Below are 144,179 nucleotides of genomic sequence, written 5' to 3'. Positions count from 1 at the left end.
GAAGAGCGCTATCCTATCTCCCCTCAGTCTTCTCTTCTCAAGGCTAAACATGCCCAGTTCTTTCAGCCTCTCTTCATAGTGCTTTGTTTCCAGTCCTCTGATCATCTTTGTTGCCCTCCTCTAAACTCTCTCCAGTTTGTCTGCATCCTTCTTAAAATGTGGTGCCCAGAACTCGACACAGTACTCCAGATGAGGCCCAACCAGTGCAGAGTAGACGGGAACTAGTACTTCCCGGGATTTGGAAGCTATACTTCTATTAATGCAGCCCAAAAGAGCATTTGCCTTTTTTGCAGCCACATCACATTGTTGGCTCATATTCAAGTTGTGAACGACAACAATTCCAAGATCCTTCTCGCTTGTAGTGTGGTTGAGCCACATATCCTCCATCTTGTAACTGTGTATTTGTTTTCTTTTTCCTAGGTGCAGAACTTGGCATTTATCCCTATTAAATGTCATTCTGTTGTTTTCTGCACAGTGCTCCAGTCTATCCAGATCACTTTGAATGCTGTTTCTGTCTTCCAAAGTATTAGCTATCCCGCCCAATTTGGTGTCATCTGCACATTTGATCAGCATTCCCTGCACCTCCTCCTCCAAGTCATTAATAAAAATGTTGAAGAGCACTGGGCCCAGGACTGAGCCCTGCGGTACCCCACTCGTTACCTCTTCCCAGTTTGAGAAGGTCCCATTGATAAGCACTCTTGGAGTCCAATTCTGTAGCCAACTGTGGATCCACCGGATCGTTGTTTCATCTAGCCCACTTTGAGCTAGTTTGCTCAGCAGGATATCATGGGGCACTTTGTCGAAAGCTTTGCTGAAGTTGAGGTATATTATGTCCAGAGCATTCCCACAGTCCACAAGGGAGGTTACTTAATCAAAAAACGAGATCAGATTTGTCTGGCAGGATTTGTTCTTGACAAATCTATGTTGGCTTCGAGTAATCACTGCATTGTTTTCAAGGTGCTTCCAGATGGATTGCTTTATCATCTGCTCCAGAATTTTCCCAGGGATTGATGTCAGATTGACTGGGCTGTAGTTCCCCGGTTCCTCCTTTTTACCCTTTTTGAAGATGAGGACAACATTAGCCCTCCTCCAGTCATCGGGCACTTCACCCGTCCTCCATGATTTCTCAAAGAGAATAGACAGCGGTTCTGAGAGTTCTTCTGCCAGGTCCTTTATTACTCTAGGATGCAGTTCATCTGGCCCTGGAGATCTGAACTCATTCAAAGTAATTAGGTGTTCCTTGACCATATGCTTGTCGATCTCAAGCTACAATCCTGCCCCTTCAGCCTGGACTTCGCCTTTGCCAAGGGGGTCATAGACCCTCTTTTGGGAGAACACTGAGCTACAGTAGGAATTGAGCACTTCTGCCTTTTCCTTGTCATCTGTTATCATTTTGCCATCCTTATTTAATAGCTGAACCATCATTTCTTTCCTCTGCCTTTTACTATGCACATAGCTGAAGAAAGCCTTTTTGTTGCTTTTAGCATCCCTCGCTAACCTCAGCTTATTCTCAGCTTTAGCCTTCCTGACACCATCCCTGCAATTCTGTGCTACCTGCCTGTACTTTTCCTTTGTTGCTTGGCCTTCTTTCCACTTCCTATATGTGTCCTTTTTTGTTTTCAGGTAATCTCTAAGGTTTCTGTGAAGCCACATTGGCTTCTTCTGTTGTCTTCCACCTTTTCTTCTTGTTGGAATTGTTTGTAATTGTGCTTGAGAATTTCCTTTTTTAAAAGCTCCCACGCATCTTGGACTCCTTTTCTTGTTAGAGTCGCTTGCCATGGGACCTTACTTATCATTGTTCTGAGTTTATTAAAATCAGCTTTCCTAAAATCCAGGGTACGCGTTTGACTACACTCAGCTTTTGCTTCCCTTAGAACCAAGAACTCAAGTATAACTTGGTCGCTTTCGCCCAGAGTTCCTGTAACTGCTACTTTACCCACTAGGTCATCTCTTTTGGTTCGGATCAAGTCAAGGGTAGCCGATCCTCTAGTTCCTTCTTCCTTCTTATCTGCCACACAAGTCAGGGATTTCCTGGAGGGGCCATGTTTTGCAGAATTTGGCTCCCAACAAATATCGGGGAAATCCCGCTGGGAAGTCCCCCATTACTACTACATCAGGCTTCCTTGAAACATTGGCTATTTGCTTTTCAAAAGTTTCATCCTTGTCTTCTCCTTGATTGGGTGGCTGGTAGTAGACTCCGACCACCAGGTTCCTTTTATTCTTTGCTCCATCTATTTTGATCCAGATTCTCTCAATGGGGCTACCAAGCTCCTCCTCCTGTATTTCTGTGCAGAGATATGTATTTTTCACATACAGTGCAACCCCACCTCCCTTTGTGTTCCTCCTGTTCTTTTTGAACAAGTTATATCCTTCAATTGCTGTATTCCAGTCATGAGAGTCATCCCACCAAGTCTCAGTTACACCCATCAAGTCATAATTTCCCTCTTGTATTAAGAGTTCAAGTTCGTTCTGTTTGTTTCCCATACTTTGGGCATTAGTATATAGACATTGAATACCATGTGCTTCATAGTCTGGCTTTCTTCCTACATGTGTCTGAAGACTATTATTGGGCGCTATTAGAGCTGTTCTCTCAGTTGCGGTGCATGAGCCTTCGTCCATTGTAACCCCCAACTTTACGTCTCCCTTCCCCGTAGGATTCAGTTTAAAGCTCTGCTGATGAAGTTCTTCATGCTGTGGCCAAACACATTCTTCCCAGCCTTTGTGAGGTGCAACCCGTGCCTTGTCAACAGACCATCTTCCAGGAAGTATAGCCCGTGGTTGTTCAGTCGTTAAGTCGTGTGCGAGAATCCAAATCTCTCATGCCGGCACCACCTTCATTGCCAGTCATTCACCCGGAGTATTTTTCTTTCCCTTTCTAGCCCTCTTCTAACTGCTGGAAGGATGGATGAGAAAACTATCTGGGCTCCAAAGTTCTTGAGTTTCCTTCCTAAAGCTTCAAAGTCTGACGTGATTTCTTCGTAGCTCCGCTTGGCGGTATCATTTGTTTCCACATGGATGAGTAGAAAGGGATACCTGTCTGTGGGCTTTATGAGTGCAGGCAACCTTTCAGTCACATGACCATGACTGTCACATGATTAAAATTGGGCCAACCAATGTCGAAGGGTCAGGTAATGATGTCTGTACACGAGGAAGGGAGCACATATTTGGTGCTGGATGGGAATACTTTCTATACTTTTGAAAGCAGTCATACACCTACACACATACATGCCACCCCTCTAATGCCCGTCCTGCCTACATACATATCTAACCCCAAGGAAGGGGCTCCGTGTTAGTGGCAAATATGCTTTGCATTCAGATGGCCCTCTGAGCTCAGTCCCCGGTGAATCCACTGAAGCAGGGACCACCAACCTTTTGGGGTCAATGGTCCCATCTGGAATTTTGAGAGAGGGTAATTGGTGCTCTCATAAAGTGGCTGCCATGGGGTGGGGTGGGGTGGGGGGTTGCCAATTCATAAAGTGACTGCAATGGTGGATATGACCAGTCACAAAACACTCATTTCCCAGAAGGCAAAGTGGTGAGACTAAAAGAAAAGTAACTTGGCCATGATTCTGACAGCCAGTGTGGCGTAGTGGTTAGCGTGTTGGACGGGGACTCAGGAGACCGGGGTTCTAGTCCCCACTTGGCCATGAAGCTCACTGGGTGACTTTGGGCCAGTCACTGACTCGCAGCCTAACCTGCCTCACAGGGTTGTTGTGAGGATAAAATGGAAAGGAGGAGAAGGACCATGTAAGCTGCCTCAGGTTCCTTGCAAGAGGAAAAAAAGGCAGGATATAAATGTAATAAATAAATACAATAAATAAGTACAAGGCAGCGGTGGGGATCTGAACTCCGAAACACAAAATCACTCTTTGGAACCCAAATAAAGATGTGCTGGAGGGCAGCCCTTTGCTTTGCAGCACGTCAGCCCCCAGTTATTATTATGCTGTTGTGGTTGTTGTTGTGGTGGTGGTTGTTACAAAATAAAATAAAAATCAGGATGGGCAGGGAGCCTGGTGGGCAGCAAGAGTAGTGTCTGCAGGCCATTGGTGCAGATGGGGGCACCACATTGGAGACTCTAGCACTAAAGGGTACCAGGGATGGGACAGGCCTCCAATTGAGACCTTGGAAATCTGCTGCCAGTTGCCATAGACAGGACTGGGCTAGAGAAGGTGCCTTCCGACGTGGCAGCACCCACAGGCGCTTCCCCCGTTGGGTGAGCCCCAGGCTCCTCCATCTTCTGCACCATGTGAAATAAACGGATTAATGTTTGAAAATAATACATACAGTGAAGGAACACTCCAACAGCCACAGTTGGGCAATACTTTTATTTGGACCAACCCAAATGTCACAAAACAGCGAGCGAGCTTTCGGGTTCTGGAGAACAATTTGGTTGGTCCAAATAAAGTTAATGCCCAACCGTGGATTTTGGAGTTTTTCTTATGGATCGACGCATCTGCCTTTGGGTTTCTTTTAAAATTAAGGAACAAACTCACATGTGAAAAGGGTTGAGGAGCTTGTTTCAAGTCATGCAAACTTTCTGAAATCCAGGAAGTTTAATGTGAACGCTCAGAATTGGAAGCCTTGGATTTCTCAGGCTTGATTGGAGAGATAAACCTGACTTGTGGTAGTATTTTCAAGGAACTATTAATTACTGAGGTGGAGCAGGATATACATAGGAAGCTGCCTTGTAGTGACTCAGACCATAGGTCCATCCAGGCCAGTATTGTTGACACAGACTGGCAGCCAGGACTCTCCAGGGTTTCAGGCAGGAGTCTCCAGGATTTGAACCTGGGACCTTCTGCATGCAAAGCAGGCGTTCTAACACTGAGCTACAGCCCCTCCTGTGAGTATTCCATGCATTTCTATCCCTGCCCCACATAATACAAAACCCCATAGGAACTTTTTTCCTTCATGACTTCAGAAGTTCCAGAATTTGTACATCTTTTGTTTGTTTGTTTGTTTCCGATACTTCTATACTGCTTAATATAATAAAATCCCTAAGCAGTTCTGATATTTTGGCTTAAATTGAAGAACGTAGGGAAAACCACTAAACCATTCAGGTATGACCTCAGTCATATCCCTTCTGAATATACAGTGGAGTTGAGGAATAGATTTAAGGGATTAGACCTGATAGACAGAGTGCCTGAGGAACTATGGACGGAGGTCCGTAACATTGTTCAGGAGGCAGCAACTCAATCCATCCCCAAGAAAAAGAAATGCAAGAAAGCAAAGTGGCTGTCTGAGGAGGCTTTACAAGTAGCTGAGGAAAGAAGGGAAGCGAAAAGCAAGGGAGAAAGGGGAAGATATACCCAACTGAATGCAGAGTTCCAGAGAATAGCAAGGAGAGACAAGAGGCCTTCTTAAATGAACAGTGCAAAGAAATCGAAGAAAACAACAGAATGGGAAAGACTAGAGATCACTTCAAGAAAATTGGAGATATCAAGGGAACGTTTTGTGCAAAGACGGGCATGATAAAGGACAAAGAAGGCAGGGACCTCACAGAAGCAGATGAGATTAAGAAGAGGTGGAAAGAATACACAGAAGAACTATACAGGAAAGATCTGAATGTCCCTGATAGCCATGATAGTGCGCTCACTGAACTTGAGCCGGACATCCTCGAGAGTGAAGTCAAGTGGGCCTTAGGAAGCATCACTAAGAAAAAAGCTAGTGGAGATGACAGTATTCCAGCTGAGCTATTTAAGATCCTAAAAGATGATGCTGTTAAAGTGCTGCACTCAATATGCAACAAATTTGGAACACTCAACAGTGGCCGCAAGACTGGAAAAGGTCAGTTTACATTCCAATTCCAAAGAAGGGCAATGCCAAAGAGTGTTCAAACTACCGTACAATTGCGCTCATTTCACATGCCAGCAAGGTTACACTCAAAATCCTACAAGCCAGAAGTACAAGCTGGGTTTCGAAGAGGCAGAGGAACTAGAGATCAAATCACCAACATTCACTGGATCATGGAGAAAGCAAGAGAATTCCAGAAAAACGTCTATTTCTGCTTCATTGACTATGCTAAAATTTATTTTTTATTTATTTATTGCATTTATATCCCACCTTTTTTCCTCTTGCAAGGAACCCAAGGCGGCTTACATTATCCTCCTCTTCTCCATTGTATCCTCACAACAACAACCCTGTGAGGTAGGTTGGGCTGAGAGTCTGTGACTGGCCCAAAGTCACCCAGTGAGCTTCCATGGCCGAGTGGGGACTAGAACCCAGATATCCCAGCTCCCAGTCCAACACTCTTGCCACTACACCACACTGATTGTGTGGATCACAACAAACCTTTGATTGTGTGGATCACAACAAACTCTGGCAAAGTCTTAAAGAGTTGGAATACCAGACTACTTTACCTGTCTCCTGAGAAACCTGTACGAGGGTCAAGAAGCAACAGTAAGAACTGGACATGGAACAACCGATTGGTTCAAAATTGGGAAATGACTACGACAAGGTTGTATATTGTTGCCCTGCTTATTTAACTTATATGCAGAGTACATCATGAGAAACGCCAGGTTGGATGAATCACAGGTCGGAATTAAGATTGCCGGGAGAATTATCAACAACCTCAGATACGCAGATGATACCACCCTAATGGCAGAAAGCGAAGAGGATCTGAAGAGCCTCTTGTTGAGGGTGAAAGCGGAGAGTGCAAAAGCTGCTTTGAAACTCAACATTAAAAAAACTAAAATCATGGCATCTGGCCCCATCACTTCCTGGCATATAGAAGGGGAAGAAATGGAAGCAGTGACAGATTTTATTCTCTTGGGCTCCAAGATCACCGCAGACGGTGACTGTAGCCATGAAATTAAAAGACGCTTGCTCCTTGGGAGGAAAGCTATGGCAAACCTAGACAGCATAGTAAGAGGCAGAGACATCACCTTGCCGACAAAGGTCCGCATAATCAAAGCTAAGGTTTTCCCAGTAACAACATACGGCTGTGAGAGCTGGACTATAAGGAAGGCTGAGCGCCGAAGAATTGATGCTTTCGAACTGTGGTGCTGGAGAAGACTCTTACGAGTGCCCTGGACTGCAAGGAGGTCAAATCAGTCCATCCTAAAGGAAATCAACCCTGAGTGCTCATTGGAAGGACAGATACTGAAGCTGAAGCTCCAATATTTTGGCCACCTAATGCGAAGAGAAAACTCCCTGGAAAAGACCCTGATGCTGGGAAAGATTGAAGGCAAAGTGAATATGAACTTGAGCACACTCCAGGAGAGCGCGGAGGACAGGCGTGCTATGGTCCCGTGGGGTCACGAAGAGTTGGACACAACTTAAAGGCTGAACAACAACAACAAGAAGAAGTTCTGATATAAATACTGTCTGCAGTTGCTAGGAGCTGTTCATATTGCTGTTTCATTTCATGCATCTGTTTACCGTTCTAATTTATTATGTTATCATTTCATTGAGTGCTGGCTCCAGGATTGGGGGGGGGGGCTAGCAAAGCACCCCTAGCCCAGAAGAGAGAAGGGATGCAAAGCTTTAAACTTTCTGGGTGCCTCATGCAAAAGCCATATTGGTGATACAGTGTGTGCTTTCCTACTTGTGGAACCAATGCCTGATCTCTCTCCTACCCAGAGTCTGTGGTGCTTCGCTCAAATAATTGCCTCCTTGTCCAAAAGAGAGAGGAGAATTCACTGACTAATTAGGGCACAATCCTATGCCGATTTAGAGAGAAAATGTCCTACAACTCCCAGCATGGCTGGCTGGGGCATGCTGAGAGTTGTAGGACTTTATTCTTTCTAAACCTGCCTTCAAAGATGTATGCTAGTATAACTAAACTGGTTGAATATAGAGTTGGCATCTTTTTCTGCTGGCCCTGATCCTGCACTTAGCATCTGCTTGACAGAAAGAAACTTCACAAGTGAAACTTTTTCCCATTCCTTCCATTCCAGGCTGGCAAAAGTTTCATATCCTAACTTTCAGCCTTTCAGGCTGCTGCTAAAGGCACACGGCCACTTCTGGGGTGGAGGGAGGTGGTGAGGAGAAATCTGCTTGGTGACCTCAGCCATATATAAACAGTAACTTGACATCATTTGCACTAGGTTTGTAGTGGAGAGTTTCCCCTGAATGTGACAAAACTTGCAAGTGCCGTGTATAATCTGTGCAAAGGATGGATTTATGGTCATCCACCCCCTCCCCCCAGTTCTGGCTGTTTCTGAAGCATCTATATGGAAAGTTGACACTTGTCACACCCCTCTTTTCGGACATCCCACGCCCTCAAGGGATAAGATCAGGACTAGCTGGCAAAGACCAGTTCTTTTACATTATTCACCTCGGGGATTCCTTGCTCCTGCACCAGTGGGTTTTGCTGCATAAAGGTAGGCGAAGATTTGTCCACAAGAATTCATTCGCTCTTTCCACAGCCTTTGCTGATACTTTTTGCCATTGTTCGATTCTTCTCTCCCTCGCTTTATCTTTTCTTCCAGTCCTTCTGCTGCCTCCCCCACTCTTCATTTTAGGTTGTAAGCTCCTTGGGGGCAGATACCTGCTTTCTGAACCTCTGCGAGGCACTATGTACACTGATGGCGCAGTATAAATAATAATCACATGATAATGATAGTTTCGGAAGATGGGAATAAGAAATGCCCCTGGGTAGTCGCCTTGGTCTGTTGCAGCAAAAGCAACAAAAAGTGTCTTGTGGTCCCTTAAGAACTAATGAATTTATCCTGGTGTAAACTTTTGTGGACATCTGATGAAGTGAGCCATAGTCCATGAAAGCTTAGACCAGAATAGATTCATTAGTTTTTAAGGGGCCACAAGACTCTTCGTTGTTTTAGGGAATAAGAAAGAAACATAAAGAAGCAAAGAATTCATGTAGGAGTGAAAAATCTCTCTCGGCTGTCCTTCCGCTGGCAGGCAAAGCCATTATTCAAGCAGGCCTTTTGTGTTTAAGCAGGTCTGTCGGGGTGGGTGCTGTTTTGATTCTTTTATCATTGTATTTTTAATTGTGTTTTAATACATTTGTTTGATTATTGTTTTAATCAAGTTTTATTTCTCTATGATTGCAAGCCACTTTGAGTGCCAGTTTCTTCAAGGAAAGGTAGGGCACAAATTAAATAAATAAATAAATAAATAACTGGAATCTGGTGGAATTTAAATGTGTAGCCATTAAAGGTCTAGGATGTCCCTCCTGGCCCAATTTGCTTTTGGCAGCCCAAAGCAGAAATCCTTTATTTTTCGTCATTTGTCCAGAGGAATTTTCCCTCTGTCGCGTCCCAAAGTTCCATCTCAGCAGAGATTTCATGACCCAGTTCAAGTCGATTTCCATCGCACAGTGTGCCTTTGAGATTTACTGCCCGGAGAGACTGGTCAGGCGTCTCCTTGTTAGAACTTAGACACAGGATGAAAAGGATATGCATTCATTCAGGTGTGTTTTTTTTTAAACTGTGAAAAATAGGCCTCTGTTCGTGCTCTGCCTGTTCTAGTATTTCATTGTTTTAGGTTTTTGTACATCACCTTGATTGATGGTTTATGCTTATAAATGTTATGAATAAATGAATAGATAAACTTATATGGAATTCATATCCACAAGATGTAGTTAAATGGCTATTTAAAAGAGAAATAAACATTAATGGAGAATAAGCTTATGAAGGCCTACTAGCTGTGACTAGGGATGGGTGAGAAATTTGTTCCATCTACTTTTTTATACGAATTTACCAAATTTGTCAATAAGTGAGCCAAGGCAGAGTAATGTGCTGAAACCCACACTTTTCCAATGAAGTTCATGGGGTGGTGGTGGTGGTGGAATAAAGTGTGATAAAGTGTTGGTTTTGATCTTTAAGGCCTTAAATGGTTTGGACCCCAGCTACTTGCAGGACTACCTTCTCCCATATCAGCTTGCCCATACTCTGAGGTCATCAACAGAGGCCCTTCTCACCTGCCTATCTTCAAGGGCGGTTAGGCCAATGAGTACAAAGGAGAGGGCCTTCTCAGTGGTTGCCCTGCACCTCTGGAATCAGCTTCCATCAGGGGTTTTGTCAGGCCCTGTCTTTGCAGGTCTTTAGGAAAGCTCTGAAGACCCACCTGTTTTTGCTGGCCTTCCCTTAAGTCTGGGCCATTGGTTTTTATAAGTAAGTTTTGTTTTTATTGATTTTAATGGGAAATCTCTGTTTTTATGGATTTGATTGAATATGTTTTTATGGTTTTTAAAATTGTACCCATTTTTTGTGGGTTTTATTTTGTTTATCACCTTGAGGGAGTTCCAGCCTTAAAGGTAAACTAGAAATAATTTTAGATAGGTGGATTCCCCTTAGTTCTGATGTGTAAACACTGTTCAGAATATGCTTCTTTTTCCAGTGCCCAGGTGAGGGCTGTCATGGCGTTGGCCTGTCCTGCTTCATTCCTGCTGACGGCATTTGGCCTTTACCTGGGTGAGTCACTAGTTTTTTTCCATGCGTCTCTGCTCTGCATAACCTCCTTTCAGAAGGTCTCCCATTAATGTTGACCACACTCCTTGCAGGGTAGGAAACTCTTCCTGAAAAAAAAATAAATCCTGGCCTTAAACAGCTGCCCTTTGGTGCCAATGAGGGCTGAAATCCAACTGTTGCACATTTTGAAGACTGCATTTGCATTGACAGCTCAGGGGTGCACCTTTTTATATTTTAGTGGATGGGTGGCAATTCTTAGCAAGGTGTACAAACCTGCTTTTTGATACGGTCAACATTAAAATTGCAAATAAACACTGTTTATTTTAAGGGCATTTGTGGCAGATACTTTGTTGCACCTCAAAACAACTACAGCTGTGTTTTCAACAGAGAGAAAGTTTAAGTAAAAACAACTGTCCCTTTCATGTGCATGCCTGGTACTAGGTTCCACTGAGTATAGCAATACAATGTAGAACCAGTTGTTCAGAAACCTAGGAACTCCAGAGGAATACTCACAAGTGATCTGAAGGACGTGCATACGCATGCAAGCCCCCGCCCCCGGACATACACGCATGCATGCATGCACGCGCACGCGCGTGCACACACACACACACACACACACTGCTTTCCCTGACTGAAATGGTGTGAAAATCGCCCTTCTCTGACTGGTAATGGCTTTCCAGGTTCCCCAGTAGAGTTATTTCCTATCACCTGCTCTCTGACCCCTGGAGATGCCGGGGATTGGGACCCTCAGTGTGCAAGGCATGTGCTCTACCACTGAGCTATGGCCCTTCCCTGAAGCACTTGGGCCTGCAAACGCCTGCTGCTGTTTCTTCGCTGGAAGTGTCAGCACACCGTGTGCGCACAGGTAATTTACAGGGGAGAGGTAGCAGATGCTGGCGTGTGCTCAGTCGAATCAATACCTGTTGCTTTCCCCTGTGCACCCCCCCCCCCAGTTGCTTTTCCACCCAGCTGTGTGTCTGTTTCACCTTTCCTGACCCCCTTGGAAACAAGTGTGGTATTTGAACTTGAAATATAGAATCGTGTCTAGAATGTACGCACCAGCTTTCAGTCTGGCAACCTCACGCTTCAAGGCAGATATCACATTACCCGATATGTTTTGCATTTTACTCCTTCCCTTTTGAAAAACAGAGCTGTGGTTAAAACTAAGGCCCTTGATGACCTGATGATTTTTGTGCCAGTGAAGCAGTTAATTGGCTTGAATGTCGATAATTTACCTGTCTAAAAGATGGTAATCCTAAAACAGACTCTGTGTGCTTGCACCAGGAAGAGGATTTGGCTCTACAGCAGGACTGGGGAAAGTGTGGCCCTCAAGATGTTGCTGGATTGCACCTCCCATCATCCTTAACCATTGGATATGGCTGATGGGAGTTGTAGTCCAACAACATCTGGAGGGCCACAAGTTCCCACCCCTGCTCTGTAGTCCCTGATTTGGGCTGGGCCTTTTGTGCCGATGTCACTAGTCCATTTGAAACAGAAGCAACCCTGTGAGTGCAAGGCATCCTAATTTAGGATTCTTGGGTCCACCATGCCCCCGGACCTCCACCTGGAAGCATCCTTAGGCAGAGTTACAAGGTTGTAAGTCTACCACTCCTAACATCCTACCTCTAGTAGCATCAGTCCTTGAGAATATAAGGGGAAGGGCCACAGCAAAGCGGTGGCATGCTTCGCATGCAGAAGACCCCAAGTTCAGTTCCTAGCACCTCCAGCCACAAGGATTCCAGTGCCATGGTTGGATAAGGCCCCAGGAAGCTGCTGCCAGTTGGAGTAAACAATACTGAGCAAGATGGCCCAATGGTGTGCCCGCACAGGTTCATATATTCATAGGAGTTCTGTGTTAGGGCTCTCTTGCTGATGAAGTCACTCTTGCTTTCACAGGCCTCTTCCTTTCTACGGTGGAGGCTGCATCTGTAAGTCGCTTATTATCCCTTCTGACATCATAAGGGAGGTAGCCTGCTGTTTTGGGAATGCTGTTAGCAGGGGCTGCATTAAGAAAGACAGTCACTAAGTTCTCAGCAATGTTGTATTTCCATCCATTTGCCATCCATCAAAATGTCTATTTGGTATTCATGTTTCTTTGTTGTGGAGCCTCTCCCTGAACTGCATATTTTAGATTTTGATAATTTTTTTTTTTACTTTGAAATTCTTCTAAAGGAAGAACAGCAGGGATTGGTTTGGTTGGCTGATGCTTCACCACTAAGGAATTCTGGTGGGGGCTTGCATTGTGGTGACACTCTGGAGAGAAAGAGGTGTTAACCATATTTTGGCAGGTGGTAATACTGTAGAATGGATTCTAAACTTCTTTTTTAAGCAATGTTCTTATGTCATAAAAGAATCATCTTCACCAAAGTTAAGAGGTAATTGCATAGCATAGCTTTGTGTATAAAAATGAATGCTTAATTTTGCAGTAATAAGGTTCAAACTCTTTTTTTAAATTAAAGCTAAAGATTCTTCATCCTACACCACATTGCATTCTATACCACCCGCTGTGTTCCTCGCCTGGGGTGCTTCCAGACCAGGCTGTTAGTCTGCAATCACTCTGTCTCATTCATGGAATTTTAAAGAAGTCCAGACAACATCATCTTCAATCCATAGCTCTTCCACACTTTCCCACTGCTTGTTCTGTCTTTTTTCTTTCCACAAAAAAATCTGTTAAGGAGGAAAAGACATAATAGCAGGACAAAGCCTTTGATTGGTACTACTTGGAGCACTCAGTCTGGAAACACCCTTGGTGTCCTCTACTGAAAATATCGACTTTAATTGTACTTCTTTTATCTTCCTCTTCATTCTAGTGTCCGGCTGCCAGGATTAATGGTAGGTGATCATTACAACATCTGACATTCAGTATTGTCCAATAATCATTCCTTAAACCTGCACTGTTTGTGTGAAAGAAATGTGGCTAAACCTTTCTTTCCTCTTTTCAACAGTTTCAGAAGTTTGCGGACATGTGGAGAGGTATTTCTAGAAACCAATTAGCTTTAAACGTGTTGTTGGTATTTCCCTGCTGCCGTGACGGAGTGCAAATTTCTTAGCTAAAGTTAGATGAGATTTTCTTGCCCCAGAAATCTCTTCTATTAAACAAGGAGCACAAATGTGTGGATTCAGGGGGCTTCCAGAGGAGGCTTTTATGGCACCATCAGCCTGCCCCATTCACAGAATTTTACAGGGGGCCCAGATGATGCTATCTTCCACTCATACCCCCCCCCCTGTGTTTCCCCACTGCTCCTTCTGTCTTTTTCCTTACAGCAGTAAACCCGTTAAGGAGGGAAAGATGACCTAGCTGCATGGTGCCTTCTGGTGGTAGCTCTAAGAGCCCTCCATGTGGAAACGGAGTCTATGAGGGTTGCTAGCTTTTTTACGAGCCCCTTCACCTGAGTCTTGAACTGTAGCTTAACCTGCAGACATTAGCAGGTGAGATGAGAAGGCTTATCTCTATGCCTTTGAAAAGTTCTACCTGTTCATTTCTGCAGGTCAAGCTACTGCTAAAGGCACAGGAGCATGCCAGCCTGTTTTCATTCAGGTCAGTTGGCAACTCTAGATCTAGCCTACTAAAGGCAATATTTCTGGTAACTATTCCACTCCCCATCCAGGACCAGCCCTATCATTAGGCAAAGTGAGGTGGCTCTCTCAGGCAGCAGATTTAAGGTGCTGGTTATTTACTTTATTATTATTGTATTTTAACTGCCAGGAAGGGGAAGAGGTGTTTGTAGGATTTTCTGTCTCGTGTGTCAAAATAACTTCACTGGCTTTGGGTACTATGCCTCTTGACTTGGGTGGGTGGGTGGTGCCATTTGCTGCTCCACATCAGGTGGCAACTCTCTGAGCGCCTTTTGTGGCCAAGCAACACAGAAGGCAATACTGCCTGGTTGGGTTTTCTCCAGTGAGAGAGCCGGATGGAAGTATCTAACTGATGGGTGAGGTAGATGCATAGCTGGGAAGCCAAGCTGAGGCTGTTTCCAAAATGGTAGGCAGGGTGAATAGGTAATAGGGAGGCCAGGTAAAAGCGTGGAAGGGAAGAGGGAAAGCTGTTCTGCATTTTCCAATGTGGTGGGTAATAATCAGAAAGCAGAAAAGTTAAGGTACAGAAGGAAAAAGAAGAACCATCAAAAGTGGGAAACTGGTGTGTGTGTGGGGGGGGCCTCCTTGGAAAATACGAATATACTTTTTGGGGATGTGGGATTTCTAGGGCAGCAGATGGAATCTTGCATAGGTCACACCCATGTGGCTATAGAAGGCTATAGGAGGCTATAGAAATTGGCGCAACCCAGCCAGTCAGTGGGATTAAGGTAGTCCTCATTGCGTTGTCTTGTGTTAATTGCTTACCTTCTCAGCCTCTATGTGGGTGTCTCTCTCTTTGCTTGCAGGAATGATGTCAAAGTATCTGCAAACCTCAGTAACCTCGTTTGTGACAATGTAAGTTATTTGTATACTGCCATCAGCACATCCCCACAATATTAAGATTTGGTCATACATGGGGCTGCTAGTGAGAACACTGTGCGTTGTGGGCTTTCTTTACATGGAGCTTTTATCCTGCGATTGAGATGGCTCCTTCATGGAAGTTTGACACATGATGCTGTGTCCCTCCAGGGCATCTCCTGCACTAAATGCCCTTTGTTCCGTTTTTAAATAGACAGCAGATAATGAGCTGTCAAATTACCCTGTTGTGTTCCGCTTCAGTTCCCTCTGTGAAAAGAGGAAAAGCGGCAAGAAGAGGAGCAAGATGAAAGATAATGGAAGACTCAGATATGGGGAGAAGGAGGGGGAAAGGGGTGGGTGAAAAGGAAGCACGTGAAAAAGGGAGGAGTTGTGATCCTGCATTTGAAACGGAAGCAGGAAGCCCCTTTTAAATGCAAGATTTTAGGCTGGTGTAGAGATGCCCATGGTCAGTTCACACCATCGTTGGCTTATGGTGAGGCCACTTGTTGGAACTGGCTGGTTTTCAGTCCTAGCAACAAGCCCTGACAAACTGGTTCTACTAGTGTTTTATCATCTAAAAGAGGCTACAAACTTAGAATTGGTTTTATACCAGCTTAGCTCCTGTGGTTCCCTTCAAAGGTTTCTGAGAATTTTAGTTTGGGGAGAGTGCTGAGAGTCTGGCAGCTCTATAGCCCCCAAGATTCCTTGGGGAGAGGTTCTGTCCAATTTTGTCCATCCAACAGACTTTCACAGAAGAAAAAGAACACGCATCTGCTCCATCATCCAGATACACACTCAAGAGTAGCGTGTGGTGCCTGGGAGGCTCTGTAATACTCCAACCTCACTTGCAAGTGGCAAGTACTGGCATCGGTAAAAGCATCAGTGGTGAAGTGGAGCCAGGGATGTGGCAGCTCAGTTAGCAGGGACGCTGACGTCATCTGCCAAACCCCTCAGAATTCCCTGTTCCAGCTGAGTTTCACTGCAAACCTCATATTAGTTGTGGGGAAATGGATTTTCCCAGCGATGATATATTGTCGTAAGCTATTCCCATTGTAATGGAAAGTATTTTGGGATGGCCTGGTCTTGAATGGGCAATTAAGACCCAACAGCTTTATAAAAGACCTGCTTCTGGTGGAGATGAAAACTGCTAGCATTGGTTTCTTAGGGTGCAATCCTATGCATGTTTAGACAGAAAAAAGTCCTACAACTTTTTTTAATGCTGGGAATTGTAGGGCTTTTTCCTGTCTAAACATGCATAGGATTGTGCCCTTAATGGCTCAATAAAGCTGCCTGCATTTCTTGCCTTTCCTTGGGTACACAGGCTGTTATGATGAACACTTGCACTCCAAAAGTTACCACTACACCACTGAAAACATACAAGAAAAATGGTTGAAGTGACAACGTTGTTCCACTTTTTAACTCTCTCCCCAGCTGCAGAATCTCAGCCAAATGAACTGGACTTTTATCATTCAAGCCTTGGAATTTGGGCTGAGAAAGAGGAATGAGGTTCTGCTAGATGTAGTCAAGGTACTTTTCAACCAAGTGGATGGGGAAGAGCTGGATACGGCACTGGAGGAATTTAATCAGAAGGTAAACACTTCCTTTGGACAAAGAAGTTAAAGTTGAAGAATACTATGGAGAGTATTATGAAGTATTCTTGGTGTGACATAGGTGAGAGCCAGGGCCCCCGCCAAAAAAACTTTCCACAGATCTTTGGGGTATGAAAGATGAAACAGTGCTGTGACCCAATTAAAGAAGTCTTCGTTGATGGATCAGATGATGAAATCTGCATAAATCTGCATGTGAGAAAAAGTAGTTCAAAGTTTTAAAAATGTAGATGATGCATTCAAGTGTCTTCTTAGCAGACACTGCCTCATAAGAGAAGTCCCTCTTTCCCTCTTACACAAAGGTCCCCCCTCTTTTAAGATGGGACATGCCACCACTCATTTTTATAAGTACTTGTATTAAAAATAATATAGATATTTAAATAAAAATATTATTTGAAAAATTATATACTTTAAAGAATCTGCTGCCCATTTCAGGAAATCTTTTAAAGCAATAATTTTGAAAAATCAATTAATCTGACCAATAACTGACTGAAAGTTGCAGCCCTACTAAGAACATATGAAGCTGCCTTATACTTAGAGCCTTTCTACATGAGGGTTTTATTGTGTGCTCATGACTGCTCACTCACAGTAGTTTGCAGGTCCTTTACATGATGTTGTCATCCTCCAGGGCCTCTCCCATGCTCTGCAACCATTATTACGAGAGGTTTTAGATCGAGGAAAATCTGGTATATTCTGAATGGCAGTATGAAATGCTCCGTGTATTTGCACAATACTGCTATACCACAGTGCCATCTAGTGAATGAATAATGAAACATATAGAATGGCAGAGAAAGAAACCCCCTGGAAAAAGCACGTGTAAAGGAGCCAATCTTAATCCTGCAAAGAATCCAGAAGCAGAAGCCTTGATAAAGGTGCAGGATAAAAGCCTCATGTAGAAATGCCCTAAGTTAGCGTGTTGGTCCATTTAGCCTTCTGTCATCTACTCTGGCTGTCATCAGACCTCCAAGGTCTCAGGCCTAGGCTCTTTCCCTGTCATGCTCCCTGAGCAGTGGAAGCTAGTGGCTCCAATGTCAGTGGGGCAGTGAATCCACACTGGGTTTCAGTCAGAGCTCTATATGATAGCTTCTCGCCTTGGATAGCTCCGTCAGAGTTCTGAGTAGTTCTGACTGAAATGGAGAGCGGATACATTCCCCCACTGACATTGGAGCCACCCACCTCCACTGTCCCTGAGATATCTTAGCTGGAGACTCAAGAGACTGAACATGGGGGGGGGGGGGTTGCCTTTCTCACTTGAGTCATATGGAACTTTTTTTCGCCAAGCACCTTTTGTAGTTCAGCTGCTTCTTGGCTTGTCACACGCTGGAATATGACGGAAGCAGCACACGTTCCTAAAGGCACACTGAGCATCCTCTATGATATTGCACAGACCGCACAGCGCAGATGTTTGGGACAGAAAATGTCTCCAGCCGCCCCTGATGTTCTCTAAGTTCTTATATGTACTAATCCCCCCCCAGCACTGCCACAAGTCCCAATTTTCTTCAATTTCTTATGAGGTATAGTTTACCTGCAAGACCCTTGCTTGTTTGTGTTCCAGATGGTGAACTCTTCCCTAATTCTTCATAACTGGAAAACTATCATACTGCGGGCTTTGTGGGATGAGAAGCTGAGGAACGAGGATCGTTTCAACGAGACGACATTTGTGACGTCCTGGTTCCAGAAGAGACTTCGGCCCTTCATCTCTGTGATTTCCACTGACATGCTCCAGTGCCTTCACAATGAGACACTACAGTGTGATCAGTACCAGGCAATGTAAGAACGTAAGAACATAAGAAGAGTCATGCTGGATAAGACCAAGGGTCCACTTAGTCTGGCGTTCTGTTCACACAGTGACCAATCAGCTGCCCATGGGAAATCTACAAGCAGGACATGAGTGCAACATTACCCTCCCACTCATGTTCCCCAGCAACTGGTGTACATAGAATCATAGAATAGTAGAGTTGGAAGGGGCCTACAAGGCCATCAAGTCCAACCCCCTGCTCAAGCCACCAGTGTGGGAGAGCCCTCCACCTCCCTCGGTCATGGGTTCCATTGTCGTATTGCTCTAGCAGTCAGGAAGTTTCTCCTGATGTTCAGCCAGAATCTGGCTTCCTGTCACTTAAGCCCATTTTTCCGTGTCCTGCACTCTGGGATGATTGAGGAGAGATCCTGGCCTTCCTCTCTGTGACAACCTTTCAAGGACTTGAAGAGCGATATCATATCTCAGTCTTCTCAAGGCTAAACATGCCCAGTTCTTTCAGTCTCTCCTCAAAGGACTTTATTTCCAGTCCCCTGATCATCTTAGTTGCCCTCCTCTGAACCCTCTCCAGCTTGTCTGCATCCTTCTTCAAGTGTGGTGCCCAGAACTGGACACAGTACGCCAGATTAGGCCTAACCAGTGCTGAGTAGAGGGGGACTAGTACTCCCCGGGATTTGGAAGCTATGCTTCTATGCATGCAGCCCAAAATAGCATTTTCCTTTTTTGCAGCCACATGACATTGTTGGCTCATATTCAGCTTCTGATCGACAACAATTCCAAGATCCTTCTCGCTGGTAGTGTTGTTGAGCCACGTATCCCCCATCTTGTAACTGTGCATTTGGTTTCTTTTTCCTAGGCTTACTGCCTCCACTTATAAGCTTACTACCTCTGATATTGGAGGCAGCACACAGCCATCAGGACTAGTAGCCACTGACAGTCTTCTCCAAGAATCTGGCTAGCCCCCTTTTAAAGCCATCCACGCTGGTGGCCATCACCAAGTCTTGTGATAGTGAATTCCATAGTTTAACTATGTGCTGTGTGAAGAAGGACTTCCTTTTCTCTGTCCTGAATCTCCCATGTGCTGGGAATATGGCCAAGAGCCTTTCTAAGCCATTGTTCTATTGTGCAGTGTTGTTCAGCTGCTACAGGGGATTCAAATAACCTGCTCCCCAGCTGTCACGTATGTTGAACAGAAATCACATTCTCCCAACACTCAAGCTGCAATAATTTGAGAATACGATTTCCTCATCCCTGCCCAGTAGGATCTGTGGAAGCTTGAGTGAGTGCCGGTTGCTTAGTGGGGAGGGGCCGTAGCTCAGTGACAGAGCTCCTGCTTTGCATGTGGAAGGTCCCAAGTGCAGTCCTCGGCATCTCCAGGTAGGGCTGGATTCCTGCCTAAAACCCTGAAGAGCTGCTGCCAATCAGTGTCGACAATACTAAGCTATACAGACCAATGGTCTCACTCAGTGTAAGACAGCTTCCTAGGTGACAGGCTCCATTGGTGATATAGTGGCTTTCATAGGAATGCAAGAAGGTGCCTTATACCATCTTAGACTATTTGTTCATCTAGCAAGTCCAGTATTGTCAACACCGGCTGGCAGTGGCTCTCCAGAGTCTCTGGGGATCTCTACACCTCAAGTTTATCGTGCATTCATGGTTGTGCACTCACAATCCTGCATTTAACATGGAAGCAGGAAGCCCCATTTTAAATGCAGGATTTTAGGCTGGTGTAGAGATGCCCAAAGAAGTAATAAAACATGGGGTGCCTCCAGACATAGACTTTTATTGTGCAATCACCCTGCCTAATTCATGGATTTAATGGGGTGGGTGGGTGTCCAGATGTCATTGTCTTCCATTTGTGACTGTCCCATGCTTTCCCACCATTTTGTCCATTATTTCTTACCAGAAAAAAAAGTGTTAAGGAAGAAAAGACGGAAAGCTGCACAATGCCTTTTGATTGGTAGTGGTAGGAGCCCTCTCTCTGGAAGCACCTGTGGTGATCAGGCAGAGCTTCACTATATAGTTTGACCCCTAATCTTTCCCCCTCATTGCTCTGCTGTCCACTGATCCATCCGCCTAGTCTCTTGCCAGTCTCCATAGTATACTTCTGTTTCTCAGCGTTAAAGGTCTAGATGTGGAGTTTGCAAAGATGAGTCTTCATACCCAAGAGGACGTCTTCAACTCATTCCAGCTTCTTTACCTGAAGGGGTTGAATTCTAATGGTAAGAGACAATTCTATCTATCTGTGGCATATTAGGAGCTCCATACTCCAACTGGCTACTCTTACATGTATTGCAATATGGTATTTTGGATGCTTAATTAATGGCCCGTGGGTTGGGGCAAATGTTTTGTAAGGTTGGGAGATACATATATAGTAAGGACTGAATATATATGTAACTAAAACATACACAGTTCCTTTCTCCCCCAATCATCAGATTGGGGGAAGCACAGAAACACTGAGTGGAAAGGTCCAAATGCCATAGAGCCCAGCCTCTCTTTCAACCCATCAGCCCCTGTTAAGGATCATGCCCCATATTGCAGATCAGTATGCCTCAGGCATAGAGCAGATGTAAACCATGTGCATTATACTAAAACATTTAACAAGCAGATGGCTCCAGCAGAAAAGATAATATACTCCTTTCCTGTCCAACGTAACTAGAAAGCTTCCCAGGCTAGGGTGGGGGGATTGTTCCTACCCTGAAATATGGTGATCACTTCTATTCCTATCAAAAAGCAAAACCCATCATCGACATCAAGTATCCCCAAAGGGAATTCTAACTCTGCATGCAAGTCCATTCCAGACAACCCGTGTCTCCTGTTCGTGATTCCAGATAGCCTAAAGCAGCCTTCCTCAGCTTGGTGACCTCCAGATGTGTTGGACGACATCTCCCATGATCCCAAGGACATGCTGGATGGGGATGGTGGGAGTTGTAGTCCAACACATCTGGGGGGTGCCAGGTTGGGGAAGGCTGGCCTAAAGGGAGTATAGAAAAGACTCCTGTTGATACTTTTAAATTGTTGAGCTTCACAGATTACATGTAAAACGCTTATTAGCCCACCCACTCACAAATACTTGTATTATCAGAGAGCATGAGGGTGAGCTTGGCATTTTCATTTGTAAGCATGGGTGGGCAACTTTGGGAGGTCCGGGGGCCATTTTTGCCCCCGAGACCCACCCACTCCTTGGGCACCAGCACCACAAAGATTTTTTTTAAGTGTCTGTAGCAACTGTGGAGCATCAAAAGGGTCAAAATTAGCTTGTTTGCAAGCTAAATTTGACCCTTTGGGTATTCCATAGTTACTACAGATGCCATTAAAAAACAAAATCCTGATATTCAAGGGGGCAGTGGGGGTGGGGCTATAGCATGCTACCCATTGCTGTTCTAAAAGATCAGAGACATCTGCCTGATACTGGGTTCTGTAAAACCTGCAAGCCAACTTAGCCAAGTTATTTCCTCTACTTTGCATCCCCTGTGTGGGCAGTATAACAAAGTATAATCCTGCACCCTGGACATTTTATTACAGGGTCAGCATGCACTGCGAGCCTCAACAGCACCTCATGGCTGTCAGTCAATTTTAGAAGATTCAGCCGTTATGCCAGATACCAAGACTTTGTTTCTCTGAATTCCAGGTTCAGTGCTGTAAGTAGATGCTTCAATACTTGTAGAGAAGGTGATTAAACAAATTCATGAAGAACAGAGGTGTCTCTACATTAAGCAAAAAACCCACATCCTTTCTGGAACTTCCTGCTTTCAGTTTCTTTGCGGGATTAGGAAGAGTGTCCTTACAGGGCAGCCACGTGGTTTGAACTGAGGGAGTGCCTCCCGCCCTCCCCGGCATGTGTGCAAAGGGGCGGGGGGGGGGGAGTCTTGTTTTCATAGCTTAACTTTCGCTATACTGTTTTCTCGCAGTCTCCAGGAAGCCTCTGACTTACTTTTGAGTAGACATAAAATGTAAGATTGTGCTGTATGTCTGTAACCCTTGGAGCACTTATGTGGGAGTAAGCTGCATTGAACTCAGTGGGACTTACTTCTGAATAGACATAAGATCACCCTGTAAGTCTGCAGCCCTCGGCACACTTACTTGGGAGTAAGCCCCAGTGAACTTAATCGGGTGCTCTGAAACAACAGAGGAGGTTGCTTCTGGCTTGGTGGGGTGGGCGATCAGATGTGTCTCCCTTCATTGCAGGGAGGCATTTTACCCTCTTCTCCCTCCAACTGAGAAATGTGGAGGCAGGAGTCGCAGTCAGCAGGCAATTCTTGCCCTCGCGCTTGTCAAATCTGCTCAAGTCTCCTTCTGTGCAACCGCGCTCCCATCCTCAGTGCCTTCGTCATCCTGACTGCGCCCCCAACAACTGCAAACGTCCACAGCAGGCAGACACAGCGGTTTCTTCTGCTATTGGAGAATTTCACGGGGAGGTTGTGGTGCTCCTGTTCTGTGGGCTGGGAAAAATACCACATTTTTTGCATTTGGGGAAAACACGAGATAGGCTGGGGGAAATTGCAGGAAGTACCTTGGACATTAGCAGTGTCATGTAAAGAGCCTGCAAACTTCTGAGAGAGAGCCATCTCAATAGCAGGATAAGAGCTCCGTGTGATGAACCCCCAGGTCTATCAGCAGCTATTGACCATGGTATCTAAGCAGAAGTCCTGTGTTCAAATTCTCAACAGCAGGTGCCAGGGGTCAAAGGACAGTGGGGGAGGCCTGCTTTTGGGAGCTTCGAGACGGGGGGCTCTTGGCACTAACAAACAAAAGGAAGCTATTCCATCTTTTCTTCTTTAATGGCCTTTTTCTGGTAAGAAAAAAGATAGAAGAAGCAGCGGGAAAACATGGCAGGATTATGACTGGAAGACAAAGTTGTCCGGACCCTCTGGAAAATTCTGTGAATGTGGCCGTGCAATTGAAGCCACACCTGGGAGCACCCCTGCAGACTGGCTTCTCAGAAGGATCAGGCTGGCCACTGTTGAAAAAGGGATGCTGGACAAGATCAGGGGCACTGAACCTCTTTCAGCCGGAGGGCCAAATTCAATTTTGGAGAAGCCCTCTTGGAGGTGGGGGGTGCATTCCAGTGGTGGGTGAGGCCAAAGGCAAAAAGGGCGGGACCAAGACCACCAAAAATACCAGCACATTGTAGCTTTGACCTCTTCCTGCCAGTAGCTAAACATAGGAGGGGCATTTCAACCTTTTAGAAGGGGGGAAAATGCATGAAAGCTGGGAAACTAATAAAATATTGGTGGTTGGGAGAAAGGGGTGGAGCCAGGGGAAGGGGAAGAGGTGTGGCCATTTGGGAAATCCCAGGGAGCCAAATTAGATTCGAAGTGGGCCAAATATGGCCCACAGGCCTGAGGTTCAATACCCCTGGATTTGACGGACCCACCTTAGTCAGATCCGGCAGGGCTCTCCTCAGGTTCTCAGAAAAACTACTCCTTACTTAGTGTCTATATTTTTTTCAGAATGTAAGGGAGAGGAAAATACAGTTTGGTGTGGTTGGGCGGCTTCTAGCCATTTGACAGTGAGATGTGTCTGCAGTGATTCCTTGCTGGAGATTTCGAACCATTTCAGACGAGGGATGCAAAAGCTCAGGGACGAGCAAAGGGCTGGATGCGCCCAATCTCGTCTGCTCTCGGAAGCTAAGCAGGGCCAGCCCTGGTTAGTCCTTGGATGGGAGACCGCCTGGGAATCTGGCTTCCTGTATGGAGCAGGGGTTGGACTCGATGGTCTTGCAGGCCCCTTCCAACCCTACCATTCTATGATTCTTTCAGTGGGAAGAAAAGTTGACATTATGTGAAACTTCAAAATCAAGCAGGATTATTATTAGCAGTAAAACGGCAGCGTCACCGCCTGCCTTAAAGCGATTATTTCCCATTCCTCTCCCATCTTTCCACTGATTTGTCTGTCCTCTTTTGCAGTTGGATGTCCTCACGCACTTAACGGTGAAGCAACTTGGGCAATTGTCTGCCACTGAAGGAGCCCTCAAAACTCGTAGAGATGTTGAAAACCTGATGGGATTCATAGAAACCTCTACACTGACTGAATACATAGATGAATTCAACAGACAGGTATCCCAGCAGGCTATAGCATGGAGAGACCCATCCCAGTAACAAAGGCCTCCATTTTCAACCAGAATAGACTTTCTGAACATATTGGTCACCCTTTCTCTCTTTTTCCACCGGAGAAACAGTGGGAAGAATTTTACCGCTTCCTTGGTGTTCTAGATTTATGATCAAGCATGAACATGTGGTAATATTCTCTTCACTGTTTGTGGCGGGGGACGTAGCTTTGTGGCAGAGCCCCTGCTTTGCATACAGAAGGTCCCAGATTCAATCCCTGGCATCTTCAACTAGGGCTGGAAAAAACCCCACCTGAAACCCTGGAGAGCGGCTGCCAGTCAGTGTCAACAATACTGGGCTAGATGGACCCAGGGCCTGACTCAGTACAAGGCAGCTTCCTGTGTTCCTATAACTTGGTTATTGAAACCGGTCATTAGCATGCATGCCCTATGGCAAGTTCCCCTTGGGTTTGCCTATATTAACTCACATTCATAGCCTTCTGTTTCACTTTCCCTTTGTTTTCAAGACCAACATTAGCCTAGCAAAGGAGATCCAAGTCAGCCTTCTGGAGCATGTCCTCGCTGAGGCCCAGCTGATATTCCAGAAAGCAGATGATGCCGAATTTATGCTCTGGATGGAGCAACGCCTCCCAGGCCTGATACCAGGAATGAACAGCTCACTTGTCCCAGTTTTATTTGATCATCTGGAGAACAGAAACTGCTCTGCTCTTGACGCTGTGTATGCACTACTTCGCTCATTTTTTAAACAAAATTATAAGGATTGCTGTTGCTTACCACTAAAATTGATGTGATTGGGCTGCCATCTTTGTTTATTCTTGTGTCTGCCTCATTAATGTTTAAATTGACTCTCATGTCTTGCTCTCCCTTGCTTCTATGCCAGGGGTATAGAACCTCAGGCTCAGGAGCCAAATCCAGCCCCCTTGGGGCCCTAATCCAGCCCTCTGGGGTTGTCCAGAAGGCCCAAATGGCATTTCCCCCAACAACCGATAGTTTGGTGGCTTCCTGGCTTTTCTGCAGTCTTTTCCCCATTCTGAAAGGTTGAAATGCCTCTCCTAAGGCAGGAAGAGCTTTGAGCTAAAAACAGCTGGCATTTTTGTATTCCCCCCGCCCCTTTTGCCTGGGGCAGAGATGTGAAGAACCAATGTGGCCGCCCCATCTAGCTTGGTTCTTATTGTTCTACAATGGAAGGTCATGCATGCATTGGAATGTGGGCCCCGAGAGCTTCTCCAAAATGTAATTTGGCCCTCAGGCTGAAAGAAGGTCTGCAGCCTCCACTCCATTGCTTTCTCCACAGCCCGGTTCATTTCTGGTGTCAGAGCTGAACTGGAAGAAAAGTGGCTGAAGATAAATAGCGCGGGAAAGTAAAGTACGGAAAGGTTCAGGTCCCATCTTCTTTACGCCCCTTTTAATGTGAAAAATTAAACACCCCCCACTTTATACGTGAATGGGGCAGAGATGTGTCAACCAATATGACTGTCCTGGTCACTTCTAGCTTGGTTCTTATTGTCCTACAATGGAAGGTTGTGCATGCATGTGTTAATTCATTGTGGCAGTTGCAATGGGGTAGGGTGATCTTGTAGGGATCCATTCCGTAGAGGCAGAGATGGTTCTCCTTTGGCATGGTTTAGGGCTTCATTTGGGCTGGAACTTAGTCCCCAAACCAGTTTTCAGTGTTTAGGCTCTTTTCTAGAAGATATGAAGTACAAATGACGAAGAGTGAATTTGAGCATGTATTGGCATTGAGTGTCTTTCCCTCAACCTCCAGGTAGTGACAATTAGCCTGAATGTAACTGAGATTAAAGGGCACACTTCCTGGTTCAGGCACTCCACACAATTCATTGTGAAGCATGGGGAAAGTAAAACAGTCTGATGACAGATTTTTACTCAAATATACCTATAATGTGACTGCACCTGATTAGCTTCTGAGTGACCAACTAGAGAAGTAATTTTTTTTTTGCTGTGTTACAGGGTGACTCTGCTCAACAGCTCCTTTGGTAAATTCAGCAACACTACTGAAAGGAGCATTTATGAAGCAATTCTTAGTGTGATCTCAAGTAAGCCGCAGCAGCAGCAAACTACAGTGCTTTAAATTATCACAAATAAAATGCCTACTAGTCCTATATATAGCTTGCATTTAGGAGTTCAAGTTGCATACTGGCTTAAGTGTGTGAGGTGGGAAGTCCATGGTTCAAGTCTCATCCACAGCCATGAACCCAGTGGGTGCTGTAGGCCACCTACTATTATCTCTGCCTCAGCCACCCCTGTCCCCCAAGCAATCTGCTATATGGGGGATAATACTGACTTATCTTGCAGGGTTGTTGTAAGGATTACCGAGATGATGTATGTGAAGCACTTTGAACACTTAAGTGTTCTTTGTAAATGTTAATAATTCTATTACTATGTGGGCTTCAGAGAGAGAGAGAGAGAGAGATTCAGCTTCAGCTCTCCCACACTGGAGGCCTTCAAGACGAGGCTGGACAGCCATTTGTCAGGGATGCTCTGACTTGGATTCCTGCATTGAGCAGGGGGTTGGACTCGATGGCCTTGTAGGCCCCTTCCAACCCTACTATTCTATGATTCTATATCACTAATGCATAGCATTTCAATCTTTGTTGTGAACATTTCATTTTTGAAGTCAAACCTGAAGTTTCAGGTCTCGAAATGTCTGAAAATTTTCTGACACTGTAGTTTTGAAAGTAAAACTTCCAATGTAAAAAAAATTGTTTAAAAAGTATGTAAAAAAATTGACTGATCTAAATTTTATTCAAGCTTTTTTTCCATCTATGCCCCCCCCTCTTTTCTTTGGATTCTTTAGACTCCTCTCTCAGATGCTACACCTCAAATGCCAGCTTTTCTGTGTTCTTAGAAGAGAAATTTCAGGGTTTTGCTGACTTTCTGTCCTTGAGAGATCTGGAAACCCTTATTCCCACATCTGACCTCCAAAAGGTACAGCTTTTATCATTAAATAATGGAATATCTAACAACCCATGTCAGGATAGCATTTGCCAGTTCTACAAAACGTGTAAACCAACAAACTGACATTTTTGCATTCCCAGTTAGGAAGACAAAAACACTGTTTAAATAAGCACCAAACAGAATGTTTATTTTGAGGGTCTGCAGAATATTTTCAAAGCCTACCCATGTCCCATTATAAGTCCCAATAATTCCATGAGGAAATCCTTTCTATATAATAACCTGTCTCTTGTCTCTTCAGTTTTAATGCTGATTTTATATGTTTGTTCCCTGTCCAGATTGTGAACACAATTCATCCAGATGCTCTGGCTGACTTATTTTCCAGGGAGGGCTTCCTCAATGATGATCCTTTCTTGACGGTTGTGTTGCAGAAGTATAAGAGGAACGGCTTATTTGTGGACAGATTTAACCAGAAAGACATTATTGTAAGAAAAAACAATAACATAGAAATAGCCCCTCCCACACACACACACACACACATGTTCCACACTCGGCAAAGGAGAAGAAGACGAAGCAATAGATAGAAAAAACACACAACACACACAAACTCAGCAAATGTCACATATAATGGTTTTATTTTGTGTAGGAAACAGCAGCAAAAAAACTTTAATAAGCTCTTTTATCTGCATCCAGTTATATGTGGCTGGGAATGATGGGAGTTGCAATCCACCATACCTGGAGATGCCAAAGATCGAACCTGGGACCCTATGCATGTAAAGCAGGGGCTCTGCCACTGAGCTATGGCCCTTTCCCCTCAACATGATGAGTCAGTTTGGAACTCTGGGAAAAAACAGATGTTTTTCTGAAATTTCACCAGTCATGCTTGTAATTGATGACTCCTGAGTTGTGTTAAAGGAAACCCATCCAATGTTACTTCATTATAGAGTTACTAACTCCCTTCACACATCAAACACGCTAAGGGGCAATCAAGGGTGCTGTTGCACTCATGTCCTAGTTGTGGGTATCCCGTGGGCAGCTGGTTGGCTGCTGTGTGAACAGAATGCTGGACTAGATGGAACCTTGATCTGTTCCAGCACACCTCTTGTTATCTTCTTAAGGGGCAGCGGGGACATACTGCTGGCCCTGATTCCAAGGTTGCGCAGCTTCCTTGCCCTTCCCATCACGCCCATGCATTAGGCATGTCTATCTGCAAAAGGGAAACTTATGTGCATAGCTCTCTCTACATGTGTAGGCTTCCATGTTGCCCAGTCATGGTACCAGGATGAATAGAGGCCTATGTGAAGAGGTGTCCCTGGTATAGACTTCCACATCTAAAGTATGGATGGTGGGGCAGGGTGTTGAAGCTAGGCAAGCTGGAGGGTGAGGCTGCGGTGTGGCCCCTCTGCCCCTTGATTGCATGGAGCTTCCGTGTGATCAACCGAGGAAGAGGGCTACCGATGTTATCTTCTGAAACCAAGTTTTCTTGAATCACGGAGTAAAGACAAAGTGTGTTCTGTATCCATTTGGTTCAACTAGAGATGGGCCTTCTCTCCAAAGTTCTCCTTGAACTGCACTGGGATTTTTTTGGGTTTTCACTCAGGGGAAAAAAATATCATGAAAACCCGAGAAAACTTGCCTCATGCTTTGAGGTGGGTTTTGGGACCCCTGGTATTTGATTCCAAGCCTGGTTCAGGAGAACTTCACTGCCATCACTAGGTAGAACTGATTTGTCTACTGCATGGGACTCAAGTGGTACATATAAAGTTTCCCAACTAGGATTTTTAACATAGCAGATGGGCTCTGAAGCTCCTTGAATAATAAGGCTAATGCCCCAAAGGTAGTCTGACTGGCATCATGCTGCAACTGAAATGCTTATTTGATATAATTCAGTTGGATCTTAAAAGTTAATCTTCTCACTTTGCTTTTGGAGTTTATTCTCATTTTCTGATATACTTACCCCTTGGAGAGTGTGTGTGCACGTACGGTTAGATAATAATACATATTGACACCATGTGTACATATTAATCATTTTGTTGGATGTTAATATTTTGAGTTCCCCTTTTCCTGTGGTTTCTTGATTATTTTGTGGGGTACTGCTCTTCACCATTTGTCAATGCAGGCCTCAATTCACCCAGTTTGTAGCGCCCAAAAATGTTTTTTGTGGCCTTTCTCCTGCAGTATATTCTTCCAAATGACACCAAGATGGCCCTCTTGGCTGGTGTGTGGCTCTCTGTGGTTTCCAGCAGCAACAACACAGAGGTGGACACATGGCTTGATCGGCGCTTGACTCCTTATTTCATGTTCTTAAGTAGTGACATGCTGAATCTTAGCGAGACCCTGAATGCCAGCTGTGTGACGTTCCATAAAATGTAAGCATTATTTCTGCTATATTGCATGTATATGTGCGCACACTGTTATGGGTAAAAGTTATTGTGGGGGAGACTCAGATTGACACTCTTGAGTGTGTTTCCACGCTATCGGCTTCACCTTGTTTGCAACTTGGTTGCGATGTTTCCCCAATTGCATCTTCTCCTTTTCTAGTTTCCACAGTGCTTAAAGCCCCGGCTTATCATCGCTGTAGCATAGGGCTCAGTGTGGTTTCCATTGAGCTCTAATCACATTATTTCCTTGATGGTTGGGTGGAGTCTGAGTGGAGTCTGGGTTGGGTCTGATGACCTCATCCGTGTTTCTGACTCCTCGGCTGTGTTTCCAGGACAACGGAAGGAGAAGCTAATGGAAGAGTACTGGATTTTTAAAAAGGAATCAGCTTTGCTCTGAAGAGAAGCTTTCCCCTTCTCCCCCCTTTCTCCTTTCCCCTGAAAGTCCAGATGCACCTGCATTTCAGGGGCAAGTCTCACTGAGCACCATGGGAGTTACTTCCGAGTAGACACGCATATGCTGGGAAAGAGGCGGGGGGAGAACACAAAGAGGGAAACTAGCCCCCATTTTAACCCAGAGGACCTCATTGACCACAATGGGAGTTACTTCTGACAAGACAGTAATGGGTTTGTTGTGGGAAAGAGAGCGAAACCAGCCCCCATTTTAATGCGCAGGATCTCTATATGGAAGCTGTGAATGAGTTACGTCCTTAGGCAATGGACCAAAGCCTCGAGATTGCGCTTAATCGCATGTAAGGAAGTGGGCTTAAAAGTGCGTCATTTCAATTGAGGGGGAATCTCTGTAAGTTCCGATGTAGGCATTCAAAGGCAAGCCTCATTCAGCACAATGGGAGGCACTTCTGAGGAGACGCTAATGGGTTTGTTGTGGGAAAGAGAGTAGTAAAGACAAAGACAGAATCCAGCCCCCATTATAACCTGCAGGATAGCTATAACGAAGCTGAGAAGTACTTTGTTCCTAAGGTAATTCCTCGGAGCCTTGCTTGATCACTTAAATGCATTTAAGGAATTGGGCTTTAATGAGTGCCATTTCAACTGAGGGGGAATCTCAGCCTCATCCACCTCAATGGGAGTTACTTCTGAGGAGACACTAATGGGTTTGTTGTGGGAAAGAGAGCGAAACCAGCCCTCATTTTAATGCACAATATATCTATATGGAAGCTGTGAAGGAATTACGTCCTAAGGCAGTGGACCGAAGCCTCGAGATTGCGCTTAATCGCATTTAAGGAATTGAGGGCTTTGATATGTGCATGTCAGTTGAGGGGCTTCTCTGTTATTTCTGTGGTCATTGAGAGGGCAAGCCTCATTCAGCACAATAGGAGAAAAAACCCTTGAGGGTCATGGGCTGTGTTCTAGTGCTTGTTTTCAATGTTTTAAAAGTTGGTCCCTCGGCATCCTGCTCCAAAATGGCGATGAAACTTCCAGAAAACAGGGAGGGAAAGGGTTGGGTCACAGAGCAACACACCCACAAAGGCTGGGCTACACGCCCCATGGGCAGGACTACGATACTGGACCCAGTGTGACTGTGGAAACAGGTCAGTAATGGAGCTGCAGTAAGCTGGAAAAGTTGGACTATGAGCAGTCTCAGAAGAAGCGGTTGTTCAACAATAAAATGCAAGGCTGGTGCTGAATGGCCACAACATCATGGAAACACAGAGACCTCACCACGCAGCCAGGTTGGAGTAAATTGCTGGTGGAAACATAGCCTCTGTTTAGCTACAGTCAGGGCCAGAAATATTGGAGCAAGAATAGCTGTTTTGGCAGTTGGCCTCTGCACACCACCACATTGAAATTGAAAGGAAACACACCCAGATGAGAGCGAAGTCAGGACTTTCAGCTGTAATTCAAGGGGTTTGACAAAAGTGGGGCACTAACCATTCAGGAAGGACAGCCGGTGGCACGCACACACACCCATTGTTGGTGGCCCATAAGTAATGGAACGAATGGCTGACAAGCAGCTGCATGGCCAGGTGTGGCCTGTTTCCTGGGCACCCCATGACCAGTCAAGCAGATAAAAGGCCTGGAGGTGGTTCTGAGTGGTACATTTGCATTTGGTAGCTGTTCACTGGAACCCCCAACATGAGGTCCAAAGAGGTGTCCATGCGAGTGAAGGGGGCCATCATTAGGCTGAGGAAACAAAATAAACTCATCAGAGAGATAGCAGAAACAGTGAGAGTGGCCAATACAGCAGTTTGGAACATCCTGAAAAAGAAGGAATTAACTGGCAAGCTCAGCAACAGCAAAAGGCCTGGAAGACCACGGAAGACAACTCAAGTGGATGACCGCAGAATTCTGCTCATGGTGAAGAGGAACCCTTTCACAACTTCTAGCCTGGTCAAGAATGCTCTTGCGGAGGTAGGCATGTCATTGTCAACATCTACTGTCAAGAGACGGCTTTATGAATGTAAATACAGAGGCTTCACAACAAGGTGCAAACCACTGGTAACGCTCAAGAACCGAAAGGCCAGATTAGCTTTCACCAGCAAACACCTAAAAAAGCCTGCCCAGTTCTGGAATAAGATTCTTTGGACTGATGAAACCAAGATTAACTTGTACCAGAATGATGGGAAGAGAAAAGTATGGAGAAGGAAAGGAACAGCTCATGATCCAAAGCATACCACATCATCTGTCAAACATGGTGGAGGCAGTGTTATGTCATGGGCATGTATGGCTGCCAATGGGACCGGGTCACTGGTGTTTATTGATGACCTGCCTGCTGATCAAAGCAGCAGGATGAATTCTGAAGTATATAGGGCTATACTTTCTGCTCAGATTCAGCCAAATGCTGCCCAACTGATAGGATGCCGCTTCATATTGCAGATGGATAATGATCCAAAACATACAGCAAAAGCGACCCAAATGTTTCTCAAGGCAAAGAAGTGGGATGTTCTTCAATGGCCAAGTCCGTCACCTGATCTCAACCCAATAGAGCATGCTTTTCACTTCCTGAAGACAAGACTGAAGGCAGAAAGACCCACAAACAAGCAGCAGCTGAAGGCAGCTGCAGTAAAGGCCTGGCAAAGCATCTCGAGGGAGGAAACTCAGCATTTGGTCATATCCATGGGTTCCAGACTTCAGGCAGTCATTGACTGCAAAGGATTTTCATCCAGGTATTAAAGGCGATCCTTAAGTTTGAAATGATGTTGGTTTGTTCCATTACTTATGAGCCACCAACGATGGGTGTGTGTGTGTGCCACTGACTGTACTTCCTGAATGGTTAGTGCCCCATTCTTGTCAAGCCCCTTCAATTACAGCTGAAAGTCCTGACTTCGCTCCCATCTGGGTGTGTTTCCTTTCAACTTCAATGTGGTGGTGTACAGAAGCCAACTGCCAAAACAGTTATCCTTGCTCCAATATTTCTGGTCCTGACTGTATGCAATGTTCACAGCCATGGGCAAGTTTAATCACATTCCTGAGGAATCTCACTTGAAAACAGGAGTGCTGTTTCAGATTCATTGAAGGCTGAGAGAGAGAGGGAATACAAATTGGTTTCAGTAACAGGTGCAAGTTTTACAACCAGGTTCATAGGTCTGCTCATGCATATATTAAAAATGAAATAAAATTCAGGATAAGTCCAGTCAAAAGCCCATTACATAAAATCTGTACAACATTACAAAGTGTATAACAGATATAAAACAATATGGCAATTAAACAATTAAAGGAGATCTTAATAACTAAAATATACCTAGACCTTTACACCAAAGAATCATATTTATGTAAACGGTGATAGCAATTAAAGCTATAGCATGGATTTTTGAAGCTGCTAGAGCAAAAAGGGCAACCTGCTAAATCACTTGACTATCTTGATCAGATGCAAGTTGAACGTATTTCTCAGGACACAGGTTGCAGCCCAGATATAATACCCCCAAGAAATGTTGAACATGGTAATACATATAAAGAACACACCCATATATAGTGTAACAGACCTTCAATTTCAGGAGATCCACAGATTTTTGGGAAGAATAATTGTTTCTGGTCACAGGGGTAAGTTTTACAATCAGGTTCAAAGGTATGTTTATGGATATATTAAAAGTGAAATAAAATAAACACAAGAGTATTTTAGGGGCATATAAAATGATGACATTATGATAGATGCTTTTGAGCATTCAAAAAGGAGTGCTGATTATTGTGTTGTTAACGCTCTTGCCTCACCCTTGGCAGCAAGAAGGGCCCAGTCTTAGTTTCTCCTGGAGGCCACCCACAAGGCATTTGTTTCCCACCTCACAAGCCTGACTGGCAAATTCGAAACAAAGATTTTATTTAAATGTAGAAAAGAGGATAAGTTCTTCAACTGATTTGTATCGGGAAAACCAATGTATTTAAATTGTATTATGTGTTTTGTATGTTTTTCAAAATCATTGCACTTTCTGTAAATGTATTCAAAAATGTTCTTTTCTAAATAGTGACATGGTAACTGACATTGGGAAAGCCCAAACCATGATATGCCAGAGCTAAAGACTGGCCTATAATCTAGGATACTTCCCAGAGTAAAGGGGGTGAGGGAGGAGCAGGTGGCCAGCCCCCTTCGGTTCACTGGGCCCCACTCAGAAATCCATGAGGGATCTGAAGAAGGCCTTGTTGGGGAGGAGCCACCCCATTTGGGAAACGTCATCCCTATAGAGCAGGGACGGGGAACCTTTTTCTTTCAGGGGCCGCATGCTGGTGTGGGCAAGGCAACAGCCAAAGTGGGGGCACACCTTCCCGTCTATCCCTCTAGCCCTCTTGAAAAGGGCTTTACTGAAACCATGGAGGGTGCTCTGGGCCCGGCCCCTCCAATCCTCACACACACACACACACACACACACACACACACACACACCCGTTGACAGGGAAGGGATGCAAGGGCAGTAAAAAGTTGTTCAACTGAGACTGGGAGCCAATCCTCATGTTCCACTATAGCGTGTAGCTGAGGCTTCTCCTACATTTTACTGTAGTGTGAGCATTTGTTGTTCTTCAGTCGTTCAGTTGTGTCCGACTCTTCGTGACCCCATGGACCATAGCACGCCAGGCCTTCCTGTCCTGCGCTCTCTCCCGGAGCGTGCTCAAGTCCATATCCATTGCATCGGTGATGCTATCTAGCCATCTCGTCCTCTGCCGTCCCCTTCTCCTTTTGCCTTCAATCCTTCCCAGCATCAGGGTCTTTTCCAGTGACTTTTCTCTTCGCATTAGGTGGCCAAAATATTTGAGCTTCAGCTTCAGTATCTGTCCTTCCAATGAGCACTCAGGGTTGATTTCCTTTAGGATGGAGTGATTTGACCTCCTTGCAGTCCAGGGGACTCGTAAGAGTCTTCTCCAGCACCACAGTTCGAAGGCATCAATTCTTCGGCGCTCAGCCTTCCTTATAGTCCAGCTCTCACAGCCATACGTTGCTACTGGGAAAACCATAGCTTTGATTATACGGACCTTTGTCGGCAAGGTGATGTCTCTGCTTCTTACTATGCTGTCTAGGTTTGCCATAGCTTTCCTCCCGAGGAGCAAGCGTCATGACCACAATTCAGTTCAGGACCGTAACAATATGAAAGAACCGCTGGGTTCAGCCTGAATGGGCTGTGCTTCCTGGGAGGAACTCGGAGGCAGTTAAGGGCCACACCTACTGCTTCTGGCCTGAGGAGAGAGAGGCCACAGCCTGAGCGAGCTCTGTGCAGGAGTCTGGTTAGATAAAACTGTTAAGTGTGCTTGGAAGCAGAGCTTTTGTATCGCTGGGGTGCAGTCCACCAACCTTGAAACAGCGACCGTGGCATTCTGGGAGGGTAGGGTTGAACCGCTTGTTTTCTGAAATCCTCCCACCACAGGTGGGGGGGGTGGGGGCTAAAAAAGATAAATGTCTCCATTGGAGCCAATGGAGGGTCCCCCGCCCCTTTTTAACTCCCCTTCTGTGGGTATGTGTGTTCAGGGAAGAACAGGTGTGCATGTTAACTCTCCCCTCCCAGAGCAACGTGGACCCAGTCCAAACTGTGTTCATCACCCTTGTGTTCATGTATGGAATTGTGTTCATCGCCCTTGCAGACCTTTCCCGTCAACGTGGGGAGGTTGGGAATGGGGTGGGGAAACGCTGGTGTGAGCATCCCCAGCTCCCTCCACAGTTACACTGAAGCCCTCTTTGGTGAACCTTTTGTTACAGGTCCTGCTTGTATCACTGAATAACGACGGCAATATCAACACAGGACAAGTGGGCAACTGGATTTGACATTCTGAAGCAAAGTGCTTTGTGCCTTTGGCATGTGAATCCCATTTATAGCCATAGTCTGCATGTAGAACCAGTGAGTTAGCTAGAGATAATGGTTTTCCTGAGGATTAATCACATATGATCTGAAACACCAGAGAGCAGGAAATTGCCTTCCTCACCTGTCCTAATGCTTCTTTTCCCTCTTGCAATGCTCGTTTCTATTTAATGATCAAGATTCTCCAAGGTGTTTCTCCAAGGTCTTTCCTACCCCATTGTTTCTATCTGCAGCGTGAGGCAGCTGAACGAGAACATAGGGATGTTCAAAGGCAAGGAGGAAGAAGTGTACAAGTCCATCAAAGCTTATTTGACAGGTGAGTGCCTTTGGTCTGGATAGCTGCTCAGCCAGTGCCCAGGAGGGACTTGCAGGTGCCGGGTGATCAAAGGCAAAAAGCAGGGGACTAGCAGTGTGTGCCCATTATATATGAACTGTTTGGGACCTTGCTCCATTTTAAGACTCTCCAATGATCTGTGTCACAGCAACTAAAACCAAGCCTCGTTGTTACAATGCCAGCGACTCAGAGACCTCAGACTGGCTCGTCATGTATCTCAGGAGTTACATCCGCTACAGCAGCGCCAGAGACATGAGATTGCTCACCAACAACAGTGCGGCCACAGTACGTATCTTTGCTGGAATCGTTTGTAGCGCAACCTATGGGACAGACTGTGGGGCTGATCAAATCCTCAATGGAAAATAATGGCAAATCCATGGTAATCTTGAAGTAGAACCTGAGCTCTCATTTAACAACTATTCCTCTGTTGGGCATGTAGGCAGGAAATCATGTTTTGGAACAGAAGAATGATCAGTGGAAACATGACAGAGCATTAGGAGTGTGCTCAAAGCGTTCCACATAAGTCTTGTTAATTTATTAATTGAGTTGTTTTATTATGCCCCATATTGCAGATAGGGGGCTGAGCATGAGAGAGGGCAACTTGGCTAAGGTCACCTAGTGAGTTCATGGTGAGAGTTAAACCAGGGAATTCCAGAAGCATTGTTCATACTCTTAATCCCCCTGAGCTGCACCATTACATCCTGGTACTCACCCGGTACTGCATCCTTCCCCAACTTGGCACCCTCCAGGTACTAGCTGGGGGTGATGGGAGCTGTAGTCCAGAACCCCTTGCGGGCACCAGGGTGGGGAGGGCTGATAGAAAAGTGATCAGGTACATTAAGTTTGTCATCAGTTTGCAATATATAGAATCCTGCTGGACTCGCAGTCATACCCTCGAAAGCCATTAAACAGGCGTGTCTTTTTCTTAGTTCCAGGAGCTCGCTTTCAACCGAGACAACCTGGAGCTTATCAACAGAAATAAGATTCATAAGGATTTGGCAGAGATGTACGCCAACGCGCTTTTTGCTGTTGATTCAAATTTCAGTCTTGACAGGTGAGTGTGAAATCAATGTCCTTATTTATGTAGGGAGAAGAAGATTTGAATGGGCTCCTATTACCTGCAAATATTTAGGGAAGAGGCAGTAAACGTATGGTGTGAAGGGGAGGGAGGGGGTTCCCTTTGCTCCCAGGAGTGTAGGCAGGGGCAGTTACCAAATCAGGCTGCCACCACCCCTTACGTCCACCTCAGCCTGAGCCAGGGGAATCTCAGACCTAACAGGACAGTACTAGTAGTTACTTGGAAGGAAGTACACTTGATGTAGGTCTTAAGTTTATTTACATAGGGTAAGGGGAAAAGGGAGTCAAAAGGCATATAAGAACCAGTAACCTTTAGAAACAATGGTTGTTCAGTCATTCAGTTGTGTCCGACTCTTCGTGACCCCACGGACCATAGCATGCCAGGCCTTCCTGTCCTGCGCTCTCTCCCGGAGTGTGCTCAAGCCCATATTCATTGCATCGGTGATGCTATCTACCCATCTCATCCTCTACTGTCCCCTTCTCCTTTTGCCTTCAATCTTTCCCAGCATCAGGGTCTTTTCCAGTGACTTTTCTCTTCGCATTAGGTGGCCAAAATATTTGAGCTTCAGCTTCAGTATCGGTCCTTCCAATGAGCACTCAGGGTTGATTTCCTTTAGGATGGAGTGATTTGACCTCCTTGCAGTCCAGGGGACTCATAAGAGTCTTCTCCAGCACCACAGTTCGAAAGCATCGATTCTTCGGCACTCAGCCTTCCTTATAGTCCAGCTCTCACAGCCATACATTGCTACTGGGAAAACCATAGCTTTGATTATGTGGACCTTTGTCGGCAAGGTGATATCTCTGCTTCTTACTATGCTGTCTAGGTTTGCCATAGCTTTCCTCCCAAGGAGCAAGTATCTTTTAATTTCATGGCTACAGTCACCATCTGCGGTGATCTTGGAGCCCAAGAAAGTAAAATTTGTCACTGCTTCCATTTCTTCCCCTTCTATAAGCCAGGAAGTGATGGGGCCACATGCCATGATTTTAGTTTTTTTAATGTTGAGTTTCAAACCAGCTTTTGCACTCTCCACTTTCACCCTCAACAAGAGGCTCTTTAGATCCTCTTCATTTTCTGCCAATAGGGTGGTATCGTCTGCGAATCTGAGGTTGTTCATAATTCTCCCGGCAATCTTAATTCCGACCTGTGATTCATCCAACCCGGCGTTTCTCATGATGTACTCTGCATATAAGTTAAATAAGCAGGGCGACAATATGCAGCCTTGTCGTACTCCTTTCCCAATTTTGAACCAATCAGTTGTTCCATGTCCGGTTCTTACTGTTGCTTCTCGTACAGGTGTCTCAGGAGACAGGTAAGGTGGTCTGGTACCCCCATCTCTTTAAGAATTTGCCACAGTTTGTTGTGATCCACACAATCAAAGGCTTTAGTGTAGTCAATGAAGCAGAAATAGATGCTTTTCTTGAATTCTCTTGCTTTCTCCATGATCCAGCGAATGTTGGCGATTTGATCTCTAGTTCCTCTGCCTCTTCGAAACCCAGCATGTACTTCCGGTAATTCTCGGTTCACATACTGCTGAAGCCTAGCTTGTAGGATTTTGAGCGTCACCTTGCTGGCATGTGAAATGAGCGCAATTGTACGGTAGTTTGAACACTCTTTGGCATTGCCCTTCTTTGGAATTGGAATGTAAACTGACCTTTTCCAGTCTTGCGGCCACTGTTGAGTGTTCCAAATTTGTTGGCATACTGAGTGCAGCACTTTAACAGCATCATCTTTTAGGATCTTAAATAGCTCAGCTGGAATACTGTCATCTCTGCTTGCTTTGTTGTTAGTAATGCTTCCTAAGGCCCACTTGACTTTGCTCTCTAGGATGTCCGGCTCAAGTTCAGTGAGCGCACTAACATGGCTATCAGGGACATTCAGATCTTTCCTGTATAGTTCTTCTGTGTATTCTTGCCACCTCTTCTTAATCTCATCTGCTTCTGTTAGGTCCCTGCCTTCTTTGTCCTTTATCATGCCCGTCTTTGCACAAAACGTTCCCTTGATATCTCCAATTTTCTTGAAGAGATCTCTAGTCTTTCCCATTCTGTTGTTTTCCTCGATTTCTTTGCACTGTTCATTTAAGAAGGCCTCTTGTCTCTCCTTGCTATTCTCTGGAACTCTGCATTCAGTTGGGTATATCTTCCCCTTTCTCCCTTGCTTTTCACTTCCCTTCTTTCCTCAGCTACTTGTAAAGCCTCATCAGACAGCCACTTTGCTTTCTTGCATTTCCTTTTCTTGGGGATGGATTGAGTTGCTGCCTCCTGAACAATGTTACGGACCTCCGTCCATAGTTCCTCAGGCACTCTGTCTATCAGGTCTAATCCCTGAAATCTATTCCTCACCTCCACTGTATATTCATAAGGGATATGATTTAGGTCATACCTGAATGGTTTAGTGGTTTTCCCTACGTTCTTCAATTTCAGCCGAAATTTTGCAAGAAGCAGCTCATGATCTGAGCCACAGTCAGCTCCAGGTCTTGTTTTGACTGACTGTATAGAGCTTCTCCATCTTTGGCTGCAAAGTACATAATCAATCTGATTTCGATATTGACCATCTGGTGATGTCCATGTGTAGAGTCACCTCTTGGAAAAGAGTGTTTGCTATGATCAGCGTGTTCTCTTGTTGGAAAAGAGAAAAGTTGGAAAAGAGTGTTGGCTATGATCAGCGTGTTCTCTTGGCAAAACTCTATTAGCCTTTGTCCTGCTTCATTTTGTACACCAAGGCCATGCTTGCCTGTTATCCCGCTGATTTCTTGACTTCCTACTTTAGCATTCCAATCCCCTATGATGAAGAGGACATCTTTTTTTGGTGTTAGTTCTAGAAGGTGTTGTAGGTCTTCATAGAACTGATCAACCTCAGCTTCTTCGGCCTCAGTGGTTGGGGCATAGACTTGAATTACTGTGATGTTGAACGGTTTGCCTTGGATTCGTACTGAGATCATTCTATCGTTTTTGAGATTGTACCCCAGTACTGCCTTTCCCACCCTTTTGTTGACTATGAGTGCTACTCCATTTCTTCTAAGGGATTCTTGCCCACAGTAGTTGATATAATGGTCACCTGAATTAAATTTGCCGATGCTTGTCCATTTTAGTTCGCTGATTCCCAAGATGTCAATGTTCAATCTTGCCATCTCATGTTTGACCACCTCCAGCTTACCTTGAATCCTTGATCTTACATTCCAGGTTCCTAAACAATATTGTTCTTTACAGCATCAGACTTTCTTTTCACCACCAGACACATCCACAGCTGAGTGCCCTTTCGGCTTTGGCCCAGCCGCTTCACTCCTTCTGGCGCTACTTGGAAATTCCCTCTGCTCTTCCCCAGTAGTATATTGGACACTTTCCAACCTGAGGGGCTCATCTTCCAGCGTCATATCTTTAAGCCTTGTGATACGTTCCATGGGGTTTTCTTGGCAAGAATACTGGAGTGGGTTGCCATTTCCTTCTTCAGTGGACGGCATTTTGTCAGAACTCTCTGCCATGACCTGTCTGTCTTGGGTGGCCCTGCACGGCACAGCTTATGGCTTCACTGAGTTACGCAAGCCCCTTTGCCACAACAAGGCAGTGATCCATGAAGAGGTTAGAAACAATACCTAAGGCAAAAAATAACAAAAGTTCATACATATCTAAGTATGGGTCTCTACGTAGAACAAATTGTGACACTGAGAGTCACAAGATAGAAAGCAAAACTCAAGACAATGATGAAAATGAAGAAGACAGAGGGCAGCAGAAGCCCCCCTGACTTTATACTCAGATGCCTTTGACAAATATGGGGTGAGCCTCCTTAGCCTATCACTAGCTGGTGGAATAGTTTCTTCTGGCTTTCGGGAGGGAGTAGAACATTCTTACAGAAGCCCAGCCGAAAATTCGGTCGAATTTAGCATGAGTTCTGCTCTGACTTTGAAGGCTTTGAAGCCAGAACAACATGAGATGAGATAACACACGCAGGTGGTTTAACGAATGTATGCATGCCCATCTCCATGAAATGGACTTTTTATAGGCAGCTGAATCTCAAGAAGAAAATGGACATACAGGTAAATATTTTGTAGGTGTAAAGCACAGAATTAATAGGATACTGTTCCCTAACTAATGAAGGCAAGAACAGGAAAATAATTTTACTTACTTATTACATTTATATCCCACCCTTTTTCCTCCTTAAGGAACCCAAGGTGGCATACATAGTTCTCCTCGTCCTCCATTTTATCCTCACAACAACAACAACCCTGTGAGGTGGGTTGGGCTGAGAGTCTGTGACTGGCCCAAAGTCACCCAATGAGCATCCATGGCCGAGTGGGGACTAGAACCCAGATCTCCTGACTCCCAGTCCAACAGTCTAGCCATTACACCACACTGGCTCTCTTAAATAAATACTTACATATTTATTTATTATATTTCTATACCATCCAATAGCTGAAGCTCTCTGGGTGGTTCACAAAACAAATTCAGGCAAAAGAGCTCATATTCTAACGTTTCAAATATATGTGTCAAACTGCTCTGTGTGTATAATCCAGTTGCTGTACAGGCAGCTGGGAACCCTGCTATAAGGAGGATCTTTGATTGTGGATACTGTTTGTACATGCATAGGGTCTGTACGAATGGTCTAGTGAATGTTCATTAGGAATGTACGAGAACTTCATTGCAGTTTGTAAATAACCTGAACATGCCCCGTTCAGTTGTATTTATTTATTTATTTGATTACATTTCTATACTGAAGCACAACCCTGAACACTAATGGGAGTGCATTTTTCCCAAAAATATTTCCACATTCCAGAACTTGTGATTACATTCGAAAAATGCATTAAAAAAACCCACGCACTTAGAAATGCACAGTACTAAAAAAACCCCATGCATTTTCACACTTTAATGAATGGGGGGAAAGCACACACTTTTCCCATTTGAAATGCACACTTGTCTCATTTGAACAAACCAAAAAACAAATCACAAATGAAAACAGGAGCTTCGAAGTGAAGTTCAGAGAATTTTGGCAAGTGTGAACACTGCCCCCCCCATGCACATTCACTCTGTACACTTAGAACATCTGCATAGGACCAATATAACCCAGGTTGGGATTACTTTGTAATGAAAACCCAATAATACATTTCATAAATAAATAAATATCAACCTTCAAGTGCATAAAGATCTGGTATACTCTGAGCAGCTCCTATTCGAAACATGAAGATATGTGAAGAAGCACCTCACTCGCTCACCCACTCACTAACATACAATCCACTTCCCTCCAAGTCTTCCAGACCAGCTCATCTGCTTTGCTCGGCGTTCTACCCTGATCTCGGGCCTCAGCTCCAGTGAAGCCTTGAGCTTCATCGCGCAGGTCAACCTCTACTGTAGCTCTTCTAAACCATCTACATCTGACCGTCAGGTGAGACCCCTCTGATTTTGGGATTGCACATTACAAGGGTTGCTCAGGCAGGCTACAGTCCTAAACTCACTAGGGAGTAATTCCCATTGAACATATTGAGATGAACTGCTGAGTAAACATGCCTAGGATTGTGCTGTCAGACATCTAAGTAAACAAATGCGGATTTCTGACACAAGCAACATCTAACTCTGGTGTCTCCAATGTGCCTGTGGGCACCTCTCCTGGCACCCACCAGGCTCCCTGCCCCTCTTGAATTTTATTGTATTTCTTAAGGGGGTTTTTTTGGTCAAAACTGGGAGACTGTTATGCTGCAAAATGAAGTGCCATGCTTCAACGCCAACTTTATTTGGATTCAGAGCTCATATCCCACCTCTGCCTTCTGCTTAGGTTCTTCAGCAAGTTATTTTCTTTTAGCCTAACTAGTTTGTCTTCTGGGAAATGAGTGTTTTGTGACTGGGCCTATCCACCATGGCAGCCATTTTATGAATGGGCAAGCCACCCATGGCAGCCATGTTATGAGAGAACCCACAACATGCTCCCAAAATACCCACTGGAGGGCAGTGGGGCACCAGACTGGGGATGACAGCCCTATGATTCCATACTGCATGAATATAAATGCATAGAAGATACGGAATCCTGGTAGCATGTAAAATTCTTAAACTGAAACAGGAGGTCACATGCTTTCCATTTAATGGATGGTAAAACTAAGTCTAAGAAAGAGTGGTTTGGCCAACAGGATTCAAACTCAGATTTCTCAGCACCACATTTACACCACATTTACTATACATGAAAAACTGTGTTGAAAAACCAAAATGGTGGCTTTATTGGGCTTTTCCAACAGATGTATTTGCATTCCAGATGTTCGAACCCTTAATATTCTGCATCTTTTACTCCCTTTTCCTTTTCCAGCTTGCCACAATGCTTGTAGCACAGGTGAAGACATTTGACAAACAGACTCTCATGGCCTTGGGGCAGCAGGCCATGGGGCTCACCACGGGTCAGATTTCAAATCTAGCGACACAAGATCTGGTGGATCCCAAGGTCTTGAAATCGCTTGGGCAGGTCAATGGCTGGAGCAGGGGACAGTCCCAGATGCTGGTGAACAAGATCCTCCTCAGCAATTTCACGGTAAATATTTGATGCTCTTTTCATGTGGTTCACTTTTGGAAAGAGCTGTACCAAAGAATGCAAGAACTGCCATGCTGGATCAGCCCAAGGGTCCATCTCACCCAGTATCGTGTTTCCAACAGTGGCCAGTCAGATAAGTCTTAGAAGCTCATAAGCAGGGCATGGAGGCAACAGCCCTTTCCCTGTTGTTTGCAGAGGCCCACTGACAAGAGCTCCCTAGAGCTGCTCCTCCTCTCCACCTGCCTGTTCACCTGTCTCTCGCTCTGGCCCAGGCAAGGGTGGTGGTGAGGGGGAGGAGAGGCCACGGCCTGCTTGTCCACAGTCTCTCTGCCCGTCGAGCAAGCAAGCAAGTGGGAGCGAGGAAGAGAAGGAGCATGAGCAGCTGGCGAGGGTGGTGGTGAGAAGGTAGCCTCCCCAAGGTCCCTTGCTCAAGACCCACCTCTGTGGGCCCCCTCCGCCCACAGAGGTGGGTCTTGAGCAAGGGCCCTCCAAAACGTGGAGCCGGCACTGAGCGAGCGCCCTGTGAGCAAGCCAAAGGTGGCTCAGGCCAGTAGCATGGTGGAGAAGGAGAAAAGGAAAGATAACCCTGGCCCAGTGCAGATGTACTGTTGGCTTTCCCTGTAGATAATGGTTCGCAAATCCATTATCTGAAGGCAGCCTCAGCAATGTGCATTCCCCCCCGCCCCCGCTGACCTCACTTCTCTGGAGTGATCCCCCCAGGCTTGGCAAAATGCAAAACCATGCTTGATATGACCATAAATCATGGTTCATGCAAACCAGGTTTCTTCATAACCATGGCTTGCAAGCCCACTGGCAGGCAGTGGTTTCAGTGATCTTTACTTTATGACAAGCTATGGTTTGTGTCAGTGCATGTATAACTCGAAACTGTAGCTAATGCAGGGAAGGAAAGGGAGGGGAGGGGAGAGAGGAAAATTGCTCTGGAGAGGTGAAAGGGGATGAGTGTTGCAAGGGAGCAAGGCTGAGGTCAGGGGGTCAGCATCACCGGGCACCCTCCAAGACCTCCACCGCAGCAGGGGGGCCACTACTGGCCCCCTGAGCCCCCTGGCCTTGCTGTTCCTCCTCCCATTTGCTGCCTGTTCACTTGGGCTCCATACATGAGAGCTGTCGAGATGGACAAATCTCTCCATCTCATTTTCTCTTGGTTACTCATTTTTCTGACCTTAAGTTCAGTTTGTTTTGCACTTTGAGAACCTTTTTCAAAAAACTGTTTGCATGAAAATTTGTATGCTTTTTTGGGTACATTTCCCCTAATTCATGCATTTTTGTACACCGTTGTACATCCGCTATACATTTTTGCAAGTAATGTTCCTAATATAATGAATTGTTGAAAGTTATTTTCACAAATATATGCATTTTGTTTGCACTTTTCCGGAATACATGCATTTTAGTACGCATTTCTTGGTTGGAAAACACCCTTGTAAACTTCAGAGAAGTGCGAATCTTGATAGATAACTGAGTTTTGGTTTGGATATGGGTCCAAAAGTGCGCTGTTAGGTGTGCTTGTATGAAAATGTGAACTGAATGGATTTCTTCCACATCTCTCATGGGCAGTGATGAGACTGAGACCCTCTCCCTCTGGGCAGTGGTGCAGGTTGGACTCAGAGCAACAGGGCAAGTGAAGGGCCAGTGTGGATGGTGGCAGGAAGGAGACTGCATCGAAAGCACCTTGCCCAACGTCTGCAGCTGACCCTGGAGGCTACAAAGGTTCTCTCTGTGGTCTGACCTTCTGCCCCCTTGCTCTTCCTGCAGCTGGATGCCGCTGAGAAGTTCGAGAGGCTCGGCACCCTGGCCCAAGGCTTGCCCAGCAGCAGCTTTGATGCCATCTCCGCAGATTCGGCAATTGCGTTGGCAAAGAACGCCAGCTTCCTCCTTGCTCTTGGGCAAGGTCCGGAGCATTTAAAGAAAGCCTTCGTCAGCAAGGTAAAGGCTCTGGGTTAGGGGCAAGGCAGCCACTCTGGCCAACATCTTGAAGGGGTCTTGGCTTTTTGCCATTTTCACCTCCCAAATCCCCCCCTGCGGACCGCACTGGGAGGCAGGAATTTTTTTAAATTGCTGGTTTGCCACTGAAATTCAGCAGCAAACTGCTCTATAACACTCAGTAGTTAGTACATAGCAAGCAAGCTAAATTTGTCACCCCCTAAGAGGGACAAATTTAGCTTGCTTGCTGTGTACTAACATGGACCCATTTAGCTTACAACCAAGCTCCATTTATCCCTTTTAGTGCTTCATAGCCACTACGGAGCATGATTTTGTTTTTTGTTTTAATTCATTTTGGGGTGCACTGGGGGCAGTGGAGTGGCAGAGCCCCACCAGGGGCAGCAGGCACCGCATGATGGGGCAGCAGGGTGTTGGTGGGGCTGCATGTGACCCGTGTGCCATCTGTTGCCCACTGCAGCGCAGAGGTTCGCTATCATCCAGACTGCTCATACTCTGTTCTAAAAAATAAAAAAATAAAAAAAATCTGCCACCTGAATATACTATACAAATTAGGCAAATCTAAATACTTAGAATCATAGAATCATAGAATAGTGGGGTTGGAGCGGACCTATAAGACCATCGAGTCCAACCCCCTGCTCAGTGCAGGAATTCAACAGGAACTTTAGTTCTGCTTTTCTGCTTCTCCTAGCTATGGGGTGGAGAAAGGTGCTGTGCAAAGCCTTGCAACCCCATAGCCCTAATAATGGGAATCCCAGCTCTGCCACCCATGCTGTCTGCCAAGATTTCACCAAGCATCATCCAAATGTTTTTTTAAACAGTCATGAGGACTAGAAGCGTGTATTGGCTTTAAATGAAAGCCTTGCTTCTGAAGCTTCAGAACCTCACCCCTTTTACCAAATTCCTTGTGTGTACAAGCTTGGGTAAAGCTGCAAGTTAGAATAGGGAACTCTTAATTTATTTGGGAGTGGATGATGAAGCTCATATCATTAGAGAAGCAATATTGGGAAGCTCTGATTTGGTTCTGTTGCTGTTTTCCTTCTCCTTGCAGATCCTCTCAAACTCTTCCTCCCCCAGTGACATCCTGAATAATGTCCCAGATGATTTGGCAGACCAAGTGCCAAACTCACTACTGGTATTTCAGAGCAAGATTCTGGATCTGCGCAAAATCAATGAGAAACAATGGTCACCACAGCAGGTAACAGCTCTGGTTTTGCTGGTAAACTCTGTTTGCTGTTCTAGGAGGTGATGGATTGAAATCTGAGCTGGGATAGCCCTGCTCATGCATCTCTGTTCCTGCACCTTCTCTGCATCTGAATGGCCTCTTCTCTTTTTCCTAGGCAGCTGTCCTTTTTGGAGATGTGCTGTCCAGTACTGATAATTACACTGAGTGAGTTGGGGCTCCGTGGATAGGGGGGGCATGCTCCTAGCCAGAAATTTGGTGGCGAGGGAACTCAGGGTATACAGGGAGAGAATCAATGCAGAGCAGCCAGAAGCTTAACAGAAATAGCTTAGATGTTTATGTCATTAAATTACATATTAATACAATTTTATTTTATTTTTACAAATTACCAACAAGTGTCTAGTGCAGGGGTAGGCAGTGAGGCACCCAGGGGGACCAGTGTGCCCCCAGACACCTTCCTTGGCACCCGTGGAGGTGCCCTGCCTCTCCTACTTTTTAAAAAATTAACACATTTCCTTGCCAGCTGCTGGGATAGCTTCAAAACAAAGTGAGTGCTTCCAGATGCTGCCATCCTTACTTCCCATGAATACCTCTGGATCACAGGTGGGGCTCAGAGATATTCTTAGGAAATGAAGGTGGTGGGAGACTGCAGGCTGATGCTTTCCGCTGCAGCAGGCCCAACCACCAAGAAATAGAAGGGAAACAAGGAAAAGGGACTTTGAACTGTGGGGCCAAAGGAGTTATTTAGTGTGTTGGGGCTCAGAGCCCACCTCTGAATACTCAGATCCCTGAGTACGCACCCCTTGTACCCCACCTTTGTGGCAGGTTACTTGTCCTTTGTGACTAGCCATGCCTCCCATGGCACCCATTTTGTACTGTTGCCCAGGTCAGTTTCTCAAATTGCCAAATGTACCCATAGGCCCCAAAAGGTTGCCTACCCTTGATCTAGTGTTTCTCAGTCCTTCAAGTGCCTTTGCAATGATAGTGAAAGGATGGTGAAAGGCAGGAAGAGGGATAGGGAAATCAGTCCATTTTGCCTTTGCACGGGTTCACTTGCAAGTCCATTTCATTTTGTTTCAACATTAACTTGTGATTTTTTTAAAAAAACCCTGCATGTAAATACTTGTTTAAATATGCATTTCTAAACATATTTTCTCTCAAAATGTTTGTTAAATTTGTATCCTGCCTCTCCACCAAATTGTGTTCAAGGCAGCTAATAGCAGCAAAATACAAGATAATCAATAAAACAAAAACATGAACAGGCAGATAAAACATTAGTAAAATTAATACATCTGATAAAACACCCATTTGAATAAATAGCAACACATTTACAGTAGCTATAACAAGTGAGTTAGCCAAAAGCCCTGTCAGGACAAAAAAGTGAAGGGTTGTAAGGGTGGAGTAGAGTTCTAAGGGTGTAAGGGTTGTAAGGGTGGAGTTCTAAGAGTAGAACTGGGCTTCTCTCGGCAAGAGTTCCAGAGCTTGAGCACAGCCACCAAGAAGGCTTTCTTTCAAGCTCCCACCAGAAATGCCTCGGATGTGCACATTTCTAAATGTGTTTTCTCTCAGAATATGCACTTTAAAAAAAAAAATCCCAACAACAATACTGCCCCCCAGCTACTTTTATCGGGGAGGGGGAAAGAGCTGGTCTCCCCTCCCTGGTCCTGATCCGCAGCCAATCTACATGGAAATGGTTTTTGAGGCGGTTCCGTTTAAATGTGGATTTTCATGAAATCAGGTTAGCTCCTCCCCAGGCAAACGGTAGCCAGTATTGCGATATATACATTAAAAAAATCAGTTTACGTGGGGCAAATGAGTAGAACTGAACGTCATCAGAGGGTAGGTGTGGGGAAGCAAGGAGGCTTGCTTTCCGCCCCTCTCCCCCCGCTCCCCCATGAAGCCTTTAAATCCGCAAGGTTCTGCATACCTTTGCATTTCCACACGCAGGAGCCTCGCTATGTTCCCCTCCCCACACAGTGAATAGTCCAAGGGGCAGGCAGCGACTGAGCGCAGGGCCAAAACAGCGTCCTTTCAAAGCAGCAGGGCTGACTCCCACCCCAAGGCAATGCGTGACTTCCGGGCAGACACAAGCCCCCGCCCCATGCAACGCTTCCCTTCTGCCGATCACGCCACTTCCACCAGCCCGCGCTGAAGCCAGCTGAGGTCACACACCGCAAACTGCACTGAAGCCGCTGTGACTGGAAAACCCGCCACAAAGAGAGTTTCCAAAAAACCCAGATTTCGGGCTAGGAACACTGCATTAGCTACAGGAAGTGGCATACATCATCTGACATGATTGACTTGGGGACAGAGCAGAACCAGAGTAAAAGCCTGGTGTAGATGAGCCTCTGGTCCCTGCACCTGCTATTTAGAGAAGAGGAACAATTACACAACTTGGGTAATTATGCTGCCTTGGGTTCCTTGCAGGAGGAGAAAGGGCGGGATATAAATACAATAAATAAATAAATAAATAAAATAAACTTTGAGTGTCGTATTTCACATCACAGGTAAGTTGACCCTAGACAAAGGATTAGAATAGGCTTTCCCCCACCCTCATCCTTAATTTGATTACAGAATTAAAATATATACAAATAAAATCTTTCAATAAATTTATTCTCAAGCATCTGATTTTCTGCTCACATGGATATAGTAAGTTAATTTCATCATAATGGCAATAATCCAAAATTCTGAAAAAACAGTTTGATAAAAGAGGAGTTATATTTTTCTTCTAGTATTAAGCTATTAATTTTTTTTTTACTGCAGTGAATAAATTAACAACCATTTCTACATCTGTATAACCTTTTGTACACAATCTTGGAGATAATCCAACAGCACTCTTAAAGAATCAGCAGATATTTTGTACTGTTGCTTGCTCAATAAATAATAAAATCCTATATCAATACAGTGAGTTTTGGTAGAGAATTCCATACATGAATAATAGGATTCCACAATCTAATAAAGGGTTGAGTAGGTGGGTCCACTGAAGACCTCTTCCCTGGAAGGTTCAACTGGAATTGACATTAGACGCATATACAGCTCATTTTCCGAAGGGCAAAAAGCTTCCCTGGCTGAAAATCTGATGCAATTGTCCTACTAGACATGAAGGACTAATGAACCTCTATGGTTTCTAGGCTTTCTGCATTCATCCTGCAAGGCTTCCAGTGCAATGGAGCCAGCAAACTGATGCCCGGGCAGTTGTCCTCCCTGGTCCAAGGAGTGAAAAGTAAAAATGCCAATCTGAGTGATGGACAGGTGAGAGGCCTCCCTTGGATAAGTGACAGCTGAAGCTGGGCCGAGGGTGGGGGCTAGTTGATAAATCTCCCCCACACACACACACACACACACACATACTCCTTGGTAGAAGTATAGGCCCAGGCAGGATGATATTGGCATGAGCCAGAGGCCAAAGGTGGGCTGGCCTGGATTTGTTTACTGGGTGCTTTGCCGCTTCTGAATTTGGGATGCTGTGCAATGGAAGGCCTGTGACGGTTCTGAGCAGAAGAGGGAATTTCAACAGGTGCAGCTTGTCCTGCCAAGGAGAGAAAAGCAGCTGAAATTTTCTCTTCAACATCAGGGGTGGGTAGAAGGTAGACATCCAGATATTTGGGACTTCAACTCCCAGAAGCCCCTGCCAGCATGGGCAATGGTCAGGAATGCTGGGAGTTGAAGTCCAAAACCTTTGGAGACCTACTTTCTGCCCACCTCTGTTCTACACAACCATTAAAAGCTCTGGAGCACTACTGCCCTGGTGCAACAGCTAGTTTTGATAGAGAGCCACTTGGAAAGTATGGTGCCGAAACCTCAGGCACTGTGTTATCCCTGCACCCTCTCCAGTCGTGCTTTCAGTACTGCTTCTCCCTCCATAGACCCTTTTAACCTCTGTGATGGCAATTGGGGGACTAGGCCATTCCCCACGGGGTCTGATGTGAGCCAGGGACGATCAGTCGCTGAACTCTGCTCAGTTTCATAGAATCACAGAATCACAGAACAGTAGGGCTGGAAGGGGCCTACAAGGCCATCATGTCCAACCCCCTGCTCAATGCAGGAATCCAAGTCAGAGCATCCCTGACAGATGGCTGTCCAGCCTCGTCTTGAATGCCTCCAGTGTGGGAGAGCCCACCACCTCCCTAGGCCATTGGTTCCATGGTCGTACTGCTCTAACAGCCAGGAAGTTTTTCTTGTCTTGTCACCAGCCTCAATAGCCAGCAGTCTTGTTAGCAGGAGATAAACTATGATGCCCAACTAAGAAAAGTGTTTGTAGCATCTCTAGGGAACTGAGGCCATGATGCACATTGTTAATACTAATGTAATACTTAGCTTTAAATAATGTAATGCTTAGCATTACATTTAATATTTAGCTATGATGTTGCACTCTTGAATGTCCAAAGTGCTTCGTACACATTATCTGACCGTAGTCCTTACAGCAACTTTGCAAAATAGGTGCGCAGCAGTACCCCCAAATTGCTGAGGCTGAGAGAGAGAAGCTTGTCTGAGGCCACCCAGTCAGTTAATGGCAGTGGTGAGATTTGAACACGGGACATCCTTGCCCATAGCTCTGTCTCTGAGCTCTTAGAGATCTGGCTCTATAGAACAGCAGTGCATTTCAGGCAGTAATATGAAAACTCCATCGATGTTTGCATGTGAGGGCCGATTCGCACACACGAGTCATTGCTTGATGTTGCAGTCATTAGATGACGAAGAGGCATGTGCAATCCAGGCTTAATTTTATGGGGAAGGAGTGAGAGTGGCATCTGGTTTTCTCTTTCCATCAGCTCTCCTGCATGGCTAGACTTCTCACCAGAAGCAACCTGACAACAAACTTCACCAGTTACCCGCCAGATGTGCTGCTTTTCTTTTTGTGAGTAGCTCTGAAGAAACATCTTCTGTGAGGAATAAAGATTCAGGAATCACTGGGCACTCCTTTAAAGGAAGGATTAAAGGGATACAGGAATGCTTTAAAAGCACTCCTTGAGCATCTCTGCACCAGCCTAAAATCCCACATTTAAGACGGGGCTTTCTGCTTCCGTTTTAAATGCTGGATCACGACGGACACCCTTTACACATGCTTCTGTTTCTCCCTCTCCTTTCCCCCTCCTTCTCCCCCTTATCGGAGTCTTCCATATGTTTCATTGGTCTAGCCCCTCTTCTTGTAGCTTTTCCTTTTTCATGGAGGGAACTCAAGCAGAACAGAAGCGGGGTAACTTAACAGCTCATTATTTCCAATCTTTTAAACAATGGAATAAGGGTCATTTAGTGCAGGAGACGCCCTGGAGGTTGATGATGTCATCTAAAGGGCTCGCAAACTCCGTGAGTGAGCAATCGCAACAGCAGGATAAAGCTCCGTGTGAAGAAGCCCTTTGTTTCCCCAGACGTGTTGCCCTTCGTGTTTATCAATTCTAACACTACAGGAACTCACCCCCCACTCACCCCCCCCCCAATGACCACCACTGAGCTGTGCCAAAAGAGGAAAAATGATATTTTGGACATCATGTTAAAACAGCCTTTGCCAAAGTGATGCCCTTCGGATGTGTTGGACTTTAACTCCCATAATTCCTAGCTGACACCAAGTTGGAGAAGGCGGTGTTAGAATTTTACGTAATTACTCAAACCCTAGATTGGAGGGAGGGGTCTGAAGAAACAAAAAATTCCCACACCTCTGACCCACAAACAATGAAGATTCTGGTCTCTTCCAGCCTCGAGAAGGTAGACCATCAAAGCTGTGAAGCATTTTACTCTCTGGCTTCCCAAGGAAACCTCAGCCTGTTGGCCAATGGATCAACCCAGAGGACTAGACTCTTGGACAATGCATCAAGCTGTTTCGTAAGTCTAAATCCAAATTTGTTTATTATGGTCCTTGTCCAGATTGAGAATACAAGATACACACACACATGTGGAGCAGAATACCATCTATGTTAGACTCTCATGTAGCATGCAGAATGCAAATCAGTATTTCCATTTTAGAGCCACTCATTCTGTTCATGTTGAGTAATTCATGTTACAATTCATAGCCAATAGGGAGGTGCTATGAATGGAATGAGGAACAGCAGCTGCCACAAGCCAAGCAAAATGGTTTGGTCCTAATATTAAACTCACTGCCTGTTTTGAAAGGGGGTGGCGAATGCCTCGCTCAACAAAGGACAGCTCCGAAATCTTGGGGGCTTTGTGTGTGACATGGATGCAGCCACCATCAGAGACTCTGACCCCGGGATCCTGGAGAATCTGAAACTGTGCCCTGATCTCACAGCACCCCAGAGAACAGCACTCAACAGGCTCCTGAGCAGTGGGAGGACATCGTACGGGTGAGTGGTGCTCTGTTGTGTTCCATCTAGGAGTGGTCGCACCTTAGAAATATTTGGCAACTCCATCAAGAAAGAGGACTTCGTCTAAGCTAGATATATGTATATGTATACATAGAATCATAGAATAGTAGGGTTGGAAGGGGCCTACAAGGCCATCGAGTCCAACCCCCTGCTCAGTGCAGGAATCCAAGTCAGAGCATCCCTGGCAGGTGGCTGTCCAGCCTCGTCTTGAACGCCTCCAGCGTAGGAGAGCCCACCACCTCCCGAGAGAATTGGTGCCATTATCGTATTGCTCTAACAGTCAGGACGTTTTTCCTGATGTTCAGCCGGAATCTGGCTTCCTGTAACTTGAGCCCATTATTCCGTGTCCTGCATTCTGGGATGATCGAGAAGAGATCCTGGCCTTCCTCTCTGGGACAACCTTTCAAGTACTTGAAGAGCGCTATCCTATCTCCTCTCTGTCTTCTCGAGGCAAAACATGCCCAGTTCTTTCCGTCTCTCCTCACAGGGCTTTGTTTCCAGTCCCCTGATCATCTTTGTTGCCCTCCTCTGAACCCTCTCCAGTTTGTCTGAATCCTTCTTAAAATGTGGTGCCCAGAACTGGACACAGTACTCCAGGTGAGGCCTAACCAGTGCTGAGTAGAGGGGAACTAGTACTTCCCGAGATTTGGAAGCTATGCTTCTAGCAGCCCAAAATAGCATTTTCCTTTTTTGCAGCCACATCACATTGTTGGCTCATATTCAGCTTGTGATCTACGACAATTCCAAGATCCTTCTCGCTTGTAGTGCTGTTAAGCCACGTATCCCCCATCTTGTCACTGTGCATTTGGTTTCTTTTTCCTAGGTGCAGAACTTGGCATTTATCCCTATTAAATTTCATTCTGTTGTTTTCTGCCCAGCGCTCCAGTTTATCAAGATCACTTTGATGATCACATGAGTGTGTGTGTGTGTGTGTGTGTATAAAATGATTGTGATTATTGGTGTTATTTAGATAATACTTGGGGAGAGGGGGCTGTCAAGCAATTTCCCCCAAATTTTGATTCATTCTCTCTCTCTCTCTCTCTCTCTCTCTCTCTCTCATTTAGATTTCTTAAACACCTCTCTCAAAATAGACTCAAGGTGACTTACAACAAACTGATATACTGATAGCAAACTCAATTCTCCAAATGTCCATGCTTCTGTAGCCAAACCAGCACCATCCACCCATAAGATGGTGGAAGGTTTCATCAGGCTTAGGCAACCCACGTTTTACAGAAATACCAAACAAACTTTAGGAAAAAACTCATCAGGGGGAACCCGCCCACACAACAAAACAGCTCAATTAGGGTTGATCATGCTCAGTAGGCATGGAATAGTGGCTGCTAGGGGAGGGAATGGGAAACTGGATGGGAGGGAGAATGGAACAGAGGATCTTGGGATAGGGGATTAGTACTTCACACTGCAACCTTTTATTGCAGCTTTCACTTTGTTTCCTTCTCATTCAGTGTTTTTAAACATTTCCCATTATAGATAGTGTTCATTTAATGGGGTTGCAGAGGGGCAGTGTAAAGCATGGGATCCAGCAACATAACACTCAAAATTATTGCTTGAGCTGTATTAAGGAGGTTTATTTTTAAAGAGTCTTTGGATGCTTCCAGGCAAGGCTTTTATCATGCCATTGCCCTGCCTCATTCATGGAATTTTACAGAGGGTCCTGATGCCATTGTCTTCCACTTGTAACCCACCCGTGTCTCCCTCCACAGATAATTTGTTAAGAAGGGAAAGTTGAAATAGCTGCACAATGCCTTCTGAGTGGTAGCGCTAGGAGCCCCCCCATCTGGAAGCAGTCCTAGAATGACATGTTAAAACTTAAATTTCATCATAACTTGATATTCTGAATTTGAAATTTTAGCCAATGTTTACTTTCTGCAAAACTACTTTATAGTTCTGTCCTACGTAATATTCCCTAACCCAGCCAAGGCTTGCATGTCTCCATGTGAAACAGGGCTCCTGCATCCTGGGATGACGGAACTCTTGAAGGCCTTGGGCCCCTTGCTTTCTACATAAACCGTAGCACCTGGGATTCCATTAACAAGGTAGGTTGAGCAGAAGAGGCTATGCCGTGTGTGCGCGCATGTATCATCCCCACACCATCCCCACCGTTTGTGGCAAAAGATTTGCTAGGGACGTACAAATTCAGATGAATGTCCTCTCTTCCTCAGGAAGAGAGAACCATCTTCTTCAAGAATGTGGTCGATGCATACGACAGCCAAAGTGCTTCCCAGAAGGAGAAAACCATCCTCTTCTTAAAATCAGTTGGACCTAAACCTGCTTCATCTACCAGGGCTAAACGGGCAACAGAAAGTAAGAGAAAGTTTGGTTTATTGTAAAGAGAGGTCTCATTTTTGTTTGTAACCATTTCCAGAGGGGTAGCCATGTTGGAGCATCTCTTCACCAGCCTAAAATCCTGCATTTAAAATGGGGCTTTCTGCTTTCGTTTTAAATGCAAGAACACAACGGATTCCCTTTACATGTGCTTCCTTTTCCCCTTCCCCTTTCCGCCGCCTTCCCCTTTCCTTCTCTGAGTCTTCCACATGTTCCATTGATCTCACTGCTCTTCTACCACTTTTCCTCTTTTCATGGAGGGAACTCAAGTGGAACACACCCAGGGTAATTTGATAGTTCATTATTTGTGATCTATTTAAAAATGGAATACAGGTCATTTAGTGCAGGAGATGCCCTGAAGGTTCACAACGTCATTTAAAGGGCCTGCAAACTTCCGTGAGTGAGCAATCTCAATAGCAGGATAAAAGCTCTGTGTGAAGGAGCCCTTGGTCTTTTGCAGCAAATACAACAGAGTCTTGTGGCACTTTAAAGAGAGACCAAATTATTATTTGACATAGGCTTTCATAGACTAGAGTCTACTCCATCAGATGCACAAAATGTTACCTTAAGTTGCAGGTAGATTTACACATAGCTGGGGTAGGGAAGGGAATTGTAAACAGTGAAGTCAGAGGGGAATGTAGAAAGTACAGACCATGACATGGTTTGGGATGGATGAGGGTGAACCAGCTGAAATGTAATCCAGATAAGACCAAGGTGCTGCGGACTGGGAATACGGCTGATCTGGGTGGAGGTGTGAAAGCTGTCTTGCGTGGGGTTGCAGTACCCCTGAAGGACCAATTTTGCAACTTGGGGCTCGGCACTATCTGTGGAAGCACAGGCAGTGTCAGTGGCCAGGAGTACCTTTCCCCAGCTTAGGCTGGGATACACCAGCTGTGACCCTATCTGGAGTGACTGGGCCCGGCTTTGGTTACTCATGCACAAGTTACGCAAGAGGAGGAGGAGGAGGAGGAGAGGTCACTGCCCGCTTGCTCCCCGGCACTCTGCCTGCCAAGCAAACAAGCAGCAATGCTGAGGAGCAGCTGGAGAACATGGCAGGGATCAGATAGGCTCGGCGAGGGAGGCGTCTTGCCCAAGGGCCCCCAGAACCTGGAGCCAGCATCGAGCAAAGCCAAAGCGATGGTGGTGGTTTCCCATAACTGCTCAGTTTGCAAAGTCCGCTCTGATTATTCTTTGTCTGCGAATTCTGCCAACAGCTTGCCAGTCCACTCCCATCTCCACCAGCACACTGGAAGACCCGCTGTTCATCATCCGATACAACAGTGCCCGGCAGTTTGATGCATGTCTCGGCAACGAGGTTTTGAAAGCCAGCTTGGCCCCTCTGCTCGAGCAGCCTCTCCCAAACGACTACTTGGCTGTCATTAAAAGAAAGCTGGATGAGGTAAATGGGGGGGCCACTGAGGGAGAAGCATGGCACATCCGTGCTCCAGCCTCCATGTGAAGGCCCCGCCACGTTTTCAGAGCAGCAACATTGCTCTGATGGTGCCCTCGCTACGATCAATCTGAAAGTAGTTTTTCCACTCCAGGGTGGAGCTCTGAATTGCCCAACTGTAAAATTGGAGCAGAAGCCAGCTGTGCATGGCTCTGATTGGCTGGCTCTCTGTGATATCACCAGGGAACACCCTCCACAGTCCCCAGAGCAGTTGTGCACTTTAACAAAAAGTTCCCCGTAACAAAAAATAACGAGGGACAAATGAATGGATAAATGTGTAAATGTTACATGCTTTTAATTAAAAAAGAGAAAATTTGAAGCAGGGAATGGCACGAATGGCAGCTGAGCCAAAATTTGATTTGCTGGGTTACATATCTGCCTTTCAGTTGCAAAGCTGGACTCCCCTGTGGCTTTGTGAGCTCTTATCTTATATTATGTCAATCTTCGCCATTTAACTGTAAATCAGGTTGCCCTGTTTGTACTGTTGCTCTCCCTGCACGTGTTTAGACTCATCACAAATGGGGCAATGATGACAACCAGTACTCATGCCTATAGTCCAAACGTTGAGCCCCATTGTAGACAATCTACTGTCGTTCTGCTGGTTTAATAGTATTCGATATTTTCTGTGCCAAGTCTCATCTCAACCACAAGGTGAAATCACTTTTAAATCTGAATGTATAAGTCCACCTTTCCCCTGTTCTCTCCCTTTTGCTGTTTCTCATTATTTCTGTTCCTCCATTTCTGTTGTTCCCATCTTTCTTCTCTCTCTTCTCTTATAGAAACAAAAAACAAAATGGCGGTGTGGGCATTGGTGCACTCAAACTTACTTTAGGATGTTAATTGTGGATTTCAATCCACTGTTTGAAGACCAAAGCACCAGTTAACACTATGTCATGTGATGTCGCCCACACCCAAGGCCCCTTGCCTCTGTGAAACCTCTTACAGAAGTCTACCATGCGTAGAAAACAACAGCAGATCAATGGCTGTGACTTCCAGATATGGAGACATGCCAGGGATTGCACTGCAAAGGCAGTTTATGGAAGAATCCACTGCAGACTGGCAAGGAAGATCTGAAGATCCACTTTGTTTCTGCATGTGGCTGACTTGTCCTCATAATTACAGATGTCGGAAAGAACTAGACAGCTGGCTTGGACTATTGCATTGTTCTGGCCGTGAAAGTTGTATTAACACTTGCATTGTTCAGTTGTAGTAAACGAAAAAAATCTCTCAGTGTAATCCTATGCAGGTTCTACTTAGAAGTAAGTCTCACTGAGTTGACATGCTTAGGCTTGCTCCCAAGTAAGTGGGGATAGGATAGAAGCCTTCATGTATTAAGTCCGACAAGATCTGCAAATGTGATGAGTTTTGTTGTAAGTGTTAAGGAAAAGTTACCATTTTTATATAAAAAGGTAAACAAATCAACAAGATTTAAGATTCCATTCGATAAAGACCCAAAATATTAAGTCTTAAAATCAAATTTGAAAGTGCAGAATGTTGAAATGTAACCCAGTTTAAAACTGGTGCAAATTTTATTTTCAGCTCTAAGGTATGATGGGCTTTCTAGTGAACAAGGCTGCTCATTCCATCCCGTTAAACATTTACTAATTAACACCTTGTGTGCCTGGACTTTCTCAGATCTACCCTGCTGGGATTCCAGAAGATCAGTTGATGCTGCTGGGCTTCCTTTCACGTCAGTACAGTGCAGGCGAGATTGCCAGGTGGAATGTGACCTCCAGCGACATGCTTGCTGCTCTGCTGAGTCGGGATAACGGGGCCTGGGAGAAGGCTCAGGTGAGTGACCCATCAGTCTGGGATCAAAATGCATGTCATCCAGTGCCCCAGTGTCATTCCTCTGGACCCACTGCAAACTTGTAACACAGGCCCCTTCCCTTTCCCTTCCCTCCCATAAGGACTTCTCTGTTTTGATAAATTGTAGGATTGGTGGTGTGCTTTAGCTTCTTCAGATCTCTTTCTTGAAACGCCTTACATTTCTGGCTGGCTGATTTGTATTTCTAGACAGACATGGCCCTATGGCATGCATGTATGTTAACCGTACACAAATAAATACCCTTTTGACCAGGGGTGGGCAGAAAGCAGATCTCCCGATGTTTCGGACTTCAACTCCCAGCATTCCTGACCATTAGCTATGCTGGCAAGAGCTTGAGGGAGTTGAAGTCCAAAACATCTGGAGATCTTCTGCCCACCTTCCTGCCCTCGAGATCTAGTGTCAGTTCTTCTACGCACTCCAGGGAGCCAAGGTCCTAACTCATTTGCTCCCATGAGTTTTGGGACCTGTAAATACTATGAGGAAACATGACTCCCACTGTTCCTGGGATTTCAGTATCCTTGATTATTAGGGTGCTTGTCCCGCCCTTCTGCTTCCAAACTGTCTTTACTCCTGCAAAGGAAACAGGGAAGCACACTTCTTTCTGTCATTTGAAAAACAAGTCTGAGAGTTTCCCGTACATACATTCTCTCCCTCCCTCCCTCAGTCTTTGCCTGGGCCAGCAGCTCCCTGTTCCAAACACTGCTTGTTCTTCCCTTCTAATCAGCTCAGTAATTCTTACAAGATCTGAACACCACATGAAATAAGTTTACATAAACCTTCTCAAGCACGATGTACAGTTTTCCCCTCCTGATATGGGTTTGCACCCCACGCCAGCACTGCTGCCCCTCTCGCCTCTTGTTGTTTATTCGTTCAGTCGCTTCCGATTCTTCGTGACTTCATGGACCAGCCCACGCCAGAGCTTCCTGTCGGCCATCGCCACCCCCAGCACCCCCAAGGTCGAGTCCGTCACCTCCAGAATATCATCCATCCACCTGGCCCTTGGTCGGCCCCTCTTCCTTTTGCCTTCCACTTTCCCTAGCATCAGCATCTTCTCCAGGGTATCCTGTCTTCTCATTATGTGGCCAAAGTACTTCAGTTTTGCCTTTAATATCCTTCCCTCAAGTGAGCAGTCTGGTTTTATTTCCTGGAGTATGGACTGGTTTGATCTTCTTGCAGTCCAAGGCACTCTCAGAATTTTCCTCCAGCACCACAGTTCAAAAGCATCTATCTTCCGTCGCTCAGCTTTCCTTATGGTCCAGCTCTCGCAGCCATAGGTTACTATGGGGAATACCATTGCTTTAACTATGCGGACCTTTGTTGTCAGTGTGATGTCTCTGCTCTTCACTATTTTATCAAGATTTGGTTTAACTGCAACCCAGGTTTTGCACTTTCTTCTTTCACCTTCGTCATGAGGCTCCTCAGCTCCTCCTCACTTTCAGCCATCAAAGTGGTATCATCTGCATATCTGAGACAGTTAATGTTTCTTCCAGTGATTTTAACTCCAGCCTTGGCTTCATCAAGCCCAGCACGTCGCATGATGTGTTCTGCGTACAGGTTGAATAGGTAGGGTGAGAGTATACAACCCTGCCGTACTCCTTTCCCAATTTTAAACCAGTCCGTTGATCCGTGGTCTGTTCTTACCGTTGCTACTTGGTCGTTATACAGATTCCTCAGGAGGCAGACAAGATGACTCAGTATCACCATATCACCAAGAACTTGCCACAATTTGTTATGATCCACACAGTCAAAGGCTTTAGAATAGTCAATAAAACAGAAATAGATGTTTTTCTGAACCTCCCTGGCTTTCTCCATTATCCAGCGGATAGTGGCAATTTGGTCTCTAGTTCCTCTGCCTTTTCTAAACCCAGCTTGTACATCTGGCAATTCTTGTTCCATGAATTGCTGGAGTCTACCTTGCAAGATCTTGAGCATTACCTTACTGGCATGTGAAATAAGTGCCACTGTTCGATAGTTTGAACATTCTTTGGTGCTTCCCTTTTTTGGTATGGGGATATAAGTTGATTTTTTCCAATCTTGTTGGCCATTCTTGTGTTTTCCAAATTTGCTGGCATATGGCATGCATCACTTTGACAGCATCATCTTGCAAGATTTTAAACAGTTCAGCTTGGATACCGTCATCTCCTGCTGCCTTGTTATTAGCAATGCTTCTTAAGGCCCATTCAACCTCACTCTTCAGGATGTCTGGCTCTAGCTCACTGACCACACCGTCAAATCTATCCCCGATATTATTATCCTTCCTGTACAGATCTTCCGTATATTCTTGCCACCTTTTCTTGATCTCTTCTGCTTCTGTTAGGTCCTTGCCATCTTTGTTTTTGATCATACCCATTTTTGCCTGGAATTTACCTCCAATGCTTCTAATTTTCTGGAAGAGGTCTCTTGTCCTTCCTATTCTATTCTCTTCTTCTGCTTCTGTGCATTGCTTGTTTAAAAATTATTCCTTATCTCTTCTGGCTAACCTCTGGAATTTTGCATTTAATTGGGCATATCTCCCCCTATCACTGTTGCCTTTTGCTTTCCTTCTTTCTTGGGCTGCTGCCAGTGTCTCAGCAGACAGCCATCTTGCCTTCTTGGTTTTCTTTTTCTTTGGGACGTTGTTTGTTGCCGAACTCCTGAACAATGTTGCGAACTTCTGTCCATAGTTCTTCCGGGACTCTATCTACTAAATCTAGTCCCTTAAATCTATTCTTCACCTCCACTGCATATTCATGCGGAATATTTGTGAGCTCATATCTAACTGATCTGTGGGTCTTCCCTATTCTCTTTAGTCTGATTCTAAATTGTGCAATAAGAAGTTTGTGATCTGAACTACAATCAGCTCCAGGTCTTGTTTTTACCAACTGCATAGATGTCCGCCACCTTTGGCTACAAAGGATGTAGTCAATCTGATTTCGGTGTCGACCGTCTGGTGAAGTCCATGTATAAAGTCGTCTCTTAGGTTGTTGGAAGAGAGTGTTTGTTATGCACAGTGAGTTGTCTTGGCAAAATTCTATCAGCCTATGTCCTGCTTCATTTTGTTCTCCCAGACCATGCTTGCCTGTAATTCCAGGTGTCTTTTGACTACCCATCTTAGCTTTCCAGTCTCCCATAATGAAAATAACATCTTTTTTTGGCCTACTATCCAGTAGGTGCTGCAGATCCTCATAGAACTGATCTATTCTGCTTCTTCAGCATCTGTGGTTGGGGCGTATATTTGGATCACTGTGATGCTTACCCTGAATTCGAACTGAGATCATTCTGTCATTTTTTGGATTGTATCCAAGCACTGCTTTAGCCACTTTATTATTATGAAGGCTACTCCATTTCTTCTGTGGTCCTCTTGTCCACAGTAGTAGATCTGGTGGCCATTTGATGTGAAGTGGCCCATTCCAGTCCATTTCAGTTAACTGACACCCAAAATGTCTATATTTAATCTTGACATCTCCCCAATAACCACATCCAATTTGCCCTGGCTCATAGATCTTACATTCCAGGTTCCTATGGTGTGTTGATCTTTAGAACATCGGATTCGTCGTTCGCCACCAGCACCGTCGGCTGCTAGCCGTCCTTTCAGCTTTGAGCTAGCTGCGTCATCACATCTGGGGCTAGTTGAACTTATCCTCTGTTCCTCCCCAGTAGCATTTGGACCATCTTCCGACCTGGGAGTCCCATCTTCTGATGGTATACCGACATATCTCTGGTTGTACTGATCCATTTAGTTTCCAGGGCAAGAATACTGGGGTGGGTTGCCGTTTCCTTCCCCAGGGATCGTATTTAGTCTGACCTCTCTGCCATGACCTTCCCGTCTTTGGTGTCCTTTCACGGTTTAGCTCATGACGTCATTGAGGTGCTCAAGCTCCAGCACCATGACAAGGTAACGATCTCCTTTGCTGAAGCCCCTGCCTCTGGTCCCAGGTAAATTGCCCCCACGGCTGATCTTGTTTCCTAGACTATGTGGGTATTTAAGCAAGTGTTCTAGCCACTGCAGCAAGACTTACGTTGCTTGTTGCAATCCTGTGGCGTCTACCACTGAAAGACAAAATGCTGGCTTAAATGGGCTTCTGGTCTGTCCTTAACATTTCTCTCCCTTTGTTGTAGCTCAAGCAACTGGTTGCAAGATACATGGAACTTGGCGGCACTCTTACTGGGCCGCTACTTGACATTCTGGAGGGGGAATACCTGTGCTTTTTGAATGAAAATCTGCTGGATCAAATAAGCCCAGAATCCATTAGGTAGGCATCTGCTTCTGAATGGGGCTTTCTTGCTAGAAATAAATGTGGAAAGTTTATGTATGTATGTATGCATGTATTTATTTAAATGTATTTTTATCCCATTCCTCAGCCAAAATGGTTCCCAGAGTGGCTTACATATAATCAGTAAAACAAGACAGTCCCTGCTACAGGCTTACTGTCAAGGGCTCCTTGGAGGCCTCTCTCAGTCTAATCTAGTAGCCAAGTCCAGACACAGACAAAGGGATTCCTTTCAAAGCGTTATTCTTCTTTTACAACTTAACAACTCTACCGTTTGCAACTAGATCTGAGCAGCACAGTACCTATGCCCTAAGTTGGAACAGTTGGTCCCCGTTTGAAAGGGAATTACTGGCAGACCCCTGAACTTAAGGACTAGGGAGAGTCCCTCCCCTTTTCCCTTGGATCCTCTGGGCGCAGCTGTTGTTTGCGCACCAACCGGGCACTACGCCTCCTTTCTGCGCCCTCCATTTGGCGCCGCTCTCTGCGTCGGTGTCGCGCGTCCACCAAGTCTGCTATCCGCGCTCTGTCACTCCCTGGACTGCTATCTAAGCTAGGAATGCTGGTGGGAGGAAACTCCGTCAGCTGTGGGCCCTGGGAAAGAGGAGCGTGCTCCTCTCCCAGGAGTGACTGCTCTTCCTCAGAATCAGAACTACTCTGGGATTCTATGGGCTCAGTGTCCACCTTGACACTTACATTCTAAAAAGACACAACACACAAGGAATAGGAATGGGGAGGGAAAGCGTAGAATGACTCAGCTTCCCTCTCTCAGCAGTCTCAGTACTGCTGGAATGGCTGCTGGAGTGCCTGTTCCAGAGTGCCTGTTTGGAGTCAGTCCAGAGTGCCTGTTTCTGGGAGTTAGGATGGAGGAGGGTTGGAGAAGGACTGGCAAGGAGTTTGGCACAGTAGTGGAAACACTTGCATTCTGAGGGGCACACATTTATTTATTGATTTACTGCATTTCTATACTGCCCCCATAGCCAAAGCTCTCTGGGTGGTTTACAAAGATTAAAAAACATTAAAATACAGTATACAGAGTTTAAAACTATTTACATGTAACACAGAAACAACAGTATGCACGGAGACAACATATATCTACAAACAACTTTGAGCAGTCAACCCTAAGCATAAGACAGATCCAGGACTAGGGATGTACAGATTGTCAGGTGCCTTTTGTTCCATTGTCCACCCATCAACAGAATAGAATTTTTTTAGTTTCCGAATTTGCACAATTTGCACAATTTGTGGTCGTGATTTTGAGTCATGATTTTGAGTTGGCAATTAAGCAGTCTTTCAAGTTCATATGGTGTTGAGCAGTCATTTGATCCAAGCCTCAGCGACTTCCAGAGTCTCACCTCTTACATTTTGCTTTGTCTAGACATGCTGAGAAGCTAGATATCGCCTCATGTTCCCAAGGCAAGAAAAACCTACTGTATGAAAAAGCGCATGCGGCCTTTGCCAGCCAAGAAGGATCCAGTGCATATTATCCACTAATTCAGCCATATCTAGGTGGGTAATTTGTTATTCCTCAGTTTCCCTCCGTTCTTCCACAAGCAGTACAGGTGCCTTCCCACTCGCCTTTTCCTCCCTCCAGAATTAACACCCTCCACTGTCTCATTTGTCCCTGTGAATCCCAAGTATCTCCTCAACAGTTGTGAAACAAGGCACACCCCTTCTCCCTTAAGAATCCCTTTGCTGACGTAAACTCTTTCCTGCCGTAGAGCGAAGCAAGCAGCATGCGCGCAGCCTAGTTTTTTTCATGAAGACACTAGAGGATGTTTCCCCCTAATTAGATCCCAACTGAAAGGAGCCCAAGAGGGGATGCTTCCCAATTCACGCCTCTCTTTCCCTCGTTCCTGTGAATGGCAAAGTTCTAACCATCCATCTCCTGAGATGAGTGAATCTCACACATTCTTGAATTCCTTTTGATTGGCTCTCTGCCTCCCTGTCAATCATAGCCCCTCTGGAAACACAATTTAAAATTGGGATAGCATTGTATTTCCTTCAGTTTTTGTCTTCCTTACCTGGGGAATATCTACTGCACCCCTCCAAGACAAAGTCCGATCCTTGGTGCAAGTGAGCTGAAGATACTATGTTTGCAAGTTACTGAAAGTACTTTAAAGACCACACCAGTCTAGGATTTGAAATTATGGCTTATATTCTTCCTATGCAATTTGCTATCTCTTAATCCTTTACCTTGAACCATTTAATAAATATTTTGAATTAAAAACCTGGAGTGGATCAAAGAGCTTTCACTTGGACGATTTCCCTATTCTGTATAATGCTACTAAGCTATCAGAAGGAGATTGGCACAGGTATGTCTCTTCCCATTTAAGGTACTATACGTTTGAATTCTTGTGTTCAGACTTAGGTATTAAAACATGGATGGTGGCAGTGCTACTTGGGTATAAATAATAGGCTGGGCACCTCCCCGGCTGCTCTACCAAGCAAGCAAGGTAGAAATATGTGCCTGTTTGCTACAGGTAGCATTCCCAGTTTTTCTCAGGTGCCCCCAGTCTTTTAAATGGCTGTTTTAATTATTTTGGAAGTTCCATCAGAAGTATAGATAAATTATTCGAGATCTGAACAGGTACAATGCTATTGTCTTAGCTGGTTCGGAGATGGGGCGTGTGACGTGCTTGATGATGCATGACTATAACCCTATCTCCTTCACCCCATTTCCTGGCCACCCTGCTACTGTTACCTGTTCTGGAGTTCCTGCAGTTCAAGATGTAGTGAATCCCACTACAGTTTCAGGATATGAAATGGTCCATTCCACCTCAATGGTTGCTTTGAAACTGTAGCTGAAGTGGGGACAGCCACCCTCCCCCAAAGGATATTCCAGGAATTAAGCTGTTACTGCTGCTTGAAGTGGCAGCAAAGCTTTTTTCCCAAAGTGGAAGGAAGGACGGACAGATGGGCAGACAGACAACCCCCCTCCTTATCTTAAATAATGGTAATCCCCACCCCCACCCCACACATACAAAAAATGAATGGAATTCAAACACTCCCCGAAGATTATTGTTTTTGCCCCACCCCACTCTCAACTGACAAAAGTCCAGGCAGAATGTTTTGGCCTAGTTCTACTTGAAGCAGCGGTTCCCCTCCTCAGTTTGGATAGGGCATGGTACAGAAGAAGGGGCATTTAGAAATACCTTTGCCCTCCACTGTGGGCTCCAATCCAAATCCCCCCCCCCCCCAAGCTTCCATTAGTCCTGGTGGGGAAAACATACAAGGATAGTCTGGGCACCTCTGTGTTTTCTGCTCCAAAGCTAAGAGCAGCTGCAGGTGGGAGGGGCTTGTGTGGGGAATCTGAGTGGGGGTAAGGCTTAAACCTCCTCCGCTGCAGACCCTGTCCGAACTGGGAGGCCCAGTAGCTTTTAGCACGCACAAAACAGATGTCTAGGATGTGTTTATACATCTCTGATATTACACTGAGTTTGGCACTCAGAATGCTGAATTCTACTCCAGCTACCAAATCCCACAAGCTTCTGCGGTATGAGAAAGGAAAAAGAACCCCAGGAATTATGGAGCTTCGTCAGCCACAGGAGACCCAAGTGTACCAGGGCTCTTAATAAGGCCCACCATCTTTAGGCAAGAACATGTTTGCTCTTTTGCTACCACCTTTGTAAGGAGAAAGGCAGACAGAATGTAAAAGAAGAGTCCACAGCTTCACAACTAAAGTGACAGACATGCATCCAGGAAATGTTGGCTCAGTCATGAGCCTTGCCCCACCCTTACACTTCAGTTGAGCTATACGCCTTTTCATTTTTAAAAGCATTGCATGAACATGTATATATTTTTCCATTCATTCACCCATTGTTAATTAAAAAGGATAACTTAAAAAAAAAAAAAAGTACAAATCCCCAGGGATTGGGAAGAGGGTAAAGAAAGTTTCTTGATGACATCATGGGGGAAGAAGTCAATCAGCACTGTATTACAGCTAGCTTCTCCTTCAAATTTACATAACTTCCCCCCTCCCCAGAGCTCAACACAAGAGGAGAACGTGTCCATTTCAGCTGAACTCAGTGAAGGTGCCAATAACATGATCTCCATCTTCCCTCATAATTCCTTTTCTTTCTTTCTTTCTTTCTTTCTTTCTTTCTTTCTTTCTTTCTTTCTTTTTTCTTTTAAGGTGGAGCTCCAGTTGAAGACCTGAAAAAGCTGGCTAGGTCTCAGGTTGCTATGGATATCAATACATTTATTAAACTAAATCCAGAAGAACTACAGGTTAGTTCTAAAAGTGAATGAGTCATGTCATTTATTAAGGCAGCCTTCAGTCAAGTCACATTACATTACATTAGTGCTTTGGTGGCAGTAGTTAGAGAGCGTCAATCAAAATTTGGAAGTATCTGCTATATGTTGTGAGCATATAAACACTGCAGACTTAAACTGGTTCAACACAGTCATGTCCTCTTATTCAGGAACTCTGGGGAAAATAGTTCTATGGGATAGGGTTAGGAATCTCTAACAGAATTCTCAATGCTCTCAGAAAACTACAATAAGAGACACAATGATAGTTTACAATGTGTTATAAAATGGGCACAAGTTTGTAGTGAAGATAGGGTCTATATTTGTCATGCTTTCTGGACAGGTTAGAATAATTAAGCTATAATTCAAATGCAGGGATCCTGACACTGCTTGAATGAGCAAAGGTGTCACAAATGTTTTGCAGAAACTGAGCATCCAGGACGTGAGAAGTTTGCTCGGTGTAAATTTGCCTGACCTGAGGGAAGCTGAAAATTATCCTTCAGTCGCCATGTGGATCAAGAGCAACTTTCAATCTGAGCTGGACACCCTTGGGATTGGCCTGAAAGGAGGGATGACATCTCCATCTTCTACAGCAGCCAGCAGCTCAGTAGTGCCTGCCTCCATAGCTACAAAACGTAATGATTTTCCAACCACCGTCACCCCTATTAGCCCCATCATGGGGATTACTGTCTCTGCCATCAGCAACTCAACTACCTCCAGCAATAATGAAACCACTTTCTCCGCCTCCACGAGGCTGAAGGCAATCATCCTTCGAGCTGCTGACTCCCATTCAACTCCCGTCTTCAATATCACCATTGTGGCCAATGAAACATCTACCTCCATCAATACCAACACAACTGTTCCTGCCACCACCATAGATCCCGCCATTGCTTTCCCCACCAAAATCCCAGCTGTCTCCTCCAACATCACAACTACTTCAGATGATACCATCAGTGGAACAGCAGCCCCAGCCACCACAAGAGAAATCAACACAACTACTGCTGGCAAAGCTGCAGCAGATTCAAGCAGCACTACAACCAACAGCACAGACCTTTCCGCCATCACCATAGACTCTGTCACTGCTGTCCCCACAGAAATCATGGCTACCTCGTCCAACATCACACCTACTTCAAATGATACCATCAGTGGAACACCGGTCCCTGCTACTACAAGTGATAGCAGTGTGACTACCTCCAGCAAAAGTACCGCACATTCCAACAGCACCATGACCAACAGCACAATTCTTCCTACAGTCACCATAGACTCCACCATTGTTGGCCCCACTGAAATCATTGTTACCTCCTCCAACATCACATCTGCTTCAAATGATACCATCTTTGGGATCCCTGTCCCCACCACTGGAACAGGTATCAACATGAACACCTCCGACGAAACCACAGCAGCCTCCAACACCACCATCACAACTAACCACGCAAGTCTTCCTGCCACCGTCACAGACTTCAGCATTAATACTGCCACCAATGCAACCCTTTCCCACACACTCATCGCCATCAGAAACCACACATTCAGTGCCGACGCAACCACAATCAGCACCGACAATATAACCATGCCTAGTATGACTGTTCCATCTGCTGAAAGCCCACCAGCACCACCTAAACCCATGCCAAATGCCACCACCCCAGCATCCATCAGCACAGCCACAAAAATGACGGACAAAACCCCAACCATGTCAAGAAGGACCACTGTCCGTGTCCCAGAAACATCTCACAAAACACGTGTTCCTCCAGGGCCTGCCCCATCTCAAGCAACAACTGAAGCTGCTACACCCGCAAGGAAAGCTACCAGCAAAGCACCTCCGAAAACAAAACCACCATCATATCCAACTCCAAATGGCTATATCAATATTCAACCACTAAGTGGTAAGTATCTGTGGTTTATGTGGCTGTCAAATTTCCAGCACTTTGGAGTGTGGGGAATGCCTTCTTTAATAAAAATGTGATGCTGCAGGAAGCTCTATGAAGGGGCTCTGCTGACCCCCCCGGGGAAAGCTGTGTTCCAAAGTGTGGCTGCAACCACTGAAAATGCTCAGACAGATCAAACTGGTCTAACAACATTGGGCATGTTAGCTGGGGAGAGAACTGCATTCAAGTCCCCTAAAAATTAGACATGCATCATCTCTGAGAAACACCTTTGTATTCTGAAATGGAAACGTCCAGTAAGCTCGCAACAATGCTTGAAATTTTGCAACCTGTTTCCATCAGTTTGTCCTATTTTGCACAGACCCAGAATTTCCAATCCTCCAGCAATTACATCTTCCCAACTTAAGGGGAAGGAGTAGTATAAGAAGAAATGTATGTAGGACTGGGAGGTAACTGGCGGTGTATGATATATATGTGTGAAGGTCTGAGGCCTACAGAGGCAAAGGGAAAAATGGTCACACTTAGAGGCCTGGCGTTTTCTGTTGGGGGGGGTAACCCTGAGAGGAGTAGTTTCATTTCTCTGGCTAGGTATCAGTTTCAATTCTCCACTTAAGTTTCATTTCTTCATGTTTGAAGCAGTACTTTCAGTTTTGAGGGAGGAGGGTATATAAAGAGAGGGAGAGAGCCAGTAAGAGCAGAGAGACAGCCAGAGCCTGAAGTGAGAGCAGAGTCTGAAGAGTGAACAGGAAGAAGCAGCCTAGAAAAGTCTAAGGACAGCTAGGGTACAGGAACTTGCATTTTGCAACTTTTATTTTCTTTTAAGGCCTTTTGTATCACTCAGCTCTATTGTGCAAATACCTTTAGTTGTGGTTTGCTTTAAATCTACTAGTAAACTGCTGTGGTTAAACCCTGTGCCTAGAGTGTCAGTCACGCCACGTCTGCTGCCTAAACCCCATGTTACAGGGAAGGGGAAGTTCAAAAGAAGGAAGGTGGGACCCTTAAGGAGGCATGAGATCCTTAAGGAGTTGCTCAGGAGGTCCAGGGGAACCTTGACAATATGTATAAATGCCAGTCCCTTGCATTTTAGCAGCATTGCATTGCACTATAACGTTGTAACACAAGGGGTGAGATTGTGCATCTGAAGAAGGGGGGCTATAAAGGGTTAGGTTCTCATTGAGTTCTATGGGAGAAAAGCTCCATCTGGGACACAGCTGAGAGGGGTGAGATCTGCCCCTTGCCTTGGAAGCTGGGGGCACCAGGTGTGGATTTAGCCTAGCCCAGCTATACAGAGTCCATCCATCTATATTCTCCCATACAAAATAAATGCCTGCCACTTAGTCCTATGGGGAAAAGTAAACTGGTGACACAACTCTGTAGTGCAGGCACAGTCTGTCCACTGTCCCTGAATTTGAGCGGGTGCATGAGTGGGTTTCCTGGGAGGGCTTAAAGCCAAGGATCTTGAATGGATCCTGTATCGTAGGGGCTCATCTCGATTCCTTTTCTTCTTCCCCATCTAGCATCGCCCTCCAACACATCTCTCAGCTGGCTTCTTCTGGCATTGTCCCTCATGGTTGGAATCTCCATTCAGGGGAGGCTTCTCTGAAAATGTCATTGCTTTCCCTGCTCCCAACAGTTATTGGTGATGGCAACCACGATAGCTTCGAAGTTCCACAAGGGAAGCTGCGTTGACCCCATGGATCAAGACCAACACCATCTAGACTATGTGTCGCTCTCAACATTATATGCATATGTGCATACACTCGTATTGTCTGAAGGCGGAGCTGCTTTTATTCCTACTCCCATGCGCTAATTATATTATGGTGATGCCTCTGCATGCACCATGGCACTGGCTGCCAACCAGAGCTTTTCTGCTGGAACCTGGACTATGGGCCCACCTGGCACTGCTGTGCTCCTGGATTCCTTGCTGGGCCTGTGTTGGTAAATGGATATGCAGTCTTCGCACCACTGATTGATTCCTAGCAAGGGGAAGGAAAAGGATTGGACAGGTTCAGCCAGGAACCCATCCGTCTGCCGTCATCTAAGGTTCCTGGTTCTTTTAGAGAAGTGTTTCCCAGAGACCTAGGCCAGCTCTCACTTTCCTTCTTGGATCAATTATTTATGGCCCAAGGCCTGGTTTTCTGCACTGCCAGTCTGGTTGCTTTGACTGCCTCTTGCTGAATAGTACACATCCACATCCACATTTTGTCAGTTCATGACAGCCTGAACTTCCCACCTTGACCTGCCTGCAGGGACTGGTCATGCCACAGCCAGTTATGATGACACCATCTGGAAGAATATGTGTGTTTTGGGATATGTGTGTGTATATTTCATAATGTATATGTAGAGTTGGTATGTAATTGCCCAGAACCCAAATCATGGAGAAGAAGGGCAAGAGGGTTGTGAAAATTTCTCCAAGCATCTTGACTTGTTGGTAGTGCTCTGGCTCTCTCTCTGATAACGTTTGTCTGCCATTTACTATCTCTTAAATTTGGCACGAATCTAAAAGGTGTAAAAGATCGAGGAAAATATGAAGGCTCTGTACTAAATTTGCAAATACTTATATACATGCCTAATTATCCTGCAAGCAGGCTGGAAAATCAGAAGAACCCTTAAGCACCAGTTGGGCAGGGGTGGTGTGCGTGCGTGCGTGCGTAAATATATCTTTCCAAGTGACAAAATTCTGATATGATATTGCAGCAACGTTGAAAGAAAACATCTTGATTCCATGTTAACCATAGTTAACGAATGCATACAGTTTGCACTATACCTATATACTCCATATTATCAGAACTTTGATAGATTATTTTTGAGTTTTGGCTGTTGCTTGTTGGCCAGTCCTTTATTTAAAGCACTGGTAAGGAATGTATGGCCCCCAGATGTTGTTGCACAACAACTCCCACCAGCCCTAGCCAGCACAGCCCATGGTAAGGGCTGATGGGAATTGTAGTCCAACAACATCTGGACAGCCACATGTTTTCTATTCCTATTTTAAAGTCTTGGTGAGTATCTGGTTGTTGTTGGTCAGTCGTTCAGTCGTGTCCGACTCTTCGTGACCCCATGGACCATAGCACGCCAGGCCTTCCTGTCCTGCGCTATTCAATGCATCAGTGATGCTATCTAGCCATCTCATCCTCTGCCGTCCCCTTCTCCTTTTGCCTTCAGTCTTTCCCAGCATCAGGGTCTTTTCCAGAGAGTTTTCTCTTCGCATTAGGTGGCCAAAATATTTGAGCTTCAGCTTCAGTATCTGCAAAGCATGGGAAACTTGCAATGGTTGAGAAAAGAATGCTGAATGCAAATAGCCTGTCCTCATTCAAAACTGCTGTCCAGATGTGACTTTAGTGCTTCTAATTGACAGGGTTTTAGGAAAGAGGTAATTGAAAGCTCATCAGGAGCTAAAATGTTCTAATTTCCTGAAACTAGTTTATATATCTTAATCTCATATTACTTGATATTAAACTTCTGACAAAGTATTTTTCTCTTCCTAAATCATCCATATTCTTAAATGGTACAGAGTTGCTTTCTGTGGAATGACTTTCTGTTTAGTTTTAGTAAAACATTATAAATAAAACATATATTTTACCTTTGACTGGTTTTGAGGTTCCCATCATTTGAGAAATGCTGGGATAAGATATGGAAGCAAGAAAGGATAGACAATGAGGGAAAGTAGCTGAATGTTTTTGCTCACCCTCCTGCCTGGAATTGTATCTTGCCACACCTCTTGCTGAGACCATAGGCACAGGCTGAATCTGCGCATAGCAGTTTTACTGTTACCATGCTGCAGTGATAACTATATGGGCACCAATAGTTATCACTGCAGCATGAGAACGGTAAAACTGCTAAGTGTAGATTCAGCCTTAGGCAAATTCTAGGTTTCCTGCTGAAAGCACGTTCATGACATGGGATTTCAAGCCAAATTCCCAAGAAGTATTTGGCCAGAAACAAAAAATCAGGAAGCTGAGTATCAGTATCAAGTTTATTAACAGTCCACAGACTTTCAAATTCCAAAATAAATATTTTATTTCATACAATGAGGGGAAAAGAAACTCCAAAATACAGAAATCCTACTGGGAAAACATTGTTCATTATTACAAATTTAAACAAGATTAAGATAAAATTAAAACAATTCTGTAGAAGTTGGTAATGAATATTTATAGCTTGGAATGCAAACTCTGCAACTAATTTAATTACATAAGTTTGTGTATCCATGACCAGGTAGGCTGTATTCCATTCTAAAGACCTTGGGTTGGCCATACTTAAAGCAGACTCATTCAAATCAATGGGACTTTAGTTATGACTAATTTAAGTCCTTTTATTTCAGTAGGTCTACTCCAAGTATGACTAAATCTGTATCCAACCCATCCGAGGGAAGGAAGCAATCTAAGGACAGATAGCTCTGGTTCTTCCATGCCACACAAGTACATTAAGCAACCCAACTTAGGGATTCTCTTGAAGACACATTAGAATATTTTGCTGTCCTATAGTCTCCAAAAAAGAAATCTGTGGTAAAAATCTTGAATCTCTTAGGGAGCAATCCTATGGCCGCTAAACAGCGGCTAGACAGCCATAGGATATGCTGTTTTCCAGGCACTGACCTCAGAGCCCGTGCTCCGAGGTCAGTTCCCGGAAAACTGACTTACCCTTACTTCCGCACCACCTCAGAGGCAGCGCAGAACAGCCCCATCCTCCGCGTGCACAAGAGGAGCGCAGAGGGGCCGGAAAGGGGCGTGGCTGGGGGCATTCCAGGGCGGGGAGATCCAATGTGTCGCCCAGCAGCCTCCTCCCCTGCTCCGCCCTCCCGTGGCTAGACAGCCGCAATTGGCTGTCTAGCAGAAAAAGCGGGGCAGGAGAAGCGCAGAGGGAACAACCCCCTCTGTGCTTCTCCTGCCCCTCTTTGGATAGGCGGTCGCCTCTGAGTTCAGAGGCGGCCACCTATCTCGATAGGATTGCGCCCTTAAAGATAAATGAGCCAAAATAGATCCACAAGAAGTTCAAGATCTTGGTGTCATGCTGACATCTTGCACCAGGAATGTCAAAGGCATAACAGCCATGTTGGAGAAGATGACCACATATTTGCTTTGCACAATATATTCCAACCCATTAAGGGTGCTTCAGACAGACCTCTCCTAGCACTTCCAGTTGAAAGTCATTGCGCAGCTATTCCATCTACCCTTTCTCATCATGATTTTTTGTGGTAAGAAAAACAAGTAAAAAGACAGAAGAAATGATGGGAAACACTGGAGGGTTGCAAGCGGAAGATCTGGTCCTCCTATAAAATTCACTGTTTGAGGCAGGGCAAGTGGACAATAAAAGCCTCATCTTGAAGCATCCTGAGTCAAAGAACCTGGAAGGGTGGGGAGGCAGGATCTACATGGAAATGGAATGAGCAGCGCTTTCAGGTTTTCTCCAGCTTTTCATGCAATCGGCTTTGGTCCGACAGCGGCACACAAAGCCAGAAAAGCCGAGTATGCACCACCTAAGCCTCCGCTTTGGCTTTTCTGGCTTCGTGTGCCTGCAACGGGCCAAAGCCAATTTCATGGAAAATGTCATCAACCCCAGGTGCTGCTCAGCGAATGAGAGAGTTGTTCCCCGCCTCTGCCCACACTCCCCTGCTCAGGGAAGTTTACTGGAGGGCCTGAAATAAGCCCCCGTAGTTTACCCCACAACTCTCCCATCTCATCCAGCATTGGGGTGAATCCCCATCCTGTATCTAGAGAAAAAGCAAACCTCGCAGCATGATCCCCATGAAGGCTTACTTGAAAGGAAGTCCCATTGAACTCACTGGGCTTACTCCCCTGCTTGAGACTGCATTGCAGCAAGATTCACTTCTTACTAGGAAGCGAAACTTATTTTGAGTAAACATGCACACAAGGGGGGAGGGGTGGCCCTCATCTAGCATTGGGATATGTGGAAGATTAAAAGAGCCCTAATGCGGTTTTATCAATGGGGAAAGCAGGCTGTATAAGGTGAATGGGCAGAGAAACTACTGCGTTATGGTGGGTGATTGCTCCAGCCCAATGGGGGTTTTATCAGTGGGAAAAGCAGGCCATATAAGGTACAACTACCACAATCTATGAAATATTGAGGTGACAGTTGAGTAGGGGGAGGAAGAGCTGGAAAAAGGAACTGGTTGACTGAAGTAACTAACAACTTGCTTTCCTCAACCTGGTGCCCTCTGGGGGAGGTTGGGGATGGATAGCTTGGAATGATAAAAGCTCAGCAGGTGATGCTTTGGAGCTCGGGCCCTGCCTTTGCCTTGTAATTAAGTCCTTGGACAAGTTACTTTTCTTTTGGCTTCCCCAGTTTGCCTTCTGGGAAACGAGCGTTTTGTGACTGGCCATGTGCACCCTTAGCGGTCATTCTGTGAATGGACAAACACCCTGGCAGTCGTTTTCTGAGAGCACCCATGACTCGCTCTCAAATTTCCAAATGTGCCCACTGACTCAAAAAAGTTGGGGACCTCTGACATAAGTCTTTTGGTTAAGTAGTTTCCAGCAACTAACCATGATACTGCTCCTCAAATCCACAAAGGACTGTTACATGGAAGAAGCCAAATGCATGACCTCTGCCGCCCCAGGATCAAATCTAATGGGCTTAAATTTTGGTTGAACATTAGGAAAAACTTCTTGATGGCAAGGACAATTTAACAATGGAACCAATTACCTAGCGGGTGGCTGGCTCTTCCTCACTGGACATCTTCTAAGCAGAAGCTGGATTTCCTGCATCAAGCAGGTGGTTATGGCAGATGGCCTACAAGATCCCTTCCAACTCTGTGATTCTATGAAACTCATGCTGTTCATTTGCTAAGAGGACAAAGGAAGTTGTTTGATTCAGGACTCAACAAGTCCTTCTTAAAGCAAGGCCATGGCCCCAGAGCATGGATGGAAGGCACATGAGGCGGCCAGCTTGCTGAAGCTAAGCAGGTTTGGGTCTAGTCAGTACTTGGAGGGGAGACTACCTGGGAACCACATGTGGCCACTGTAAGTTCCATGATGGAAGAAAGGTGAGATAGAAATACAAACAAACAAATAATGGATCTTCTGCGTCAAATTAGAGAGAAACTACCTCCTCTGATACCAGCTTGGGGAAGTTTAGAAGATGTAAGGATTAGAAACAATAGTAGTATGTTTTTGGCTGCAATGCCATGTTGGCCATTGGGGAAGAGGCCAACATGCAAAACGTCCCTGGTTGAATCCTGAGCATCTCTAAGTAGGGCTGGGAAAGTTGAAGCCTTGGGGAATGGCAAATACAGAGGAGAGGGTCCCCCAAATAGCAAGACAACCATGGACAAGATCAATGCAATCTGTGAGAAAAATGACAGAAGTTGAGTGTGATTACTACTAGCTTAAATAGAATTAAAATAAACTAAATCACCAGATTAAAAACAGCAATAGCTAACAACCAGCACACAGAGAGAATCAATAAAAATGAGCAAAATCGAAAGTTATTAAGATCTGCTTAAAGGCAGATACAGATAAACAGTTTCAACAGATAGCCTATTAGAGAAATCGTAACAGTGTTCCAATGAAATTATTGGATCTACAGAAAAAAGTGCTGATTTGTTTGTTTATAGAGTCTGGAGGTCAAAGGTACTTTTTACTGTCACTGTTGTAGCGATCAGGGGGCAATCTACATTACAACTTTAAACTGGTTTCAAACCCGTTTATCTAAAGGAATCCTGCAGTTTCATGAGGGTATTGAGAATACTTTGCTAGAGACCCCTGTCCCGTGCCCAAGCAGCCCCTCTTCCTAGAGCTACAATTCTCAGAATTCCTGTATTTGGTAGCCGTAATTGCTAAAAAACAGGTTTGAAACCAGTTTAAAGTTGTAATGTAGATTGTCCCCAGTTCAAGACTGGGCTTGGAAGGCGTGTGGGGGTTGAGGCAACACCGTGAAATCGTTTCAGTGTATCTAGTATTAAGCATGATTGCTGCACACTTTAGTTTCACATCAGATCCTCTTACCTAGGGTAAAATATTGCAATTCAGCATGACATGGAATGTCACCATAAGCCTCTTTGTCCAAAAAAGACACCATGTTGTGTGCACCATAAAGTTCATAGAATTGCAGCCTTTGTTGAGTAATCTAATGGTTAACTCAATTAAAAGAATGCAGTCCAACAACGGTCTTTCCAAATCTGATTCCTTTGCACATTAAGCACACTTTACAACAGCGTCACTACAAACTGTGTTTACAGTGGAAAAAATTTTGAGCAAAATTTTGGCGCCATCACGGATGGGGAAATAAGCCATGGTGGTTTATTTCCCCCACCACTCATGCCAGTCACGTACCAGAGGAATTTGCACAATTGCCCTTACGCGAACCTGGTGAGGGCGGCTTGATGCTGTGATTAATGACCCACCCAGAACCCATGGGCTGTCTTGGGGTTCTGTGATCATGCGAACAGGCTCATCTCAAAAAAGGCTATTCATGCGTACTTTAAAAACTGGATGCATACATGGAGACTTGATATGCTGAAAGGCCTGTTATTAATCTCAAATTCCCTTCAGTGTTTCCTTTGTTTCCACAAGTTAGTGATTTCTGGAAAAAGAGAGTTCAAAAATTCTTTCCTTGTTTTTGTATCTCATATTAGTGTTTGTTTCAACCCGGTCGATTAGATATTATTGGTATTACTTTTCAACTTAATTGGTTCTAATAATGCTTGCATGGAAAGTGCATCTATTTGCTGGGAAATATATCTTTTTTTGCTGGAGGAAAATTCTGAGAGCGCCTTGGACTGCAGGACAATCAAGCCAGTCCATACTCCAGGAAATCAAGCCAGACTGCTCACTGGAGGGAATGATATGAAAGGCCAAACTGAAGTACTTTGGCCACATCATGAGAAGACGGGATACCCTGGAGAAGATGCTGATGCTAGGGAAAGGGGAAGGCAAAAGGAAGAGGGGCCGACCAAGGGCCAGATGGATGGATGACATTCTGGAGGTGACGGAGTCGACCTCGGGGGACCTGGGGGTGGCGATGGCCGACAGGAAGCTCTGGCGTGGGCTGGCCCATGAAGTCACAAAGAGTCGGAAGCGACTTAGCGAATAAACAACAAAATGTCTTTTTTTACTTCTTCTGTAACTTACTCCCCAACAATCTCTCTGGGAATACATTTTTGGGCATACCTTTTGCCAGGTTCCATACTTGTTGCTGGCAGGTGGGCTGGATGGTGAAGGCATCACTGTGGCATTTTACCATCCAACCCACATTCTGTGTTCATGTTTTTAAACAATGGAATGAAATAAAGGCTGCAGGAGTCATAAAGACTGGGTCACATCGTATTCTGTACTGGCTCTATCATTCTTTTCTGTGTTGTGTCTACAGTGAAGCCAGGAGCATACCTGGATTTGTAGTGTTAGACATTTTAGTGACACATGAAGCTGTCATTCAAAATCATCAATTTATCATAGACCATTGTGGTTGAATCCTGGGCTGATAGGCAAGTCAGAGAAGCTACGGTGGGCTAGGAGAAGAGACAGTGGCTGGCTCCCCCCCCCCCGCCGGGCACTGTTGTTGCTCTTCCCCCTTATTCTGGCTTCCCAACAACCCTGTAAGGTGGGCTAGGAGAAGAGCTAGTGCTTTTGCCCCCCCCCCTCGCTATTGTTTATTCTGGCTTCCCAACAACCCTGTAAGGTGGGCTAGGAAAAAACTAGTGCTTTTGCCCCCCCCCCTTGCTATTGTTTATTCTGGCTTCCCAACAACCCTGTAAGGTGGGCTAGGAAAAAACTAGTGCTTTTGCCCCCCCCCCCCATGCTATTGTTTATTCTGGCTTCCCAACGACCCTGTAAGGTGGGCTAGGAGAAGAGATAGTGCTTTTGCCCCCCCCCCCCGTGCTATTGTTTATTCTGGCTTCCCAACGACCCTGTAAGGTGGGCTAGGAGAAGAGATAGTGCTTTTGCCCCCCCCCCCCGTGCTATTGTTTATTCTGGCTTCCCAACGACCCTGTAAGGTGGGCTAGGAGAAGAGATAGTGCTTTTGCCCCCCCCCCCCGTGCTATTGTTTATTCTGGCTTCCCAACGACCCTGTAAGGTGGGCTAGGAGAAGAGATAGTGCTCCCCCCCCCCCGTGCTATTGTTTATTCTGGCTTCCCAACGACCCTGTAAGGTGGGCTAGGAGAAGAGCTAGTGCTTTTGCCCCCCCCCCCGCTATTGTTTATTCTGGCTTCCCAACGACCCTGTAAGGTGGGCTAGGAGAAGAGATAGTGCTTTTGCCCCCCCCCGTGCTATTGTTTATTCTGGCTTCCCAACGACCCTGTAAGGTGGGCTAGGAGAAGAGATAGTGCTTTTGCCCCCCCCACCCCGTGCTATTGTTTATTCTGGCTTCCCAACGACCCTGTAAGGTGGGCTAGGAGACGAGATAGTGCTTTTGCCCCCCCCCCCCGTGCTATTGTTTATTCTGGCTTCCCAACGACCCTGTAAGGTGGGCTAGGAGAAGAGATAGTGCTTTTGCCCCCCCCCGTGCTATTGTTTATTCTGGCTTCCCAACGACCCTGTAAGGTGGGCTAGGAGAAGAGATAGTGCTTTTGCCCCCCCCCCCGTGCTATTGTTTATTCTGGCTTCCCAACGACCCTGTAAGGTGGGCTAGGAGAAGAGATAGTGCTTTTGCCCCCCCCCCGCTATTGTTTATTCTGGCTTCCCAATGACCCTGTAAGGTGGGCTAGGAGAAGAGATAGTGCTTTTGCCCCCCCCCCCCCCCGTGCTATTGTTTATTCTGGCTTCCCAACGACCCTGTAAGGTGGGCTAGGAGAAGAGCTAGTGCTTTTGCCCCCCCCCCCCGTGCTATTGTTTATTCTGGCTTCCCAACAACCCTGTAAGGTGGGCTAGGAAAAAACTAGTGCTTTTGCCCCCCCCCCTCGCTATTGTTTGTTCTGGCTTCCCAACGACCCTGTAAGGTGGGCTAGGAGAAGAGCTAGTGCTTTTGCCCCCCCCCCCCCCCGTGCTATTGTTTATTCTGGCTTCCCAACGACCCTGTAAGGTGGGCTAGGAGAAGAGCTAGTGCTTTTGCCCCCCTCCTCGCTATTGTTCATTCTGGCTTCCCAACGACCCTGTAAGGTGGGCTAGGAGAAGAGCTAGTGCTTTTGCCCCCCCCCCCGTGCTATTGTTTATTCTGGCTTCCCAACGACCCTGTAAGGTGGGCTAGGAGAAGAGATAGTGCTTTTGCCCCCCCCCCCGTGCTATTGTTTATTCTGGCTTCCCAACGACCCTGTAAGGTGGGCTAGGAGAAGAGATAGTGCTTTTGCCCCCCCCCCCGCTATTGTTTATTCTGGCTTCCCAATGACCCTGTAAGGTGGGCTAGGAGAAGAGATAGTGCTTTTGCCCCCCCCCCCCCCCGTGCTATTGTTTATTCTGGCTTCCCAACGACCCTGTAAGGTGGGCTAGGAGAAGAGCTAGTGCTTTTGCCCCCCCCCCCCGTGCTATTGTTTATTCTGGCTTCCCAACAACCCTGTAAGGTGGGCTAGGAAAAAACTAGTGCTTTTGCCCCCCCCCCTCGCTATTGTTTGTTCTGGCTTCCCAACGACCCTGTAAGGTGGGCTAGGAGAAGAGCTAGTGCTTTTGCCCCCCCCCCCCCCGTGCTATTGTTTATTCTGGCTTCCCAACGACCCTGTAAGGTGGGCTAGGAGAAGAGATAGTGCTTTTGCCCCCCCCCCCCGTGCTATTGTTTATTCTGGCTTCCCAACGACCCTGTAAGGTGGGCTAGGAGAAGAGCTAGTGCTTTTGCCCCCCTCCTCGCTATTGTTTATTCTGGCTTCCCAACGACCCTGTAAGGTGGGCTAGGAGAAGAGATAGTGCTTTTGCCCCCCCCCCCCCCGTGCTATTGTTTATTCTGGCTTCCCAACGACCCTGTAAGGTGGGCTAGGAGAAGAGATAGTGCTTTTGCCCCCCCCGTGCTATTGTTTATTCTGGCTTCCCAACGACCCTGTAAGGTGGGCTAGGAGAAGAGATAGTGCTTTTGCCCCCCCCCCCCCCGTGCTATTGTTTATTCTGGCTTCCCAACGACCCTGTAAGGTGGGCTAGGAGAAGAGATAGTGCTTTTGCCCCCCCCCCCCCGTGCTATTGTTTATTCTGGCTTCCCAACGACCCTGTAAGGTGGGCTAGGAGAAGAGATAGTGCTTTTGCCCCCCCCCCCCGTGCTATTGTTTATTCTGGCTTCCCAACGACCCTGTAAGGTGGGCTAGGAGAAGAGATAGTGCTTTTGCCCCCCCCACCCCGTGCTATTGTTTATTCTGGCTTCCCAACGACCCTGTAAGGTGGGCTAGGAGAAGAGATAGTGCTTTTGCCCCCCCCCCCCGTGCTATTGTTTATTCTGGCTTCCCAACGACCCTGTAAGGTGGGCTAGGAGAAGAGATAGTGCTTTTGCCCCCCCCCCCCCGTGCTATTGTTTATTCTGGCTTCCCAACGACCCTGTAAGGTGGGCTAGGAGAAGAGCTAGTGCTTTTGCCCCCCTCCTCGCTATTGTTTATTCTGGCTTCCCAACGACCCTGTAAGGTGGGCTAGGAGAAGAGCTAGTGCTTTTGCCCCCCTCCTCGCTATTGTTTATTCTGGCTTCCCAACGACCCTGTAAGGTGGGCTAGGAGAAGAGATAGTGCTTTTGCCCCCCCCCCCCGTGCTATTGTTTATTCTGGCTTCCCAACGACCCTGTAAGGTGGGCTAGGAGAAGAGATAGTGCTTTTGCCCCCCACCTCGCTATTGTTTATTCTGGCTTCCCAACGACCCTGTAAGGTGGGCTAGGAGAAGAGATAGTGCTTTTGCCCCCCCCCCCCGTGCTATTGTTTATTCTGGCTTCCCAACGACCCTGTAAGGTGGGCTAGGAGAAGAGATAGTGCTTTTGCCCCCCCCCCGTGCTATTGTTTATTCTGGCTTCCCAACGACCCTGTAAGGTGGGCTAGGAGAAGAGCTAGTGCTTTTGCCCCCCCCACCCCGTGCTATTGTTTATTCTGGCTTCCCAACGACCCTGTAAGGTGGGCTAGGAGAAGAGATAGTGCTTTTGCCCCCCCCCCCCCGTGCTATTGTTTATTCTGGCTTCCCAACGACCCTGTAAGGTGGGCTAGGAGAAGAGCTAGTGCTTTTGCCCCCCCCCCGCTATTGTTTATTCTGGCTTCCCAACGACCCTGTAAGGTGGGCTAGGAGAAGAGATAGTGCTTTTGCCCCCCCCCCCCGCTATTGTTTATTCTGGCTTCCCAACGACCCTGTAAGGTGGGCTAGGAGAAGAGATAGTGCTTTTGCCCCCCCCACCCCGTGCTATTGTTTATTCTGGCTTCCCAACGACCCTGTAAGGTGGGCTAGGAGAAGAGATAGTGCTTTTGCCCCCCCCCCCCGTGCTATTGTTTATTCTGGCTTCCCAACGACCCTGTAAGGTGGGCTAGGAGAAGAGATAGTGCTTTTGCCCCCCCCTCGCTATTGTTTATTCTGGCTTCCCAACGACCCTGTAAGGTGGGCTAGGAGAAGAGATAGTGCTTTTGCCCCCCCCCTCACTATTGTTTATTCTGGCTTCCCAACGACCCTGTAAGGTGGGCTAGGAGAAGAGATAGTGCTTTTGCCCCCCCCCCCCCGTACTATTGTTTATTCTGGCTTCCCAACGACCCTGTAAGGTGGGCTAGGAGAAGAGATAGTGCTTTTGCCCCCCCCCCATGCTATTGTTTATTCTGGCTTCCCAACGACCCTGTAAGGTGGGCTAGGAGAAGAGATAGTGCTTTTGCCCCCCCCCCCCCGTGCTATTGTTTATTCTGGCTTCCCAACGACCCTGTAAGGTGGGCTAGGAGACGAGATAGTGCTTTTGCCCCCCCCCCCCGTGCTATTGTTTATTCTGGCTTCCCAACGACCCTGTAAGGTGGGCTAGGAGAAGAGATAGTGCTTTTGCCCCCCCCCTCGCTATTGTTTATTCTGGCTTCCCAACGACCCTGTAAGGTGGGCTAGGAGAAGAGGTAGTGCTTTTGCCCCCCCCTCGCTATTGTTTATTCTGGCTTCCCAACGACCCTGTAAGGTGGGCTAGGAGAAGAGATAGTGCTTTTGCCCCCCCCGTGCTATTGTTTATTCTGGCTTCCCAACGACCCTGTAAGGTGGGCTAGGAGAAGAGATAGTGCTTTTGCCCCCCCCCCCGTGCTATTGTTTATTCTGGCTTCCCAACGACCCTGTGAGGTGGGCTAGGAGAAGAGCTAGTGCTTTCGCCCCCCCCGTGCTATTGTTTATTCTGGCTTCCCAACGACCCTGTGAGGTGGGCTAGGAGAAGAGATAGTGCTTTTGCCCCCCCTGTGCTATTGTTTATTCTGGCTTCCCAACGACCCTGTAAGGTGGGCTAGGAGAAGAGCTAGTGCTTTTGCCCCCCCCCTCGCTATTGTTTATTCTGGCTTCCCAACGACCCTGTAAGGTGGGCTAGGAGAAGAGATAGTGCTTTCGCCCCCCCCCCTGTGCTATTGTTTATTCTGGCTTCCCAACAACCTTGTGAGGTGGGCTAGGGGAAGACAGTGGCTGGCTTTCTCTCTCCCCGCCCCCCCCCGGGCCCTGTTGTTGCTCTTCCCCCTTATTCCAGCTTCCCAACGACCCTGCAAGGTGGGCTAGAAGAAGAGATAGTGGCTGGCTGGCTTCTCAATCGTACGGATGTTTTCACAGGCATGAGTGCAAGTCCATTCAGTGGCTGTATGCATGCGCATGCCACCCCTGTGCAGATGTCTGCCCCACTTTCTTCCACGCTGTCCTAGATGGTTGCCACCCAGAACACCTCGTGGCAGTGATTGCGGTGGTTTGCTGTAGGTGGGAGGGAGCACAATGGAAAACCACCTCAGCATTCTTGCCTTACCTAAAATAACTCCACACACAAAAAGAAACCATTAGAAATGGCCATTCCAAGCTCTGCATGATGAATTTATTCAGGGGAGTAGAAAAGGCACTTTTAATACCCATTGAAATCCTAACTGCCAAGCCTTTGTCCTGCACAGCTGAGAAGGGAGACTCCCCCATCCACCCTGGGAGGAAAAAGGCCCATCAATCTGGTGAGCAAAAGTGAGAAGCAGCTGTAGGTGAAGTCAATGGGAGGGGGAGGTTCCAAGTAAATGCTCTGAAGGGGATGGGAGACCTTAAGACTGCTACTCTAAGTAGACCTTCACTGCACTCCTATGCTTGCCTACGCAGAAGCATGCCACACAGATTTCAATGACACTTACTCCCAGGAAAGGAAAGGGTCAGGAGTATTTATGAAGCTACAGCCTGAGTTCCAGTTCACAATATGATCTACAAGTCAGTTCAGCAAAACTCCATCTTTTAATGTAGATTTTCTTCCTGTTGCAGTTAGAACTGACACTGGCCTCTGAACAGTTTGAGGACTGTTTGTAGCAGTAAAGCACAAGGTTTGTGGAGAAAGAGAAGACATCCCTGTGCCCTTTAAAAAACAAGCCAAGGAGTTTACTTGGAAGTAAGCACTGCTGTGTTCAGGGGGATCTCGGAAAAGCATTTGGGATGGTTAACCACTTTACACTTCAAGCGCCCGTAGTGGAATGGGAGAGAGGCAGAGTCAGTGACCTGGCCCCCCAATTTGTTGTCATGACAATGTTATTCAGCACCGCCCAGCAACACCCCCAGCACACGCCCACACAAAGCGGTAAAGGGGAAATACACAAGGAGGAAATGGCGATTTCAATCACAAGCACAGAAAATGCCAGGTTTTCCCCATTCTCAAATAACACGGGAAGAGGGAGGGGAAGTTGTGAGATAGCAGCAGGACAGCAGTGGCGGCGTTTAAAGCTCCTGGGAAAACCAATGATTAAAGAAGAACGTTCGCGCTAAAAAAACAAGGTATGAAGGTGGCTACATTCTCTCAGTCCCATCAGGCACCTTTCCTGAACCAAACTACTGACCAGGCCTAGTTAGGCCTACCTTCACACTTGCTAGACTTATGATTGTTGTATGTTTTGCTTTTCCCTTATCATTCCAATTTGTTTAGCTCAGTGGTTTCCAAACCGTGTTCCAGGAAATCCTGCAAATGCTTGGAAGCTTTCTAGGGGCTTCTCGTGAGAAGAATAGTAATGGTGGAAAGCTTCTCTGAATCCAAATCTGATTTCTACTACTGATTTTTCCCTTGAAATGACTGGGCATATTACAGGGAGTGCAGCCTTGGTTCATTTACAGCAATGCTGAGGGCCAGAAGGCCTGACGAAACAAGTGTGCAACCTAAAACATGCTCCAGAATATTTTGGAATGCACAGGAGTTTCTGCAGGAGACAAGTCAATGTGGAAAGGGTTCCATGGATACAGAAAGTAGTTTAAAACTACAGTCTAGCTGATTATGAAAACACATGTACAAGTCATTACCATCTTAAGAATCAGCAATTCCTTTTTGGCAGGTTCAGTTTTATTTACTACCGAATTTCCTGAAGTGTGCGGTAGAAGCCGTGAGAATAGCTTTAAAATGTAGAAGGGAAAATGTGACGCAAGGATCTTTTAAATGTCTTTTCCCCTCTCCCAACTTTCTACCATTTGAATAGGAAGGTGAATCCTGACTTTTTAGATAGTGGAATGATGAGCGTAATTGCATTTTAATCACCTATGTTGTAATAGTCAGCTGACTTTAAAAAAAAATTAAATAGAATGAACCCCACTGTGTTTTCATGTGTTTCTCTTCTTCCAACAAGATTAGGAAAAAAGACCTCTGCCCACTGGTTGACTGGTACCACGGCATCCTGGGTGAGTCTGAAAGGATATGTTCTTCAGCATTTCTATCTCAGGAAATGCAGAATATGGGAAAGTGATTACTAATAGCATGGTCTTTTGTGAATAAGAAACGAAGTGGGTGTCGGGACTTAAGCTTGCAGAGGTACCCGTCAAAGCTGGTAAAAAGCACTCCTGGCTACTACTGACACCTGCACTTCCACAGAAAGCACGGAGTCCAAGTGGAGGACAACCTACTCCAGAACTTACTGTGTGCCACTTTCCAGATCCCATAACTGACGTGCCCCATAACTTTGAGTGACTTTTCTAGGGATGGCGGAGAATTTCTCCACGAATCTCGGGGAGGCCGAATGCCAACGCATTCGGCCCCCCGAAATTGTTGGTGAAATTCTCCACCCCCCCTGCCCCCCCCCGGGATGGGACTTACCTCCCTCGAATGTCCCTCTCGGCGGCGGGTCCCAGTGGGAGTTCGGCGGCAGTTCATCGGGGGTGGGAGTGGCGGCCAGTCTTCCGACCGGCTGCCGCCGCCGCCATTACAAAATAAAGTAAAAAAAAAACAAAAACGCCCGTGATAGGCTACGTAACGATTTACGTAGCCTATCACGGCTAGATTTCCAAAGTCAGCCATGATAGGCTACGTAAATCGTTACGTAGCCTATCACGGGTGGTTGGGGTTTTTTTTTCCCACTTTTTTATTTCGCGGCCGGGGAGACGGGGCGCTTCTCCCTGGCCTAATTTCGGCCGGGCGAGGCAGGGCGCCTCCCCTCCCGGCCTGAAGTTCGGGGGGAGAACCGAAGCGCCTCCCCCCCACCGTGAAGCAAGCTGCAGGACCAGGTAAGTGCCTTTCGTACATCCCTACTTTTCCCAGCTCATCTTAGCATCCTGGGCTGCACTAGCTCCAAATGACACTTCCCCCTTTCCCAGTAAATTGAAGGAAACCCATACAAAATTTACTAGTTGGCATCTATGTAAGTAGGTAAGACCACACATCTCTTCTGCTGCATTGATCTGTCTGGAATAAAACCTCCTAGCTCCAGATTAGGACTGCCTTGCCGCACATGAACGCTGAAGGAGCAGGAACATCTGGTTAACGCTTAAATCGTTCCAAAGCTTTACTTTTAGGCCATTAGACAGTAGAGGGGGTAACTGCTTTCTACTGAGTAGGCATGCATAGGATTGGTTTTTGGGATGCCATCTGAAAGGCATCCCAAAATGCTTACTCCTGCTTACCTCTGAATAATTCAGTCCCGCTGTCTTCTGAGTAGCCTTAATCTGTTTTACTACTTGGGAACATTTTCTGGCCAGCACTGGTGCAGCCAGGTCATTGCCTTGCAGCTGGCATGAATAGCTACGCAACTTGACAATTGCTCAGTGGCCTCAGCCCCAGTCCTGCAGGCTACAATGATGCTTGAGCTGCGTAGCTCATGCTTGCCCAAAGTGCAGCGGGGAGGGACACACCTACATTCACCTGGCTGAACTGCACACGGGGGCTAACATGCAAGAGGTGTCGTTGCACAGCAGCGCTTAGCTGGCTTACTGTGACGTAACGTTTGTAAGTGAAATATGATTCAGTGCACTTGATGCATCTGATAAAGTGGGTAAAGCTTCCTATAAAGGGCTCACGCAAAAATAAACTAATTACAGGTCAATCCTGTACACATTGGCTCAGAAGTCAGAACTGGGGAAAAGATGCACTAAAAGGACTTTCAGAAAATGAGCCTTTTCCAGAGGGAAGCAGTGGGGTTGCTGCAGATCGGCAATAGCGTCATCTGTTGCGAACGACCCCAGTGTGCTCCCCCTCCGTATTAATCCTCCATGTAGACTGGCCTGTGGGTTACCACATACTGTGTGGCCTTTGCCTACCTCTGCATTTTTTTGTTCTCTTCTAACGCTGCTCCCCAACCCATCTGTCTTTGGAATGCAGCCCTGTCATATTTCCCCAGAAAATAATTAATGAAACATAGAATCATAGGGTTGTAAGGGGCCTGCAAGACCATTGAGTCCAACCCCCTGCTTCATGCAGGAAGCCTGATTCCCAGGTGGTCTACCATCCAAGGACTAACCAGGGCTGGCCCAAGGGATGTCAGAGAATTCCGCCACGGATCTCGGTGGCGGAATGAAGCCCCCGCCCCCCCACCCCACAAAAGGCACGCAGAACAGAGCACTTACCTGCTGCTGTCCGTGCTGACTTGCGAATGGCGGCACTCGCTTCCTCATCATAGCTGTGATAGGCTAAGTAAATAATTAGGTAGCCTATCACGGCTAACGCAGGGACACCATTTGTGTCCCTGTAGAGGCCGTGATAGGCTACATAAGTATTTACGTAGCCTATCACGGCAAGCTAAAAAAAAAAAAAAGTGTACGCAAATGCCGGCGGGTACGGCGGCCGCCATTTGTGTTCCCTTTTTTTCGCTGTGTTAGCCTACGTAAATATTTACGTAAGCTATTATGGCGAAAAAAAGGGGAACGCAAATAGTGTAGTGGCCACTATTTGCGTTCCCCTTTTTTTTTTGCCATAATAGCTTACGTAAATATTTATGTAGGCTAAAACAGCAAAAGAAAGGGAACGCAAATAGCGGCCGCCGTAGCCGCCATTTGCGTACGCTGTTTGTTTGGGTTTTTTGCCTGCAGGCTGCCCAGCGGCCGGATGTCCGGCTGCGGGCAGCCCCAGCTGGCAGCTCCGCAGAATGTCCGCAGAGCGGAGCCGGCCGGGTTAGGATTTTTGGGGGAGGTGCGGAGTGCCTCCCCCCCACCGTGAATCACCCCGTCAAAAAGGTAAGTGACTTTCGTACATCCCTAGCTGGCCCTGCTTAGCTTCCGAGATCAGGCACATCTAGCACCCTTCCTCAAGGGCAGCCTCCCTTGCATAGTTAATGGAAGCCCCTTTCTTCATGGAAATACAGGCGAGGAAAGGACTTTGTTTATGGGACTACAAGTAGGGATGTACGAAGGTCACTTACCTTTCCGCAGATTATGTTGATGGCGGGGGGGAGGCATTCCGTCCCTCCCCCAAGAATCCTCGCTGGGGGGGGAGGCGCTCCGTTCCTCCCCCCCAGAATCCTCCGCGGCTGGCTGTGCTCCGCGGCAGCTCCAGTCCCAGCCAGGCCAGAGCCGTCCGCAGCCAGATTTCCGGCCATGGAGGGCTCTGGGTAAAAAACAAAACAAAACAAACCCCGTGTACGCAAATGGCGGCGGCTATGGCCGCCGCCATTTGCGTTCCTTATCTTTGCTGTCATAATCTATGTAAATATTTACGTAGACTATGACGGTGAAAATAAAGGGGAACGCAAATAGCGTAGCGGACGCTATTTGCGTCCCTTTTTGATTCACCGTTTTAGCTTACGTAAATCTTTACGTAGGCTAAAACGTCGAATCAAAAAGAGACACAAATAGCGCCCGCTACGTTATTTGCGTTCCCCTTTATTTTCGCCGTCATAGTCTACGTAAATATTTACATAGATTATGACAGCAAAGATAAGGAACGCAAATGGCAACGGCCATAGCCGCTGCCATTTGCCTACGCGGTTTTTGTTTTTTTTTAAACCCACCCTACCATGATAGGCTATGTAAAGATTTACGTAGCCTATCATGTGGTGTTTTTTTTTATTTTAAACCTAGCCATGATAGGCTACGTAAATCTTTTTTAATTTTTTTTACAAGCCTGGAAATGGCGGCGGCGGCGGCGGTGGCAGCCGGTCGGAAGACCAGCCGCCACAGCCGCTGCCGCCGAAGCTGCTGCCGGAGCCCGGAAGATCCGCCCCAGGTAAGTCTCGTCCCGGAGGGGATCTGCAGGGTGGCGGGGGGGGTGGCAGGCCGTTCCGCCACGGAGTTCGGGGGGCCGAATGCACTGGCATTCGGCCTCACCAAGATCCATGGCGGAATTCTCTGACATCCCTAACTACAAGGCTGAATCTACACATAGCAGTTATACCGTTATCATAACTATTGATGCCCATTGGTGCCATCTGTACCAATAGGTATGATAACGGTATGATAGTGGTATAAATGCTATGGTAGATTCAGCCCAAGTGAATGCTAACTGTGCCTTTCACACTTGTTGGAGTGACAGGTAGGGATGGCAGAGAATTCTGCCACGGATTTCAGTGAGGCTGAATGCACTGGCATTCGGCCCCCTGAAATCCGTGGCGGAACAGCCCGCCGCCCCCCTGTCCCCCCGCGGATCCCCCCCGGGACGAGACTTACCTGGGGCGGATGTTCCGGACGGCGGCGGCTCCAGTGGCGGCTTCGGCAGCTGGTCTTCCGACTGGCTGCCGCCGGCGCCGCCATTTGCAGTCTGGTCTTTTTTTTTTTTTACCCAGACGTGATAGGCTACATAAGTCTTTATGTAGCCTATCACATCTGGGTAAAAAAAAAAGTGTATGCAAATGGCAGTGGCTACAGCAGCTACGTAAATATTTACATAGACTATTACGGCGAAAATAAAGGGGAACGCAAATAGCGTAGTGGGCACTATTTGCGTTCCTTTTTGATTCGCTGTTTTAGCCTACGTAAATATTTACATAGGCTAAAACGGCAAATCAAAAAGGAACGCAAATAGCACCCACTACGCTATTTGCGTTCCCCTTTATTTTCGCCATAATAGCCTACGTAAATATTTACGTAGACTAAAACGGCGCAAAATAAGGAACGCAAATGGCGGCCACTGTAGCCGCCGCCATTTGCGTACGTGTTTGTTTTTTTTAAAAAACCCAGATGTGATAGGCTACGTAAATATTTACGTAGCCTATCACAGTTGAATACAGGGACGCAAACAGCGGCGGCTACGGCAGCCGCCATTTGCGTCCCTGCTACCCAGCAGCCGGATGTCCGGCTGCTGGTGGAGCTGGCCGGCGGCTCTGCGGAATCCCCGCGGAGCGAAGCCGGCCAGGCAGGACTCCGGGGAGAGGGACGGAACACCTCCCCCCCCATCGAGGATTCCGGGGGGAGGGACGGAGCGCCACCCCCCCCCCACTGCAAAGCAGATCCGCGAAACGGTAAGTGACTTTCATACATCCCTAATGACAGGCACAGTTCGAATGACTCACTTCTCCTGCCTAGCTTGGCTGAAGGCTGAAGCTCAGCAGCCCAGGCCGGAACTCCTCTGTGCTCCAGGGCAGCCTTCACAGCAACGTTTCCCATGGAAAGCCGACATCTGTGGCACTTGTCTTGGTCAGCTGACCTCACGGCTGGGTTCCTGGAGGTCAGCTGAGTGAGACAGGCTTCAGGTCAGCTCGCCACATGACTGCACCACAGACATTCTGTGCATCCACTGCGAATGTGTGGTATTACTATTAGGTATTATTATGGCCACACTGGTCTATTGTGCAAAGGGAAGGCCATCTCATTTAGGTTTTATATCGCTTCATTGCTAAAGCTATTAATGCACACAAAAATATTGTAGGAAGTCTACCATAATTTTTTTTGCATCCTGAGAACTTGTTTCTCTCCTTTGTGATTTACTTTGGATGCTCACCTCCTTCTGTTTTCTAAAGCTATTAATGGACATCTGATGGTTGCAAAATGCTTACATTCTCCTGCAATGCCAAAGAAGGTTGAAAGAAATAGTTTTTGCAGAGTTTGAGTTACTGGAACTAGTTGACAAGAAGCAGCCCTGGCAAGGTCATGATGTGCTGTTGCTTTGGTAGTGGGACTGATGCTGCTGTTTTGCGGTAGCACTGCCTTTCTACTTCCTTTACCTGTGTACGTGTTAATAAACTGAGGTCAACATCACAAGCTGTCAGTTCTCTCTCCTGATGAGGAAACTGACCCTTGAACGCTGCATTTGGAATTTCTTTTTTGGAACTCGGAGAAAGCAGGGAGCACGAAACAGTATCTGGTACAAAATCTGGAGAAGCTGAGATTTAATTGTTTCTCTTTCAGAGAGATACTAGATAGAAGGCTTCTACTGCTAATGATCCGGAGGCATTTTGCAGCAATTCCATCTTTTTTCCTTTTAGTTAAAGATGGAAGAAATGGTGGGAAAACACAGGAGGGCTACAAGTAGAACACTGCATTATCTGGAGCCCCTATAAAATTCTGTGAATGAGGCAAAGCAACGACGGCACAACAAAAGCCTTGCCTAGAAGCACCCACAGACCCGTTGAGGGCAGTGCTTCATTAAACTCAGAAGCACGGGGTCTGTGTGGAGCCAGCTAAGCAGGACTTCATGAGGTGGAATTTCAGAGCTCAGTGTTGCTTTTTGCTGCAATTCCCGTAGCTGGAAGAAACAAAATCAAATATGCAAAATAAGTAACATTATGTAACTCTGCTTCATTTGCATACTGGATCCAGGTCCTGGCATTTGGCTTTGCATGGCGTCTCTCACAGCCCAGGCTATGATGCTTCTGTTTTTCAACCAATATTGCGGCATGTATGAGATAAACAGAGATGCCTACAAATTACTTACCGCACCCCACACATGGCTGGCAGAAGGGCTTTTTATCGCCCCCTTGTCTCCCCCCAGGGTATTTCTGTGTCCTCCTACGCAAACAGATCTGAGAGTTCATAGAAAACTGCAGCAAAATGGCTGATTGGCCACCACCACTTCCCCTGTGTCTTTTTCTTAAAGAGCAGAAGAGTTTCATGAAAGGAAGGAAGTCAGCGGCAGAGTCAGAAGAAATGCAGGGAAGACATGCAGGACATGAAAAATGGTGGCACAGGGTGCAGCCGTTGACACTGGAGAAACAAGAAGCAACATCAAACCAAGGCCCACCACCATCTGTTGCAAGCGGGACACCACTGAAACACATATGCATTGCATGTAAGTATCCCTAACCCTAATCCCAACCCCGTCTCTCTACTGCTTTCCTTCTGACCCACCCTGCTCCCAGCCTAAATTTAGACTGTAAATATCTCCCACCTCCCTTTCTCCAGTCTCCAAATTGAGCTTGTAAACTCATTGGCACCAGGGACCACAGACATATAGTTTCAAATACCTACTTGGCTATGAAGCTCAATATGAAGCTATGAAGCTTGGGGTAGTTACCATTTCTCAGTCTAACCTACCTTAGAGGGTTATTGTGAAGGTAAAATGGGGGGAACATGTACACTGCCCCAAGCGTCTTATAGGAAAAGTAGAATACAAAACTATAATGGACAAAGAAAATAGTAACCCCCACCCCCAAAAGATAGCTAGAGAGTTACAAAAACAATTCTTATATACTGTTTCCCAGGTTGGAGTGCTTTCTTACCGGCTAATAATTTGCTTGCGATGTGACTGGAAGTTAAACTGCCCTAGAAAGCAAATGCTACACGTTTCTTACGGTTAGGTCCACGAGTAAGAACAATGTATCCGTTCGGTAGCCCACCCTTGAGTCCAATGCCCAGAGTGTCTAGATCAGACTGCTTCTGTTTGTGGATCCAGTCTCTTATTTGAGGATGGGCCTGATGAGTCTTCAGGTCTGCCAGATTTATTCCCAGCAAGCCTTTTACATCACTGGCAGTTAGGTTCTGCAGAAGAAACAAAAGTAAAATGATTATGGGCCATCTCTACCCTGCTGCTATTCAAAAGCGTATTATTATTTATTTATTACACAGATTTATATACTGCTTTCCAGCCGACTATCAAAGCGGTTAGCAGCAGCAGCGTATAGAAATATAACAACAAAAATACAATAGGAGAGCAATCCTACAGTCCCTGGGTAAGCGTCCCAGGGACCATAGGATTGTTCAGATTACCCCTTCTGAGGTCGGAGGCACTCCGACCTCAGAAGGGGAAGTCAGAGATCCACCTCCCCTCCCCCTCGCTGCGGAAAGCTGGCTGCCCTCCGAGGTCGGAATAATGTCATGTTTCCCTTGGGCCCCTCTATCCTTAAGCACTCACACACACAAATAGAGAGGCTTCAGTCTCACACCTTTAATTCATTATCAACAGGTTAATTACAGATGCAAATCCTCGAAGACTCTCAGGCTACAAAGGAATGCCTCCAGGGGATTCAAAAGGGAACACTGACGTTCCCGGCAGCTGGCTAGACTAACTTAGGGAGGGATGTCCCGCCCTTCCAGTGATGCTTCCCTACGTCGCCTCTCATGCATCGCTAACCGGGTCGACCGTCTGAGCTCTACCCCTGATGTTTCCCTCTCAGCTCTGCACCGCAGTCTCTTACGTCACAGCCCCCACTCTTCTCCTCCTCCTCCCGGCTTCTCACAGAGGGGGGCAAGGGGGGGGACTTCAGGCCCAGCCATCTGGGAGTTAGTAACCTGAGAAGCACGCCTACCCATATCTGACTTGGCTTGGGAAAATGACTCCACCAGTTCAGGCTGTTCCTCTACTGAATCTGAGCTGCTAACTATCTCCCTGCGCTCAGAATAAATCCTGACAAAAAGTGACCTTGGAGGAGGAGGAAAGGGGGGTTTCTAGTGGGAGGGGAGGGGAGGAGACTGAAGAGGCCAGGATACAAGTTATCCTGAGCCTCCTCCAGCATCCTTCCCTTCCCTTCTGAAGCGCCCTCGCTAGACAGGCTAAACAGCCCATCTCTACAGGTTGGGTCACAGCTCAGGGAAAGTCTGCATAAAGAGGTGGGTCACAAGCAGACATCTGAAGATTAAGACAGAAGGCAGCTGCAGCGTCTGGACCAGGCCCAAGAGCAGCCCACAAGGCTTTTACTATGGACAGGAGTGAGAAGTGCTCATTTGCTGTAGAGGAGGGGAAGGGATGAATATACACATACGCCGCACAGACAGTTCTCTAGTTTTATTGACGCTCTTTGGGTTCCCTTCCACATTCCTTAGATGCTTTACCTCAGGAGGAACCCCCAAGCATAGGTGAGATTTCAACAGCTACCCTACAATCGCTATTATTTCCAGCATCTTCATCTGGTATGCCAGTGGTGCCCTTTCTTGGACAAGTCAATCCTGGCTTCAGTAATTCATGCTTGACTCATCTCTAGGTTTGATTACTGCAATGTGCGCTATGTGGTGCTGCCCTTGAAGACAGCCTGGAAACTTCAGTTAGTCCAGAAATCTGTGGCTAGAATGTTGTCTGGGGCCAGTAGGATCGACCATATTATATCAGTTTTGGACCAGCTACATTTGCTTCCAATTTGTTTCCAGACTCAATTCATGGTGCTGGTATTTAGGGCCTTTAGACCTTAAATGGCCTGGGACCAGGGTAGCTTAGGAAACAATACCCCCCATGTCAGGGGGGGGCAGCATGTGGCCCCCACAGCCCCCAGTGTGGCCCCATCAACCTGCAAAATCAGGGGTACTTCAAAGATCTTTTTAAAAGGGGGGCAGTTTGCAAGCAAAATGGTGTCTGTAGCTGCTACAGGGTGCCCAAAGGGTCAAAATTAGGTTTTTTGCAAGCTAATTTTGATCCTTTTGGTGCTCCATAGTAGCCTGGATGATGTTTTTATCTAAAGAAACAAAAAAAAAACACCCTTCCCCATTTTCGGCAGCTGCAGGGATGCTGTCTGCGGAGAGTTCTGTGGGGCCCTAAAAGGCCCCCTGGATCTCCGGAAATTGCCCACCCCTGCCCTATATGAACTGCTTAATAACTTTACTCTGCTTCTGAGGCCCTTCTTGCTTACCCACTGGCAAAGGAGGCATGACTGTTGGAGATGAGAAAGGCCATTTTGGTCATGATGCCCACAACACAGAATGGCTCCTTTGTCCTCCTCTATTGAACTCCACGAAGAACCATAACAGCATCACACCACACCTTCATTGCCTGTAAGCAGGCACTGAAAAGCAACTGTTTTATTTCAGCACACATTTTTTAACTGGGGCTTTTAAAATGTTTGTGCTTCTATTGCTGCTATTAGTTTGCCACCTGTGGAGTTTTAATGTACTTTATTCAATAAAATGGTATTGTTTTTCAATTTTGTAAGCCTCTTTGAGTTTACATACATGTCCAGAAAGGGGTGGATATTAAATTCTAAATAAATAAGGCTGCAGTCCTATGATCCCTGGCCAACAGCAGACTTTTCTACCACCATGGCTGTCCTGAGGGGATGCTTCCTGGCAGTGGGGCTGAAAATGTGGTGGTTTAGGGTTGTGCATTGGAGTGGTTGAGGATCCACAGGACGTAGAAGTAGAATCTACATTCAAAGGTTGACAAATCTGAAACTGAAATATGCCCCCAACAAACCCATTCAATTTTGATGCTCTTTCTGAAGATCAGTTTCAGCCCTAAGTGGTGGTCCCACTCACCATCACCGAGTCTCTTGGCAAGCTCATGAAAGTCTCAATGTCCATGTTGACCCCATTTTTGCTAAGCGCCCTCAGATCTTCACTTGGAGCCCCTCCTGGAGGGAGAGATTGATGGAAACGTGTTATTCCTCATCAAACTTTCTGTGTAATGGCAACTCCTTCTAAGATTTTCTATAACATTAGGCCTTATTGCAGATTTCCCTGATACTTTTGAACCTTTACATGTAGAGAACCCCAGCTCTTCACAGTTTCTTCTTGGAGCTTATCTAGATGACCAGTACAAAGCATGATCCTACAGTATTTTAGCTTTATCCGGCAGTTCTGCAAATAGCAACTGCAAGGACATAAAAGTTATATACCATCTTTACAAAATGATGGTGGTGGGAATAGGGAGAACAGGTTTGCAGTATGAGGACTGCTGGAGGAAGAGAAAGGGGGAGAAAGAACTGAAATCTTATACCACTTACTCCTTTTAAAATAAGGTTAAATGGTGTGTACTCCAACATATAAGAGAGGAAGAGCGCAGCCTGCATAGAGGAGACTCAGCAGAGCTGAATGACCAGACCCAAAGCAAGATCTGAGAAACACCTTGCTAGTATCTTCTGTGCGGTGCATCCAGATATTGGGCCAGTTCACACCCCCTAAGCCACCCTGAGAATAAGCCACTGTGGGTTGGTTGTTCGCTCAACAACCCATGGTACTTCTGACAGACGATTGGATGTGTGGGGGCTTGGCTTCTTTCTCCCTCAGTCGTCCCACCTGCTCCTGGCACATATCCCAGGTGCCTTTGCAGCGCAGCCCCTCTCAAATCCTCATATTCCCAATGGCTGAGAGCTCCACACCCCACCCCACCCACTACATAACTGTCAAATCTACAAGTTGTAAAGCACAAAATCTTGGAGCGTTGTATTCCCTATGGAGGGAAACTCTCAGCCCCCTTCTCCAATCGCTACCCCTTTTCTGAGCAACTTTAACACCGGTGACCTTTTTTCTGGCCTCTCTTGCTGCTTTAAACAACCCATGCTGAAGTGACTCTGCTGTGTTCAGATGTCACGACAAGCCACCCTGGGAAGAAGCCACCCTAAACAACTCTACTACAAGCCATGGGTTCCCAGGGTGGCTTGTTTGCAAAAAACAACCCATGATGGGAAAGCTCTGCTGGATTTGGGTATCATACTAAGCCATCCTGCAGCCACCCATGGGGACAACCCACCATGGCTTAGTGTGACATATGAACCAGGTCAGTGTCTCAAGGGCAAATCCTAAAGACTTGCCGCTGGAAAGAAGGGATCTATGTGTGTGTGGGATTGAGAAGGTTTCTCTCCAGACTTTGCCATGAGACTATTTATTTGTGTATTTATTTATTAAAGGTATTTCTATGCTACCTTTCTGAAACCCACCAAGGCAATGTATAAAAAATTCAAAAATAGAACATTCAGATAAATAAATAATCCAACTATAAAAGCAACATTAAGAATAATAAAAACAATTTGAAAAGCCAAGTTAAAAGATGCCTCATGCCCTACCATTCTTATACATTTCAGTTACTCATATAATCACTTTTTACAGGAACTATTCACGCGATAGGAACCTCATGCCAAGCAACATTCCAAATCACTATGGCCTAGATAGTGGGAGAAATTTTCCCCGCATTAATAGGCTTTAGCATGAGTGTTAGGAAAATGCTGTATTAGCAAAGTAAGTTTTTTAAACAGTTCACAAAATAATGGAGTTGTGCCTCTCTTGATAGTAGCAATGTCATAGATGTTCTCCCCACTTGTCTAAAATCATTCCACACAATGATTTCCAGCAGTCATGGAAATCCTAGTTGTGGGAGAAGAATCACATTTTCCCACGGACAAAATACTACATGCTGGGAAAATGTGATATTCCCACAAGAGATGTGCTATCTTAAGGGAAGACATCTGGATTTTATGTAGCAAATAAGTAACAACTATACACTTACTGACCCATACATGGAAAGGCTCTTACTATTCTTTGAGACACACAATTATTCGGAAGTCCAAGCCTTGATTTCAAATTGTTTTCCAAAGTGTAATACCCACGCTGGACTTCAACTGTATTTCCACGTATGGTTCTGCTTACCCAGGTATGGCTTGATCAGGTTATAATAAGCAGGGAACTCGTTGTGTCGGTCGGAGAAAGCCCGCTTGGCTTTGGGATACAGGATATTCTTGGTGGTTTGGGAACACTTGTGTGGGTCAAGGGAGCTGGCCATCCTGTCCCCCCAAAAGTGAAAAGAGATAAGCAAGCTTGCCAGTTCTCCCAGCACTTCCACTTTTCTTCCATTTTCTAAATGGAAGTTTTCTAAACAGTGCTATTAGTAGTTACTGAGGCTATCCATGACCCTAGCTCACTAGATCAAAGTAAAACCATGAAGCTCAGGTCTCTTGTGAGCTGATTGGTGCTTTTCACTATTGTCATAATGGCAAAATGTTGTGATCTGATCTAGCAGGTTTTGTCTGTGAACCTTAATTTGCCTTTACTCTGCATAGGCTTTGGATGTGACTGTTCTTATCAATCTCCCACCGGCCTAACAGGAGAATTGTTATACTAAGAGATGTTATTGTTGCTAAAGCTGAAATAAAAGTGGCAAGGCAACTTTGCCCACTGCTCTTGCTCATGAAAGCGAGAGGGCCGCTCTTGGAAAGAAAGGATCCTGACTGATGCCACTATTAATTACTCGAACTGAAGTGAAATTGTGCAAGAATTTGATGAAACTGTGACAGTTAAATTAGAACTGTGCACAAATGGCCTCTCAAAATTCTCCACCGTACCTGTGAGCAGAGAAATTGGGGGGACAATTTCACTGAGTTTCTTCGGAGGAAGGAGAAATTCTCAAGCAGTTTTGCAGAGGGGGCACTGACCACGTGCAACGTTTGTAGCACAGCTTCTTTCTTTGTTTCTCAGGGTTTTTGTCTTTGTGCTGCCACTGCAAGTGGTAACAGCAGCAAATGTGTTGGCAGCCTGGCGCCCATTTTGCATCCTTCACCACGCTCCATACCTTGCATCATCCAAGGACATTGTGTAGGGAGGGAAGGGCGCCACCACCGAAATGGTGGAGAAAATTTGGCAGTGGCCAAGAGTGCTGTGTGTGTGTTTCCTGTTATATATCTCTCTGTTGCTTTGCAGCCTCCCAGGCTGCCTGCACTTCCTGATCCTAAGAAGACCTATGGGAGGAATGACCTCATGACATCTTCCTCTGGGATTTAATTGAGGTATGGGAAGCCAAAGAGGCTACAGGCTTCCAGAGAGATGAGTGGGCAATGAAAGACAGGACACTTGCACACACTCTTCAGCCACCTCATAAGTAAGGTAAGCACAAGAACATTGAACCCAACCCATGAGGATTTCTCCAAAAAAATTTTTTTCCTTTGAATTTCTTTTGAAAAGCAATTTCTTTTCTATCAAATTGAAATGAGAATGGTCAAAAATGCGGAAGAAATTTTTGACACAGCACTAATTGAAGTTCACAGATTCAACATTGTAAAAATTATCTTTATAATTTGATTTGGAGGGACTTCGTGAAGAAACTAAATCTTAACACGTTGATATACTTAAGACAACACCCTTAATATTACCTCGCTAAATTCCATCATTTACCTCCTGATTATTCTAAAACCTTACATACAACAGCATTCATAATTTGGAGTGATGGGAGGTTTGTTTTCTCTAATTTGTTCCAGATGGTGTAGGGAAGTGGCTGTTTGTATGTGAATGAGGAGGTCGGGTTCAAATCCTGCCTCTCTCATTAACTCATTAGGTGGCAATAGCCAAGTGGCCATTTTCTCAGGGCATCTCTACACCAGCCTAAAATCCTGCATTTAAAACGGGCCTTTCTGCTTCCATTTTAAATGCAGGATCACAATGACTCCCTTTTTCACCCGCTTCCTTTCCCCCCTCCCTTTCCTCCCTCCTTCTCCCTGTATCTGAGGCTTCCATTATCTTTCACTGATCTCACTCCTCTTCTTGCTGCTTTAAGTCTTTTCACAGAGAAAACTGAAGTGGAACACAGCGGGGTAGTTTGATAGCTCATTATCTGCAATCTAATTAAAAACAGAACAAAGGGCATTTAGTGCAGGAGACGCCTTGGAGGACCACGGCGTCATGTAAAGAGCCTGCAAACGTCCGTGAAGGAGCAATCTCAATCGCAGGATAAAAGCTCCATGTGAAGAAAACCTCAGTCTTAGCCCTCACATCGGAAATACAGTGTGAAGAGCTCCATGTTCGTTCTTTCTTTCTTTCTTTCTTTCTTTTTATTTATTTATTTATTTATTTATTATTGCATTTATATCCCGCCTTTATTCCTCTTGCAAGGAACCCAAGGCAGCTTACATTATCCTCCTCCTCCTCTCCACTTTATCCTCACAACAACAACAACCCTGTGAGGTAGGTTGGGCTGAGAGTGTGTGACTGGCCCAAAGTCACCCAGTGAGCTTCCATGGCCGAGTGGGGACTAGAACCCGGATCTCCCAGCTCCCAGTCCAACACTCTTGCCACTACACCACACTGCCTCTCTTTGCGCCCTAACTGTGTGTAAGACTCCACTTGGCCAGGATGAAGTGGTACATAGTGATGTGACCACCTGTGTATCTGTTTTCTCAAGCTGTCTCTAGCTTTCAAGGCCAGAGTAAGACTCAGTTAATTGGACTGAATGATCTTTGCTGTGTTCCTGTGGGAACTTTTACCCACCCCTATGGAGTCTGGGAATACTGTTCCAGCTGGCCTGTGATTGACTAACAAGGATCTTCCTTGTGATGTTAAAGGTTTCAGCATAAAAAGAGGGGGCTGGAATTTTTCTCTGTCTTCATGCTTCACCCATTTTTCTCTGTCTTCATGCTTCAACTTGCTCTCGGGCTTGTGATTCTCCGGATCCTGGACTGGGATCACAAGCCTAAAAGCAAGCCTTATTGGAAGACCCATGCATAGGTAACTTATAAGGGGGCTTTAGGTAACTTTTGTTATTTTTTGCCTGAAGTGTTGTTTCTAAAGGTTACTCTGGTTTTTGTATGGCTTTTTATTCCTTTTCCCCTTACCCTATGTAAATAAACTTAAGACCTACCTCAAGAGTTGTGTGTGCTTCCTTCCAAGTAAGCCTTAGTACTAAATCCAGAGTCTTCTGCTTGGCTAATTGCTACTGTTTAAAGGTTTAGGCCTAAGGCTTGGAATGCAGGGTGCCAGTTTGGACTCTTATTTCTGGTCCCTGGGGGTGTTGTATACAGTCTGAGAGTCCCCTGGCTCAGGTTGAAGTGGACGTAAGGAGGGGTGGCCACCTGCTTTGGTCATTGTTTGTCCCTGCCTAGACTCCTGGGGGGAAGGGGAACCCCCTCCTCGCTTTACATACAGGGACAGTAGCCTACTGTAAAGGGCTGTTGTGTGTGGCAGCATATAACTAGTCCCTTTAAAGCTGTTAAAAGAATGTACTCACTTGATGGCATTTTCATGTATCATGTTGAGCTGATTCTCATTCAGGAGGCATATGTATCTTGATCCAATTGCATTGAGAGCATGGTTATCAAGTGGCTGTCCGGATTCAACATATCGCTCAATAATTGCTGTGGCCTAAAAGAAAACATTTCAAACCCAAAACAGATCAGCCCGCAAGCGTTATATTTCCTTAAGAGTAAATGCTTGAGCCCAACGTAGCTAAGAGACTACTTCTCTACTAATGTGAGAGACAATTCCATATCTGCCTAAAAAGCAAAGGCAGGTATAGAAGCACTCTCAGTGGCCACAGTACAACTACTGCACATCCTTACTCTGAAAATCAGCCAAGGTTTGAGTCGTAGTTGGAAATGTTGCAAGATTCTTCAGAATACTGGTAGCTTGCAAGTGGGGCTCTAGAGAGCTGTGGTCAGTGGAACATTTTACACATGACAAAGAAAGCACACTGACCTGGTTCATGCATAACACTAAGCCATGGTGTGGTTTGTTGAAATCTGGCTTGCCACTGTATCTGAATCCATCCCTGCAAACAAAGCATGATTTTCTAACCAGCTACAAATCACAAACAGAAGTCATGGTTTGTTGTTTGCTTATTTGAATCATGACATGCATTGCTGTCTGAACCAGAACCATGGCTTATCCCAGGATTGTTTGCACTGCTGCCCTGAAACACAGGCGCCCAACAAGAGAAGCCTGAAAATGAAACTGCTCTGAAAGTTGACAAAATAGGTGGGGGAGAAACAAACCACAGATAGGGAAAACAAGCTCAGTTGCAAGACAATTCATGGCTAAAACAACAAACATGGTTAACATAAACCATGGCTTAGCGTTACATGCAGACACAGCCACTGACTGTTCCAGTAGATTTTGGCATGCTCGACTAGTCTGGTGAATCCCCTGTAACATTTCCAGATTGTTACCCATTCTATCCAGCTCCCTCCCATTTCCCCCCCAAGATGCTCAATGCTGGATCATTCATAAACTTGCCTGAGACACCAAAATATACTGGGGCAAAACAACAATTCATATGAACAACACCATGTTTTTTTTAAAAAAGTCTGAATGAACCGCAGGTAGCAAAATGGGTGATCTCTGTTGTCCAGCAACTATTAGTAGAGGGGAAGAGCGGTGCCACAACCTCTATTTAGAATCATAGAATCATAGAATCATAGAATAGTAGGGTTGGAAGGGGCCGACAAGGCCATCGAGTCCAACTCCCTGCTCAATGCAGGAATCCAAGTCAGAGCATCCCTCACAGATGGCTGTCCAGCCTCGCCTTGAATGCCTCCAGGGTGGGAGAGCCCACCGCCTCCCCAGGGAATTGGTTCCATTGTCGTATTGCTCTAACAGTCAGGACGTTTTTCCTGATGTTCAGTCGGAATCTGGCTTCCTGTCACTTGAGCCCATTATTCTGTGTCCTGCACTCTGGGATGATCAAGAAGAGATCCTGGCCTTCCTCTCTGTGACAACCTTTCAAGTACTTGAAGAGTGCTATCCTATCTCCCCTCAGTCTTCTCTTCTCAAGGCTAAACATGCCTAGTTCTTTCAGTCTCTCTTCATAGGGCTTTGTTTCCAGTCCCCTGATCATCTTTGTTGTCCTCCTCTGAACCCTCTCTAGCTTGTCTGCATCCTTCTTGAAGTGTGGTGCCCAGAACTGAGCACAGTACTCCAGATGAGGCCTAACCAGTGCTGAGTAGAGGGGAACTAGTACTTCCCGGGATTTGGAAGCTATGCTTCTATGAATGCAGCCCAAAAGAGCATTTGCCTTTTTTGCAGCCACATCACATGGTTGGCTCATATTCAGCTTGTGATCGACAACAATTCCATCTTTCTCGCTTGTAGTGTTGTTGAGCCACGTATCCCCCATCTTGTAACTGTGCATTTGGTTTCTTTTTCCTAGGTGCAGAACTTGGCATTGATCCCTGTTAAATGTCATTCTGTTGTTTTCTGCCCAGCGCTCCAGTCTATCCAGATCACTTTGAATTTTGTTTCTGTCTTCCAAAGTATTAGCTATCCCGCCCAATTTGGTGTCATCTGCACATTTGATCAGCATTCCCTGCACCTCCTCCTCCAAGTCATTAATAAAAATGTTGAAGAGCACTGGGCCCAGGACTGAGCCCTGCGGCACCCCACTCGTTACCTCTCCCCAGTTTGAGAAGGTCCCATTGATAAGCACTATTTGAGTCCGATTCAGTAGCCAACTGTGGATCCACCTGAGAGTTGTTTCATCTAGCCCACTTTGAGCTAGTTTGCTCAGCAGGATATCATGGGGCACTTTGTCGAAAGCTTTGCTGAAGTTGAGGTATATTATGTCCAGAGCATTCCCACAGTCCACAAGGGAGGTTACTTAATCAAAAAACGAGATCAGATTTGTCTGGCAGGATTTGTTCTTGACAAATCTATGTTGGCTTTGAGTAATCATGGCATTGTTTTCAAGGTGCTTCCAGATGGATTGCTTTATCATCTGCTCCAGAATTTCCCCAGGGATTGATGTCAGACTTACTGGTCTGTAGTTCCCAGGTTCCTCCTTTTTACCCTTTTTGAAGATAGGGACAACATTAGCCCTCCTCCAGTCATCTGGCACTTCCCCCGTCCTCCATGATTTCTCAAAGAGAATAGACAGCGGTTCTGAGAGTTCTTCTTTTACTCTAGGATGCAGTTCATCTGGCCCTGGAGATTTGAACTCATTCAAAGTAATGAGGTGTTCCTTGACCATATGCCTATCAATCTCAAGCTGCAATCCTGCCCCTTCAGCCTGCACTTCGTCTTTGCCAGGGGGGTCATAGACCCTCTTTTGGGAGAAGACTGAGCCAAAGTAGGAATTAAACACCTCTGCCTTTTCTTTGTCATCTGTTATCTTTTTGCCATCCTTATTTAATAGCTGAACCACCCTTTCTTTCCTCTGCCTTTTACTATGCACATAGCTGAAGAAAGCCTTTTTGTTGCTTTTAGCATCCCTCGCTAACCTCAGCTCGTTCTCAGCTTTAGCCTTCCTGACACCATCCCTGCAATTCTGTGCTACCTGCCTGTACTCTTCCTTTGTTACTTGGCCTTCTTTCCACTTATTATATGTGTCCTTTTGTGTTTTCAGGTCATCCCTAAGCTTTTTGTGAAGCCACATTGGCTTCTTCTGTTGTCTTCCACCTTTTCTTCTTCTTGGAATTGTTTGTGATTGTGCCTTGAGAATTTCCTTTTTTAAAAGCTCCCACCCATCTTGGACTCCTTTTCTCGTTAGCATCGCTTGCCATGGGACCTTACTGATCATTGTTCTGAGTTTATTAAAATCAGCTTTCCTAAAATCCAGGGTACGCGTTTGACTACACTCGGCTTTTGCTTCCCTTAGAACCAAGAACTCAAGTGCAAAGTTCCTGTAACTGCTACTTTATCCACTAAGTCATCTCTGTTGGTTAGGATCAAGTCAAGGATAGCCGATCCTCTAGTTCCTTCCTCTACTTTCTGTAGGAGGAAGTTATCCGCCACACAAGTCAGGAATTTCCTGGAGGGGCCATGTTTTGCAGAATTTGTCTCCCAACAAATATCGGGGAAATTTCTTTTGGGACAGTAGCTCTAGTAGCTCACAGCAAGATGCACCTCTTCAATAGGTATTTCATGTTGCACCTCCTGTTTAGCCCTACCATCACAGATCATGTGACCTGTGGAAGCACTCATCATGATTATCATGAAAAGGAAACAGCCTGCAGCAGCCTTTCTATGGCTTAGCAGTCACACACTGGGGGGCAAAATCCTGGGCCCTGCAGCTGGGGGGGGTGGTGGCAAATGAGCACCCAAAACGTGGCAGGTGCCACAGCAAACCCTGTGTTGTTTGTTGTTGTTCTAACATATCAGGAACATAGACAATCTTAAAGCATGGGATGTCAAGTTGGAGGGGAGTGAAACAGAAATGTTGGTTGCGTGTTTCACACATGGCCATCTAAACCCCACTTCCACCCCACTCCTTAAGACCATCAAGGGTGCAGTCCTATAGAGGCAGCTGGCGGCCTCTAAACTCGGAGGCTACTGACTATCCTATGCAGGGCGGATGGAGCACAGAGGCGATTCTCTCCTCCGTGTTCCAGGTGCCCTGCGTTTGTGGCTAGGCTCCTGTTTTGGCTTGTCTAGCCACAGCTTTGGGGAGGGGGGGGAAAGGGTCCTGGAGACCTGATAGGAAGCTGTCTAAAGCAGCTTCTGCGGTCTCCTCCCCTCCCTACCCCTGGGACCGCTCCTTTTTTGCCCTCTCCACGCTCCGTTTATGAGCACAGAGACAGTGGCGGAGCAGAAAGAACCACATCAGCTACGAGGGGGCAGGGGTGGGGGCGGAGAGGGCAGTTTCTGGAAACCATAGTTGGATTATCTCAGTTTCCAGAAAACAAAAAATCCTATGGCCATCTAAACAGCGTCTAATGCCCATAGGATTGCTCTGTAAGAGCCTTTTGTTGTGTGCTCATGATTCCTCACTCATGGTAGTCTGCTGGTGCTTTACATGATGTTGTCATCATCCAGGGCCTCTCTCATGCTTTGCAAACATTATAGTGTGTGTGTGTGCGCGCAGGGTGTGTGGGTCCTAACAAGGAAAGTCTGGTATTTCTGTGAGTGGCAGCATGAAACACTGGCGTATATGCGCAACCCCGCTATACCACAGCGCCACCTAGTGGCTGTGTAATGGAACATATAGAAAGGCAGAAAAAGAACCCCACTGGAAAAAAAAAAACATGTGTAAAGGAACCAATCTAAATCCCACACAGAATCTGGAAGCAAAAGCCTCGGTAAAGTGGTGGGTTAAAAGACTCACATAGAAAAGCCCTATGCCCAGGGTCTAAAACTACCTAGTTGCACCACTGCTCAGTAACCTTGAGCATGTCTTAGCACCTTAAAGGAAGCACCCCCCAAATCACCCTGCTTTCTGTGACCTAGCAACTGGGACACAAACAAGACTGTCCATAGTTCAACAGCTGAAACAAGAGCAACAATAAAACCACCGAAGGACAGACCATACAATATCTGTGGGGACTAGTGCCATAACCACAGGGAAGCACTCAAACAATTTTGCTCTTAATTACCATGTTGTCACTAGGCATGGTGTCCAGTAAACTAGCAAGTGTGCCTGCTGAGGTGATGTTCCACTTTTTAACGTCCTCAGGAGCCATAACCCCCATGAGAGTCCCAAGGTTCTGGAGAACTGAATTAGGATATCCATTGGGAAACATCTGTAGGAATTAAGAAATACAACTGAGTGTTCGTGAATACAACTTAGCATTCCCCACCCTTTCTCAGAGCATGAATCTATGAGCAGAGAGCTCACCCCACACTTTGGCAGGGGGAGAGAGAGAGAGAGAGAGAGAGGGAGGGAGAGAGGGAGAGAGAGAGAGAGGTCATGTACAAGCCAACCCAATGTATTGGTCTGCTTGAACCATCCTCCCCCCCCCTCCCTCTCTTTCATCTCTGATGGTTCCCGGTAAGGCTTTTATCATGTCAGTGCCCTGCCTCATTTGTGGATTTTTATGGGAATGCCATAACTCTCCCATGTTTTTCCACTGCTTCTTCCATATTTTTTCATACCGCAGAAAATCCAGTGAGGAGAAAAACAGAGAATAGCTGCACAGTGCCTTCCGATTGGTAGCAGTAGGAGACCTCTGACTAGAAGCATCCCTAATCCTCTCGAGGACAGAAGCAGACATTACAGGAGATGTGTGGTGGCAACAGCTGAAACACCATCCTTGGGTCTCCTCCTCCCCTTTCTCCCATTTATGCCAGCTGTCTGAACAGGTCTAGCACTGTACTGAAATTGTTTTTAGCTGCTGAAATAGTTTTTAAAGTTTGTATATTTAAATTTTTATGCTATATTTTATCTTGTGAATTGTTGTGAACTGCCCAGAGAGCTTCAGCTATTGGGCAGTATAGAAATGAAATAATGATGATGATAATAATAATGTATTGCATAGGAATTGCATTATGTACTGTCATCATGCTTTCACTTTGCCCATCTCCACTCCACGTCACTGGCTGCCATTAGTGGGAAAGGGTAAACTTGAACTGTGATGACATTGTATCTCATGCTTCTTAGCACCAGAATTTAATAATGTGGATTCTTACCATTACCCATGTGGTTTTCGATTGTGTGCAATTTGTTTTGTACATGTTTCACTCACACTTACAATTAATTTTGTGTTTCCTGCTGAGTTTCCAGTCATGGATTTCATGTGGAGTCCCCTTCTGAAGTTAACAACACCAGACCTTGTCCCATGTAAAAGTTCAGAACATGTTTTTATTCACTGGCACTTCCCATTTTGTATAACATCACTCCCACAATTTTTAAAAACTCCACTGAAGGAAACTTATGAGCACTAGTGTGAGATGCTCTGTCAGTCATGTCATGTGCTGAAACCTTCCCTCCAGAAGTCATCCTACAATTAGTAACTCTTTTCTTTTGATCAGAACTTGGATCTCAGAAAACTATTAACATATGTAGCACTGCATTCTAAATGTTTAGGTATAGTAATACCAAAACATTTGCAGAGAAGATGACTTTGAAGGACATCACTTTTCTTTTAAGTTTGAATAATTAGCATCATTGATATGGGTGAATATGAAATCTACACAAAATTCTTATCTACCAAATACAAATATCTACAAAATTCAAAGCTATGTGACATTACTTCATACTGTACACACGTATAAAAAGCATATTGATAAACATGGTTGAACTATTAATTATGAGATAGTGTAGCATGCATACATATGTATTTTCACATCATAATTTGTTCACTGGTAACCAATGAAAAGTCTCAACTCTTCATCAAATTTAGGCTTCTGCTTTCTACCATCTTTTAATCTCACCATCTCACTATTTTTGTGATAGTTGTGCTCATTGCCAAACTTTGCTTATCCATTGCCTACATGTAATTCATTCAATTTTTCCAGTTCTGTCCAGTGATAAACTCTGCTGCTGTTAGTAAATTAGGGATCACTGCTGATGTCTTTTTGACACACTATAATGGAAAAACTCTAGCAAACATTATTTTTGGATCAAAGGTTGTCATATTCAATTATTTTATTTATGTCTCTTTTAACTTGTTTCCAGAATGTCTGGATTTGGGGACATGACCACAATTTATGCATATAATCTGATGAGTGAAACCCACATTTCCAACAGGAGCAGTTATCCTTATTATAAACCTGTCCATTCATACCCACCCAATTCATACTTCCTATCTCCATTTCTCTCTCTTCCGCCCGCCCCTTTCTTTCTCCCCTGCTTGGATTCATTTTGGCCAGCAGCAGCAGCTCTTGCCTGTAAGTTTAGCTCCAGAGTAGCTGAAGACAAGCAACTGAGAAACTCAGCTCATCAGTCTACATCCAGCCTGGGAGCAGAACAGCAACAAGTGGGACTTGGGGTTGATCTCCCTGAAGAAGCCTGAGCAGGGTTGGTTCAAGACATTTTGTTGCTTGAGATGAAGAACAAGATGGCACCCCTCCCATTCCAAGCTGACTGGACTAGCTTACTTCAATATTAGGGATCTTACTTCAATACTGGGGGTGGGGCAGCATCCTCCACTGCACCTGAAGGCAGCAGGCCAGCTTAAGGGTACAGGGCAATTTTATGTAAAATGAAGAAAAAAAAAATGCATGGAATAACTGAGAACTTTGGAGAACTGAAATCCAAATTATGTTGAGTGGGTGACATATAAACATTGCTGGTTTTATTTCTTTTATTCTGTGCTGTTTTTTATTGTTTTGTTTCAATATTTGTACTGTATGTTTTTAATGTATTGTACTCTGCCCATAGAACAATATATTAAAATCATACATTTTAAAAGTACAGTAAATAAAAAATAAAAATATGGAAACAAGGTCATATAAATGGAAGCCAGCAGGACCTGGTTAAATGTAAATGGTTTATTTAGTTGTTTTAGGGTGCAATCCTATCCATGTTTAGACAGAAAAAAAGTCCTACAACTCCCAGCATTACCCAGACAAACATGCATAGGATTGCGCCCTTATTCTAATTTCAGACCTCCTTGACTATGATCCTTCCGAGGGCTGGGCTCAGGTGAACAATGGCTGAAATTAAGCCCCCCAAACAAAAACATCTATTACCTCGTCCAGGTTTTTCTTTATCACATTCAGCTGCTCATCAACGAAAGGTTGTTGCAGAATCACATCAAGATTGTCCTGCAGGATCGGGCCCTTCAAGCACATATGTAAATCTTCAAGACTATAAATAAGAGGCAACAGGCCATCCTCTAACATGTCCTTTGTTATGACTTTCTCAGGTGGGCATTCTGCTAAGACAAGACTTAAAGGTTAACCACAGTCAGAGAGCTTTTCTCACAGACCCAAGGTCCACCAAGTCCAGCTTCCTGTTTCCCACAGCGGCCAACCAGATGGCTCCGTGAAGCCCACAAGCAGAACAAGAGACTTCTGCTGTTCTACAGCAACTGCAAATTCAGAAGCATGCTGAACCATCGGAACCTATGAACCTGAACGGTGGTGTATCCTCTGCTAAAAAATTCCGTATGCACTTGTATTCCAATAAAAGCTGAATTCTGCACCCTATATTCATTATGCAAATTACACAAATATATATATAATTTATCTTATTCTGCATAATTTATTTTGCACCTTTTACTGTTTGGGATAGTGACTGGGTTTTTTTCTTAATGTAAGTTTTTTATCTGGTCCTGGTATGTTATTGTTTAATTGTTTTCAGCTGTTTAAAATTGTTTTAAATTTTTGTATGTTAAAGATTTTATACTATGTTCTATCATCTTGTATTTTAGGGTTTAAATTTTTCTCAACCTCCCAGAGAGCTTTGGCTATTAGGTGGTATAGAAATGTAATAAATGAAATGTTATGAGACGAAGGTCGGTTGTATACAAACAGCAGATCCTACAATAAAAAAATATGTGACTCCTGCGATCAGAAATGATGATGCCGAGACATCAGTTCAGATGGTGGGGAGAGAGGGAGTTATGTGACTGATGAAAAATAGATTCCCCGCACAGAGAAAACCAGCAGGCCACTGTATTGGAAAAGGCTAAAAGCCCTTCCCCCTGTGTGGAGGGACTTTCTGTTAATATGGTTAACAGAACCATAACTAAACTGTCTTTAGTTATGCTACCCAAACCCACCTATTGCAGTGTGAAGTGGCACAGCCTGGGAACAGTGTTAACATGTGATCTCCTGCTCATGTGAACCGGCTCTAACTACCACAGAACAGCACTAGATTTAAAGGCAACATTTACTTACCTGAGCTTCGTTTCCGCCTAGAGGGTTGGAGGTTTTTCACAACAGACACCAGCTGTTCTCTTGGCAGATGGGAACTGTGTAAGAACTGTTTCAGCCATGGCATTAAAACCTTCTACAAAAGGAAAAGAAATCCTTGTGACAAAGAGTGTGAGGCTTGGCAACACAGGATTCTGAACAGACTTAACTACCATCTGGTTTTCCCTCTGCCCATTCGCTTTTTTTTTTTTTTAAACTTACCTTAGGAATATTTTTCAGGATGCTGTCATCAAATATATGGAACAAACCACTCAGATCCTCCAGAGTAGATGATGACCACTTTGAAGGAGGCCTGGGAAGAAGTCAAGGGAATGGAAACCCACCAGGGGGTCTCATATCAATGAAACAGCAAATGGAACTCAGAAGTGTGGGGGTGGGGTGGGGGATAAGTTTCATGGAGAAAGAGCTTAGAGCAGGGGTGGGCAACTTGGGGCCTTCTAGATGGCCTACATCAGCCCTAGCCAGCATAGCCAATGGTGAGGGATGACGGGAGTTGTAGGGCAAAATATCTGGAGGGCCACAAGTTGCCTACTCCTAATTTAGAGGATGCAGCAATCAGAAATCACTGTGCCTGTGACATTTTCAGTGGAGTCTCTCCTTTTTCAGGCATTGAGCAGAGCTACGATACAAATGAATGATCCATCCCACACTACTGCTAAAACAAAATATCTGGATCTATCTCTCTTTCTATAAATTCAAATATTCTGCACTTGCAAATATTAAACTGGAAATATGACGGGTCTAGTATTTGTCATTTTGAACCTCGTTTCAAGTACAAAACCTGTTCAGAGTTGCAAGATTTGAGTTTCTCCCCGCAAAGCCTAAGGAACGTTGTGTTTTTGCTGGAAAAGTCGAATGAAACGAAACCTTTACCATGTAAATTAATGCATGTCATATAGTGTGTTTTGCAGACTGGTGTTGGGGTTATGGTTGTGTTTTGCATTTGCAAGTCCTGTGAGGCCCAGATTTCCTAGGCAAAATCCATTGAGCACAGTTTTTCAAACTGTTAAACTTGAAGGTCTGTGGCTCGGTAGCAGAGCACATGCTTTCCATGCAGAAGGTCCAGTCCCTGGCATCTCAGATAGCATTGGGAAAGACAGTGCTGAGCTGAGTGAAGGCTGGTGGCTCTGATATCAGTGGGGCTGTGAATCTGCTCTGGGTTTCAGCCAGAACTCTAAAGGAGTTCTCCAAGGTGCTGAAACTAGTTTGAGGATTGGGCTCAGCACCTTCGATAACTCTTTTAGAGTTCTCACCGAAACCCAGAGTGGATACACAGCCCCACTGACATCGGAGCCCCCAGCCTCCACTGACTCAGCCAGCTGGATCACAGCTGGTCCCACCATAACGTGGAACAAGGCAGCTGCCTCTGGAGGCAAAGGCTGAAGGGTGGGGAGAGGGGGCACTATCTTTTGAGGACAGAGCTGTGTGCGCCACATGGCACACAACCTTTTCAGCAGGAAACCCAGAAATCCAGTTTTGAAATGCAGTGTACATCTGCAAAATCAAATGGATTTGTTTCAGTGGTAATTCAAACGGGTTCCCCTAATGCCTTTTCAGCAAACTCCCCCACATCAAAAGGTGATCTTACCCGAAGGGGGTGTTTCCACTGCTGAGGACAGCTTGAATTGCCTCGATTTGGTCAGGAGTGAAGGATTGGCACTGATTTAACTGCTTCAGCAAGTTTTTACCAGATGCTGCAATGTAGTCCGCACCAAGATCACAAACGAGGTGGCCCAGAATTTCTGCATCTTCTTTGCTCACCTGGACTCCATGGATATTCTAAAGATTTTTTTAAGACGTTAGATAGAAAAATATAGACATCAATGGATGAAATGATTTAGTTGATCAATCACCTAACTTTAAACCGATTAATTTATCATACAAACATAAGAACAGCCATGCTGGATCCATCTAGTCCAGCATTCTGTTCACACAGTGGCTAACCAACTGCCCTCAGGAAACCCACAAGCAGGACATGAGTGCAACAGCACCTTTCCACCCATGTTCTCCAGCAACTGGTGAATATAGACATACTGCCTCTGATATTGGAGGTTGCATATAGCCATCAGGACTAGTAGGCATCATAATTATGCCTTATCCTCCATGAATTTGTCCAATCCCTTTAAAAACCATCGAAACTGGTGGCCATCACTACATCTTGTGGAACTGAATTCCATAGTTTCACTCTGCGCCGAGTGAAGAAGTCCTTCCTTTTATCTGTCCTGAATCTCACACCGATCAGCTTCATGGGGTGATCCTGGATTCTAGTATTATGATGGAGGGGAAAAATGTCTCCCTATCCACTTTCTCCACACCATGCATAATTTTGTACACCTCTATCATGCCTCCCCTTACTCACCCTTTTTCTAAGCTAAATAATCCCAGCTGTTGTAACCTTTCCTCATAGGGGAGTTGCTCCAGCCCCTTGATCATTTTAGTTGCCGTTTTCCGCACTTTTTCCAACTCCACAGTATCCTTTTTTAGGTGTGGTGAGCTGTACACAGTATTCCAAATGTGGTCGCACAATAGATTTGTATAAGGGGATTGGAATTTGCCTTTTCCACAGCAGCTGCACACTGAGTCGATATTTTCACTGAGCTCTCCACCACAACCCCCAGATCTCTTTCTTGGCTGTGTTTCCATGACAACCGAAGTGGAAGCTAATGGTGGAGTACCAGATTTTTTAAAAAGGATCAGCTTTGCTGCAAGCAGGGCTCCACGAGCAGGTTCTCTGGACCAGTAAAAATTAGTTCACAGAACATACTTCCTGGTGGGGGTGGGGGTTGGAGTGAACATCATCTGACTGGCAGGGGCTGCTCAACCAGTAAGAGAGGCTTCCCCCCTCCCCACTTTTTCCTTTCCCCGAAAGTCCAGATGCACCTGCATTTCAGGAGCAAGCCTCATTGACCACAATGGGAGTTACTTCCAATTAGACACACATATGCTTGTGTGGCGAGGGAGGAAAGGGGGTGGCGAGAACACAAAGACAGAAACCAGCCCCCATTTTAACCTGCAGGATCTCTATAACAAAGGGTGGAAGTAGTTTCTTCCTAACACAATAAACCAAACAAAGGAGAATCGGAGCTTTGAGATCACACTGTGCCATGTCAATTGACAGGGTCTCTGTAAGTTCTGTGGGCATTGTGATGGCAAGCCTCATTCAGCACAATGGGAGGAAACACCCCTTGACTGGGGTCACAGTGAAAGGCACACCCCTGGGCAGGGCTAGCATACCTGAGCTACCTGCTGGGGTTGGGGCACACAGCAACTGTACTGGGGAAAACCCGACTCGAGGAAAAGAATCAGACTTCAAGCAGTCTCAGGAAATCTGGTTTTTCCCTGATAAGCTCCAGGGCGGCTGCTGGATGGCCACGATGTCATCTGTCCCTAAGGACCTCCACATGCAGCCATCTCAGAGTAAATCACTGGTGGAAACACCCCCTTGATCAGACACTGCTAGCTTGGATCCCATCAGTTTATACTTGAAGGTGGGATTTTTTGCCCCAACATGCTTACATTGTGTACATTGAACTGCATTTGCCGTTTAGATGCCCATTCTCTGAGTTTGGAGACATCCCTTTGGCACACCTTGCAATCCCTTTTTGTTTTAACAAACCTAAATAATTTGGTGTCATCATCAGCAAATGCCAATTATATTTAATTAAATGTGCTTACTCCTGAATTTCTGTATAGGTACCATGTTGAGATATTAAAGAAATTGTGGAACTTAAAATTTAACAAATCAAAGCAACCACTGGTTGCTAGAAGGAAGGGCCAATTTTCCTATCCATTTCTAGAACCAGCCTAAAAAACAAGCCCTTAACTTTCTGTTACACTGATTAAATTGGTCCTCACTCCTCACTGATAAAAATTGCCCTCTACCAAATAAAATATGGAAACAAGGTAATACAAACGGAAGCCAATGGGACCTGGTTCAATGTAAATTGTTTCTTTAGTTGTTTTAGTCTAATTTCAGACCCCTACAAGCACTGGGTTCAGGTATTGATGACACCCAACTCTGAGCCTCCTCACGACCTCCTCCCACCTGTCTCATAGAGATGTTGAACAGCATGGGGAACAATACGGAACCTTGTAGCATAACTGCCAGGGACTTGAACTACCTTCCCCAATCTCTATTTTCCTGAATCGATCCACCAGGTAGGAGTGGAAACAATTCCAGCCTGTGCACCCAACCCAGATAAGTTGACTTGGATTCCTGCATTGAGCAGGGGGTGGACTCGATGGTCTTATAGGCCCCTTCCAACCCTACTATTCTATGATTCTATGAAGTGGTTTAGAAGGCACCATGATTGATGGTATCAAACACCATTGACAGATCAATGAGAATCCACAGAGATGCACTCTGCATTTCTCTTTTTGCATAGGTCATCCACCAGGGTGACTAAAGCCATTTCAGTCCCCAAAGTGGACTGGAAACTAGATGAAATGGGTCCAGAAATTCAGTGCCATCCAAGAATATCTGGAGCTGAATGGACAGTACCCACTCAAGCACCTTGCTCAGAAAAGGGAGGTTCGCTATTGGAGATTCATTAGCTAGGTTATCAGGGTTTTCATTAGGGGTCTTAGAAGCAATAGTGTTCGCAATAGGATAAAAGTTAAAAAATGTAAATGGTTCTTAGCATGGAAGTAGATATAATGGCATTTCATGAAATTCCATGAGCAGAAGGGTCAAATATTACAACAATGCAGATACTGTGAGGAATACATACAATGAAAATTTATTGGGTGCAGTAAATTCTATGCAGGTATAATAGAATACTGCAGGTTTTAGAGCAAGATTCTGTTTTCTGAGCTCATTTCTGAACTCTGTTATATTTATCTTGAATGCTAATTTGGTGAATTTCAGCAGTAGTATTTTTTTAAAGTTCAGTTTGGGGCCTCTTGGTGAAAATAACACCAAGAACGCCTTTTGTATTCTGATGTCACTTTTTCTGTACAGGTGCACCTTTGTAGAAATACTGTTGTTTTTATCGCCATCTGGGATGCCAGGATCCCTCTTACTTACCAGACAAGCTAAACCCTCTGTCAGCAGCTGTATTCTTTGTGGGGAACCTTTCTCTAATAAATCAATGTTGGCTTTCCCAACACGAGTGATATACTCTTTGCAGTTACCAGTTGATGCATAATCTGCAGGACTAAAAACATGAAAGAATTTAAGCACATGGATTGATTCTCCAACCTCTGTGTATCTTGCACTCTGTATTACCCACTCTGATGTTTTACAGCTGTTTCTCCCAGTACTTCATTTGTACAATGAAAGATGTCAGGACTCTAGCCTCATGGAATTCACAACCTCCAGCCTTACTTATTAATGAGAGAAAAATGCTCTAGACATGCGCAGGAGCAATCTCTTCCTTATTGTCATTTTGTAAGTTCAAGAGCCAGTTCCTTGCATAAAGCTGCCACACAAGACAAACAACTGACAAAAATGTCATCAGTTTGGATACCTCATACCAGAGCCTGAGCATCCTCAGGTGTAGCTCAGAACTCTACGAAGGAGGGTGGAGGTGTTACAGGAAATGCCAAGCCCTCTCTCCTCCCTATGCTGCTTTAGGTACTGCTGCATGGGGAAGGGATGGATAGCGTACTATCTCTGGTTGGGGCAAAAGTGCACTAGAACTGAGAGAACCTGCCATATCTCTAAACATCCAGCATACCTGGCAACAACCCACTGTGCCTGAGAATTACTGGTCATGCTAGGAACTGTCCCTATGGTGCCACTTTCACACTGCACTAAAACAGGCCAGGTGCAAGACTTCCTGCCACCGCAGGGCCACCTCCCCACCAATGTCTCACTCTGAAGGACCCCTCAGAGTGGGGCACTTGGCCAGCGGGGCTCTGTGGAGAGCAGCACGGGGTGCTCTCTTCATGTAGCTGACATGGCTCTGCGCAGCGGCTGGCCAGCTATGCGTTACGCAGAGTGAGGCATCGGGCGGATGAATGCGGCTGCTGAGAAGAGCTACAACGGGTGCTTTCCTGCTGCAGCACTTGATGCAGCAGGAGAGTGGCCAGTGGGGCTCTCCGGAGTGCCTGCCCAGCCTATGTCGCACTTTGAGAGGCATCAGAACTCCAGGCATCATGCCTGGGGGATCCATTGCCCTTCTGGGTCCACCATGAGGCGGGGGATTCACTCTGCCTCGTGGGAGGGCTGGCCCTGCACTGAAATCAACACTGCACGAAGCGTGCTTACATTTTTGTACGTTGTACAGAAAGCCTTGTAGCTTATGGAGGCCCTTGATTTTCATACCTATACAAGAATTCTCATATATTCTGTCAACACTGGCTGAAAAGCAGCACAAGGACGGTTCAAAAAAACATATATTATTTTTTCCATTAGGTTATTATAATTCTTATGTTGCTTATAGTTTTGTAGTGTTTTATTGCTTTTTATATTGCTTTATCACTTTGTGCAAAATCTATTTCATTAGATGCCTTGAGCTTGCCAAGAGAAAGGTAGAATATAAAAATCGAAACAAAATGGATAATACAAAAAACTAAACAAGTAAATAATAAGAATAGTTCCTCTCTCATGAACCCTGAATAATCCTGTGTCAAGTTAGTCCTTGGTCTTTGCCAGAGAGTTCGCAAAACCGTTTTGCTTTGTTTTCTTCTACATTACAGATAATCCTCCTTTGGGTCATGGAAGTAAGAATATGAAAAGAGCTAAGGCCTATTGACTAGTCCAGCATTCTGTTTCCACAGTGGCCAACCAGGTGCCTATGAGAAACCCACAAGCATGATATGGGTGCAATAGTGCCTGTGATCCCAGCAACTGCTATTGAGAGGCATCCACAGAAATAATGACTAGCAGTAGACATTGATAGCTGTATCCTCCATGATCAAAGCCAGAATTTTTCTCTTAAGAACATGCAAATATATACCAAGAAAGGAAAATATTTACCTTAAAAAAAGAAACACGTCTTTAGGGTAGTCACTGAAGTCCTTGGGGATTCCGGAGAGCATGATCTTCTTGGCTAGGCAGCTTAGCTGCAAAACAAAACACATTCTTTAAATAAGGAAGAAGATGGGGAATTAGAACATCCATCTCAAAGACAATGGATTGAAAAACACGATACATAGTCTGAAGGTATGCAGCCACCTTGCTGAAGCTAAGTAGGTCTGGGTCTGGTCAGTGCTTGGAGGGGAGACCACCTGGGAATCCCATGTAGCTACATTGAGTTTCATGATGGAAAAAAGGGGGGATACAAATAAATGAATTATTTTAAGAACAAAACACCAGTGTGTGGTAGTTTTGCAGTCTGGAAGACCTTCACTATGCTAATACAAGGCCAAAAAATATTGCTTTTGGTGAGTCCTATGACTCAATGTAAGAACCATAGTGTTCCATGAATGATTCTGTAAAGAGAAGCAATTCTGGGGTCATTCAGAAAGAAAAGAAACCTAGCATAGCAACCATTTTAACTTCATACAACAAAGTAATTTATTTTCTTCATTCATTTTCCAGTCTTCTGTCTACATCTTTTATATGTTCTATAACATTGCTATTGTAAGGAGCATATGCCAAGTTCTTAATTTCTCTAGTAAGAGGTGCTGGGACTCACGTCTCTGGGAAAAAAAACCCTTTGCCTGGTGTGAAGCACAATGAGGTATGCCCCAGGTGAACTGCTTTGAGGAGAACATGCCACAACTGTGCTTAGACAGAACCACATGTACTTCACACATTCTCAGACTACCTTACCACTGAGAACAGACAGAGGAGCTTCCAGTCAAGGTTTTTATTTTATTCTCCTTAACAGAATGTTAGGGGTGATCCAGACAACACCATCTTTCATTTGCAACCCTTCTTCCCACTGCTTCTGCCATCCTTTTGCTCAGCACTGAAAATCCAGGAAGCAGGGAAAGACAGAGCAGTCACACAATGTCTTCCAACTGGTAGCGCTAGGAGCCCTCTGTCTGGAAGCACCCAAGGCCCCAAAGCTAAACCCTAGCTGGGGTGGAAGGTCTGGCAATTCGAGCCTGAAAAGTTTTGACATTTTGGGTCCTTGATACCGAAGAAGCCCAGGAGCAGTATGCAAGCTGACCTGATCTTCTCTCAGTTGGACGTTCTTCTGCTTCATAGCCTTGGCAAGCTGTTGGAATCTCTCATCGCTCATATTAGCAGCGGCCGCACAGGTAAAACCATGCAGGATGAAGGGGGACAGGCTGAAAAGCCAAAGAAGAGCATTAAAGTTGATGAGTACTTGGACGGGCCTGAACTTCAGAAGTGCCCTTTAAAATGTGAGGGGCAAACGAGATATAATGCAGGAGACATGTGAAACTTTTTTTCTCCTCCTGCCCCAAAGCTGCTTTCCTATCCACAGGTGGACCTGATGTCTTTTCCCCCCGCAAGGTGGGGAGGGGGAAGCAGCTAGAGGAAAGGCTGTTTTGATCAGCAGAATGTCCCATGGACAAAGAGTTAAGCACCTCTCCCTCACCACTGCCATTCTGATAACTCTTGGAGCCGTTCTGTGGCTACATTACAGGAAAATCAAAACATGTCTTCTGTGTCATTTCTAACATAGCCCTAAGACAGTTGCCAAAAGAGGCTTGAAAGTTCTTGTCTAATGCCCTTCTGGAATGATGAGGCCAAGGAACTGAGCGGTCAAGTCTCAAACCGGGGTGTTTTCCCAGTGCCGGGGAATCACTGGGAGAAATAGTTTTTTCCTATGCCTTTACTCTCTGACACAAGACAAGTCACAGGGGAGGAGGTGGGCAGCTGGTTGTTAACGGGGATATTTCACACTGTTCAGTCAGTGGTGTCGCTGTAAATTTTGAAGTGCAGCTGTTCTTCATGACAGTCCCCATAGCCATGAGCCCCACAGAGGAATCAAAAATGCAGGCAGCTGTGTTGATCTATATCAACAAACTAGTTCTAGCAGTTTTCATCTTCACCAGGAGCAGGTCTTTTGTAAAGCTAATGGATCTTAATTGCCCATCAAGTCCAAGCCATTGCAAAATATTTGCATTGCAACAGTGAGGGATATATTGACGTTGGGAAATTTCATTTCCCCCCAGCTACTGTGAGAGTTGCAGCTAAGCTCAGAGGAAGCAGGGATTTCTGAGGGGGTGGCAGATGACATCAGAGTCCCTGCTGATCAAAAAGTGCTGGTGTGCCCCGGTTTCACTACAGCACTGCTTTAAGTCCTTTTACTTACGGAGCTGGGAAAATGCAACTTCCTATGTGAAAATTAAAAGTTTGGAAATTGTGAGAACTCTCCTCTCTAAACCCATTTCAAACAGTACTATGGATAAATATGGCATTCCCTCCCCACCCCCACAAGAATTCGGCCTGCAAGAAGATTGAAATCAGCCATACCTGTTGAAATCAGAGACTCTCTTGATTACACCATCAAAAAACATGGCAGCCTATATGAACAAATTAAAAAGAGCTCAGCAACTATTTTCTGTTCATTCTTGGAGTAACAACAAGAACACATAAGACAGCAAATGCCTCCCAGGAGAAGGAGAAAGAAATAATGATGAGGAAGCTGTTTATCTCACCTGTTCCGAGGTCCATGGTTTGCCATTGAGATCTTGAATGTCGGACACGTTATCAAGGGACAACAATGATTTTGGTATATATGGAACCAGATCATTAGGGACACATTTCATCAAGTCACTGAGTCCATCTACAGCAGCAACTAGCTAGAAAACAGAATTATGATTCAGCGAACAGCCTTATACCGAAATGGACTTGCAGGTCCATTTGGCCAATAATGTCTACTCCTTACTAGTAGCATGTTTCCATCAGACTTCTTTCCTGCATTCTTTTACTTGGAGACACTGAGGGTTGAATCTGGGACCTTTTACATGCAAATTATTCCACAAATCATAGTTCACAGATAGCATTAATACCTGCGGTTTTCCACTCCCAATGTCAAACCCACGTATTCACTGCTGCAAGGAGCACTGATCCATCTAACTCAATACTGCCTGCTGAAAAGGGTATTTCCCAGGTCTGCCCAGAGATGCTGGGGACTGAATGTGGGCCCCCATCTACACCGGGTTTTTACTCCAGGGCGGGTGCGAGTCGAGGTCCCTTGTGATAGATGACGCAGTCGCGACTTCTCAGCCATCCGTGGTTTTCGCATGGAAAATGCAGAGTTCCAAGGAGTCATTTTACTGCGATCTTGGGGGTTTCCTGCGGGTTCCCCCGCGGTTGCAGGCCGTCTGTTCCTTCCTCGAACTGACTTCGCATTTTACAATGGGCGTGTTGTAGGTGTGCGTAGTGCCTGCGTCACTCTGTGACACCTCTTTACTCCCCGATCGCTTCGCAGCTGCGCAGTTACAGAGGCAGAGAGGAGAGTTTTCATCTATTTTAATCACACTTTCGCACAGTTTTGCAGCTTTGTATCTTCACAACGGTTGTGGACTCAGTACCCAAGGGCCGTGTGTGTGTGTGTGTGTCTTGGGGAAGGACCAATATCGCCCTGGCCACCATTTCGGAGCAATGGCTAGACACGGAGCACTCACGCTTGTGAGTGCAAACCATCGCAAGAGTCTCGGGCTGGGGAACTGACACACTGATGGTGCAGAAATGAAGGAGCGCCAAACACCCACTTTTTACCTAAAAAGGGATGGAAAGACACAGCAGAGCCCCTCAAATACAAAACAGCCACTGAAGTGTTGCACCCCCGCACTCACGGGACTGCACAGTTGCGCATTTCAGTGTAATGGCAAAAAAAAGGGCACAGCGAGTCTGGAAGGGAAGCGTGCAGTACATCGCGAGTGTATTGCAGGGCATGCTGACTCGAAGCTGCATTGCTGCGCAGTTGCGATGGGGTGGGGGGGTCAAAGCGGTGCCATATAAATGCAGCCCAGGACCACTGAAAGCAAAGCAGATGCTCTCTTGTTGACCTACAGGCCCTCCCAAAGAGGTAGTATAATTGCAGAAGCGGTTGTGCAGTGAAACTCATTCCATATATGATACACAACAATGATTTCTATCTGCATTATACTGCTTAGACACCTGTACCACTGAATTGGAACATGATGCCCAATTAAGCCAACTGCACACATGATGCGCAACAATGATTTGGAAATTTTTAAAACTGTTATTGTTGAGAACATCATATGTCTGCTTTTGGTGCAGAAGATCCCAAAGGTAAAGCACCAGTCTCTGAAAAAAACAAATGGGAAAAAAAATCTCTACCCATTTTCTACAAAATGTCAGAAGCAACAGTTGTTGGGACTGACAATTCCCAATCTAAAAAAGGCTAGTGAAGATTGCTAAAATACCTGTAAATGAAAGGAACTCTGTTCAGATCTTGGCGACATATGTCTGCATTCTGAACTTTCTATCTACTGACTGACACATTATAAGCAAATTTTATCTTTGGAATGTGATCTCACTCAACTCCTATCTCTATTTGTGGGTGAAGGTTAGAGATGGGATGAATTTATCCATTTCAGTTCCACTCAGTTTCTCATTTTCCCCAAATCTGTTCCAGCCCATTTCTACATCAGTTCGCAAATTTGGCCAAAATTTAAAAAAAGTCCTTGTAATGGTTTGTACACATTTTCTCAAATATACATATTTTTGTAAAAACTCTTCCTAGTGTGCACACTTTTTGCCAGAAATTTTATTTGAATATAATGCTTTGTGTGCATACTTTCTCCTAATATACACTTTTTTGTGTGTGTGCACTTTTCCTTAATATACAGGGTTTTTTGCATATAGTTTCGAATTACATTACACAATTCTGAAAAGTGCAGATTTTGGTGCGCAAGTGTGTTCCAACTCATGTAGAGCTTAGGGAGGTGTAAACTGGGTAAGTTCATATAAAAATTCAGTCCAAACAAATTTCTCATCTGTCCCTTCTGAAGGGACAGCCTCTTTTAAACAGCCAGCATGAGCAGAGTAAAGGCAGAGACTACAGTGAGAGACTAAACATGCTTTGCCCTTGCCAGCTCTGGAGTCCTTTTTCACCACTGCAAAGTTCACACAGACACATACACATACACACACACACACACACACACACACACACTGTACTTTCCCCCTCAACAAGGTTTAGTCATATCTGGGTATAAAATAACACATTGTCAGTCTGTGATCCTGTTTCCCTTAGAGTTATTTTGTCCATATTTTGATAGGATTGTGAAATCCGATTTCTAGAGTGGACAAAAAAGGACACAATAGCTTCAGCTACAACTCCCACAGACAGCACAGAGACAGAGCGGTGTAGTAGTTAGAATGGGACCAGGGAGAACCAGGTTCAAATTGGCCCTCAGTCATAAAGCTTGCTGGGCGGCGTTGAGCCAGTCACTATCCCTTCACCTGGCCAACCTCACAGTGTTGTCATGAGGATAAAATTGGTGAGAAAAAAGAAGTGTGTTGCTGTTTTTTGCTCCTTGGTGGAAAGGTGGGATAAAAATGTAATACGTAAAGGAGTACGAGGAAGATGGTGTTTGCGTTATTGTACTGGTCATGACCATGTGCCAAGTTGTCTTTGGCTTCTCTCTCTAGCTCTGAGAACTGTTCCAACAGGTTTGAGGGGTGGTACTAGTGACCTTTCCTGATAGGTTTGCTGAATTATAGCAGCTGACGTTTACTGAACCAGGAGTATACACAGAGTCCTTGTGACTTCTCTTGGCGTGGACTCCCTACAGCATAGCTTAAAATAACTATAACCTTTGGAAAGCAAGACCTTGGTATTTGCTTTTCTTATAATAACAGCTGTGATAAACGTGTACAACTCACAATGTTCAAAACATTAAAATTTGTGCAGGACATCCTGTTGTTTTTTTTTAAAACACCCCTGCACATCCAGGCTTGATATAAGGTCTTCTTTAAGACAAAGCTTCATCTGTACAGGTGCCATTGGTTCTGCATGAGTTCATTCTGTTAGCACACAGGCAATGCCTGGCAGTTATGTGAGCCCAGGTACTTGGTGAAGAGTGGGAGAAGGCAAAGAGACTGAGCTGTGAATCAGGAAGTCCCTGGTTCAAATCTCACATCTGCCATTATTTTACTTAGGGGTGGCCTTTAAAGAGGTGAAGTGTAGACTTGACGACCAAATCAGGCTTAGTGTCAACCCTCCAACTTCCCTATGAGGATAATAATGCTGATTTGCCGTACAGGGTTGTTGTAAAGGATTACAATACTACAACGTACATGAAGAGCTTTGAACACCCTAAAGCACTATCTATATGCTAAGTTTAGTTATTACTCACGATTTTGAGATGATGCAAGAAGACCTTACCTTTTCCACAAATGCAGTTTTGAGAGTGGGTGACATGGTCTCTAGTTGCTCGGCAAAGCTTGGAACTTGAACAGCATCCAAGACTGCTTTGGCAGGCACAGCCTCCAGGCTGTTGCTGCTCAACCCAATCACCAAGCTCCCAAGTGCTGCAAGGCTCTGGCCATCTAGAATCTGCCAACAGAAAATTTTCAGCTCTAGATTGGTTTGGCACTCAATAGCCATCTAAAAGGTTGAACTGGTAACTTGGAGCCAAGAGACATGACCACTCTCTGCCTGGTCACAGTGAACCAGGTTCTTACTGGAATTCTAACAGAATCTATGACCTATTTCTTATCAAGGTGCAATCCTATGCATGTTTAGACAGAAAAAAGTCCTACAATTCCCAGCATGCCCCAGCCAGCATGGCTGGCTGGGGCATGCTGGGAATTGTATGTCATTTGCATAGGATTGTGCCCCTAGTCTCATTTCTCCCAGTCTGCGAGGCCATTCTGACCTGCTACCTCACCAATCTGCCAGGCACAGAAGCAAAGCAGAGAACCTACAAAAAAACTCTGGGGCAGGGGAGAGTGGTTGTCACTTAAAGTTCTCAGATTTCTTTTAATGTAGATTTCAAATGTCATTTCAAAGTTTGCTGTTTCTGAGGGGGTGCTTATATTTTGGTGACAGGCATAGATTTTGAAACTCAAGTAGACATTTTCTGCTGTCAAAACACCAAACTTTATTAAACCTCACATATGATTGTATCATATTTTGACATTCCTCCTCCTCCTTTCTGATCAGGTTTTTGTTTCAAAGAAGTCCAACAAAGCTGAAATGAATGGGGGAAGGCATTCCCACGCAGTTTCTCAAGTTTTGAGGTTGCACATGGAAGTCTACTTCTCCAAATCCCACAGTTTGATTACTGAAGATTCATCAGAATTTGAAACTATATACATTTTATTTTGCTACTGACATGGAAATGTTGGAACATCCTTCATTGTGAAAGGAACATGCCAACTTCTTAATTACACAGAGCTATTAATGCATGAGATACCTGAACACCAACATGAATCTACCATCTCCGTCTGGCTCCTGGAAAGATCTTAACACACTATAAGGGAAATGGCTCTAGATTTCTGGACCATTTGCATCAATGTATTTAATCCTCCAGATGAAAACAACCTTGCTCCTCCCCCCTGCCCCGCCCCGCTCCCCATACACACACCACATTTGGCAAGGGAGACAGGATTTGGGGGCAACTGCTGCTGGAGTCCATGGGGCATGTTTGCAACAAGTACAATTTCGGACAGAGGTTCCCTGCCTCACATTTTACCTGGTCTAAATCTCTCAGGTGAGAATTTCTAGCTCCCACTCTGTGTGGAGGTCCCTGCTGAGTGGTACATTTTCATAGGCAGGAGGGCAATGCTCTTTTTACCTGGTATCCACAACTGAATAGTTTGCTCAAAATGGCCGTGGCCTGTTCAGCATTCCAGCCCTGAACTTTGCTCAAGCAAGGCAGAGAAGAAACAAGATCAGTGTTGTTGATGCAGTTCTCAATCTGGTGCACTGAGAGCTCAACAGCCTTCTGGCAGTTCAGGATGTCAGGGGAGAGTCCTTCACACTCACTAACCAGCAAGCCAGCAACCTAGCAAGAGAAAAGGAATGAGCCATGTTCCAGACTGAGGTAAAGGTCAGCCACATGTGTTGAAAGGATTCATTACCCCCTCCCTTTTCTTCATTGCCCTTGGGTGACTTTCCCATGAATAAGCTGTGAGCTTCTTTGGACTAGCAACTAACTTTTCTTGCAATCTATTGCCCCATCCAGGCTTTCTTCACATGGAGCTTTTATCCTGAGATTGAGATTGCTCCTCACGGAAGTTTGAGAGCTCTTTAAATGACGCTGTTAACCTCCCAGGCATCCCCTGCACTAAATGCCCTTTGTTCCATTTTTAAATAGATCGCAGATAATGAGCTATTAAATTACCCCACTGTGTTCTGCTTGAGCTCTCTCTGTGAAAAGACTTAAAGCGACAAGAAGAAGAGCGAGATCAATGAAAGATAATGGAAGACTTAGATATGGGGAGAAGGAGGGGGGAAGGGGAGGGTGAAAAGGAAGCGGGTGAAAAAGGGAGTCGTCGTGATCCTGCATTTAAAATGGAACCAGAAAGCCCCGTTTTAAATGCAGGATTTTAGGCTGGTGTAGAGATGCTCCCAGATGCCTTCTCCACCATACTGTTATTGTAACATCTCATAAAAACATAAGAAGATCCATGCTGGATCAGACCAAAGGCCCATTTAGTCCCGCATTCTGTTTGTACAGTGGCCAAACTGATGTCTATAGGAAGCCACGAAAGCAGGACATGAGTGCAACAGCACACTTCTGTGTGCCCAAGAACAACCTATGTGGTCTAAAAAACATCACCCACTTCTCATGCACCACCCATTCTAAACACTGCCACGTGACACGGAATCACACAATGAATACAGGGGATGCAGTATATTTATTTATTTAAAACATTTATTTCCTGCCCTATATCATTAGGATCTCAGGGCAGCATACAGATAAAATTCAATGTAGACAGTACAAAACAATAAAAAATTTAAACAGATAAAAACATATCAAACCATTAAGCAAGCTAATACCAATTTAAAATCTAAAACAATGAAACAGTTAAAACAGTATGCTACTTTAGGGACTGCATTTAGCCCTCAAAGGCTTTGATAAAAAGCCATGTTTTAACTTGGTGCTGAAGTGAAACCAATGTCTGTGCCAAATGGGCCTCCAAGGGGAGGGCATTCCACAACCGGGGTGCCACAGCAGAAAAAGCCCTCTCCCATGTCCCATCATAGTGTATGTCTCACACTGGTGGGATGCAGAGGAGGGCTCCGCCAGCAGATCTCAGTCCTCAGGCAGGAATATATAGGGGGAGGCGCTCCCTCAAATTTAGAGGTCCCAAGCCGCTTAGGGCTTTGAATATCATCACTAGCACCTGGAATTCTGACCGGAAGCCAATCGGCAGCCAGTGCAATTCTTTAAGACTGGTGTTATGTGATCTTTGCAAGATGTTCTGGTACAATATTGATTGCTGGGTAGAAAGACAATGGCAGTTTCACTTTTAACAAACAGTGGTACAGCAATGCCCCCGAAGTGCAAGGGGTTCCAGTGTGGACAGGGTTACTCTTAAAGTACCATGCAGAGTCACTCATGGCCCTATAATGTTGTTGTTGCCATTGCTGTTATGTTTTTAAGCAGCTAATGAGAGAACTTGAGAAGCATGCTCCTGCCACACCCCTTTAAACAAAGCTATGAACTGAATCCCAAGACTACATACCCAATCCATGACGCAGGAATGGGGTGTTGCACTACTTGCCTGGAACAGGGCTTGAGGGATGATAATGTTAAGAATAGCATTGGAGACTCTTGGTGTCTTTGTAATATTGGCTTTATTTACAGATTTACAAGCAGAGTCTATTGGGAACAAGCACCATGCCACAACACCACTGATCCTCCATCAAACTCCCACTATATCAAGACGTACCTACACAAGATAATGCACCCATATAGATAACTATAAGTTTTGCCCCCCAAGGAGCAAATAGCAGCTTTGGGGAGGAAATTTCAACCAGCAAAACAGGATGGGAAGGGTTAAAAAATCTTCCCTGGCATTGCAGTTCCCCCCCCCTCGCACAGCTGCATTTGTCTTTTAAGACCCCCAGGGGATCCAGTCACAGGGCATTTCTACATGAGACTTTTGTTGTGCGCTTGTGATTGGTCACTCACGGTTTTTTTGTGGGTCCTTCACATGATATCTTCAACCTCCAGGGGCCCTCCCATGCTTTCTGGCCATTATAGCAACATTATTCTCAATGCAGAAAACACAATAAATCATATTGCGCTTTGAAGCTCAATATATTTCCAGTGAATTTCCGGAATCCCACTATATTACAGCACCATTTAATGGCTGTATAATGAAACATATAGAACTTGCCCAGAAAGAAATCTCCTGGAAAAAAATGTTTAAAGGAGGTGATCTTATTCGTGCAAGGAATCCGGAAGCAAAAGCCTCAGTAAGGGTGTGGGATTTTGGAGCCCACAGACTGCTTCAAGACGAAGTTTCTGTTGTGCAATCGCCCTGCCTCATTCACTAAATTCTACAGAGGGTCCAGCCGACTTCTTCCACTCATAACCCTCCCATGTTTACTCAAAACTTCTTCCATTTTGTTTTTAACATGAAAAATGTGTTTAAAAAGACGGAATACTTGCATAATGTCTTCTAATCAGTTGTACTAGGAATCCTAGCCTGGAAGATCCCTCAGTGTCTCTGCTATTTTGTTGATACAGTGGGAGTCTGGTGTGTAATCCAGTGCCTTCAAGTTATCCATTCTCCTATTCTTCCATTGGTACAGACTCTAGTAAAGGACCCTCTGTGAATTTCTCAGTGACAGAGACATAGAATCATAGGGTTGGAAGGCGCCTACAAGACCATCGAGTCCAGCCCCCTGCTCAGTGCAGGAAGCCTGATTCCCAGGTGTTCTCCCATTCAAGTACTAACCAGGGCTGACCCTGCTTAGCTTCCGAGATCAGAGGAGATCAGGTGCATCCAGCCCTTTGCTCGCCCCTCAGTGGATCCCAGAGTGACTGGGAAATGGGGACGCGTGCAACAAATATACAGAGAAAAAGTACTTACTGGAAATGTCGCCTCTACACTGCTAGTGGTTGTTATTACCCAACCTGAAAGACAAGTATAAGATTTTAGGAGAAAAAGAAAGTAAATAAAAAGATTATTATATTATAATTATAATAATATAATACTGCAATTCTAATCAAGCTGAATGTCCTTTGCCAATTGTATGTTTAGATTTAGCAGCAAGAAAAAACAAAACCCTTGTTTAAATCTGTTCTGCTTGCAGTAGTTAGTGATCTGTCGATACCACTGGATTCAGTGGTTTATTCAGGGGTGAGATGCTGGCAGATGAGCCTTAGAATGCAGGAAAGAATAATGAAGAGCATGCACAAAGTGCCTTTACTTCCCCCGGTTATGAGCATTTGCATATCTCAGATTAGGAGGAAAATATATTCTCCAAACAGGCTGCCAATCCTGAACCTTTGCCCTGTTCATTTTTGAAATTAAGAACTGGCAAAATGACCCAGGGATTGAGAAAGCAAATCACGGTTTGTTTGGTTGTCTGCTAGACAAACCCTGGGCAGGGCAACAAACCATGGGTTTACCATGGGTTAAATAAACCATGGGTTAGTGTTCTGTGTGAACCAGGTCTCTACGTCTGCGTACACATAAATCTAGGCACTTTAACAGAGTTTTTGTTCTTCTGTTGACAGATGCCGAGGCTAAGAAAGCTGTTGCTCATTAGAATCTGCTTGTCAAACCTGCTCATTTATGCTTTGGTAGTGCCATTATCTCTATTTCAGCTTTCACACTTTGAGGGCCATAGAATAATTTCAGATCTTCATACTTATTCATTTAACCAATTTCGTAACCCACTTTCAAGACTCTAAAATGTAGATCTTGCCCTTCAGTGGCCAATTAGCATGCCCAGGGTGGCTGTAGGTGAATTTCACAGCAACTCAAAGGCCATGCTGGCTGGGAATTATGGGAATTGCAATCCAACACATCTAGAGGACACCAGGTTGGGGAAAGCTTGCTTACAGAATTCATGCATAATTTTATTTATTTATTTCATTTTATAGAAACATATTGTTGGAAGGGACCTTGGAACAGCTCTCACTGTTAGGTAGTTTCTCCAAATTTCTATACCTCCCAATAGCCAAAGTTCTCTGGGTGGTTCACAAAATTAAAACTATAAAATACAACATGATAAAAAATAGTATAACTGTACTTACCAACTATAAGAATGCAGCTAAGGATTCTGGGTGGCTGTAGCATTTCTCCAACCGGGTCCCTCCACATGGCTAAATCCACTCACTCTAGAAAACAAAACAAAGAAAGAAATTAAACCTATCTTGTTCTCAGTAATACTTCTTTTCAATTTTCCCTAATTGGCTTAAATCCGGTAACATGCCTGGGATGGATGGGTTTACAGCGGACTTTTATAGAAAATTTAAAGATCTCCTGATTCCTAAATTGACATGATTGTTTAATGATAGGGCGTTACCCCGCCCCCCCAATCGTGGCTGGACTCCCAGCTGTCAGCCTAAAGATGGTTAGGATCATACTTTACCCTCCTCAGTATGCACCAATCCCCGTCATCACTCAAGGTTCAATAATTTTTGCTCCACTTCCCTCACAGGGATTGAATCTTACAATCTCATAATGCAGTCATAGTAATCAGTCCAGATTTATACCTGGATATTAGATGCACCATAAATCTCATTCACAGAGATGAGTATTCTTGGTGTCCACTGGTACCTGTGTCAGTGGCTGCTGGAAAATCATTTGACTGGATGTAGTGGAGTTATATGAAGTACTTAGTACCAAAAATGGAATCTGGCTCACAATTTTACCAGGCTATCAAAGTAAATTATTCCTTTACAAAAGCAGCACTTACAGTCAACAACTAGCAATCTGCACCATTCAACCTGGACTAGGGTACTCCTCAAAGCTGTCCTCTCCCCGCTCTCCTTTTTGCAGTTGCAGTAGAAGATTTAGCAGTTGCTTTGAAAATGATGTTAATATAAAAGGGGTACTAGTCAATGGGATGGACTGAGATAAATTAAATATGACATGGCTATGTAGGCTATTAATCCAACCTTCCTCAACCTGGCACCCTCTAGATGTTTTGGACTTCAGCTCCCATCAGCCCCAGCCAGCATGGTCAGGAATGTTGGGAGATGTAGTCCAAAACATCTGGAAGACACCAAGTTGAAAGTGGCTGGTCTAACCCATCATTAACAGTTCCTGAATTAATAGCAGAGTTTAAAATTTTTGGTATTGTTTTTGGGTACAAGGCCAATTTATCTTAATCTGAGATATTTAATGACAAAATATGCAGAATTCTCAATGTATGGAGTTTCATCTGCAAACTTTATATCTTTTGCAATGGTTCTGTAAGCCCTGGCACCATTTAGGAGTTTGGAGTTTACCAATCCTGCAAGGATTTAAACTAAACCAGCAGTTTAAGAAGGCAGAACAAATTCTGAAGATTTTTTTCTTGGCTTGCACGCATAGCTGTTATTCGCATGAATGTTTTGGCTAAGCTTCTATTTTGGTTTGAAGTGCTATCAACTTATCTTTCCACCTCTGAGCTGAAAAAATGGCAAGGCCAGTTAATAATGTTATATGGGCAAATAAGCATCAACAATTAAGTAACTTTGTTGCAAAGGCCAAAATTTAAGGGCAGACTGACTGTGCCAAATGTAGAAGTCTATTACATATTCTCACATACACATGCTTGTATGCGTATTCTCAGTTACGCACAGTTCTTCTCTGGTCTCAATCAAAGTTGCAAATGCACTGGAAACCCCTAAAATACGCTGAAGCTGGATTAGTTCCCCAGATGTTCTAGTTTGGGATACCCCCAAATTCAGGCCCCCATTAAAGTTATCTTTTTTTCTAAAATAAAAGTAATTTAGTTCCATAAAGGTGATTTTTAAAAAAAGTTTCTGTAATCATTAAAATAAAAGGAGAAGGAAATTACATCAGTGCAAACAACACACGTCACAATTAGACTCTAGAGCATCCATTCCCAACCCGATGTCCTCCAGATGTCTTGTACTACAGTTCTCATAATCCCCAGCCAGCATGTAAACAACACACGCCACAATTAGACTCTAGAGCATCCATTCCCAACCCGGTGTCCTCCAGATGCCTTGGACTACAGTTCCCATAATCCCCAGTCAGCATGCCCATTGGGTGTGCTGGCTGGGGATGGTGGGAGTTGTGGTACAACACATCTGGAGGGTGCCAGGGTTGGAGATGGATGCTCTAGAGAACCCAGTCTTGCAAACACAAAGATACATTCTCAGAAACTATCTTGGAGAACGCACAAAATTTTTGTTTCTCTTTAAGAAACCTTGATCCTATGTGCAAAATCATCAGGGCTTTAATTAATAGTAACAGTACACATTTATTATTTAGATAGTGCTTCAGATAATTAAATTATGTACATGGGCAAAAGAGAGGCAGCACCTGTCCACATACTACAGTTGAAATAGGAGAGTAGTGAAGAAAATGGGAATGAAACAGTGATTTATCTAGCAAAAGGCAAAAACAAAACAAAACCCCAGCATGCACAGAAAAGAAGTGAGAAGCATCTCTTTCGAGTACATACCACTGCCTCCTCCTTGTGTGTACAGCTGAAAGTAACAAGCTCCAAGCAGTGTGCTTTTCAGTAAAGAAGGTGGGGTGTGACCCCTTTGCTTCTAATAACATCATTTGAAACAACAACAAGAACACACGTCAAGTGCCGGTCACACCCAGTGGCTTGTGCATTTTAGCAACGAGATGGGATGCTGTGTGTCCATATGAACCTCAGGAAGCAAAGGCTAAACCAGAAGCCACATTAAAGTCAAGAGCTTGGCTGTGGTTAGGTAGCCAGAGATTGGAAGGGGTGGCTTGGACACACATTGTTTCACAGATAGGGAACAGATTTAGTGGGGTAGATTGATGACTTATTGAAATGAGGGGGGACAGATATGAGAGAGGACGGGATCTCTGGGTGTGAGGCTAAAGGTAGCAGTTGGAAAATGGCACCCTTAGGGTGAAACTACTTGTTATGTTAATTGCATAGCATATAGCTTAGGATAACCATTTTGTTTAACTCTAGAATAAATGTTTGTTGTTGTTCAGCCGTTAAGTCGTGTCCGACTCTTCGTGATCCTGTGGACCATACACGCCAGGCATTCCTGTCCTCCGCTCTCTCCTGGAGTGTGCTCAAGTTCATATTCATGGCATCGGTGATGCTATCTAGCCATCTCATCCTCTGCTGTCTCCTTCTCCTTTTGCCTTCAGTCTTTCCCAGCATCAGGGTCTTTTCCAGAGAGTTTTCTCTTCGCATTAGGTGGCCAAAATATTGGAGCTTCAGCTTCATTATCTGTCCTTCCAATGAGCAGTCAGGGTTGATTTCCTTTAGGATGGTCTGATTTGACCTCCTTGCAGTCCAGGGGACTCGTAAGAGTCTTCTCCAGCACCACAGTTCGAAAGCATCGATTCTTTGGCGCTCAGCCTTCCTTATAGTCCAGCTCTCACAGCCATACATTGCTACTGGGAAAACCATAGCTTTGATTAGACGGACCTTTGTCGGCAAGGTGATGTCTCTGCTTCTTACTATGCTGTCTAGGTTGGCCATAGCTTTCCTCCCAAGGAGCAAGCGTCTTTTAATTTCATGGCTACAGTCACCGTCTGCGGTGATCTTGGAGCCCAAGAAAATAAAATCTGTCACTGCTTCCATTTCTTCCCCTTCTATATGCCAGGAAGTGATGGGGCCAGATACCATGATCTTCGTTTTTTTAATGTTGACTTTCAAACCAGCTTTTGCACTCTCCGCTTTCACCCTCTACAAGAGGCTCTTTAGATCTGCTTCGCTTTCTGCCATTAGGGTGGTATCGTCTGCGCACCTGAGGGTGTTGATAATTCTCCCAGCAATCTTAATTCCGACCTGAGATTCATCCAACCCGGCGTTTCCCATGATGTACTCTGCATATAAGTTAAATAAGCAGGGCGACAATATGCAGCCTTGTCATACTCCTTTCCCAATTTTTAACCAATCAGTTGTTCCATGTGCGTGACCCCAATTTGGACTGGGGCCACCAAGTTCTTCTGAGAGGAAGCCAGGTAACATAAAGGCGCATTGGAGAAAGAGCATTTTAGAGTATCCCCTCTGCAATCCTTTAAATTAGGGGTGGGCAACTTGTAGCTCTCCAGATGTTTTGTCCTACAACTCCCATCAGCTTTAGCCAGCATAGCCAAAGGAGAGTGAAGATGGGAGTTGTTGGCCCAAAAATCTGAAGGCCCACAAGATCCTCACCCAGGCTTTACACTGCGAATGGGGCAGTTTTTAGGGTCCTTAGGTCAAATTCACCTCAAAAGTGCCACATGTAACGTAAACTCTTCTGAGGCCAATTCTCCCCGCTGGCCGCCCCGACCCTTCAAAACTATTACGACATCCCTCTCAGTTAAAGGATCCTGCGGGGAGGAGGAGGTAGAATTAGCCTCAGAGGCAGCATTGCATTTCTTCAACCCCCAGGATGAAGGCAAGCAAGCCACGAGTTCCTTGCTTCCCTTCACCATAGCTCCTGTGTCAAACGTGCGCACTTCTCTCTGCTGCCAGTATTTGAAGGCAACATGTGAAGACAGTACATGTGTGCACCGCTCAGCCCCAGCTGGTTTGGGGTGGGTGTGTGGGGAGAACCTTTTTTGGGGGGGGTGTCTGTCAAAAAAGCAAACATTTCCTGCACATGGAGGACTCCCCCGGCAGCAAGGACCAATTCCTAACTGGTTCTCTTCCCCATTTGGGTGCCCAGTGCCTTTGTATGAGAGAAACCTACTTTACTAATATAGGAAGTGACAATAACATAAACCCTTCTTTGGATGACAAGCCAGGGATAGGAACACTGAATTTTGCCTGGCTGCCTGATACAGGTAGGCCTGGGGGTAGGCATTTGGCCCCCCGAAATCTATCGCAGAACGGCCTGCCACCCCCCGCACCCCGTCGATCCTGCCCGGGACAAGACTTACCTGGGGTGGATGTTTCGGATGGCGGCGGCTCCAGCGGTGGCTTCGGCAGTGGCGGCTGGTCTTCCGACCAGCTGCCGCCGCCACCATTTGCAATCTGTGCTTTTTCTCCCCCCCCCCCCAGACGTGATAGATTACGTAACCATAGACTTACGTAGCCTATCACGTCTGGGTAAAAAAAAAATAAAAGCGTACGCAAATGGCGGCGGCTACAGCCACCGCCATTTGCGTTCCTTATTTTTCGCCGTCTTAGTCTACGTAAATATTTACGTAGACTAAGACGAAGACAAGAAAGGGGAACGCAAATAGCGCCCAGTACGTAAATATTTACGTAGACTAAGATGGCGAAAAATATGGAACGCAAATGGCGGTGGCCATAGCCACCGCCATTTGTGTAGGCGTTTTTTTTTTTTGCCCAGAGCCCTCCATGGCTGGAAATCCGGCTGCGGACGGCCATGGCCTGGGCCTGGCCGGCTGCTCCGCGGAGCCACCGCAGAGCACAGCCGGCCATCGAGGATTCAGGGGGGGAGGACCGGATTGCCTCCCACCCCCGTTGAGGATTCCGGGGGGAGGGACGGAACACCTCCCCACCCCCATGAACAGAATCCGCGAAAAGGTAAGTGACTTTCGTACAGCCCTACCTGGGAGCCAAAAGGGAAGAAAATCCTCGAAGGCCCAGTTATCATGTTCTGAGGAGAATTCTGACAAGGTCCTTGTGAAGAGAAACCTGAGCTAATTGGCCCTTTAGGATGGGGAAAGGGGTCACCTGCAAACTTCCTGTCAGAAACTGTGAACCATAAGGGCACGTTAAGCTTGACAGATAAATATATTTTGTTTGTTTGTTTATCTATTTCTTACATTTCTATATTACCCAAAGCTCACACAAAATAAAACTTTAAACCACACAATATAAAAAGATAATAAAATATACTGTAAAAATCTAAATGTTTTCAACAGAATAAAGTTTCTTTTCTTATTCTTTACTTCCTTTTCTCCTCTCTTTTCCTTTTTTCTTTTTCTTTTTCTTTTCCTTTTCCCTTTTCTTTTTGTTATTGTGGTGTCCTCATCAGAATGTTGTATTGCTGGGAAATTGTAGTATTGATCAGGTTGTTGGTATTTTTGGTATTGTTTATTTCATTTATAAAGATAAAAGAAATAAAAATATATTCAAAGAAGAAGAAGAAGAAAACTAAAATAAAAACCACCAGCAGTGCCAGATCCAAAAATCACTAGGGACGCAATCCTATGGCCGCTAGACAATGGCTAGACAGCCACAGGATTGTTCGGTTTTCAGGAACTGCCCTCAGGGCCCATGCTCCGATCCTGGAAAACCGCCTCCCTGCCGCTTCGTAGGCGGCACAGATCGTCCTCGAGCTCCGCCCCCAGAGGAGTGGCGCAGAGGCGTTCCCGGGGGTGGGGAGGGGCGGGGAGCGTGGAAGTGCCAGTACAACACTTCCTATGCGCCGTCTGGCCTTCCCGCCCCCAGCTCCAAAGTCCTGCCGCTAGATAGTTGAAATTGGCTGTCTAGCCACAAATGCAGGGCGGCTAGAGCATGGAGGAGAGGATCCCCTCCGCGGTCTGCCCACCCTGCATTGGATAGGCGGTTGCCTCCGAGTTTGAAGGCGGCCGTCTATCCTGATAGGATTGCTCTCTAATAGTTTTAAAAATCTGAATGACTAAAAAGCCTGGGAGAATAAAATGCTCTTTACCTGGGCCCCATCTACACTGGGCTTTTACTCTGGGACAGGTGTGAGTCGAGGTCCCTCGTGACAGATGATGCATTCGCGACTTCGCAGCCATCCGTGGTTTTCGCCTAGAAAAAGCGGAGTTCCCAGGAGTCGTTTTACTGCGATTTTGGGGGTTTGCTGTGGGTTCCCCCCTGCGGTTGCGGGCCGTCTGCTCCTTCCCCGACCTCCCTCCGCATCTTACAGTGGGTGTGTTGCAGGCATGCGTAGTGCCTGCATCACTCTGTGACGCCCCTTTGCTCCCCCATCCCTTCATAGCTGCGCAGTTACGGAGGCACAGAGGGTCGTTTTCATTTATTTAATCACACTTTCGCACAGTTTTGCAGCTTTGTATCTTCGCAATGGTTACTTTTGGACTCAGTACCCAAGGGCTGGGGGTGGGAGGTCTTGGGGGAGGAACAACATCGCTCTGGCCAGCATTCTGGAGTGATGGCTAGGCATGTAGCGCTCATGCTTGTGAGTGTGAACCATCGCGAGAGTCTCAGGCTGGGGAACTGACACACTGATGGTGCGGAAATGAAGGAGCACAAAATACCCAATTTTTACCTAAACCGGGGTCAGAAAGACACAGCAGATCCCCTGAAATATAAAACAGCCACTGAAGTGTCACACCCCCACACTCATGGGACTGCACAGCTGCTCATTTCAGTGTAACAGCAAAAAAAAAGGCATGGCGAGTCTCTTAGGGAAGCGCGCAGTACATTGCGAGTGTATCACAGGGCATGGTGATTTGAAGCCTCATTGCTGTGCAGTTGTGACGGGGGGTCAAAGCGGTGATATATAGATGGGGCCCTGGTAAATCTACAATATGGGCACCAGGCGAGCCTCTCTGGGGAGCTCATTCGACAACCAGGGTGCCAAAATTCCAAAAGTTCCAATTGTACCTACTAGCTTGCAAGTTTAGCATTCCTTTTTCTGTGGAACAACTTAACTGTTTTGTCTTTCATCCCAGGGCAAATAATTCTGTCAGCTGCTTCATTCCATCATTCATCACTCCTAATTAAATGATTTATGGTTACTAATTAGGTATGTTAATTGTAAATGTCTGTCAAGCTTGGATTTTCAAGGGATTTGGGTTTGTCTCATGTTGCCTTAGGAGCCACTAATCAGTTTAGTTATGACATTGTTGTATTGGGTCGCACTCCTGCAAATCTCTTGGGATGAAAATTACACACATGGTTAAACTGGGCACTTTTATTTTGAATGGAAGTAAGTGCAGGTACTCAGGATCTAGATAGGAAACAGGAAGTGCTGAGACAGGAAGTCTGTGGGGGGCACTCTTTGACTGCACCTTGCCAGGGCAGACGGGCTGAGCACCCCTGCAACTGAATAAACACCTTTCCTCTAACCTAAAGCTGGCAAGTGCTTTATGTTAATGAAGCAGCAGCAACCCAATCTAACTTATGTACTGATCAGGGCCTTGCACTGCTAGAAATGTGAAGGCCAGCGAGAAAAATGAAAATATTGGGGTGGGGGTGGGGGGAAACACGTTCCACATTTTTGTTTTTTCTCCAGGCCTTTGTATCTCTAGTGCTGGCTGCTGTTTGCCCCTGAAGGTGCTGTTTATGGCACATAGCACCTTCTGGGACAAATAGGTGGAGGTGATTTTCAGTAGGAAAATCACCTCCACTTATTCCAAATTGGGGAGCATATTCCGAATTGGGGTTCTACAACTGCTTTTTCTTCAAGAGAAAAGTGGCCGGTTTAAGCATACTTTTTTTTTTTTTTAAAGCATGAATAACTTAGGGTGCAGTCATATGCATATTTAGATAGGGAAAAACATCCTACAATTCCCAGCATGGCTGGCTGGAGAAATGCTGAGAGTTGCTGAACTTTTTTCTGTCTAAACATGCATAGGATTGTACCCTTAATGTGTAGCTTGGCCATGGCAGTGAAGATGTAATGCTAGTGATGGGAGCATTGCTACAATGCGTATGTGGATGACTAAACAAGTGAACACTTTTATGACATCAACTTGAAAGAATATGTGCGAATGTTGGTGAATGCAGAACATCTTCAGTTAACTGGTGCAGGAATGTGATTTGGCAGTCTGCCTAGCATATTGGTTCTGCAACATGATCGTAAGGCCTTCATATAATGCAGTCTCCAACTCTGGTGTTTGCAGCCACAAGACTCCAGCAGAAATTGTGTGAAATAGAGCCCTTTATTAAACTATCCTGCTTCTCTGTTCTGTCCCTCCTGCTCCCTTTCTTTATTGTTGTGCTGACTCACTTCCTAGTAGCTGTTCCCTCAATTTGTGCCTTCCCTCTCTATGTCACAGAGTTATTTCTCCTGTCTGCTTCCCAACTCTCTTACCTAGTTCCACACTGATACAGGCTTGTCCTGTTTCTCACTTGCCTTGGACTCCTCTGTCTTCAGCATCAAATGAAGTAAAGTGGTGAATATTTCAAAATACACACACACACACACAAACACACACAATTAAGGAACAAACTGACATGTGAAAAGAGCTCAGAAGCTTGTTCTAATTGATGCAAACCTTCCATTTTCTTAAGTTTATGAAGCTAAAAGTGAAAGTTCTCAATAAGAAGTGATAGTTCTTTCAGACACTGATTCTGATTCAAGAATAAATTCGAGTGAAGGTAGTATTTGGAAATATTATTTCCTGGGATGGATGACAATATAAATAACAATGGGTAACTAATTTTGTCTATGAACAGTTACTGTAAGACCTGCTGTGTATGACTGGACATTTTACACCTCTCTTCTTCTGTCCACGCTACCTTGCAAAAGTGGTCCTCTTCAAAATCCAGTGGGAACCTCTGTGCTATCCCCAGTAGTTCAAACCAAATTTAAGGGGAAAATTTAGATCATAGAATCATAGAATAGTAGGGATGGAAGGGGCCTACAAGGCCATCGAGTCCAACCCCCTGCTCAATGCAGGAATCCAAGTCAGAGCATCCCAGACAGTTGGCTGTCCAGCCTCGTCTTGAATGCCTCCAGCGTGGGACAGCCCAGTACCTCCCTAGGTAACTGGTTCCATTGTCATCTTGCTCTAACAGTCAGGAGGTTTTTCCTGATGTTCAGCCAGAATCTGGCTTCCTGGGACTTGACACCATTCTTCCATGTCCTGCACTCTGGGATGATAGAGATCCTGGCCTTCCTCTCTGTGACAACCTTTCAAGTACTTGGAGAGCGCTATCCTATCTCCCCTCTTCTCAAGTCTTCTCTTCTCAAGGCTAAACATGCCCAGTTCTTTCAGTCTCTCCTTGTAGGGCTTTGTTTCCAGTCCCCTGATCATCTTTGTTGCCCTCCTCTGAACCCTCTCCAGCTTGTCTGCATCTTTCTTAAAGTGTGGTGCCCAGAACTGGACACAATACTCCAGATGAGGCTTAACCAGTGCTGAGTAGAGGGGAACTAGTACTTCACGTGATTTGGAAGCTCTACTTCTATTAAAAGGTAAAGGTGTCCCCAACCAGTCGTGTCCAACTCTAGGGTGCGGTGCTCATCCCCGTTTCTAAGCCGAAGAGCCAGCGCTGTCCGAAGACGCTTCCGTGGTCATGTGGCTGGCATGACTGAACACCGAGGTGCACGGAACGCTGTTACCTTTCCCGCCGAGGCGGTACCTATTTATCTACTTGCAATTTCTTGCTTTCGAACTGCTAGGTTGGCAGGAGCTGGGACTGAAGACGGGAGCTCACTCGGTCGCACAGCACCAGGGTCTCGAACTGCTGACCTGCCGACCTTCCAGTCTGCAGTTCAGCGTCTGAACCACTAAGCCACCGTGGCCCCTTATACTTCTATTAATGCAGCCCAAAAGAGCATTTTCCTTTTTTGCAGCCACATGACATTGTTGGCTCATGTTCAGCTTGTGATCTACAAAAATTCCAAGATCCTTCTCGCTTGTAGTATTGTTGAGCCAAGCCTCCCCCATCTTGTAACAGTGCATTTTGTCCCCGCAGTCATGACGGTACTATGATTTGAGTGAGCTTAAAATGCAAACGTGCGCATGCTCAGGATATTTCTTTTTCCAGGATTGGGGAACATTCTAACATCAGGAATGTAGAAGCACTCCTCAAGCGTGGAGTGGTGGTTGGGGAGTGGGGAGAAGGGAAACGTTAGCTGTGTGCTTCACAACTGAAGTAATATGCAAGGCTGTCTAAAGGGGCCTCCCGCAAGACCATGAAGTGCAGGGTCTGACATTACCTCGCTACACCACTGCCTAGGGACACTGGCAGAGTCATGTGCAACATCCTTCCCATGCCCCTTCCCCGATCAGGGAAGCTGAGCGGGGAGGAAAGCCAGCTGAGTCTGCTTCCCTCCTCAGCCGGCTTTGCTCCACCTTTGCCGTCTCTGGCCAGGAAAGCGAAGCTGGCTTAGGACTCAGCCGGTGTCTCAAGGAGCAGCTCCTTGAGGTGCTGAGTGATAGAGGCACGGCCTTCATGAGCACCCCTTGTGGCTGTGGCTCAGTTGCTCTCCTCCCCTCTCTAAGGGGGCTGGGCTCTGGGGAGGGGCTTTGCCCACGGCCTCCGCAGGCCACATGGGGCAGCCTGCTGGGCCAGATTTTGCCTGTGAGCTGGAGGTTGACCATCGCTGGCACACAGTCAGGCCTGCACTTCTATTCCCTTCTCTGATGCAGTGTCACTGCCTGCCGCTGCTCTCTCATATTTAATTCTTCACAGGTGGCGCAGAAAAGGTTTGCTTGCTACTCCTCAAGTTGCTGTGTAGAGAATCCTAGGCCCCCTGCTCATACCGCTAAGGTAGAGCAGGCCCCAGGTCGTGTGGAGGTGAACTCTTGACTCGTTCCACCTGCAATCCCTGCCCTTTACTCTCCATATCATCTATTTGCATATTTAGCACCTTTTAAATGACTGACCTTTTGAATCATTTTTTTCCAGTGACTCAGCCGCCCGGCAGATCAATCACGCCCAGCAACACCCAGGGTGCAATCGTGACAGTGGTAACTTTCTCAAACTTGAGCAACATTCATGCTCTGCAAAGGTAAGAACCAAATGTGAAACCGCCGTGTCTTCTCTGCATGAACAAACAAGTCTAAGGTTCATGACCAGCTCGAAATCCTGCACTGATGAAGAAAACTGAAGCAGGCCCAGCGTCAGCACAAGGCATGCAAAATAGGTTCAGGGTCTAAGGCCTGCTTAAAATTATGAATGCTTTGTGTAACATAACTAGGGATGTGCAGAATAAACCTGAGAAATTTTGCTGCTCTCGTCAAAACTCTTTTGGCTTTTCTTGAAACACTACTTCTTTATTTGGCACGATCAGTGGCGCTGCACAAAGGAGCTTATAAACTAGAATTAAGCACAGGGGAACAACAAAGAAGCAGGGTAGTAAAGAGGGGGAGGGGAAATGCAATTGTTCTAAGGCGTAGTGATAGACTTGGTGATAGCAGGGCGTGGGAACCAGGGAATTGTGCTAGAACAATGGTGGGCAACTTTGGGAGCTCTGGGGGCCACTTTCCATCCCCCCCCCCCGTTTGTTTGTTTTCCTCTTCCCTCTCTACCCCCTTTTCCTTTTGTGTTGTGCCTTTTACATTGTAAGACTGCAGGCAGGGACTATTTTCTTTGTTATTGATCTCATCTAAGCTGCTCTGGGAGACTTTTCAGGTGAAAACCCGGGTTAAAATAAATAAATGGTGAAGAGGGGGATGCATCCAACACCTCAAGTACCATGTGTGAACAAGGCTGGAAAAAAGGTGGTTGGATAAGCTGCTCCAAGCTATGAAGTTCGAACAGGAAGATTCTGTACATTTTATTCTGTTGCCACAAGGCATGCCCCAGTGTTACATCCCCACCATACAGGAATTCTCTGAAGCACTCTGCTGTCACAAAAAGGTTTATTTTCTTTTACCCTTTGTCAGGCAATATAAATATTTGGATTATTATTTTTTGCATCAAAAGGGATGTGCCAAATTGTTCTGACGGACATGTGATAAGACAGGTAAACAGGGAAGAACATATTGTACACTCTGAGATGCTACTGAACATGAACAGATGCAAGGTCCTGGCTTTATATTTGACTCCTCTCTCTCCTTTATTTCCCTCATGCAGTCTGTTGCTAAGCTGTATTGCTTCTCCCTTTATAATTTGGGACCGTCTCGATGCATGGCCTGTACTTTATTAACCTGCGATCCCTTCCCCAAATCTTTCATTTACAAACAGGAAAGCAAGAATGAGAGTTAAGTGGCACTCAAGGTCAGCACTAGGCTTTGTACCCAATTGTCCTAGATACAAGGTCAACACTCTGATCGCTAGAACACACCCCTTGGTCCACAAAAGCTGAGTTAAATATACAAATATTCCAGCCTTCTTTGCTGGAGGCACTGCAGTAACAAAAAGGGAACTTCATGCACTCACTGGGTGACTTTGGGCCAGTCACAGACTCTCAGCCCAACCTACCTCACAGGGTTGTTGTTGTGAGGATAAAAGGGAGAGGAGGAGGATCATGTAAGCCACCTTGGGTTCCTTGCAAGAGGAAAAAAGGCGGGATATAAATGCAATAAATAAACAAACAAACAAACAAACTTGTTAGAATATTTCCGTACCAGTGGGACTCTGCTTTTAACCTCCAGTGAATAGAGGAACAGGCACAGGCTAGTCTAGAACAATCAGAAAGCTACACACAAAAAGGGAAAAGAGGCAATGGAAGGACAGGACTCTCCAGTGGTGGTGACCTGCAAGGTGTTTGCAATGTTTGTTTTCTTGCCTGAGAACAACATGGCCTACACCTGCAACAAGTGCAAGTCGATCACGCTGCTGGAAGAAAAAGTAAGAGGGCTGGAGCGGCGACTGTCAACCCTCCGGGGAATAAGAGAACACGAAGAGTTCTTGGACAGAACGGTGGAACTACAGCAGCAAAGTGAAGACCAGAAGCTTGAAGGGCAACAGCAAGCTGAGGCAGAAGTGGGAAATGCTGAGGTGAGGAAAAATGCAGTAGAGGATACTTCTTGGAAAAGGGTGACAGTTAGGAGCAGAAGAGCTAGATGCCACTCTGCACCAGTGGAAGCAGTGGAGCTGTGGAACCGATTCCAGATACTTGAGGATGAGACTGGAGGACAGCCTGCAGAGGAAGAATTACAGGGAAACCTGCATGAGAGTGAGCAAGAAGCTGAAGGTCAGTCAAGCAGAAGTGATGAAACCCAGGCCTACAACAAGAAGAGAAGAGTAGTAGTAGTGGGAGACTCCTTGCTGCATGGGATCGAAACCCAAGTATGTTGCGAAGACCTGTGGACTCGCCAGGTACATTGTCTCCCGGGAGGACGGATTAGAGATGTGACCGAAAGATTGCCTGCACTCATAACACCCATTGACAGGTATCCCTTTCTTCTCATCCATGTGGGAACAAATGATACCGCCAAGCGGAGCTACGAAGAAATCACGTCAGACTTTGAAGCTTTGGGAAGGAAACTCAAGAACTTTGGGGCCCAGATAGTTTTCTCATCCATCTTTTCAGTAGTTAGAAGAGGGATAGAAAGGGAATGAAAAATACTCCGGGTGAATGACTGGCAATGAAGGTGGTGCCAGCGTGAGAGATTTGGATTCTGGGACCACGGGCTATACTTCCTGGAAGATGGACTGTTGGCAAAGCACGGGTTGCACCTCACAAAGGCTGGGAAGAATGTGTTTGGCCACAGCATGAAGAACTTCATCAGGAGGGCTTTAAACTGAATCCTACGGGGAAGGGAGATGTAAAGTTGGGGGTAACAATGGATGAAGGCTCATGCACCTCAATGGAGAGAACAGCTCTAATAGCGCCCAATAACAGTCTTCAGAAACATGTAGGAAGAAAGCCAGACCATGAAGCACATGGTCTTCGATGTCTATATACTAATGCCCAGAGTATGGGAAACAAACAGAACGAACTTGAACTCTTAATACAGGAGGGAAATTATGACTTGATAGGTGT

The 144,179-nt window shown here is 45.5% G+C and overlaps 2 protein-coding genes across 2 annotated transcripts; one reads left to right on the top strand and one right to left on the bottom strand.

Moving 5' to 3' along the window:
- Positions 1-10,321: 10,321 nt before the first annotated feature.
- On the top strand, positions 10,322-72,726 carry LOC146336781 (uncharacterized). Its single transcript, XM_084817885.1, has 35 exons — positions 10,322-10,376; positions 11,125-11,238; positions 13,319-13,346; positions 14,756-14,804; positions 16,239-16,397; positions 17,970-18,184; positions 20,289-20,392; positions 21,696-21,811; positions 24,080-24,229; positions 24,747-24,958; positions 26,209-26,294; positions 27,056-27,186; positions 27,492-27,638; positions 29,332-29,522; positions 36,004-36,086; positions 36,253-36,389; positions 37,034-37,158; positions 42,420-42,555; positions 43,465-43,683; positions 45,454-45,624; positions 46,691-46,837; positions 46,980-47,029; positions 49,954-50,074; positions 51,595-51,680; positions 52,516-52,642; positions 52,931-53,121; positions 55,106-55,196; positions 55,323-55,464; positions 56,700-56,884; positions 58,571-58,726; positions 62,862-62,995; positions 64,389-64,519; positions 67,146-67,240; positions 67,686-69,141; positions 70,659-72,726. The coding sequence occupies exons 1-35, from the start codon at positions 10,322-10,324 to the stop codon at positions 70,742-70,744; spliced, it is 5,826 nt and encodes a 1,941-aa protein (XP_084674011.1). The 3' UTR covers positions 70,745-72,726.
- An 18,871-nt stretch (positions 72,727-91,597) lies between these two features.
- MSLN (mesothelin) lies at positions 91,598-127,242 on the bottom strand. The gene is made up of 17 exons (XM_084817884.1): positions 127,234-127,242; positions 125,337-125,546; positions 123,923-124,093; positions 120,219-120,362; positions 120,034-120,083; positions 118,760-118,880; positions 116,172-116,206; positions 115,723-115,852; positions 112,285-112,475; positions 110,898-110,988; positions 110,661-110,772; positions 109,509-109,693; positions 106,472-106,618; positions 101,398-101,531; positions 98,055-98,188; positions 95,949-96,043; positions 91,598-93,248 (listed from the first exon to the last, which is right to left on the bottom strand). Exons 1-17 carry the CDS (start codon positions 127,240-127,242, stop codon positions 93,033-93,035), a joined length of 2,175 nt encoding a protein of 724 aa, XP_084674010.1. The 3' UTR covers positions 91,598-93,032.
- Between the last annotated feature and the right edge of the window lie 16,937 nt (positions 127,243-144,179).

Source organism: Heloderma suspectum, chromosome 12 (genome assembly GCF_057233095.1).
Source record: "Heloderma suspectum isolate Gila_16-S chromosome 12, 16-S_ref, whole genome shotgun sequence".
Taxonomy (NCBI): Eukaryota; Metazoa; Chordata; class Lepidosauria; order Squamata; family Helodermatidae; genus Heloderma; species Heloderma suspectum.
The sequence above is the reverse complement of the archived record's forward strand: the minus strand, read 5'-3'. Positions and strand labels throughout refer to the sequence as shown.

Excerpts from the sequence above, each read along its gene's own strand:
- LOC146336781 (XM_084817885.1), top strand. The coding sequence starts at position 10,322 with ATGGCGTTGGCCTGTCCTGCTTCATTCCTGCTGACGGCATTTGGCCTT. Across the intron at positions 14,805-16,238 it reads GTAACCTCGTTTGTGACAAT|CTGCAGAATCTCAGCCAAAT; the intron begins GTAAGTTATTTG and ends CTCTCTCCCCAG. Across the intron at positions 37,159-42,419 it reads TCAAATTTCAGTCTTGACAG|TCTTCCAGACCAGCTCATCT; the intron begins GTGAGTGTGAAA and ends CTTCCCTCCAAG.
- MSLN (XM_084817884.1), bottom strand. Across the intron at positions 120,363-123,922 it reads AAACTGCATTTGTGGAAAAG|CTAGTTGCTGCTGTAGATGG; the intron begins GTAAGGTCTTCT and ends TCTGTTTTCTAG. Across the intron at positions 109,694-110,660 it reads TAGGCGGAAACGAAGCTCAG|AATGCCCACCTGAGAAAGTC; the intron begins GTAAGTAAATGT and ends TTGTCTTAGCAG.